Raw genomic sequence first — 121896 nt, 5'->3', positions numbered from 1 at the left:
TGCCGCATCAGTGAGTCTGTGAAGCAGTTAATGGAACTCGCCTATCAGACTTTACTAGAGGCCACAACCAGCAGTGATCAGTGGTAAGAGTTCTGAAAATGGCAGTGACTTGGTTAAATGCGTATCTAAACTAGACGTTTATTAAGAAAATTATCTTTGGGTTTTCCTATCCCATTAGCGGTTTTTTTTCCTGGAAAAACAGTGTAACACAGAGGCCTGTATCGATAATTAACTTTTATTTGTAATGACGCATGCTTCTTATAGCATATCTAGGAAATGCAAGCGTGTGCATGGATGGACGAATGGAGTTTCTTTGGCATTAAAGTTGTTAATCACTTTTTTACAAAAAACTCTTTAACTTCTGTTTAATTTGTTACTTTTTATTTGAGTTGACTGATGTTACGTGAGGAAGCACTTGCAGGGAACTTCGAATACTATCTGAAAAATCATCAGTACTCAAACGTCTGTGGTAGTTATGCCATCTGCTCCAGCCTGCCCTGGCCTTTTAGCTGAACATTCGTTTTGCCTTTTGTGAAATCCAGGCCCTAATTATAATTAATTTACACTTTAAATGTTTGTTTTTAGCCCAGTAGTAGTTTGTTGGAAGGCCAAGGTAGAAGGAAAAGCATGGAATGTTCGAAGATCTCATTTTACCCTTTGTAGGTGATTTCTCTTAACCTACACCATATTTGGGGTGCCTCACCCTCGAGTCTGCATCTCATACCGAACTCTTTCTGCTCCGCGAGCTCCTCTCTTACTAAATGGAGGAGGACGCGGCATGCTGGAGCCCGAGCTGCGGAGCAGACTGGCAGAAGCCTCCTGGTTTGTCTGTGGGTAGCGGCGCCTTATCTCCTCCTCACGGGAGAGAACAGTCCTGGTTAGGGCCTGCCTCAGCCACACCGTATCTCAGGTGGGCTTCCACAGTTTTCCTTCTTATCTCCACGTGCAAACAGAAACAGACCCTTTGATTTTATTCTGCTCTAGAAAGAACATGTTGACTAAGATATTTCCGTGACTTCAATGAATTGTGATGTTCACAGGTCCATCTGGTTCTAAATATAAGTAGGAAGAAAAATACAAACGAAAAGTACATACTCTTTTGGCAAAATGAATTTTGGAGTAACTATTTTGTCACATGGCTGTCACATGAATGAAATATACTAAACAGAAGTTAGAGCTGCAAGGCAGTGTTTCCTAAGTTTTTTGATAATACAGAACACTATAAACAGTGAGTGTCTGTGTACTCACTGCTTCCTCTAAAAGAAATGGTTTTAAACAGGACATACAGAAACACAACTCCATTACAACTCACTTCCCCATTACCAGACCTTGAATAGCAACACGTGGGGCAAAACTGAAATGACATAACTTCATCAGGTCATTGTAGTAATCGAGTAGTAACCGTGTTTTGGGGTGTAGGAACCATGACTTGTTTTTCTAAATATTTGTGGAATTCCTTTGTATTCAAGGTACATAGTTTAAGATATTCTTATGTGGAAGTAAGCCGTACAGACTTTATATTTGCTCAAGTGCATTTTAATAATAATCTTTAGGTATTCTAAGGCCAGATTTAAAGGGCAAAAAAAATTTGAGGTTGGATTCTGTCCTAGAAATGTTGATTCATCTCCTTGCATTGGAGTAAGAAGGAGAAAAGGTGAAAGCTGACAGTCAGACTGATTCTAAGAGAACAAGTGAATGCCTTTATGGACACCTTGCCCTTTGCAGAGTGCGTCCGTGAGTAGGTGACATTTGCTTGAGGCTTAGCTCCATTTGTTACTGAAGGGATGGTCTGGGTACCGGCAGATTGATAATGGGAAAGAGGCTTTGGGTTAATGCTGTTCTTCTTGAAATTATTAGCAGATCAAGGTTTTTACAACTGCAATCTAGTTAGTAAACACTGGTTGAGAATATATTTGCATCTAGATTAATGGTGTGTTCAGCAGTGACCAAGGCAGGTGTTTAGGTGATGACTAATGTGCACTTGACCTGAATTTTCTTTTCTCATTGCCACTATCCTTATGCATTTCTGTTGAAACTGTTTTTTATTAGTGCTGTTCAGCTTTTCTACTCAGTGAGGAATATCTTCCATTTGTTCCATGATGTCGTGCCAACATATCACAAGTAAGTGCCCCCGTAAGTTGGACTAAAACCAGTCATTTTATATTTCCACCAAAAATATTTTGGTTACTAAAATTCACAATTAAATGCAGTAAGCCATTTAAAAAAAATGTTTAAAGAATATTGGTCATTTGTTAATAAAAGTCTAAACATCTATATATTAAAAAATTTCCCAGGTGACTCTAAACTGTAGCCAATTTGAAAACTAGAGCATTAGAAAAGAGTTTAGTGCTTCATTACATAGATGAAAAAGGAATTTGGAGGAAGGGCAGGTGAGTCCTTCAAGGGAATTATTATATACATCTGTGCTAGGTTTACATCCAGAGTCGACACAGGTCAACACTGGATTCCCTGGCTCGCTCTTTTTTGTTACTCCCTGGGATAGTCTTACTGGATCAGACTGCACTCAGGCGGGACGCTGTCACTCTGAACAGAGTCAGGGTGATGAGGCCGCATCTTGTTATGCAGTTGTACAGGAGACAGTTATTAAAGCCTAGAAGTACCTTGAAAGAGAAGTAACATTTCCTCCACCTCGCTCCCAGTAACTTGTGATTTCTTTCTTTTTCTACCCCTCCTCCTGGCATAGGGAGAACCTTCAAAAACTGCCCCAGTTGGCCGCCATTCACCACAACAACTGTATGTACATTGCTCACCACCTGCTGACCCTCGGACATCAGTTCAGACTGCGTCTCGCCCCCATTCTTTGTGATGGCACTACCACTTTCGTGGATCTGGTCCCTGGCTTCAGGAGGCTTGGTAACGGAATCCTTAACTTCAGGAAATTGTATTGATTATGCAGTCCCTCGGCCTAGTATCTTTGTAATTCATGAACAAGGCAGCTAGAAATTAGGTGGTGGTCCTGAGCTGTATTGGAAAGTGGGAGAGCATTTCGTTAGCAGTTGTTCCCCGTCACTTAATTTGCTAAAGTGAATGCAGTCTTTGTGGAAGTGTTACTTTTCCATGACATGACTTCATGGTACGTCAGAGTTCCAAACTGCATTGCTGGTGTGCAGTGAATTTGCCAAATCAGAGTCATGTCAGTAGAGTGACACATAATAAGATTTGTATTGTGATAATTCTGTTAGCATCGTCGGTAAGAGCTTACTAACGTAAGTGCCTGTTCTTTTGCAAAACCTCAAGATAGCTCCCCACTCTTCCACCTAGCTTTACTTGGGGTTATTAAAAATGAAAAGAAATGAAATGCGGAAGAAGTCAATATGTTTACCATAATGACAGCCTAAGAAAAGCAGAGGACCCATATGATTCACTTAGTTTTTTACTTCCTGACTTTCCCCTTAGGTGGTGTTGATGTAGTCAAAAAATAAGTAGCTGCTGCTCTTGAGTAAGTGACGTTTCTTATCTGACCCTGGACAGACTATGGGGAAAGACATTATCCTGAGATTGGGTTTGCCGGGACTGGCTGATGTATTAGAAGCTATCATTTCTGGTGACCTCACAGCAGCTTTATGATGTTATCTTGCAAGCAGTTGTTTTCAAATGAGCAGGCTGATGTGTGATTCATGCTTGCCTCTCTCCTTCCACCCTGGCTTTGTACTGTGTAACTGGACAACAGTGGCAATTCTCTATTCTGTTTTTCCACCCCAGGGACAGAGTGTTTCTTGGCCCAGATGCGGGCACAGAAAGGAGAACTTCTGGAAAGATTATCTAGTGCTAGAAACTTTTCCAACATGGACGACGAAGAGAATTACTCTGCAGCAAGTAAAGCAGTCCGGCAGGTGGGCAGCTGCTCCTGGCGCTGTGATTTGTACTTCTTTTGTACATGAGCCCCCCATCCCTGCTCCCCCACAACCAAAGAACATGTAGCAGTTAGCTCTATTAATCCCCACGCCCCCCCCCCCAGTGGAAAATATGGATACCTTCAACAGGAATGTTTACAGACTTGCCCTTTCCTTGCCCCACCAAGCCAGCAGTAGGCTATCTTTCCATCCACCCAGTAAGGTGACTAGTTATTAATAAGTCTGTCATGGCAAGGTTTTGACCTGCGAACTTGAGTTTGGGAAATTTGAAACATTAGCTTTTACCTCAGTGCCCCTCTCTCCTACATGATTTATCCTTTTTTTTAAATGAGCAAATGGTTTTTATGTATTTTATTTATTGAAGTAAAAATGAACATGCAGTGTTTTATCAGTTTCAGGTGTACAATATATTATAATTCCACAATTTTGTACATTTCTCCGTGCTCCTGGTTTAGCTTCTCACAGTGGTTTTCCCATCCTCAGCTTAAGTTCTGCTTTTCATCGAGCAGGGATATCCACTAGGGTTTAATAGTCAAGAAGCTGATATTTGTGATCACTTTACCTCCGCTTCTCATAATGCCTCTTCTCCCAAACACACACAAATGATGCATGTGAATGTAGAAAATAGGAGTTGCGACAGTCTCCCTTTCGTGTCAACAGCTGTATCCTCCTGACAGGTTCTACACCAGCTGAAGAGACTTGGAATTGTGTGGCAGGATGTCCTGCCAGTGAATATATATTGTAAGGCTATGGGGACTTTACTCAATACAGCAGTTTCTGAGATCATTGGCAGAATCACTGCTCTCGAGGTAAGGACCGTTAGATGCCTCACCAGGCCTGGGATGGCAATTCCTGTCTCCGATTATTGCTCTTCTAAGCAAATGATGTTGGTATCTCATTTTCAGTCAACATAGATGGTAGAAGAAATTGTTCATGTTTCCTGTCTAACTCATTGTAGGGTTATTTTTTTTTTTTAGTTTTGCCTTCATTCTGTTTTGCCGGTGACTAGCTAATGTCTCTCCTTTACGTGTACCTAAGAGTAGGACGATCCTGCTTCTCCATGTAGCATCTGTGTAGATTATGAACGAAGAGGCCGGAAACTGGGTAGCCCTTAGATGTATTGTAAAGTATGAAGTTATGTATTTATTTAATTTGCAAGTGAGCTCAGTAACTTAGTAAAGAGAAACGCAGCCTTGCGCAGGAGCCCCTTTTCCAGCGCACTGTGGTAGTAGAGATTATATACGTGAGCTTACAGGCAAGGGGCCCAGGCTCTGCCAGCTGATGTCTCCAAAGCATTGGTTGACTGAATCCTTGTTTATAAAAATATCCCCTGCTTTTCAGCAAGCGGTACAACATTCTTCTGGATAAATGGGCTCTTTCATGCAGGCACACTAAATTATTGACAATGTATTGAAACATACTTTGTGTCATTCTAGCTTCAGGAGTATCGCCAGAGCTGATGAAATCTCATGTCTAATAAGGTGTGCTAAATTGCTTGGAAAACAACTTGCTGCAGCTGACCGCTTAAACAGCATGCACTAAAGATTTGCCCTTTCCTTACTACTAAGGTGGCCCAATTCTATTTTGTGTTCCCTCTGTGCAAAACCAGGACATCTCTACTGAAGATGGTGATAGATTGTATTCCTTATGCAAAACGGTGGTGGACGAGGGACCCCAAGTGTTTGCACCTCTCTCTGAAGAAAGCAAGAACAAGAAATACCAAGAAGAGGTTCCAGTCTATGTGCCCAAATGGATGCCATTCAAGGAATTGATGATGATGTTACAAGCCAGCCTGCAAGAAATTGGGGATCGGTAGGTATTACCCTTTTACAGAGGCATGTGTCTCTCCAAAGATAGCTACAGAGTGCGAGTGCCACTGAGAGCAGTGCTTTTCTCTGTTTCTTAACCAGTTGCTCAGGAAAGAGTTTCATGTTGAGTAACAGTAGTTGGAGCCTTGCCATGGTCTCTAATCGTGTGGCTCCCCATTACCACTTTCTCCTGTTTGATAACATAAAGACTTCTTGTTTCATACTATTTTAGTCTTCAGCGTGTTGTTTGGCATGCTGTACAGATGGTCTTTTATTTGTAAGAAGTACAACCTTCTGTCACCTGGATGGGAAGTGTTGCCTGTTTTAACCCACAGTGGATACATTTTACAACTGGCTTTGATTCGCTAACAGAAATTGACTTTTATTTGTATGGAATATTCCACATCAACCACTGTTTGATGGACCAGCAGTTTTTCTGCAGGGAGTACAGTGGTTTTAGAGATTAAGCATCATACACATAGAGAGGATTCATCTTGTCTTAAATGTAGCAGATGATGTTTTTCCCACCCCGACACCAAACACCATTAGTTAACTGTTGCTGTGTGGGGTAACTGTATGCTTTATTGTATCATACTTAGTATGCAGAGGTCATTGATGCTGCACAAAAAAGGATAGACACAGGTTAGTTACACATTCATGGATGCTTTTATTATTGTCTTGGTAGATATTAATAATCAGAGTATGCATACCTTGCATAGGGAATCCCTGAATAGGCCTCAAGGTCTCTCCCCATCCTTACAGCTACTCGTCTGCCTGTTTTAGCCTGGTTCTTTAGTGTATTACAGGTGCCCTGTTGTATTAGACCAGTCACCCCAGATGTGTCTGAGTTTTTCTCAGCATATATTGTTCATTCTAAAACAAAGAAAGTGACATTTCTGCCTGAAAAAAGTCACATCAAAATACTTGCACCCTCATTATTACGAGATTTAATGTATGTGTTGTTTACAAGTCCTTGGTGGGTAATAAGATGTCTTTAGGTAAGACTCCAGAGGGCAGTAGATAAGAAAGTTTCTGCTGCCGCAGCCTAATAATAATTCTTTGTGTTGAGAACAGTCACAATACTGGTGTATCTTCTTTTTTTTCTGCCTAGGAAGAATTTTTCTCCTAGAGGTTTCAGTAAACATGAGGATAGTAGTTAGTTGGGAACATTTTTTACTGAAGAATGTACCTCCAATGGTATAGTTTAAATGCTTTAAAATCATAAAACAAACATACAAAGGAATACAGTATGTAACGTATTTACACTTAAAAGAAAACAAGTAAAATGTTCATGTACCTGTTACCTAATATAAGAAAAATATTACCAATCCTGCAAAGACTCCTGTGTTTCCCCTCTCCAAATGTTTGTCCCCACAGGCAGCCACTGTCTCGAATTTTGTGTTCCTTCCTTATTTCCTTTGCTTTCCTTCATAGTTTTGCCGCTTTTGCATGTGTCTGTGAACAGTATAAAGTTTAGGCTTGCTCGTGTTTGAACTTTCTGTAAACGGAAGTGTCTGTAAGTTGCTTCTTTCGGTCAATATTGGGTTTTTTTGAAGTTGACTCGTGACTGTGTACAGGGCTGCGTGCATGTTTGTCTTCAGAGCTGTAGCGTGTTCTGTTTTACAGATATTTCATTATTGAGTCCTGCCGCTTCATGGTTTCACCAGTATTTGGTATCGTCAGACTTCAGAATTTTTGCTACTGTAGTTAGTGTGAAATGGTAGTTCGTTGTCACTGTAACTTACATTTCCCTAAATTCTAATGATGTTGAGCATCTTTTTATGGATCATTTGTTTTTCTTTTGTTGTAGCAAATGACCTGTTCCCATTTTGCCCTTTATTCTACGAGGTTGTTTGTGATTTCATTATTGACTCATGGGAGTTCACTGTGTATTCTTTACACCAATCCTTTGTTGGTTAAAATTTGTTGCCTGTGGCTCATTTTTTAAAATAGTCACAGATCCCCAGACTCCATGTAACCATGTGAGAATGTGGCCATAATTCTCAAGTTCAGACAGGACTTAGTATAGAATAATGGGGAAGAGTCTTACCTTCCTAACTTGGTCTCTTCATCTGACTGTGCTGATAGCAAAATGCAGCCAAGAAGCAGGAGTTAAAGAGATTGAGTGGAGGATCCAGAAAGAAGGGGAAGGATGCCAGCATTTGTTTTACTTCCATTTAAAACTAACTAGCATTTGGGATCCAGGAAGCAGTTTTAAAATCTTGCTTATCCAGAGACATAACAGGAAATAGAATTTTATCTTTTATTTTGCAGGTGGGCAGATGGAAAGGGGCCCCTGGCAGCTGCATTCTCTTCCACTGAAGTAAAAGCTTTAATCCGTGCCTTGTTCCAGAACACAGAAAGAAGAGCAGCTGCCCTTGCTAAGATTAAATAGCTGTATCTTCCCAAGAAAACCTGTTTTGACTATTTGGATTCCTCTCTTGGCATAATGACTCCTTTAAAGACTTCTTGGAATCATCTGTTAGTTTTGGTGAACCAAGTATATATCGTGGAAGTCTGATTTCACCTAAGAACGCCTTACCTCCTGGCTTGTGTGAGGCTTTGTTGAAGAACTGGATGTTAAGATAAGCTGTCAAGTGAAGCACCTCAACTTGTTGGCTTCCTAGCCATCCTCCTTTGATAAGATACTGTAGGGTAGCACTAATCCATGTTGCTTCTGGGCCTTCTGGGGACTGTGTCTGTTGTGAATGTAAGGCCTGGTCTTGGATCAGAGAATCCAGGGGATTCCATGAGTCAGGGTAAAGAACTCGTGAGCAAATGGTACGTATGTTTTGGGAGACGGGAACTGTGTTTGTCCTTGGAGGAATTAAGGAGACTTCCTTTAATAGTTCTTTCCAATAAATAATGCTTTTCAGAGTTCAGGATGAGTGTCTTTAATAACATGGTGAGCTTTGACAAAAGACACCAACAAGTTTTTTTGTCTTCCACACCATTCTTTTTATTGACATTTATGATCCTCACAGAGGACTCCCTGATGTATCATCTTCTTGCTTCTTTCTTGGAAGGCGTAGAAATCCTAGGACTTCCTTTCAGTATAAGTTTTTGACCCTTTCTGCTATTTCAACTGAATTCTATTTTCTTGGTTGGATTTTTTTTTCCCCCACCTTCTTAAGCTCCACTGTTTCTGTACCCTACCAAATGACAGAGGTTTTCAATTGATAATGTTCCTTCGACATGTATATATGCCCTGAGATCTAACTCTGGGCTCTGGAGCCCAGCCCTTTATTTGCTGGACATAGGTAATTCTTCAGTTCGGCTTCATCTGTTTCTAACTCTTTTCAGCCATCGGACGGAGGTATCGTATCAAAGTTATCCTCGGCCTCTGCAGTCCTTGCTATTCTTCATACTGAAATACTGTTTCCTCTTATGAAAAGAGGGCGAAGGGTGTGATTTTTAGGTGCTGCTGAAGCAGATGCTGCCTGGAAGAAGTTTTCAGTCCATTGGGCATGGTTCCTGAGGCCTTAAGCCCTTGATCCCTGGCACACAAGAACAATTATTTTTTCCTCCTGTCTTCAAGTGTTCTGCCTTCACCCCCTCACTTCTGGTTCAGCTCCTCATCATTCTGGTTGCGTAGTGTTTCTTTTACCTACTAGAAGAGTCACAGGATAATGAATAAGAAAGAAGCCTGTTTCTGTTCTTAATAAGAGAAATCGGCTAGTTAGTGATAAGCTGTTTGTCTATGCTGAGCAGGTCCTACTATGAGAGCTCACAGAAAAAGGAATGGCCTGAACCCATGTTAGTTTTTTGAGAACAAAGGAGTTGTCTCTCCTGAGAGAGGAGGGAGCCATTTTCACAGGTGAAAAAAATACCTGCTTTGGAAACTTCGTACAATTTCAGGGAGCAGTCTTTTTTCTCCGCAGTCGAGAGAATGGGAACTAAGGACAGAACTGAAATAAATGCATCCCAGGACTATTACACAGAATAGCAGATTTCTTTTGTTCGTAGAAGCTATTACGGTCGCTTGACAGGTACTGCAATTTGGGGGTGGGATCTCTTGTAACTGAAAAGCACTTCTCACTCTTTCCCTCTCCTCAATAACACAGAAAATTGCATTATAGTTCTCCTGAGGCTGTGTAGACGGTGTCAGGACTGTGTCCCCTCATGAATAGTTTGAAGACTGTGGCACACAGAGCAGGCACAGTCCATCTTCCTCCCTGGCCAGGGCTGGGGTTGGTGGATGATGAAGTGCATGTCCATTTTGGTGAGAGCTGAGCCATTTGATAAGGCACGTGGGAGCTGGGGTTGTCTGGCAGCTCTTGCAGGGACCTTGAAGGTACCTGTTCTGATTGGGAACCTGAGCTGGAAGTGAGTAGAACCTTCTTTTGGAGAGAGCACGCAGGTGATGGGAGGAAGGGAACTTGAGGACTCGTTTAATGGGCTCCGTGGGCCACCCAGAAGGAACCTCTTCCCACATAACAATCAGAACTATACAAATGACTCCTAAGAATGAAACTCATAAAAGGGTCCCCAGGCTTTTAGGAAAAAGGAAAGTTTTTGTTAAAAAGGCAAGACTGCAGACAGCTTGAATCCACTTGATAGTGGCTTCTGTCCCCACATGGATCCTGAATTGTTGGGGACTTGTTCCATGTCAGTTTTGCACAAGGGTTTCTCTTTAAAAGGGAGATCCTCCAGATGGCACTCTCACCTCATGCCTGCGAGCATCACAAGGCAGCTAGGTCTGGTCTGTGGAAATTTTGCCCTGTGCTTGTATCCTGGCCTGGGTTAGCCCACGAAGGTCATCCAGACTGTGAACAGCATCTGTCCTGTAAGCTGCAAAATGTCGCCAAGCGATCACTTGTGAATAGATCAAACGGTATTTTCTTTGATCAATACCATTGTTAAGGAAGATGTGGATAATTGACTTCTCATGCTGGTGGATACTTACGCTGTCACTTAAGGCCATGATTCCCAGCCTTTTTTGGGGTTTCATTCTGTTGCTTATTTGATTTCCCAAGATTTTGTCCACTGAAAGTTATGACGTGTACACACACACACACACACACACACACACACACCATAGTTTTGTCATAAGAAAACCAGCCCAAAGATGTTTGCCCCAGCTCCACAGCTACTTTGTGCCATGGATATGTGAAGCTGTGTATAGGAGTAACTGCCTTGTAAAGGGAGATAGTTCTACATGCCGGAAGTGGATAAAGCTATTGGAGATTATCAAAGCACTCTTCCTTTAAAATTGGGTTTTGGTGCCCACATTCTTCCTAATCATAGACTTGATTTTTGAACATTTGTTTTGTGATGACTCCCTCCTAAAAATATTCATCGTGCTAACAGCCTAAAATCTCCTGAAAGCTACAAAGCCCCAATTTTGAGTTGTTCAATGATCATACGGTTTAGACCGAATTCCTCACTTTGTCATGAGGAGTTTGGTTAAGGATTTTGCGATGGCACGTGATACAACCCGGGAATAGCCTTAGAAACCAAGTTATGAAACATCTGCCTGGAGGTTGGGAGGAGGGCAATAAACCTGATGAGCTATGTATGAGTTCTTCACACCTCCTCAGAAATCGGGTGCCCTAGATTTCTTGTTTGGTGGGGAAGAGCACCATGGGGGACTGGTACCAAGACCAGAGAGAGACACCTGCCCCCTCCCTGGTCTCAGCCCTCTGTGCAGTTCTAAAACTCATACATTTATTGGGTGTCAAGCATTGCCCTAGTCACTGAACAACCTCCCCCCACCAAACAAAAATGCCCTGTCCCTCTGGCGATTTAAATTCTAGTGACAAAGACGGGTAAGAAACAAAGTAAATTAGGCAATATGTCTGAAGATTTTAAGTGCTGTGTAAAGAATACACGTAGAGTGAAAAATGTAAACTCCACTGGAGATCCAGAGAAGGGGGAAAAGGGGAGTGAGCCGCCATTCCAAATAGAGTGGTCAGAGTACGTCTCCTTGAGACGGTAAGTAAGCTGTGTGGCTACAAGATGCAGGTAGTTCTAAGCAGAGAGAGCAGCCCTTGCAGAGCCCTAAGGTGGGAGAAGCGTGCCTGGTGAACTCAAGGAATAGCAGAGAGCGGGGAGAGAGTAGGAGGCGGGGAGGTTAGCAAAGTAACAGGAGAAGGTAAGATTGTGTTGGCCATTATTATAAGGATTTGGGTGGTTCCCCTCCCCCTTTTTAACTTAGTAAATGGAAAAGTTTTAGTAGCTTCAAAAAAAAAAAAAAGATGGGGGGAACAAATTATAAAAGTATAGAAAATATTACACCCCTAGGTACCCATCACCCATCTTCAACAATTGTGATCACCCAGGCAACGCAACAGCTCTGATCATCTGTACCCCTCCGTCCTCCCTGCTCCCACAAACACACTGAATGTGGAAGCAAATGCCAGGCAGCCTCTCATTTCAAACCCAGGGCTCATTTCTATGTAAAGTCTGACTCTTGTTTCCTTTGAAGCTTTTTCTTGTTTGCATCCTTCGCCTCTCCTCATTCCCCCTCTCCTCTGCCGGCAGGCGGATCCCGCACCTGCCTGCCACCCTCCCTGCTTCCCCAACCTTACTTCTCCACTCAGGCTCCTCCTGTTCCCTGAACACTGGCTGTGAGATAAACACCTAACTGCGCCTGACGGCTGACTCATACCATCACTTCCCTTTTGAGCCTCCTCTCTGCCCTGGCCGCTTGCTCCAGCTAACCTAATCCTGTAGTTTCTGGGTTCTAAGGGTGCCCAGCAAAGACCTTCCACTTGTTGATTGTTTCATCAGAGAGGATATCCTCTGATGAACCAGATTTTAGAACCCTCTTAGAGCCAGATTTTCCTGGGTTTCTTCCACAGAGATTGTCTTCACAGACATGGTGACGTAGCTCCAGCTATTGGGTCCAAGGACAGGGTATTGGCTGGAGTCTGCAACTGGTTTGGTTTAAGGCAGGGCAACCCTCTTCCCTAAGGTCTGCCTGGTGGAGTGTGGGGTGTAGAGTGGCCACTGCCAGGTTTCTGTCTCCCATTCCCGTTCTCTGACTTTAAAAGAATAGTAATTGTTTTCGTTTGCACGAAGGGCTCCATTTATGCTTGATTAACATGGAAGATGGTAAAAATGATGCATGACATTAAGTATGTCAGATTAACTTTGTTATAAATTTAATTTCATTTCAACACCAAGCTGTGTTCCTAAATGTAAAGCCTAAATAGTTTGCCACATCTGTGTCTGCATTATTATTACTTAAAATGAAAAAACTAGGACTTCATGCTCACCAACTATCTATTTAGTAAGGTGTCCTGGGATCTTTTGTAAAATTAACTTCGATGGCATTGGTCCAAAGTAGCAGTAGATCTTTTGCCTCTTTTTTCAAAGTTGGGGCCCTTGCTGTTGCTCACAAATAATAGCATATGGGTTTAGGATTACATGTGCACTTTCATTTTTAAGTCCCGTGGGGGTAGAATTCATCCGAGTCTGAAATTATGAGCTCATTGGAAACCCAGCTTTGCTTTTTCTGTCTTCTCACCTGTCTTTGGCTTCATTTTCCTTTCAACGATGTCTGTTCTATCCTTTCCAGGCCGAAGATCATTCTCCTTGATAGGGAATATGGAAGCATAACAGTGTTGGAATAGTTCAGCGTTCTCTTGGTTTTCAACATCACACCATCAGCTCCCAGTGGAGCTGAGCTCTTTCGGTTCTTTCCTTTCACGGACTATACTTCCTCCCTGCCCCCCCCCCCCCCAAGCTCCTTGAAATAATGGTTCTTATAAACTTCAGCACATTCTGGGCTTTGATCTTTCTGAAGCTGTTTTTCTGTGTCCAGGCCATTCTGATACTTTTGCTTATGAAGGGCCTGTTTGTTGTTGTTTTTAAATTTTTAATGTTTATTATTTCTGAGACAGGGACAGAGCATGAGTGGGGGAGGGGCAGAGAGAGAGGAAGACACAGAATCCGAAGCAGGCTCCAGGCTCTGAGCTGTCAGCACAGACCCTGATGCGGGGCTCAAACTCACGAACCGCGAGATCATGACCTGAGCCGAAGTCGGACACTCAACTGACTGAGCCACCCCGGCGCCCCTGTTTGTTGTTGTTTTGTAGAACTCATTGCTGGTTTCCATTTGCAGCCAAACTGCTGCTTTTTTTTGTGATATCATCATATTTTATTATATTGTCAGATTTTCACTTTCGAACTCCCTCCCCCTCCCCTTTCATCCATAGTGTGATGTCTTTCTTTTAAAGTCTTTGGCCGTGAGATCATTTCTGGCAACTGTCTGTGATCTCTGAAATACGCTTCCCTAAAGCCAGGGCCCATGCCTAGACCACATCGTTTCTTCCTTGCCTGTTGTGAAATTTGCAATTGTCCTCTTTCTGACGTTTTGGATAAAAAGTGCCTGTTTGCTTCTTTGACTTTCTGAAAACCAGTTATTAGCAAGGCTAATAGTTAAAAAAAAAAACAAAACAAAAAACATTGGGCATTCTGGGTTTTAGCAGAGTGGGGCTTCTGGGAGTCTTACGGGAGAGTTGAAATCCCCTACCGCCCTGTGTCAACTTCTTGTTCATTTTAGAAAAATACCAGCCATCTCTTCCATCTGGCTGGGGGGCAGCAATGTTACTTATTCTTTTTCTGCTTCCCTTTACCTCACGTGCCTCGTTGCTTAACGTTCACTTTATCAACCTATGATAATTTAACTTGGGGTCCCTGAGAACTCCACAGAATCTTAACTTTTGGCTGTTGTTTGTCTCTTACCAATTTCTGCCAGCAAAACAGTAAGAAGGAAAGAATAGTTCAGTTAGAGGAGAAGCAGACCTATATGACAGCTTTCTTTTCATAAAGGCAAAGCCACAGTCTCATTAGGAAAGCAATGCTATTCTAACATGAAGCGAAGACAAGTAAACACCTTTGAAAATTTGTATTCAAGTGTGTTTTGCCTTGGAGTTTGCTTTAGAGCAAAAGAAAGGGGCTCCTGAGAAAGCCTCCAGGCTGAGATTTCTGGTTTTTGGTTTCATCATCTTATCTTGGGAAAGACTAGCAGGAGCTATGGGGACAAAAAGGGCAGGGAAGAAAGACTGAAAGGGACTCCATTCTGGTCCTTTGGAAGATCTTCTCGGTAGCCAGCTGGGCCGGCTGGCCTTGGGAGGAAGGAAGGGTGGAAGGGGCCTGGTTGGAGGGTGGAGGGCTAGCACAGGCTGCGGGGTCACAGGGACCCAAGGCTGCACTTTCTCAGCTCTGTGACCTTGCACGAATTATGTATTTTCTCTGACTCAGAATTTGTAAAGTGGGGACAATCATGTGACTGAGCTCAGGGGCTTGTGAAAAAGATGAAGTGACTTAATCTATGCAAAGTACATAGCACAGGACCTGGCCCCGAATAGTGATCACAGACCTGTTAATTCCAGTGTTCAGTGCTTCGAACTCAATGCACCCAATTTAGGATTTAATTTTGTAGGCAGTTCCCCAACTAAACTGGAACTCCTTTGAAGGCAGGAATGGTGTCTAATGCTTTTCTTGATATGGAGCTGGGCAGAGTAAGCCTGAATATTCACTCAGTGGTTTGAAGTTAGCCCCACACGATGTGTGACATTGTAAGCCACCTAAAGAGAGTAGCAGGGGAGGGGGGGTGGGGAGGCACCTTTGCTGTGTGAGCTGGAGTGTCATTTTTTTTCTTTAAAGTTTTTATTTTATTTATTTTTGAGAGAGAGAGAGAAGGAACAAACGAAAGAGGGGCAGAGAGAGGGAGACACAGAATCCAAAGAAGGTTCTAGGCTCCGAGCTGTCAGCAGAGTCCAACATGGGGCTTGCTCCCACAAACTGAGAGATCATGACCTGAGCCAAAGTCAGGATGCTTAACCAACTGAGCCACCCAGACACCCACTGGAGTGTCCTTATAAGTAACCTGTGAGGCCTCTAACATGGGAAGGAATTGATCTGGGGACCCAGGGGAACTTCTTCCCTTGGCTATGTGTGGATATTTGTATTTATGTATATGTTTAAAACATGTTTACAATTTATATAACCTAGAGACACAAATTATCTTCAGTTCTTGTTATCAAGAGTCTTCAGCACCAACTATAGCCCTGACAGAGTCCCTGAAACACTGCCAAATTCTGTAAGACTTTCAAACTGGTGAGGATCAAACCATCCCAATGCACTTGGAGTTTAGCATACATGATTGGCATCTAATTCTTCATGGGGTGGCTTTTATTTTTTATTTTTTTTTTCAACGTTTTTTATTTATTTTTGGGACAGAGAGAGACAGAGCATGAACGAGGGAGAGTCAGAGAGGGGAGACACAGAATCGGAAACAGGCTCCAGGCTCCGAGCCATCAGCCCAGAGCCTGACGCGGGGCTCGAACTCACGGACCGCGAGATCGTGACCTGGCTGAAGTCGGACGCTTAACTGACTGCGCCACCCAGGCGCCCCATGGGGTGGCTTTTAAATAGCAGAGGTAGTTAACCAAAACAGCCAATTTGCCAATAATTCTGTACAGATAGGGCTTTATTATATGAAATGCTACTGGAAGTGGTTTTCCATTTGGTTTTGTTATGATGATTATTTTTGGGTGGTGGTGGGATGATTTAAGTAAGAAACTTTTTTTTCCCCCCCCAAAGTCTATATGGGTTTCTCCAGGAGTGAGCATGAGAGGGAGGTGATGAGAGAGAGGGAGGCCTTGGGGGCTGAATACACTCCCCTTCTGTTCCAAGGCTGCCACCAGAAATGCAGGAGGGGACTTTTTTTTTTTTTTAATTTTTTTTTAATGTTTATTTATTTTTGAGACAGAGAGAGACAGAGCATGAATGGGAGAGGGTCAGAGAGAGAGGGAGACACAGAATCCGAAGCAGGCTTCAGGCTCTGAGCTGTCAGCACAGAGCCCGACGCTGGGCTCGAACTCACGGACCGTGAAATCTTGACCTGAGCCGAAGTCGGACGCCCAACCGACTGAGCCACCCAGGCGCCCCATGCAGGAGGGGACTTTTAAGCAGAGAGCTGAAGTCCCCGGTTGGAGAGACAAAGAGCAAGTGTGCAATAAATTCAGTGGGGCAGAAGGAACCGAGTGAAGGGAAACATTCATCATAATGTTGACAGAATCCCACAGATGGTGTGGTAATAATCAGGTGAATGTGCGCTTTGCAGGTACTTTACAAAAGCGCCTTGTGATCATCACCGTCAGTATTTGCTGGGTGGTCAGAAGTTCCACTGGCGGCTCTGCCTACTTGTTGAGGGGCTGGATCTGTGCAGCCTGGACCTGGATAAGCCAAAGAGTGTGTTTCCACATTTACTCCTAAAACCGCTCCTTTGAAGAAGATATGTGTCCCTTTTGCAGACGAGGCGTCAAGGCACGGACAGGTCAACTGTCTTGCCTAGATACACACAGTGGGTAATACAAAGTCAGGGTCCCAACCCAGGTTTGTTTTGAGTCCAGAGCTGGTGCTGTTTTTACTGTTCTCATGAAAAGTCCTTTCCCCCAGGGGTCTTCCCTCTCATATGTGTCCAGAGGTATTAGTTGGCCAGAGCTGCTAAAACAGAGTACCTCAAACTGGGGGGCTTCAACAGCACAGATGTATTGTCTCAGTTTTGGAGGCTGGAAGTCCAAGATCAGGTCTGTTTCAGTCCTGTCTCCTTGGCTTGTAGACGGCTGTCTTCTCTTTGTCTCTTTGTATCATCTTTTCTCTCTGCGTCTCTGTCCAGATTTCCCCTATTTTCAAGGACACCAGTCATATTGGATTAGGGCCCATCCTAATGACCTTCTTTGAACTTGAATACCTCCATGAAAACCCTGTCTCTAAATACAATCACTTTTATTTTATTTTATTTTTAAAAAATTTTTAAAGTTTATTCATTTCGAGAGAGACAGAGAGAACAAGGTAGGGAGGTACAGAGAGAGAGGGAGAGAGAGAGAATCCCAAGTAGGCTCTGCACCGTTGGCACAGAGCCCAATGCGGGGATTGAACTCATGAAACGTGAGACCACGACCTGAACCGAAACCAAGAGTCAGACACTTAACCGACTGAGCCACCCAGGCACCCCCATAAATACGGTCACGTTCTGAGTTAAGGCTTCAACATATGTATCTGGGTAGAGGGAACACACAGCTCTCCCCATAGCAGGTCACACACTCTAGCAGCTGTGCTTTAGACACTTTGTTTACAGGAACAGGACTTTTCCTATTGCCCATCATTGTCTTTGTCTATTTTATTTAATCTGTTAACTAACAGCCATGAACATAGTCACCTTTGAAGTGGGCCTGCTCACTGGAGTGAGTCTCAGGTCAATAAAGCATTCAGTGGGCTCTAATTTAATTAGTCAAGTTACTGTGACAGCTGCTTTGTAACCCTGGTTCGCAGACTGGCGGAGGACAGAGACAAGACTGGCAGAGCTCATTGTTGATTCCAGGCATCCCTGATGCGGCCCCAGGGCCCTCGGAACTTTGCTTCTGTTCCGGCAGGAAAAGAGAGGGGAGCTGAAGTGGCATTAGCATTTTTCTAGCCTGGGTATATCTTTTAAAACTGAATGGGAACCAGAATAAAAGGAAAGACCCTTGTGGTTTCATGCCCCTCCTTCCTCATCTTGCCACATACCAAGCCAGTTCTCCCATAATTTGGAGGGTTTCTGAAAATCGCCGCCACGGAAACTTCACGGGCTAATGCTGGTTTTGTTAGCTGCTTCCACCCCACCTGTCCGAGCTGGCATGGTTCCTCAAACCCCTCCCTGTCTCCCCCACCTCAACCCCAGTCTTCGGCTTGCCTCTCGCTCCAGGGACCACTGACCTTGGCAGTCTCTCACTGGTCTTCCCAGATCTGCAGGGGGCAGCCCTGGAGGTGTGGGGGTGGGCAGAGAGCGCTGATGTAAAATCAGAAGACATGATTTTCTCCTTTCTCCTGTCACTTGGCCTAGCCGTGTGAACTTGGGCAAAACAGTTACCTCCTCTGCTCTCTATGCCTGGTCACTTAGCAGAGATAGAAATTCCTGTGTTGCTCACCTTCTGGGATGGTCGTGAAGACAGAATAAACATCAAAGACACTGCCCCTACACAAGCTGATGTGAAAACAAAACTCTCACTTTGCTTATGTTGATTTTACCATCCGCCGTATTACCGGGGTCATGGTGTGGTCTCTGTGTTCTGCATGTGTGTGTCTGACCTGGACTGAATTCCCAGAAAGCAGAGCACCTTGTGCAGTGCCCGACCCTGCACCATATACTGACAGGCATGAATGGGCTTTGGGTGACTGATGAGAGCAAGTCTTGGAGAAGAAAGGAAAGACCAGTGGGTGACAAAGTGGGTATCCGAGAAGGTTGCACATGGAGAGAGTGACTTATTTTCTCTGAGTCACAAAGGTTTTACAGTCATATCAGTTGTTAGATACTGATTTAAAATGTCAGGTGGCTATTGCTGAACTAGAGCAGATGTTTGGGAAGTTATTTTTAATCAACCACATGATTGATATCTTTTGCTACTCTTTTTGTCTTAATTAAAGTAGGTGAAAAATGCCCTTTGTGTCCAATAGTGACACCACTGATTCACCATGTGGGGAAATCTCCTCGTAGTCCATGTTTGACTGAGTATTCCACAAACTTGTCTTTAGAAATTTGAATGACTCCCAAAGTTGACCTTTTTTTTTTTTTTTTTTTTCCTTGAGACAGACAGAGCGCAAGCAGGGGAGGGGTAGAGACAGAGGGAGACAGAGTCCGATGCAGGCTCCAGGCTCCGAGCTGTCAGCACAGATCCCGACGCGGGGCTCGAACAGGTGAACTACAGGATCATGGTCTGAGCCAAAGTTGGATGCTTACCCGAATGAGCCACCTAGGCACGCCCAAAGTAAACGGCTTTTAAACAAAGTTAAAAAAGGAAAACGTAGTTGCTTAACAAAATGAACAATTTGGGGTGGTATTTTTATTTATGGTATGTAAATTATAAACTTCATATTTTATCCCTGAGCTTGAGAAGTCGTCCAGAAACCATGGATATAGTTCCTTGTAGGCTTAGAAATCATTTCCTAGAATACAACTTGGGTAAGTTTTTGTCTGAATATTTGAACAAGGGAGGCCTTGTTTCCCTATCCTCTTGGGAATGCATGCTCCTGTGTGGGGATGAGAGAGTTGTTTTTGTTTTTTGGTTTTTGGGTTTTTTTTTGTCCTTCCCACTTTTTATGGCTGCCTTAGTGGCTGATGCAACAGGAGTGTAGGGCAGGACAGAATGGAGCTAATTTTTTTTTTTTTTTCTAATTTGGGAACTATGATGTGCTGCTTACTGGGCAAAGTACTAGGAATAACTCTATGCAGACAGACATACCTTGTTTTATTGCACTTCGCTTTATTGTGATTTGCAGACTGTGTTTTTTGTTTTGTTTACAAATTAAAGATTTGTGGTAACGTTGCATCAAGCAAGTCTGTGACACCATTTTTCTAACAACATTTGTTCACTTCATGTTTGTAATGTCACATTTTGGTAATTCTTGCAATATTTCTAACTTCTTCATTATGATTGTATTTGTTAGGGGGACCTGTGATCAGTGATTGCAGCTTGCTGAAATCTCAGTTGATTGTTAGCATATTTTAGCAATACAGTATTTTTTAAATGTTTATTTATTTGAGAGAGAGAGAGAGAGAGGGAGAGACCGAGCATGAATGGGGGGGGGGGAGGGGCAGAAAGAGAGGGAGACACAGAATCTGAAGCAGGCTCCAGGGTCCGAGCCGTCAGCACAAAGCCTGAAATGGGCTCAAACCCATGAGCAGTGAGATCATGACCGAGCTGAAGTCAGAGGTTTAGCCGACTGAGCCACCCAGGCGCCCTGCGCAATACAGTATTTTAAAATTAAGGCATGTATATTGCCTTTTTAGACATAATGCTGTCATTGCACACTTACTAGACTACAGTATAGTGTGAACATAACTTTTATATGCCCTAGGAAACCAAAAGATTCATCTGACTCACTTTATTGTCATATTTACTTTATTGCTGTGGCCTAGGACTGAACCAGCAATGCCTCCAGGGTGCGCCTGTACAAAAAGAAGCCAGTAATTTTGGATTTAGGGGATGCAGTGAGAAGTTTTGCGATGGGTTGACAGCTGAGCCATATCTTGAAGCATCAGAAGCTTTCTAATTATGAAAACATGAGGGAAGGACATTCTAGCCTGAGAGCACAGCCTAAGTGAAGAGTGGAAATGGCATCCACTTGAGGAATATTCTAGAAATTTGACTATAGTTGGAATATAGTTTACAGGGTGTGTGTATGGAGGGGGAGGATGCAATGAAACATGAGGCCAAAAAGAGGAGGAATCCTGATAGCCATGTGGAGGATGTGCTATGTGGGGCTGAGAAGAAAGGCAGGGAGATTGTTTAGAAAGCAAGAGATGATAGGAGTCTGAACTAAGGCAGGGGGGTGAAACGTCCCTGACTGGACAGGATGGTAGAAGAGAGGAAATAAAACAGACCGGCAAGTGCACATGTTGATTGATTGCGTCAACAGACTTTACTGAGCACTTGCCACTTGCCAGTCACTGTGTGCAACTGAAAAGACGAAGAAGAAGAGACAGTGTCCCTGGTCTTGAGGGCTTACCACCAATTAGCCCTCAGCCATGTCCCATATGCATGTGATGCATGAACTACAAGAGGGGGCTATCCAATGTGGAGGCTGTTGGAGGAGGTGGAGGGATATTTAACTTAGGTCTTTTTCTTTTAACTTTATTTATTTATTTATTTATTTTGAGAGAGAAAGAGAGAGCAGCAGGAGAGAGAGAGAGAGAGAGAGAGAGAGAGAGAAAATCCCAAGCAGACTCTGTACTGTCAGTGCAGAACCCAATGTGGGCTCGAACTCACCAACTGTGAGATCATGACCTGAGCCAAAATCAAGAATCAGACGTTTAACAGACTGAGTCACCCAGGTGCCCCAGGCATCCCTTACTTTAGATTTTGGTCAGAGTAACAAGATGTAAGAGAGTACTCAGAAAGCAGTGTGCTAATGAATAAACAACCGATTACTATATGAGATCACATAGCTATTCTTTTCCTTCTAAATATACTTTTATCCATTTCTTTGTATTCAATGCAAGCAAAATGGCAACAGTCAGGGTTTCTTGGCTGCCTATTAATATGCAGTAATGGTCTAGAATAAGTTAACTGGATCTCACATTTTCCCAATTTTCACTCACTAAAGCTTTCTTTTATTAGATTTAGGTATCATTAACTTCTTCATTGAGAAAATTACTCTGCAGAGGGTTGGGTGGAAGGAGGTATGCCCTTGGGCCTCGTTAGACTGTGGGATGGCATTAGAGGGTCCGATGGCTTGAACTAACCCCAGTGGGATGAGCCAAACTGAACTGGGAGGGGGTGGAAGTTGTTTGAGGGGATCTGGGGATATTGTAGATACAGATGGATCATGAACAGATAGAGGCTGGATGAGAGCGAGAGAGGCATTCCTGGTACAGATGAAGCAACAGAAGGGCATGAGATGACACTGAAGGGGACGTACAGAGCCTCTCAAAATCTTGATCCTGCATTTCCCCCCATGTGTGCTCTCATGACCTACACTGAGAGCGCCAGACTTTCTTCCTCTGGGAAAGAAAGAGAGTGATTATGGGGGCCATCTCAGCAAGTCTGAAATCGGTAGGGCAGGCAGTCTGGAACAGAAGATCATAGGCAGGCTTAAATCCACAAACAAGAGCTGAAGCTGTCACCCACCGGTAGACAGGAAGGGGACATCAGGAGCAGGATAGAACTCCATAGGCGCTAGCCAGAGCTGTGGTCCACAGGGGGACCTTCTTCTCGCTGAGCCCACATGTTCTGTGAAGACATGACGTGTGGGGCATGTATGTGGTAGGAGTGGGGGGAAACCCTGGACCAGACGTCAGGAGACCTGGGCTTGGGCCACCTCCAGTTTCCTGTAGCAGTAATGGTAGATTCAATGGTAGATTCTTTCAACAAAGTTTGTAAGTCCGAGAATTCTGTGTAACTTGAACTTAGGTATTTTTTCTTTGTCTGAAAGTGCCAGGGCCCCTCTGAAGGACAGCTGATATTTTTGAGAATAGTGACTGAAGGAGGAGAGAAAGCAAAATTTCAAGGTTCATGAGTTGAGGCTTATCCATAGACATGGTCCTGGGAGTCAGGGAGTTGTCAGGGGGAAGAAAGTAGAGGAGCAGGGTCAAAACTAGGATGAGGCTGTATTTGAATCACCATGGTAAAAATAGAGATCCCGGGGCCTTTGTGCAGAGGGGTCACGCTTCAGCTGGTTTTCAGATGGCTCACCCTATGGCACAAAATTTAAGGAGGCATCACTCTTAGAGTAGTCAGGTACTAACACTCCGCTTGCTAGTGACTACCTCCTTACACTTTGCACCATAGGCTCCTGCTGCCTTACCCTGGTGGTGGTATTCTGTCCAAACCAGGGAAACAGCCAGGGCCCTCAGAATAGCTCATCTGGGAAGGAAGGAGTAGCAGAGAGAAAGAGAAGGGAGCCTTCTTAGGTAGCAGAGCAGAGAAGGATGGCCAGGAAGAGGCCGGTCTCAGTGTAATCTAAAACCCACACTTTTTTTTTCAGTTTTATGGAGGCTTATGATTGACAAACTTGCGATTGTAAAATTAAAGTGTGCATCTTAATGATGTTGATGTCTATGTGCATTGTGAAAGGGTTCCTCTCGTCTAGTTTATTAACACATCTATCACCTGTTTTAGACATATTTGTTTACTTACTTGTAGACATATTTGTTTACTTACTTTTTGGTGAGAACATTTAAGTTATATACTCTTAGCAAAATCTAATCATACGTTGCAGTGTTATAAACTACAGTCACCGTATTATAACTTACATGAGTTGTAAGGTGAACAAGATGCTCAGGCCTTCCATGGAAGGAACTTGGAAGTGAGCTCCATTGCTCTGTGTGTAGCTGTAGGTTTGCTGTGTCTGTGGAAAGAAGTGAGTTCAGGAGCTTTTTGTATATCATCATCTTGAACCAGAACCCCTTTATTGATTGCTTCCCTACCCCCTGAATATGGGCCATACTTTCTTATTGTGTGTGTGTGTGTGTGTGTGTGTGTGTGTGTGTGCGCATGCCTCACCATTTGTTGTTGGAAACTGGATTTTAAATGATATAACACATCAATTCTGGAAATCAGATTCTCCCTCTTCCCTGGTGTTTATTGTTGATGTTGTTTGTTTAGTGACTTTTCTGAACAAATTCTGTAATGTCTATGTATTCTTTGTCATGTGTGGCCACTGAAGTCCCTGCTCAGTCAGCTTAGTGGTCAGCTAAAGACTGGACAGAGATTTGCTTTAGATGCCTAGAACCAATAAGTCTGTCAGTCTTTGCAGAGGCTCTAGGGGCATGTTGGGGCAGGCCTTCAACAATCAGCCAGTAAGTTTACAACTCTGCCTTAGCCTTCACTTCCTACTTTTTTAGAGCATCAAGGTTAGCCAGAGATGAGAGCTTAGGACCTTCCTGAAGTCTTTCCTAAATAAGTACACAGCCCTGGGTATGCACACATTCCTATGCATATGAATGCTTTCTAGATTCTCTGGAATATTTCAAAATCCCCTTATGGATACCTTATTCCCCAGCTTTTTATTTTAAGGTTTTTGATTAGCTTATTGTTTGCCCCAACTGTTATCCATTGCCTCAGGCAGCCATAAAGGCCCACAATTGTCTTTGATTGTTTTCAACAGACCTCCTTAGGGAAAAAGCTCTTCATCCTGGGCAAGCTCAGAGTCCAGTCAAAGTAAGATGGCCTTGCAAAAGGGATCTTCCAGACAGTTCAAATAATGACTGCTCTCTGGAAATGAGGCTTTTTGAAGGAGCTCCAACCCTCTTCTACCTGTGACTACCGAGCTGCTGATTTTCCCTGTGATCATGGGATGTTGGTTCCTAAGGCTACTTCAGCGCTGGAGAGAGGGTGATGGAATTAGAGCAAATTAAAATGCCATAAAGCAGGGCGCCTGGGCGGCTCAGTTGGTTAAGCGTCCGACTTTGGCTCAGGTCATGATCTCACGTTTTGTGGATTCGAAGGCCACGTTGGGCTCTGTGCTGACAACTCAGAGCCTGGAGCCTGCGTTGGATTCTGTGTCTCCATCTCTCCCTGCCCCTCCCCTGCTCACACTCTCTCTCTCTCTGTCTCTCTGTCTCAAAAGTAAATAAACATTAAAATGCCATAAAGGCTCACTGTTCTTACCAAGATTGTGTCCTTTTTCTTGAATAAACACTTTCCATATTAAGCCCTTGGTTAATTTCCAGACTTTTGAGGAAGTTGATTCTGATAATTTTTTTTCAGTTTTCTCCTTGCTTTTGTGAAGAAGAGAATTTTCAGAGGGCTTTACTCTGGCATTTTCACTGACATCACCTGTAACATATTTGAAATGCCCTTCTCTGTGATTGCCTTCTCATTTCTTAAAACACAGCTCAAATGTCTCCTCTATTATAAAGCCTTTTCTGTGTCCTCTGGGCAAAGGACTCAGTTATTTCTTTATCTTCCTATACATCTATGTTGATGCCTCTGTTATTTCACTTTTCACAAATAACAATTATTTATACCTGTTCCTGTGTCTTCCCTCAGCCTGCAGTTTCCTAGTTTGTGACGTATTCATTCTTCATGCCCAAACTAATTCCAGACACACAGTAACTATTCATCTATGTAGGCAGAGGGGTATTTGTTTTAGGGGATCTCAGAGCCTAGCCAGGGAATTCTCAGCTCCCGCCACCAGTTCTTTCCTCCTCCTTCTGTGATTCATAGCTGACCTCTGTCTCTTCATTGTATTAGAAGTGTGGGGTGCTGTGTGTGATTACCATAAGCTCAGAGTTGACACACTGAATGTAAGAGGAAAATAGCAAAAATAAAGGCTGTGTGGATGAGGTTCAACAGTAATAATCATAATAGTGATAGCAGCTAATAGTTACTGAGTAGATTCTATGCTAGATATCAGGCTAGGAGCTTTACATTCAGTATCTCCTTCATTTCAAACATCAGTCCCATGAGGTGGGTACTATTTCCTTATTTTACAGGTGAGACAGTAAGGGAAGTGGCAGATCTGGGGTTAGGTGAAAGCCTGTATTCCTAACTGTTCTATCTGAGGGGTCCGTGGGAAGCATTTGGAACAGGGGAAGCCACACAAGTCTTTTTTCTTCCTTGGGACCTGTTCTGCCTCTCTGAAGAGCTGTGGTTCCCAGGCGTGCTCAGCTCAGCCCAGCTGGGCCGCTTTGTGCTTTGAAGCAAGATAGCACTGGGGGCTCCTGTAGTAACTGGTCCCCAGGGCAGCTGGGGGGAGAGGCCCCATTTCCTCAGCATTGGGGCGACAGGTGTAGCCCTGAGGAGAGAAACGACTAAGATTCCTCATTATCATCCCAATTCCAACATGGTGACAGCCCCACACTGCTGGGAAAGCCAACCCACACAGAGATGAGATGTAATCCAGACGGCTCAGAAACATTTCAACAAATGCTAATATCAGTCTTTCCAATACAGCCCTGTCAGCAGGAAGGGGGAATGTGCTAGCATGCATGGGGCACACTGTTTGGCACAAGGGACCTGGTTGCTAAGCAACAGTAGCTGGCCTCCCCTCCTCCCTATAACCTTTTTCTCTGTTTCTAACCTTCTAGTTAGCAGATGGGAGGGCCTGAGGCTGCCCAGCCCAGCCCAGCCCTTGACCCCTTTCCCTGCAACAAGGGGTCTATTCATGGTTTCTGAGCAGATTTATTGTCTCTTTGGCACGCGCGTGCGCGCACGTGTGTGTGTGTGTGTGTGTGTGTGTGTGTAGTGGGGGGAGGATAAAGGGAGGGGCCCTGTGTGAACTAGGGAAACCTCACCCTCCAACCAAGTTGGCTGGGCTATTTAATTAATGCTGATCCAAGAACAGGAGCAGAACCCTGACTAGCAGACCCTGAGGCTTTACATTGGTGCCACTGACCCAAATGGTAAGGCTGTACCTACATCTGTGCTATCCCTGACCTGGTGTCTGTCTGTCTCTCTCTCTGTCTCTCTCTCTGTCTCTCTCTCCCCCCAACAGGGCATCTACGGATGCCTAGACCAGTGAGGAAAGGCAGAGAGAGAGAGAGAGAGGTAAATGAGCACAATATAGGGCCAAAACAGGTGCCTTATGGGTTGAAGGAAACTTCTTAGAGCAGTGATGTCTAGCTATGTCTTAAAGGGTCCTAGGAGTCAGCTACATGGGAGAAAGGACAGCAAGTGCAAAGTCTCTGTGGTGTGAGAGCACGTGAAGGCCTGGAGGACTGGCATGTGTGTTAGTATGATCCTGAATTCCACTGAGGAGGGAGTCATGCTGGCAACTGGGGATGGAGAGGTGAGGAAGGGTGAGATCACAGGGGATTTTGTGAACCATGTCTTAGGACTTTGGATTTATCAGACTACAGAGATTCATTTGGTACTTTATTATTATTATTATTATTATTATTATTATTATTATTTTAGAGGGTGAGGGGAGAGGGGCAGAGGGAGAGAGAGAGAATCTTAAGCAGGCTCCACACTCAGGGAGGAGCCCATGATTGAGCAGGGCTCGATCCCATGACCTGGAATCATGACCTGAGCTGAAATCAAGAGTCGGACGTTCAGCCAACAGAGCCACTCAGACGCCTCTCATTGGGTCCTTTAAAGATGAGATTAACTTGCTCATGTTTGAATTTTAGGATTGCTCTGACATGGAGAATGAATGGAGACAAGAACTAGAGGAGGGAGATTACTTGTTGGGTAGTAATGGTGATCACTCTTATTTTACAAACGAGAAAACTGAAGTTTGGAGAGGTGTTAGGCTGCAGACCTAGCTTTGAACTGCTGTTCCAGTATTTCCCCTAAGATCTTATTTTCCATTACTCTTCTTCACGGCACATAAACTTCAGGCAAATATAACTTACTGTGCTCTGTGCTTTTCCACCCCCATGCTTTTGCTTCTTCAGTCGCCTAGAACACCCAATGCCCATATATGTCCATGTAGGCCCCGTGCGTCTCCGAGGGCCTGTCTCAGGCTGCCTTTTCTGGGAAGCCTTTTTTGATCTCCCCGGTGAGAAGTAAGCTCTGCTTCTGAATGCCAATGGTGGTGAAACTGAAGTTCCCTTCTGTTACTTAACATGTTCTGCTTTTTTTACATGACCTATTGTCAGGACTCCACTGCAGATTCTTTGGGGGCAGCTGGGGAGTGTTCCATGTTGGTTTATTTTGAATTCCCTACAGTGTCCCCCATTGTGGCCTATCCACTTGGGCTAAATATGGTGCATTGTGCAGGGGCATTTCCTACTCTGACACAGGAGGGGAAGAAGAAGGCTGGGGTCTGGAGGCCTGAGGAGGGATGTGGAGAGACTCAGTGGATGCCCTTGACAGCTGTGGGAGGCAAGGGGAGTGGGTGGTGAGGAGTGTGGGTTTCAGAGTCAGCCCAGTCTGGGTTTGAATACCCGCTCTGATACTTACTGGCCTTGTAAGAATAAGGTGGGTGAGGTTAGGGGATCCAGGGGAGCGGAGAAGGCCTGGAGGGGCATTGGCATCGGTGGGAAGACAGAGAGAGTGTCTGAGATGAAGAAGAGGCAGTGAGTGCACAGCCGAGGTTAGAGAGTGGGGGCTCGTAGTGGGCTGTGACTTCTCACCGTGGTGTGGGGATCCTGAGTGACCGACAGTTATTTTCCCAGAGCCTGATGCCGGATGGCCAAGCCCACATGGAGCCTCGGTATGCAGAGGAGGGTCCAGGACCTGGGATCTTCAGAGCAGAGCCAGGAGACCCACTGAGGAGGCCTGAGGCCCAGCAGCAGCCCAGTAGGCGAGATTGGGCTATGGGGAATTATAGGGTGGAGACAGTGAGTGGATAAGCTGTCCACATTCCCCAGACCCTTCATGGGCCAGTCCCAAATTACCGATGGCGAGAGGCAGCCTCACTGCTCCTCCCGGAACCGCTTTGGCCGTTTCCCAGTTTGGGGACTGAGTGGGCTCTGTGGTGATGGGGCAGGGGGAGGTGGGCAGGGACAGTGGGAGCAAACTCCCGCCACAGCCCAGTGGCTGCCGTGCCCCGTGGAGGTGCCTCAGGGCAGAGTGAGGCTGGCAGGCAGGAGTGGGGCACCCAGACTCCTCTGCCCTCTCCCACAGCCTCTCGGGCGGGGCGCTGGTGCTCAAGGCGTTGCGGCTGCGTGGGGCTGGGCGCCCTGGCGCTGCTGGCTGGTGCGAGCGTCGGCTCATGGCTTCTCGGTCAGTGCTGGGGCCCTTCGGTGCTCTGGGGAGGGCTGGAGAACAGGATCTGGGGGATCCTTGTTGCAAGACACAAGCGGGTGTAAAGGGCAGTCGGGAAGAGCGTCTTTCTGATCTACCCAGAGCTGACAGCAAGGGAGAAGGGATGGATTTGCAGCTGGAGGGATTTAGGCTCCGCGTAAAGAATGTTTAGTCCTACAGTGAGAAGTGTAAGGTACTTTAATGGATGACCCAGGGAGGCCCAGGGCAGATGTTTTCTAGAAATCATTCCCAGTCAGAGAGAGATGGAGACAGGGACAGACAGAGTGTGCTCTCCTCGGGGTGTTAGTTGGGGGACCCGCCTAAGGCTGGGTGGTGCGTGAGTCCCCAGGCAGCTGCTTTTGTCTCCCTCTATTGCAGGGGTCTTGTTCTGCCCCTTGGCCCTCTCCTTGGGAATCCCTTCCTTCTCCTAGCCTCTTCTCTGTGACCTCTCCCTGTCCTTGTCCTCTGAAGTGCTGTATCTGTGGCCAGCTGCCTCTCAGCCATCTCCCGGGAACTTGCAGAATGAGGAGATGCCTTTGAGCTGCTCAGAGGCCAGTGGTGAGGAAGCCCTGCTCCCTTCGCTTCCCAGAACAGGTGGGCCACACCCCCAAGGCAGCAAGACTGCCCTCCCCCCAGCCCTGAGCCCCTTCAGAGCTCTGCGCTCCCCACTTCTGGCCAGGGGCAAAGAGGACCAAAATGGAAGGTCATGAATCCACTGCCTGCATCCGGGTCTCCTCCTCTGGTGGGAAGGGAGTGGCATGGTCCAGCCTCAAAAAGTGGATCTCTGGTTCGGAGCATCCGGCACACCCTGGGGACTGTTTTGACCTCTAGCTGAGGCACGGACAGGGGTCATTAAGGCCTCTTTGGGTCCCCACACGGCCAGGTCCAGCTCCCCCTGGCCACTCTGCCCCTCTACCCCTCAGCAGGTAGGATGTGACTTTTATGCTGTGCCTTCAGTATCTTTCAGAATCAACCCTGAGGGCTTCTTGCTGGCAGTACAGGTGAGGGCTCGGCCAGACTGGCTCCTGGTCTGCCACGAGGGCTGGAGCTCTGCCCTGGGGCTGCGGATCTGCCAGAGCCTGGGACATCTCAGGTAACTGGGGCCAGGCTAGGGGCTCGGGGAGGGTTGCAGGCTGGTGGTAGGAAAGGGGGAGTTGGAGACCTCTATCTGCCCGTCCCCATCAAAGTGCTCAGGAACTGGCAAGAGGTCACTTTGGCCATCTTCTGGCCTCTGGACACGATGGTACCCCAGCCTGTTTCTCTCCTTTGAGCAATACTGCTTTTTAACAAATATAAATCCCAGAAGTCATTGTCAAAGTCTTGCTCAGTGAGGGTACTGTTGGGTGGATTGTATATCACGTATATCCCGGTCATGATTAACTGCCATCTCCTGTGCTACAGTGTAAACCGATTTCCTCCCGTTCTGTTCCCCTCTTCTGCCAAGACTCACTCACTACAAGGGAGTGAACCTGTCTGACATCCAGCTCAACAGCTCCCAGGGGTTTGCTCAGCTCTCTCCAGGTCTGGGAGGCTTCCTGGAGGAGGTGTGGCAGCCCAGGTAGGGCTTCTGAGGAGATTGAGTGGGGTCCCTTACTTCCTGGTGAACAATCCGGCAGAAATCTTCCTGTCATGGGAGGCTGGTAGCAAAGACATTGGCCGTATGATATAGGACACAGAGGAACATTTACCAGTCTGAAATCACAAACTCCATTCCCATGAGTGGGGATTCACTCTGCCAGGAGAGCCGGGATGCTGTGGGTTTGAGACACTAGAACGATCGAGGCATTAGGCTGCTGGGGCCAGTAAGAGCAGGTGAGAGAAGAGGGCTTTGGTCCAGCAGGAATGGAGGTTTGCTAAGAAGGAGGAGTGGGAGAGGAGAGCAAAGGGCGGGGGATAGAGAAGAGAGAGTAAGCCCAGGAGGGGCATGGGACAAAGCTCCCTGTTCTTCCTTCAGTTCCTTATCCACTCATCCACCGAAAACACGTCCATTTGGGGGCTCTTAGTGGGCACAGTTGGACTTTCTTGTCTGTAACTTGGGGCCCTGTCTAGGACAACCCTCAAGGGCCACAATCTCCGCTGGTACCCCGGGGTGGGGCAATGGGCCAGGGTAGCAGTGCTGTCCTGGGGGCCTGTGAATGAGGAGGGGCCTGGAGCTTGGGGCGGGGGTGGGAAACAGAGGGGGGCTGCACCGGAGGCCTCCTCTGTCTCTACCTGGCCTTCATGCCCTCGGGTAGGCCCCTGTCCAGCTTCTTGCTGCCATCTCCATTTTGCAGGGACAGCTGCGCTTCTGGTCAAATCGTTTCCCTCAGATGCTCTGGTGAGTCATGTGTCCAGTCCAGGAAGGCGGCAGTGGGAGGAAAGGGTCTCCCCACTGTCCTGAGTGTGGAGAGCCACACAGAGTGGGTGTGGGATGGGGTTCCTTGCCCACCTTCCCCTCTGCCTGCCGGTCACCTTCTTGCAGACACAGTTCCATCTCAACAGAGCCCCGTCCACTCCTCTGTCGTGTCCCCCACCAGCCACCGATCTGGTTGGATGATCTTGCTTCTCTTCCTAGCACTATCTGTCTTCACTTCTGAGGCTCCTTCCCGCTTTCCTCTGGAGAGCCCCTAGGGGGATTACTATAGGCCGTTAACCGGTTAGCAACTTTAGGAGACTAAGGAAGGTGGTAAACCAGGGGCTGCATGGGAGACAGTCTGCAGAGCTCCTTGCGTGTGACCCCAATCATCCGTCTGTGTCTTCACCTCTCTTGTTGCATGCATCCCTCTACACACCAACATTCTGACCCCTCCTGTGGGACAGGCATTTGGTTAGGTGTCGGGGTTCTGCACACAATGCAGGCCTGAGTGTGGGCCTCCGTGAGCTCGCAGACTGATTTCTGCCTTCTCATACCCCCAATTCAGGGTCGGGAGAAATAAATCAGAGCCGTCCACACTGGATCGTGCTCCCCGAGATTTAGGACCAATCTATCACCCACCTCTCTTCCCTAGTCACCATCTCACTCATGCTTTCCTGTTTGCAGAGTGTGGGACGAGGCCCCTGGCTTCCCGGATAGTTGGCGGGCAGGCCGTGGCTCCCGGGCGCTGGCCCTGGCAGGCCAGTGTGGCCCTGGGCTCCCGGCACACGTGTGGGGGCTCTGTGCTGGCCCCACGCTGGGTGATGACGGCCGCACACTGCATGCACAGGCAAGTCTCGGGGGCTGCTGGGGAGGACACGGCCTCAGTTGCCTTTTCCATTTGGCCGTTGGTATGTCCATGTCGAGGGCGCCTGGGTGGTTCAGGTCATGATCTCATGGTTCTTGGGTTCGAGCCTCTCGTCGGGCTCTGTGCTGACAGCTCGGAGCCCGGAGCCTGCTTTGGGTTCTGTGTCTCCCTCTCTCTCTGCCCCTCCCCACTCGCACTCTGTCTTTCTCTCTCTCAAAAATAAATACAAACGTAAAAATTTAAAAAAAAAGTCCACATCGAACAGTCTGCCTCCCCATGTGCGTCCTCAGGGACACGGATTGCGAAGTGCTCTCCCCGTTCAGTGCCAAGAACAATTTGCATGAGTAGCAGCAGTAAGACAAAGACTGGTTCTCTGTGCTGGCTCAGTTTTGAAGTTTTCAAAATACTTTCGTATTCACAGCACTCTGTGCTTCTTAATGTTTATCACAAGTGTCATTAAATCACCTTCCGGGTAATTATTTGTTTAATGTCTCTCCTCCCCTTTAGATTGGAAGCTCCCCAGGAACAGGGACTCTCAGTCTTGTTTACCCCTGGGTCTCTTTCTTGATTTGTCCATGGCCATGTCCCCATGGCCTAGAACAGTCCTGAAATACAATAGGTGCGTAATAAATACTGGTTGGAGCAAGGAAGGGATGAATGATGAGCAAAGGAGCTCTTTGGACCTCTTCTTTTGGCGGCGGGCAGGGCAGTAGCACACTCCTCACTTCACAATGAGGAAACTGAGGCTGGGAGAGGTGAGGTGTCTTCCCCATGGTCACAGGTAGTAAGTGGAGAGGCAGGACTCCCAGAACTTTTTCTGACTCAGAGTTAGGAGGTCACACAAGCCCCTTTGATGTTCGTTACAAAATGTGGAGGGGGCTCATTCAGGACAGAGGGACTAGGGGGTTGCAGATGACCCCTAGTGTCTCATGTCTCTGGCCGTTCTGCAGCATTTATTAAGCGCCTACTGTGTGCCCAGTATCTTGCCAGCTGCTGTGACGATACTAAGAGGCCTGGCCCCTGGGTCCTGCGAGTGGCCAGCCTGGTGATGGGGGCTTCCATTAATGGTTTCTCTGGCCAGCTTCCTCCGTCCACCGGCATGCTTATGTCAGGTTCTTCTGCCCCTCCCTTCCCTGGGCTCAGCATGGCTCCTGTGTGTAGTTTTAGGCTGTCCCGGCTGTCCAGCTGGCGGGTGTACACGGGGCTGGTGAGCCACAGTGCCGTCAGGCCGCACCAGGGGGCTGTGGTAGAGAGGATCATCCCTCACCCCCTCTACAGCACCCAGAATCACGACTACGACGTCGCCCTCCTCCAGCTCCGGACACCGCTCAACTTCTCAGGTGAGGCACCGGCCAGGAAAGAACAGGCTGCGGGCCGTGGAGGGAGCGGGGCAGGCCCTGGGACACCTGAGAGGTGAGCTCCCTTCTGAGTTCCCGCCCAGCGCTGTAAACCTTAACACACTCAGTTCATCGGATGAGCTCTGCCATCTCCTGGACCTCAGCTTCACCCAGGCTTGCACAGGCGCTTTTGGGGACAAAGGTTCTGGCCCTTTTCGCAGCTGGACTGCAAGCGGGACTTGCCTCCAAGTCCCCAGCGGAGCTCCTGGCTGCTCTATCTACCAACAGACCGCCCCTCCCCCGTCCCCATGCCACAGCGTGACATGCTACATGGTTTTCCAGATGTCTTTCCTTCAACTCTCATAACAACCCTGACAGGTAGATGAGACAGGTATATACAGACAAGGACAGTGACACTTAGGAGAGGGATGCTCTACAAGGTCACACGGCACATGCTTCCCGAACCTGGTGTCCGGGCTCCAGGGCTGCTTCTCCACAGCACCTGCCCTCAAAGAGCAAGCCCCCCCAGCATGCATGTGCATGTGCGCATGTGCGTGCTCACCAGCACACACACACACACACACACACACACACACACACACACACACACACACACAGAAACACACGCACACACTCACCCAGTGCTCACGCAAGTACCCACGTGCATGCTCTCTCACACACACGCACACACTCACATACACTCAGTGCTCCTCTCTCCCACCTCCACCCATGGCCTTGGGTTTCCCAAATCCCAGTGTTGCTACATACCCTTGGGCCTACGTGACTCTGAACTTTTGCTCAACAGTTCATATTTTTAAATTGAATTGACTTAAGTACATTTATTTTTCCTAATGTTTATTTTTGAGAGAGAGGTTTATTTTTGAGAGAGAGGGGGAGAGAGAGACAGAGCATGAGCAGGGGAGGGGCAGAGAGAGAGGGAGACACAGAATCTGAAGCAGGCTCCAGGCTAGGAGCTGTCAGCACGGAGCTCGACACGGGGCTCGAACCCACAAGCAGTGAGATCATGACCTGAGCCGAAGTCGGATGCTTAACCGACTGAGCCACCAGGTGCCCCTAAGTTGACTTAAGTACCTTTTTTTTTTTAAATTTTTTTTCAACGTTTTTTATTTATTTTTGGGACAGAGAGAGACAGAGCATGAACGGGGGAGGGGCAGAAAGAGAGGGAGACACAGAATCGGAAACAGGCTCCAGGCTCCGAGCCATCAGCCCAGAGCCTGACGCGGGGCTCGAACTCACGGACCGCGAGATCGTGACCTGGCTGAAGTCAGACGCTTAACCGACTGCGCTACCCAGGCACCCCACTTAAGTACCTTTAAAAGGGGAACTTCAAGCTACTGCCTAACTGGAGAGCCCACATTACTTGTAGCAAATAGGTAACAACCATGAAAACACAGAGCGAAAACGAGCCAGGGTTCAAGTCGTCTGCAGAATTTGGCGTCTGGGACTGCTGTCTCTGTATTTAGGGGGAAGTTGACAGGCACTGGGAGAGCCACAGAGTGGCACCCCATGGAATCTTTCTCCATGATGTAGTTCGAGGGACTGAAGGAGAACCCAGAAGAAAACCCTTCCTCCCCTCACGCATCAGCGATTATTTAATGGCATGTCTACGTGCCACCTGACAAGTGTGGGCCCCAACCATAGGACTTGCCACACTTTTGGAAACAATTCCGCAAGAGGGATCCAACACCCCAAGTGAAGTCCCAAAGGAGTACAGATGCTCGGAAGGAATTCTCATTCTCCCTCAGTCCCCGGGTTGGGGGTGTGCACTGCCCAGCCTAGAAGGCACCCTGCACACTGCAGTTTATACATTGTCCTCTGTGCAAATGGTGGCCCCCCCTGCAATGTGGTCTGGTGCACGACCTGCACAACCTTACAGGAGGCCTGGTTGGTGGAGGCCGGGAACCAGGGCTGTTTGAGAAGGGGGTGAGGAGGAACTGCCAGGCCTGGTTCTTCCCCGAGGCTGAGGGTGAGGTGGTGGGGAAGGGAAGCTGAGCCTGAGTGGAGCCCAGAACCACCTGCTTCTCTACAGACACCGTGGGTGCTGTGTGCCTGCCAGCTGAGAAGCAAGATTTCCCAAGGGGCTCACAGTGCTGGGTGTCTGGCTGGGGCCACACCGACCCCAGCCACAGTGAGTCAGCTCCCAGGGCCCTGGGTACAAAAGGGGTGGGGGAGTGGGGGAGCATCCTCCCCCCAGGTGACGCACCTCTACCTCCCATGTCCACCTCCCCCCCCCCCGGGCCAAATGGCAGGGCCAACCCCCTTTTTCTCTGGTGTCATCGTTGGCCTCAGTCTCCCCTGCCTGGGTCTTCCTGGGAGAACACCCCCTGAGTTTCCCCTGAAGCCAGGCCTTTTATACCCCTGCCCTTTTTCTGGCCTTCTTCACTCTTAAGTCTGACAGACCCCTGCCTCCTTCCCGGAGTCCACAGCTCCCACCTTGGGCTCTGCTCTTTGGGTCTCGTGTCTCCGGGGCCTCTAACCACCTTCCCTCCAGCTGCTGTGTCTTCCTGGCCTTGCTTTGTGCCCCACGGCCCGGCTCTGTATCCCTCCATCTCCATGTCTGCCTCCCGCAGCCCACAACTCAGACACGCTGCAGGACACGGTGGTGTCCCTGCTGGGCACCCGGCTCTGCAACAGCTCCTGCATGTACAGCGGGGCCCTTACCCCCCGCATGCTGTGTGCCGGCTACGTGGACGGGAGGGCCGATGCGTGCCAGGTGCAGCAGTGAGCGGGACCGTGGTCGGGGGCGGGGATGAGGGGTTTCCTGCTGGGGCTTGACCCCTGGTCTGAGCAGCCTCTCTAGGAGGATGGGTGTCTAGGCGAGTCGAGTAGTGCAGCTAAGGATTAATGGAGGGACGAGGCGAGCGGAGATCCGTGCTGGAAGCAGAAGGGGCCTAGCGTAGAGAGCGTGCTTTGGGGAGTTCTGGTGCGCCTCCACCAGGAAGGACTAACTGCCCGCTTCTCTGTGTCTCTACGTCTGGATCCCTTAGGGTGACAGCGGGGGCCCCCTGGTGTGCCTGGACGGGGGCACGTGGCACTTGGTGGGGGTGGTCAGCTGGGGCCGCGGCTGCGCGGAGCCCAATCACCCTGGTGTCTACGCCAAGGTTGCCGAGTTCCTGGACTGGATCCATGACACTGTGAGGGTGAGTGTGGGGGCAGGGGTGGGCGGGCAGCTTTATAAAGGACCCAACCCTTGGGTGATGCTCAGCTCTTAGGTCTGGGCGCTGCTTGGGGCTGGAGAATGGTCCCTAGATGGGGAGGAGGAAGTGATGCTTATAGCACCGAATGCATTGGATTTCTATCAATTTAAGTATTAGCTAGGGAAGAGTGGACCTGAGTTTGTAGCCCAGATCTGCCATTTACTGGGTGAGCTTCGGCCCGTTCCTAACCTTGGCAAGCCCCAGTTTCTTGGTAGTAGCTCACGGCTACCTCGAATGCTCCTGCGACGATGTAGTGAGGTAAGATTACCACGACACAGCCGCGCAGCCCTAGGCTTGTGGTGGGTGGTCCTCATGTTGTTCGTGGGTGTATTTCCGACCATCATTCGTTCCTTCTTTCTAAGGCAGTTGTGAGTGCCTGTACTCCCTGCACTTTGGAGAGAGCTCGGCATTTTGCATTGTGGGTTCAGCAGGGGATTAATTCTTTTTTTTTTTTTAATTTTTTTTTCAACGTTTTTTAAATTTATTTTTGGGACAGAGAGAGACAGAGCATGAACGGGGGAGGGGCAGAGAGAGAGGGAGATGCAGAATCGGAAACAGGCTCCAGACTCCGAGCCATCAGCCCAGAGCCTGACGCGGGGCTCGAACTCACAGACCGCGAGATCGTGACCTGGCTGAAGTCGGACGCTCAACCGACTGCGCCACCCAGGCGCCCCAACAGGGGATTAATTCTTGTGTGACATCAGGCAAGCCACTTGGCTTCATCCGTTCAGTGGGAGGGCCCAGGAGGATAATGTGCATGAAGACAGGTCCTCTGTGTAAAGTACTTAACAGATGCAGGGCGTGATGATGAGAAGCATCTCTCCCCAGGGTTGGGCACAGGGGCAGGTGGCCGGTAGTACATTGTAGAGTTTCAGGGGACACATACACCCCTGTTCTCATTCAAGCCTTACAGAAAACCTAGAGAAATAGTTTTAGCTGCATTTGATAGAAGTGGAAACCAAGGTTCTGAACGGTGGTTTCCTCAAATGGAAATTTCTCGGCTGATAGGTGTTGGGGCCATCATGGGTCTGGCTCCTTCCTCCGTCAGCCCAGGCCCCCCTCTCCCAGCCCTGTTCCTCCTCCACCGCACCACACGCAGCCTCACACTTCTTCCTGGGTCTCTGGCAGGCCCGCCAGATGGAGGAGGAGCTGCAGACCCAGGTGCAGAAGGCACGGACCTCCTTTCGCACAAGACAGTCATCGCCCGCAGGCCAGCCTCCGGGTCCGGGCCTCTCCTCTCGGGCCCTGGTTTTGAGTCCCTCTTTCTCACCAGGGAGCCTCAGTAACAGGAGAGCCGATGGGGCTGGGCTGGAAAAGTGGGGGGAGGGGCGGGTGAGAAAGATGCTGCTGGCGGCAGCTGGGCCCCCGCCTTCCCCCCCTCTGCCCTTCCCTGCACGCATCTTTTGGGAGGATGCTCGGGGATGCCCTGGGACCGCTTTCTCCATGTCTCTCAGGCAAGGAAAGTGCCTCCTTAGAGGAGCCCCTGGCCCCGAGGCTTCTGGGCAGATGGGGTCAAGGCTGGGCAAGCCCATGCAGTCAGGATCCTCCCCACTCTGCATGTTCTCAAGTGGCTGTGGCTGACCCGACCGGGCAGGGTCGGGGACATTTAAGAATGCTCTGGTTGGCCTTCAGTAAGGACTTTGCTTTTATAACGACAGTTCTGTGAACTGGTTCAAGGACTGCTGTCTTGGAGTGAAGTGATACAGGTCTCAGTCCCTCATTTTCTCTTGCTCTGTGTCTCTCTTTCTCTCGTACACACACACTCTCTATCTGTGTCTCTGTCTCTGTCGGTCTCTCTTTCACACACACACACTCTTTGTCTCTGTCTCTCTTTCTCTCTCCCACACACACATACACGCTAAAAGGATAGAATTACAGTTTTCCTCCCATACATGTTTCTTAAATCTCCGGATCTGACTCCTGCTCCTCTCTCTAGAATCTGGGCATTCACTTATTCAGTTCTTTACATTTCTTGAATCTACGTGTCATAACCTGCAGCAAAGAGCCCCTGCCGTCCAGATGGGCTGATGCACAGGTTTGAGGACCTTCCCCCCACCCCAAGTCAGTGCTGTCTTGGGAGGCTCTGGCTTCCTCATGAGACCTCTGTCTCCTTGGCTCCTGTTCCAGCACTGGGCCTTCTGTCTCGGGGAGATTTCTTTCTGAGTTTATGCCCAGTTAGCATTTTCCTGGTTAAGCTTCTCCCCGACTCTCTTCTCTCTAGCAATTAAAATGCACTTGGCATCTTGTTTCTAAAAAGTGCAATGAATTTTTTATGGTGCTTACCCAAGGAAATGCAATTAGCGTTTAGCAATAACAACTTTTTCATGAATTTATCAGCATTTTTTTGGAGGGGTAGTACAAATGAATATTCATTCCTGGAGGGTCTGCTCACTTTTGGAGAAGTGCACTAAAAAATAAGGACCTCGATTTACTGTCGCTGTATTACCTGGGAGGGGTTGCTGGGAGTTGGCTCTCACATTGCAGAAGTGGTGGGGGAGAGACTCTGGCAGGTGACAGACAGCCTCATCCCCCCGCCCCCCACCACCCGGCTCTTAGATCTCCAGCCTCTTCCCTGAGCTTGAACATTTACCACCTGACTCTGGTGAGTCCCCATCTCAAGAGGCAGGTTCAGGGCAGCTGATCCCCCTGGGCAGGAAAGAGTTACCTGCAAATCCATCAACTTTAATCTTTTCAGTGTTTCTCATGTCCCTGTGAGTGTTTGCTTATTTAAAGGGAGGTTTTCCTTTATCATAGTCATTGTAGCCGGTTAATAATCAGTAACATGGGGCTATTACAGTTTATCAACACAGCTCACGTGTACCTCATTGAGATCTCACACTAGCTATGCGGTGAAGATATTATTGTGCCCACTTTATAGGCAAGAAAATTAGTTCAGAAAGATGAAGCATCTCCCCAAGACCAGCCACTAGTAAGCGCCAGTGAACCCTGGATCTTTTTATTCCACACCCACATCACCGTTTGGGACATGGATGAACGAGATGGTCCAGTGTTGCACAGCAGTGTAGATGTGAAAGGTTCTTTATCACCTAGTGGAGTCACCTGCCTACACAAATGCATCGCCATCCCTGCTTTTTATAGGTGAGGCAACCAAAACCTGGGAAGAAGGGGCGCCTGGGTGGCGCAGTCGGTTAAGCGTCCGACTTCAGCCAGGTCACGATCTCGCGGTCCGTGAGTTCGAGCCCCGCGTCAGGCTCTGGGCTGATGGCTCGGAGCCTGGAGCCTGTTTCCGATTCTGTGTCTCCCTCTCTCTCTGCCCCTCCCCCGTTCATGCTCTGTCTCTCTCTGTCCCAAAAATAAAATTAAAAACGTTGAAAAAAAAAAATTTAAAAAAAAAAAAAAAAAAAAAACCTGGGAAGAAGTTAAGTGGCTCCTGTCAGAGATCCTTCTTAGGCAATATTCTGACAGATTTCCAGTTCTCCGTGAGATTGATGGCCTGACTTAAACGTTACAAATGAGTATCTTCCACAGGAGGACGATAAAGAGAACCCTAATTAGAGAATTTGCTAAAAGTGATTCCCTGTTTACCTACAGAAGATCCCAGGATCTTTCATCAAGCTACCAGTCAGATCTGCAGACTCAGAGGCTCCCACCTGCTCTTCCTTTGTTGGCTGGCACCCGCCAATCCAACTCTTAGGAAAATGAGGAGAAAGAGTGCCTGGGCTCTTTCTCCTGGGCCAGCTGCTGGAGTGCAGCGGTGGGGATGGGGGCAAGGAAGGGTGGGAAAATTCAGGTCCAGAAGGATTTTAATGAGGACCAGCTGGGTGCCCAGCTGTGTTAAGCTCTGTAGGGAATTCAGAGGTTGAGAAACTGACTGCCTTATTGGAGTCAGTATTTGTAATACTGACTTATTTGTAATAAATTATTAGTGGCCAGCCAGGCACAAAGCTGCGTGGTGAGGCAATAATTGCGAAGGGAGCTCTAGGGGACTATCGTGGAATAAGTCAGGGCATTTCTGTGCAGGAAACTTGTCTGTCCCTTCTGCCACCTGCCTGGGCAGAGCTTGTGAGCCCCAGGAGAATTCGTAAGCAGGTTGCTCCTGGCTGCCATGCCCAGGGTGGAAACGTTCTCCTTTTCTGTGCTTTCGGGGTCTGGAAGGTATAGTGGGATGCAGGCTCTCTCTACTTGTTAGAACTTCCGTGGGGTCCTGCTTTTCCTAGAAGGGCTGCTGTGAATGAGGGGGCAGGCCTGCCATTCCTGAGGAACATTTCTCAAGCTCTTTCCTACATTTTATTTTTGGAAGTGCTGGGCTCACCCACAGTAGGACAAAACTGGAAATGCTATAAATGCTAAAAGCTGGTACAGCAGCTGTCAGGGGATGGTTTTCCCCAGTCTCTCTATTGCCTTCTGTGCTCTGCCCTCTCCTGGCCATGCACTTAGGACCCTCCAGGCTAGTGAAGAGAGAACCCTGCTACACTATTCAGCCTCTCTCAGCATATCTGGTCCGGATCTCCCCACCCCTCTACTCAGACACATCAGAATGCACTCTTGGGGTACACTTCACCCTTGGGGCTCTGCCTCCTGCTGACCCATTGGAGCCCATTGCTCACGGCTGTTTAAACTGTCTTGAATACCATCGCCTCTAGAAGAGTTCCTAGTAGCAGGCCTGGAGTAGCTTCCTACTCCTGAGGACGAGGCTGATCTTTCTTTCTTTTTTTTTTTTTTAAATGTTTTTATTTATTTTTGAGACAGAGAGAGACAGAGCGCGAGTGGGGGAGGGGCAGAGAGAGGGGGAGACACAGAATCCGAAACAGGCTCCAGGCTCTGAGCTGTCAGCACAGAGCCCAACGCGGGGCTCAAACTCACAGACCGTGAGATCATGACCCGAGCTGAAGTCGCACGCTCAACCGACTGAGCCACTCAGGCGCCCCGAGGCTGATCTTTCTTACACATTCCATTACCTGGACAGGAAGACGCGGGGCAGGCGGGCACACTTCTCGTGCGCTGGAGGCCCTGGGTCAGAGCAGCCCAGGGGAAGCCACTGGAGGGTTTGTACCTGGGGTTGGTGCTGGAGCAGAGCAAGCTGGGGACTCAGACGGAACGGAAAGAGGAGTCCTGGCTCCAGAAGGCGCCGGTCTCGCCCTTGTGTGCCTCTCCCAGAGTGGGGTGAGGGCTGCAGGAAGGCAGGGGGGCTCACAGGGCCGGGCTCATCTCCTGAGCCTCCTCCCTCCCCAGGAATCTTTGGCTGTGGCCTCTGAGGGTGTAGAGTCCCAATCTAGGTCTCCAACCACTTGGGAGTTTGCTTTCCTGAGCTAACGACCCAGCCTCCCTCAAACTTGGGCTCTCACCTGTCAAATAGGGAGTCTGGGCCAAGTGGTCTCCATGGGATCTGCCTTGTCAGCTTTCACGCAAACCTCTGTCACCCCCGGAGACATCTGCCCCACACCCTGTAGTTGGGACACAACGGACAGCTGCCTGTTCCCTGGGATGGATCTAAAGGACCAAGACTGTTCTGGCTCCTCAGGCCCATAAGAGGAAGGCACTCACAGCTGCTCTCCCTTGAGGCTCGCCCTCTGGGTCCTGGGGGAAAGGGGAGAGACAGCACCAGGCAATTTGAAAAGCCGTCTTTCCCCATGTCCGTCTGTCCAGCGTTTGTATAGGGGTGAAGGGTTCCAGGACAGGCTGAGCCCAGTGACTGGCACTGTTTCACCTGCTCCTCAGCTCCTTCCCGACACCCTGGGCTCTGTGTGGGGCCTCATGGGCCGCAGACTGCTAAAGACACTGAGGGAATTTCCTCCTTACCTCAAAGATCCACGGACACTTTCCTTTCGCCCATTTTCTCTTGACAGCTCCTGAGCTGGCCGCAGGACCCCCTCTGCTCCCCAGCCTCTCCTCGTGCATGAGGACGAGTAGTGAGGAAAAGTTTTGACTACCAGAACCATTAACAGGCAGCTTTGGTCCAAGATGTCCCTGTTCCTGGCCATGTTACCAGACTCACAGAGGGAGAATCCTTTCCCATGGCCCTTCAGTCAGAGTGACCCTATCTTCCCAATTTGCCTAGGATTGACCTGGTTTTAACACTGAAACTACCATCTGGGCAAACCAGTGGGTCACGCTAAGCCTGCTGCCTCCCTTCTGTATAAAAGGCATTTCTGTAAACTCTAGTGCCCCTCGGCCTCCTCCAGTCCAATCGGGCTTAAAAGAAAGCTTCCCTGGTGACCCAGAGTTGGAGGAAGAGAAGGTTCCCGGGAATTCTCGAGGTCTGGATGGTTTTGTCAAGGCTGCAACGTTAGCAGATAGTGCCTTGGCCCTGAGGCCCTCGGAGCAAGTCTCCCACAGACCTGGCTGTCCGTCCTTCGCTACGGTGGTCCCTCAGAAGCCAGGACAGCCGTACCTCGCTTCACCTAATGTTCTGGGCACACAGCCTGATCCTCCCAGGTCCAGAAGCCCTCCTGCAATTTGGGGGAGGCTAGGAAGGTGATGTACATGTAGCGCTGCTCCCAGAAGCCATGAACATCACTTTCCCACTTTGCCCAGGTCTCACTCATGTCTGGTCCCCAGATCCTGGTCTGGGGCTTGGCATGAGGTGCTCACTGAGCCCCCTTGGGAGGAGGATAAGAGGGGGCTATCGCCCTCCTGGGAGGCAGGTGGGTCTCTTCTCCAGCCTCTGCCCTCCGGAGGGGAGCAGAGAAGAGCAAAGAAGAGACTGCCAGACTGCTGGAGCCCACAGGGATTTTGTGGGGTTTATTTTGCCTCGGCACTGTCTGCAAAGGTGAGGGCATGAATAAAAGAGCGAGGGAAGATTTACTGTTCCCACACTTGGCGGTGGCCCTGTATTTGCACAGCGGATCCTGGCTGGGAGGGGCTGGAGCAGGTGGAGGCCAGGCTGGGACTCAGGGAGAAAGCCAGACTCCAGGCAGTCTTTTCGAAGGGATCCTGGGGCGGAGCGGAAGGTGAGGCTGTGAGGGGGCTACTTAGGCCATCTCTGTGACCCCCCAGGGGCCAGAGCGTCCCCTCCACTCTTCTGCTCTGTCCCTCACATGAACCAGTAGCAAACAGCTTGAGTCCAAGAACCTCTTAAACCCAGGGGCATGTGGTGGGCCTGGTAGGGTGCACTGCCAATGAGGATCCCAAAAGAAAGGGCCCCAGGCTGCGCTCATTTGTATTCATGGCCCTGGTAATGAGCACAATCAAGAAGTGACATTAGTCGTGGCCTAGCCTGGCCTGGGGCTGGGACCTGGAACCTTTCAGCTGAGAGTGACCTTGGACGGGGTCCAGTGTCACCTCTGCATGCACGTCCAAGACAGTACAGCATCGTAGTGTCCTGGGGCCAACAAAAGACGGACCACTTTTTGTACACTCAATCCTAATGGGTCAAAGCTGGTGGTGGGAGGTAGCAGAAAAGAGGAGAGTCTGAGGGACTGGTAGCGGCTTCTGGGAAGTGATAGGATCCATACTGTGTGTGTGTCTATGTATCTGTGTGTCTGCCTGTGTATGTGTATCTTTGTGTGTCTGTGTCTGCATATGTGTGTGTGTGTGTGTGTGTGTGTGTGTGTGTGTGTGTGTCTGTGTGTGTGTGGTCTCTGTGTGTTTTTGGGCGCATGTCTGTGTGTATATTTGTGTGTATACTGGTATGTATATTCTATGAAACATGAAGGTCTGGAGGGAAGAGGAGACATAAAGGGAGTCTGGGATAAGCCTCTACAGAATTTCTCCCCTAACCTTGAAGAGGCAGATCGAACTCTGGCCAGTTTCCATGTACAGGGCTCCCCCCACCTTTAGCTTCTCCCTCCCCATGACACACACACACACACACACACACACACACACACACACACCACCTCAACACTTTACCCTGGCAGATGTGATCATAAATAATTAGGAAGAATCACAGTGGTCACATATAAGAAACACAGACCTCTGGTACTAGCTTGTTTGTATATATGCATATGTGCACGTGTGCATACATGTGTGTGCACGTATGTGTGGTCATGTCCCCATGGGAGCTTCTGAATCTTAAGTCAGCCTCTCAAGACTGCTTCCCCCAGGACCACTTGAACATTTGTGGGGCTTGGGCAGGAGCATGGATGGAATATACCATATGTCTAAAGAGTTAAAAGTAACACATCAAACTAGCAGATCATTCAATTGAAAATGTCTTGCCATGACAAATATACCTCCTTAAAGATGTGGAATACCAGGTTCAAATTTAGAATCCTAGAATCCTTGGATTCTTTCCTGGGGCATGGCGGGATGGGGAGAACTGGCATGTGGCTACCTTTTCTTCCCAGCTCCTGATCCCTGCCCTCCTGCACAGGGCCTTGTAGGCAGCCAGGAGGGCATTCCTCCTGCCTAGGGCTGTGCCCACCAGTGGGGTCTGCCCTCAGGGAAAGAGGCGAATGCAGCCTCAGGGCCACTTGAATTCCAGGGTGTAGAAGGGGGCACATGGGCTCTGGGTGAGCATGTGACCTCGGCCCTGCAAGCTTCTCCTTTGAGGGAGGGTACGATCAAAAAGGTCCAGGACAGCAGGGTCAGGCCTAGGGTGAGGTTAAGTGAGGCATGGCTCTCAGGATCTCACAGGGTGGGCTGGCTCCTGCCTCATCCTGGTCCTGGCCCTATTGGACAGGGTCTTATTAAGTAAGCAGCCCAGAACGAGGCTGGCTTCTCTTTCTGGTCTCTGTGGGGGCTGATATTTACTGTAGCCCATCATGTGAGACAGAGGTGAGATGACAAAAGTAGACCCCCACCCACTCTTCCAGATGCTGTAAAGTGCCCCTGGCTACATTTCAGGGGGCTCCACTTTACATCAGCCACCCTCCCTCCCCCGCCCCTCATGGCAGTCCCCAGACTCATGCTTAGTGGAAAAATAGAGTGATTCATGATTCCCACTCACTGGCCCTCAGAAATTAACTGAGATAAACACAGGGACAAAACTCTAGTGAACAAATGAACTATATTCCAGAACTCTCTCACAGACAGAATTCGCTAAAACAAAGGCAAGCCAAAGCTAATTAGAAAAATGGATGTGTAGGGTCAGGGGAGGTCTGTGGGAGAGGAGCCAGGATACAATCTGTATGCATTTTGGAGAAATCTGGATTGAACTTGTTATGGACAGAATTATGTCTTCCCCAAATGCATGTGTCGAAACCCCAACCCCCAATGTGATTGTATCTGGAGATAGGACCTTTGGGAGGTAATTAAGGTTGAATGAGGTCTTCACTGGTGTCCTTATAAGAAAAGGAAGAGACACCAGCACTCTCTCTCTTTCCTCACAAGCACAGAGAAGAGGCTATATAGGAGGACACAGTCAGAAGGTGGTCATCAGCAAACCAAGAGGGGAGTTCTCACGAAAACCTGACCGTGATGGCACCTTGATCTTGGACTTCCAGGCTCCAGAACTGTGAGAAACAGATTTCTGTTCTTTAAACCATGCAGTCTGTAGTATTCTGTTAGGGCAGCCCACGGCAATTAATATAAAATTAAATCACTGTAGGGACGCCTGGGTGGCTCAGTCGGTTAAGCCTCTGACTCTTGATTTTGGCTCAGGTCATGATCTCATTGTGAGATCGAGCCCCAAGAGGGGCTCTGCACTAGCAGTGTGGAGCCTGCTTGGGGTTCTCTCTCTCTCCCTCTCTCTCTGCCCCTTCCCGTCCTTGCACACATGTGCATGTGTGCTGTCCCTCACTCTCAAAATAAACAAACTTAAAAAAATAGAATCACAGTAGAAGATGCTCATAAAACAGGAGAATAAATAGAAGAGGACATCCAGGGTGTTGGAGACTGATGCTGGAGACCGTGGTTTGGGTTTCCATCACATGATGCATGGGAGGCATTTAGGGGAGGCCAGGTCCAGGACCCCTGGAGCTTGGGTTCCGAACTGGCCTTCATCCCTTGTGATTGAGCCCAGCTGTCTCTGGACTTTGCGAAGTTCCTATTTTCTCCTCTATGTAATGGGACTAATAACATATGTTCTACATAACTCACAGAGTAGATGGTGAGACCAAGTCAAATGAAATAACCAGAAGGCCTTGAAGATTGTGTGGAGCTAGGCAAATGTAACAGGTTATTGCTTCTAATCTGTATTGGTACATCTGCCACTTGTCACGTTTATCCACTCAAACCCCATTTATTGAATGTCTCCTGGCTATCATGCCCCATCTTGAGCCTGGAATACCCAGAACTGAATAGAAGAATAGCACTGTCTTTGAGGGGTTCATGGGCTAGTTGCAGGCAAACACTAAAACACGGCTATAGTTATTATTTGCTGAAAGAGCACAAATATGAAATATTTTGAAAGAGTTTGCTACAATTACTGTACAACCATTTACAGACAGTTCCTTGTTGCCAAGAAAGAACTGATGTGGCAAATGTAGAAATTTCCCACCTACTATCAGCATGTAAGATTTTAAGAAAACCAATGGAGGCAAATGGTGTTTCGATCGTAACCTCAGAAATGTGGTTTCCATACCAACGTATTTGTGCAGAATAAAAAGCCCAAAACAAAATGCTGCCTCTGATTCACAATAAGGCGAGCCTTAGTTGAATCATGTTTTTAGTAGAAAAGACTAAGCCCCCAGCCCCCACAGTGCCTTGCCAAATTGTCTGTGCTCCCGTACACATACGTGCAAGCACACAATGGGAGGTAAACTGGGGCCCTTAGAGGGATCAGATCAGGCTCTCTGTGGAATCCTGGGTTCTAACCCTGGCCTATTACTTTACCTGTCTGGGTCTCAGTTTTCTTGTCTGTATAGGAGGAGTGATTCTGTCTCATTACTTTTATTGTCATGAAACTGAAATTACACCAAAGGTACTAGTATCTTGAAAGAGCAAGTAACAGAGTAGTCACATAGGTAGTCCAGCCATAGCTTAATCTGGAAGGTCTTTTAGGTTCCTAGGAGGTGAGCAGTGTGGCATGAGAAGCCGTGTTTAGTTTTGTGAGGATGATCACTGTGGAGGATCGGGTCCTCCCCAATCTGTCCTGCTAACGTCTGACCATCCCTTCCTCCCTCCCTCTGTCCTCCCTTTTCCTGTCTCCTCTTTCCTCCTTCCCTCCCTTTCCCCTCCATACTCATTTCCTTCATTTTTATTGAATGCTTGTCATGTACCAGAATGTGGAGGTAAGTATCTCACTATTTCAGCAGAAACTCATAATCATGTGGGGGAGATTAGAGATGTGCACCAATCATTTCAATAAGGGCCAGGTGCAAGGTGCTTCATTCCGGAGCGTGAATAAGGTATGTGGCTGGGTAAGGAGACTGCTTGAGCTGGGCCTTGACTGATGAATGTCAGCAATGAGCTGGGGCAGGGGCGTGGATATGGCCAGGAGGGGAAGAGAGAACAAGGCCATTTGGGACCAAGGGAACAGCATGAAACACCTGACATTTCCTGGGAAGCAAGTAGTTTTGTGATTGTGGACCTAGAACAGGGTCTGACACCTGTGAATAAGTGGCAGCCAAGCCAAGAAGTCCTCCTTTGTCTAATGAGAAGTGTGGGGGGAGCTTCTGAGACCGTTAAAGGAGGAGAGAGTCACAGTCATGTATAATGGAGAGATTACCCTGGAGGAGATATGCAGGTGGGCTTTGAGGGGAACTGCGGCATACTAATATAACCGTTAGTGTAGGGTCTCAAACTCCTTTTAAAGATAAAATCTTTATTTGGAGCCCTTAAATATTTGAGACAAAGCAGTGTTTTATTAGCATGCATTCATTTTATAATTCCACATTGCCGATACCTATGTAGGATAAAATCAGTCAGTGTGAACAGTGATGCCATTTTGATGAGCATCAGCAGTTGAAGTCAGGAACCATGCATCAAATTACAGAGTTATATTCATTTCACGACCCAGCTTAACTCCAGATTTTGGTTTCAGTTGCATTGCACCAAGGAATCCTGACTTAACACAGTTAAGTCGTTGCTAATAGCAATGGGGTTTGCACAGCTTGACTTTTAGTCTCAGGGCATGCTTTAATTAAAGGAGGAAAACTTCATTCAGAGGTCTGTATAAAAATGAGTTAATCTCGTATCCTAAGTTAATGGGGTGGTGGTCTCCAAGTACCAAAATTGGGCATGTTACACATTTTCATAATGGTCTAGATGGCTAAAATATGTTTTAAACGAAATGTAAATCAAATATTTGAGAACCACCGTGCCACTTGCAGAAGGTGAAGACATGAGTGAAGGGTATTATGTGGTTTGTTTGTGTTGGTCCTGCCATGGCCGAAGTGGGACAGTTAGGGTTACGTTAATACATGCTTCTTCAGTTGGATGTTGATGGGGACTTCTCTCAAAACTGGCAGGAGCAGTGCAGTGGGGTAGCTACATTGGGTTCATCTTCCCTATAGACAGCGTGTGGCACTTCTATAGTCTTGGTACCTTTGTGACCTATGATTTGTGGGAGTTGGGAGAACCCAAGCCAAACATCAGGATATTGAGAGACCTTATATTCATTTGCAAACTTCTACCTGTGTATGCTCAGGGAACTCACCAAGTACAAAAGCACCCCCCTCTACCCTCCAAGAGGAAACTGATAACAAATCCTTTTACTGAACACCTGCTATGTGCTGCGTACTGTTTTATGCAGTTTATATGTCCCAACACTGTTAACCTTTGCAGCAGTCCTATGAGATGATTGCTCTTATTTTCTCCATTTTAAAGACGAGGAAATTGAGGCACAAAGAGGTTAAGCGTCTTGCCCAAGAAAACACAGCTAGGAAGTGACAGAGCTGGGATTTGAATCCATAGTCTGGAGCCTGCGTACATAATCACTATGCTGTCTTGTGCCTCTTCAAGGTAAGAATTTACATTAGACCTCTGAGGTCACATATCTTTTCATTGGAGTGAGCATTATATTTGTCCCTTAATTTTCCCCAGGAATATCCTCAGTGCTGGTCATAGCACGTAGGTTCTTCTGCTGATGTTGAGGATGGGCTTTCAGTGGAAATTGTGCAATGGGCAGTGTAGGTGGGGAAAGGGACTTCACACACATGTGAACTTTTTGGAAAAGTATTCTTTGGAGGTGGGCTTGGGCCCTCCATGGTCTGGATTCATGATGCTATTATGAAGCATTAGGTATCATGAAGTCAGGAAATAATCCTAGGGGGTCTGTGAGCCACACAGCCTCTGTTTCTCTGTCAACTGCAGGATCCAAGGTACCAAGAGGGTGGGACAGACCCAGTACAGAGAGGGTGGTGGGAAGCTGAGGCTTGGGGTGACCTGTGTTCCCGGCTCCCAGGTCTGCCTCAGATCCACCCTTTTCTGGCATTCGTCCTTCTAAGTGAAGAGAAGCAGCCAGTTAAGCCTGCACTGAATGTAGGAGGTTGAAAAGCTTAAGAGGAGACTGTAATGAGAGTAAGTTGGCAAAGCAGCTAAACTGATAGGAAACAGCAGGGTGGGATCAGCCACCGCAAAACCAGTCTATTAAGAGAAGGTCCCAAGAGGCCAGGATGGCTTTTTCTCCAGAATAAATGCTGAGCTGAGCAGACTGAATAAATGAAGGCACATCAGTCAGGGCTGCATGGATGGGCAGGAGCAGCACCCTCTAGAGTCAGGTCATGGTCAGGGTGGCCTCTGACCTGTTTGCCGGATCTCAAAGTTGAAGTTGGAAAGAGTTTATTTCAGCATCAACAAAAGGAATCTCCTGTTGGGAGAGCTTGTAATCTGTGGTGTGAGCACCAGGGAATGGATATACCATCAAGGAAGGATTTAATGAGTTCTTGGAGTGTGCAGAGCAGAAGGCCTGGGGAGGGGTATAGAGAGGTTCAGGGAAGCTGCTTGACCTTGTGGAATGGCCACCAGGAAGTTCAGCCTCCCCGGGCTCCTGGTGGCACCGTGCAGCCAAGTGAACACAAGCCATGATTGCCACCTGACCTTCGAGGGGCTCTGCTCAGGTATCCGTGGGCTGTCCCCACCCCCGGGTTAGTCTGAGCACCGTGCTCAGAGATCTCACAGCCCTGCTCACAGCCCACAAACCTCAGGGTGTCAACTCCTGGGGATCACACCGAGCTCAGGTCTCTCCGTGAGCAGGGAGCTGGTTCCAACGCAACCATAGCTCTGAGAATGAGCGTGTGGTCTCTTTCCACATGGCCAAACCACTGCTCCTGGCTGAAAAGAGCAGGGAGGGAACCGTTGCTTGTGGGACACTGCCTTTGTATCAAGTACTGAGCCGTGCTAAGTACCTTGGTTCACAGAATCTGTACAAAACTGCTTTGAGGAGGTAGCCTGTTCTTTGTGTAAACGAAACTGAGGCTCAGCTATGTTAACACACACAAGTTGACACACCTGGAGAAGGTGGGGATGGGGTTCAACTACACATTTTTTGGGGTTCCAAAAATCTGTGGTCTTTGCACTAGCCCTGCCTCCTGAGCAAAAGACAAGAAACTCACCGCTTTCAGTGGCACCCAGGAGTGGCCGCCATGGTGTCTCCCGGCAGGGCTCGAGCCAAAATGTTCCCCATGGGACTCGCAGGCTCTCAGCTTTTGCCCTTGGGCAAGTTATTTGGCTTTTTTGAGCCTCAGTGTCCAACTCGGGTACGACAGAAATAATATGCTCCCCTTCCCCTTGGAGGGTTGTGAGATAGATGAAAGCAAGTACGCAGAAGCCGTCATCACAGTCAAGGACACATTTGGTGACAGAACAATCAGCACTGAAGTGTCCAGTGAGTTCACTCTCCTCTTCCCCATTATGTACCCCTGGGGATCTCTGGCATAGCACTGATCTCCAAACATGCTGGGCTTGAACGGATGAAGATCTCACTGTTCAGCCAAGAAGTCATTTATAATTCCTCTCGGGGTCTGGTCACTGTGGGGCAGAATGGGGGGGAAAATCCATCTAAAGGCAAAACTTTCTTTTGTGCTGGCACCAGAAAGGAAGTAAGTCATCTTTTGATTCGAGGCCTGGGTAGCCAGCCAAGTCCAGGGAAGGGTGGAAGATGCCCAGGCCGGAGGGGAGGGCAGGCCCGGCCCGGAGTCGTTACCTGGGATGAGGGTGGTGGCTCCTGCCAGAACCCCAGGCGCTTCCGGTCCTTTAAGACTTGGGTGGGAGCAGGAGGGCAGTGCTGGTAAATGCGAGAGGGCACTTCCGGGAAGGCCTGCGGGGCTCAGCTTAGCCCTGCAATGGAGGCCGGGTGGTTTTGGGGCCCTGGCTCCCCAGCTGTCCCATTTCCGTCCTCCTCGCAGGACCCCGCTGACATTGCCCCTCTCTTCAAACACTTCCTGCTCTGAAGAGCCCTCATGCATCCTTAGAACATCCCTCTCCTGCCACCTGTCTCTCAGGCCTGTTCCTCACTGCCTGTCAGGGATAGGACACCATCCGATGAGGCCCTCCCACACCCAACTTGGGTGCCTTCACAGACAGAAATGCTTCTCCTGTGCTGCTTGTTTGTCTCTTCTGTGAGCATCCACTGAACATCTGCTGTGTGCCAGGCACATGGGAGCGGGCTACATGAATTGGCACTTGTGCTAATCATACCTTTTTATTTTCTGATGCTTTGATGCCTTAGGCCTCAGTGACTCTGGAGGGACTGGCCCTCCCAGGGCTCGCTAATTCTTATGGAGAGTAAAGGACTCCCCTGCAAGGGCACCTTCCATATGCAGACCAACCAATCCAGAGCCCAGACTCCCGGCCACCTGCTTTATTGGGCTCTCAGGGGGCCACTAATCACCCCTGGGTTGGGTGAATGGAATCATCCTGCAGCCAGCGCCTAAGCCAGAAACCCAGGGTTATCCCTGGTCCTCCCTCATCAATCCGCACAGAGTTCCGTGAACCCGGCCTCCTCCACATCGTCTTCCTCTTCCTCCTCCTCCGTGGCCCCTTCCTTCACACTCTCAGCATCTCCCCTCAGGCTTTCGGCTCCAGTCCTCCACACCTGGTCCTCCCACTGCATCACCACCACACTGTGACTTTTCCAGACGTACACGGTGCCATCTCAGGTCTGTCTGCAGCTGTCCGGCATCCTCAGGATGGTGTCGGAACCCCTGGGTCGGGCACACACACCCTCTAGCAGAATGCAGGTCCACCTTCTTCCCTCACTCCATCTCTTGACCCTTTGAGATTCCCAGCACCCCAGGGTGCTCCTTCTATGGGGCAGGAGGATGGGATTCACAAGGAAACTGCAGTCATCACTGGTTCTCCACACTGGATGTGTGTTAGAGTTGCCGTGGCAATCACCCTCAAAATACCAACCCATTCCAGAAATTCTGATTCAGTTGCTCCCAGGCTCAGGGTCAGACTTAAACAAATTTTTTTGAAAGTTCTCTTATTGATTCTAATGTTGAGGATCAATAAACTCTCTGGTCAAAGCTGCTGAAGGCTGAGGAATGAGCTGGCTTTGCACCAAGGCCTACCATTGAGGTAGGAGTAGAGGTAGAACCATCTCAGAATTGACCAAGTCAGTCCTGAACATTCTAGTCCCAGATTAAGGGGATAAGAGACATAACCTGGGGGAGGACGATCACTCTTCTACTTCTACAATATTGAGTTTATGTTGAAGTCAGCACAGTGTAGCTCTAATCAGCTGGAAAACTAAAGTGGGAACCTAAAATAATGCTAAGATAAGTCTGGATCTAGGATATTCTGGATTCCTCCAGTCACTGAAGTGGCTCAAGTTTACTGCCCTTAGCACATGCAATACTCCCCTCTATCTCCTTCCTCCACATTTCCACCCCAAACCAGTGATGGGGATGCAGATTCCTGTGACCAGAAGTGAGGCCTCCTCAGTCCTGGCCACATGCAGGGCTCATGAAGCGTGAATGTTTCTCTTCATCGAGTTCCGTGTACATGTGTTTCTCTAATTCTACTTGGGCTTCTCTTTCCTGGGTCCATAGACCTCTCTCAGCTCACAGACCTGTAGTTCTTTAGCATGTATCCAAATCACCTGGAGGGATTGTTAAATGCAGACTGTTAGGCCCCACCACAGGAGTTTCTGATTCTGTAGGATTAGGGTGGGGCTTGAGAACTTGTATTTCTAGAAAATTCCTGCGTGGTGCTGATGCTGCTGGTCCTGGCAGCACGTTTTGAGAATTTCTGCTTGAAAGGACAGGCCCTTTTTGGTCTGGATTCTCTGGGTGTTAACCCAACTTAGGGAGAACCAAACCCTGGAATACTCCTGGAAATCCAAGATATAAAGCTGTGCACTGCCCTCTCCTCATAGAAACTGTAGCAGACATTTCCCAGGTTCCTTTAACATCAACTTTAACCACCACAAAATGCAATCCTTGTCCTCCTGACTGTTTCTTTTCTCCTGCTTCTCAGCCTTTTCCTCTTTTCTGGCTCTCATTTTCATCTTTTCAAACATTCCAGGCTGTTTTATGACTTGGCTGTGCCATCACATATGCTGAGTTCTGAGCCCGGAATTTCCTTCCTTTGTCTCTGTCTGCCTGTTTTATTTGCCTCTTTTGTTTCTAAGGAACAGGTACTCTCTCGAATTACTTCATTCTATAGGAACTTTATTTTAAAGATCCCAAGAGAGGCAGACCAGATCTCAGGAAGAGCAGGAACAGATGGGCGGTCCTGATTTCAAGGTGTCTGAAGGGATATCAGCCACAGAAATTTGTGTGCATTTCCTCTAATGTTTGGCCACTAAGTGACTCAGCAACTCTGGGCATCTGCTCTTAACTCTGCTCTCTTCCAACTAATATATGCTTCCCCAATATGTTTTGTTTTGTTTTGTTTTGTTTTTTCCATCCAGTTTATAGCTTCTGCTTGCTCTTCCTCATCTTATGTAGTTTCTGTTTCCTTATAACTTTGGCTTGAGCCATGGCTCAAATTCTGCCTCATTGACAATCTTTCAGATAGGGCTACTGGGAGGGTGTTCAGGGCCCTTGTGTATGTAAACAATTTAAAGCACTTATAACAATGGTGGAAGAGGGTCCTCCAAAAATCTTCTTCATTAAAGCAATGAGAACACTGGCAAAAATAGTCAAAATCAACTTTCCTAGAATGCTGGAATTTGACCACAATATACAACAATTTGAGGATCATTCACTCAAGAAATGGCCAAATGTCAGCAAGAACATCATGTTTTCATAGTATTTTAGCTTGCCCTATTCCCATTCCCCTCTCCCTTGCTCCACAGCAACCTTGGAAACGAGCAGCCTCACAACTATGGTTTATGTGAAAATTAGCAGCTTAATAGCTGCCAAAAAGGGAAGAATGGGCTTGGACTCTCCAAAAAACCCTATACTCAGAGAAGAGCTTTATTTGAGTTGTATGGATGCTCCCTGGAAGAGAGCCATTCTCAAGGCTTGCCTTTGTTTAACCCAACTCAGAGCTCAGACATGTAGGACACCATCAAGTTACCAACATATAAATAATGGGAGTCCCAGAAGGAAAGGAGTTAGAGAAAAGGACAGAGAGAAAATCTGAAGGAATAATGGCTAAAAACTTAACAATTTTGATTGAAAACACTAATCTATACATATAAAAGCTTGACAAACTCCAAGGAAGACAAACTCAAAGAGATTCACTCCAAGACACATTATAGTCAAAATAACAAAAGCCAAAGGCAGAGAATTTTGAAAGCAGCAAGAGAGAAGTAACTCATCATTTACAAAGGATCCTCCAATAAAAAAAAGAATAAATAAATAAAAATACAAAGGATCCTCCACGAGGTTAACAGCTGACTTCTCATGAGAACCCATGGAGGCCAGGAGGAAGTGGGATTACATGTTCAAAGTTCTGATAGAAAGACTGTCAACCAAGAAGTTTATATCCAGCAAAAGTATCCTTAAAAAAAAAATGAAGGTGAATTTAAGACATTCCTAATTAAGTCTTGTTTTGACTTTTTCGGACACTTTAGAATATGATTTCTTTCAATGTTGACTCCACTGTAGTACTCTATACACTGCCATCTGCAGGGAGGATAGATGAAGGACACACAGGTGGAGGAAGAAAGAAAGTCCCTTGTTTTAGACAGTTAAAGACTAACCTGGAAGAATATGATGTCATCACATCTATCAGAATCAAGAGAAGACATTGATCATAAGGGCCTATTGGCATTGTGGAACCATGATCTCTAAAGCCCTTGGAGGAGATGGCCTGACCATCCCCAGAGGATCATCTGACATGTGGCATGGAGCCCACAGAAAGCAGAAGTACTACAGATGGTGGGGGAGCATGGGTGTCTCCACTGTCCTTGGGTGCTGTAGACTGAAGGGAGCACCATGGATGAACACCTGATACATGAGCCCAAAGATTGATAGTGAACCTTTGGTAGCCCAAAGTCCTGAATTCGTCCTGTGTCTGACATGAGTGAGTGTCACCAAAAGATATGTGACAATACCATCCTGGTTTCCTGACCTTGTGTAATCCCTTGAAAGAAATACTTTGCATTGGCCAGCAGAAGCAATCCTCTTGCCAAGCTGCCCTCCTAGAATCAGGACCCACCTGTGAGGGCCTGTGACAACCACATTGCTGTGAGCCCCAGGGCTCTCAGGGAATCTGGTTAATCCCACATATGAGGTAGAGGGTCTGTGAGCTCCCCAAAGGAAAGAAATAAAACAGGGCCTTTGCAGGTCCTCATCCAGGCTTGGGGTGCCCCTTCTAGATGATACTGATAGTTTCCTTAGTCTGATGCTACTAGGCATCAGAGAGAAAGTACTAGCCTCCCCTGAGGTGGGAGGCCAATCCAGGACAGGGGCCCTGCTGGTTCTGATCTAAGGGTGCTACCTTCTCAAGTTCACTTTTCCCTACGAGCCACCTTGTTGGTTAAGTGTTTCTTGGTTTAGAAAATTTCTGAGAGGGAATCTGATTCCCTAGCTGATCAGTTTTGCTCTAGGCCAGTAGTACTCAGGGTATTGTCTGAGGACCCCTGGGGTCTGAGACTCCTTCAGGATATCTGTATGGTTAAAACTCTTTTCATGATAATACTAAGATTTCATTTGCCCCTTTCTTAGTGTTGACACTTCGAAAATGATGGTGGGCAAAACTGCTGGTGCCTTGGCACAGATGAAGGCAATGCCACCAAACTGTTCTAGTGGTTTTCCACCATATTTTTCACTACCACAGACATTTTAAAAAATCCAGTTTCACTGAAGCGTATATTTGATGAAGCAATAGAGTACTAGTTTTATTAAATCTTGGCTTTTGAGACAAGACATGTATGTCTTTTTTAGGTCTGCGTGGAGCCCCCCTACAGCCCTTCTGCTGCATACTGAAATACAGAGGATGTCTTTTGGAAAAGCACTCATATGACCGAGTTGCAAGCTGAACTAGCCACTTTTTCCCTAGAATGTCATTTTACTTGTGAGATATATTGATAGAAAAACTATGATTATTCAGATTTGATATTTTGCAGACATTTAAAAATGAACAGAGGGAATCTGCCAGTTCAAGGAAAACAACTGATGGGTTGACAACGATGGCATTTGAAGTTTCAAGCGAACAGTAGGGTTTTGGAAAGCTTGTGCCCACCAGGATCTGGATAGCTTCCCACTTCTTCAAGACTTTCTGATACTGGTGGTGATATTAATGAATGTGTACAGATAGAGGGGAAGATCAAACATTCTGATTCCAGCTTGCTAGGTATGAGGTGCTTTCATTATAGAAAGCAGCCTCAGGGAAGGGGCTGGAAGTCAGACTCTGAGAGCCCCAATAGGTAGGGCTCTGGGGTGGACATTGCCTGAGTTGACACTGGTGGTCTGTATCCTTTGTGGGAGCATGTGGCCCACTTCCTCATGTGGACTGAGAGTTTCTCTAGAAGTTTACTTGTATCATCGAACAACTGTAGAGCTCCTATGGCAAAGGCTTAGGAGAGGGTGGCACTTGAGGCTGGGCTCAACTCCCTCCCCTTAAGCTTACTACACTTGTCTTGAAGGCTCTAGGCATCCTGGGAAGTGACCTCTGAGACCCAAAGGGAGAAGGGGGTTTGGATGGGCCCACTTAACCCTGACCATAACAATGCTAAAAATAAATGGCTCAGTATCTCAAGCTCTGCCTAGAAGTGGGCTAGACAGCCTCAGTCTTCTATAGCATATCAGATACTGTGTTTTTCAGAAATCCCAACTGAATCCTGAGTATTGCTGCACAAACACTTTGAGCCAAAATGCAAGGGAAGACAAACAAGTCTGAAGACCTTGCAGAGTGACTGAAACCAATGGAGCAAGAGGGAGAGAGCTGGAAAAACATCAAAGCAAAGCCAGTTTTCTTCCAGAGACTCCAGGCTAGTTACAAATGCAGTAATCAAATATCTGGAGGAGCAGAGGATTTGTCCTGGGCTAGGGTTGTGGTGAAAGGTCCCTTCTGATAGAGGTGCTCATGTTTAGCACTTTTCTACATGTTTCTGCCACTAAGGAGGTGATGCATAGCGTAGGCTGGTGGTCACAACCCCCATACCCACACTAGTCCCACAGAGGTGGCTGTGGTGAATGTGGAGGCGGGTGGGGAGATTGGAGTTTGGCATGGAGGGATTTTAGCTGAAACAGAGATGCTGGTCCTGGGTGCTCTGAAGTCTTTAAAGGAAATCTTACACTTGTAAATAGGTTTTATTTGTCTTCGTATATTGAGTCTAGTGCTGGCCAGCACAGACAGCTGATGCTTGGTAAATACTTGGGGCATTGTACTGTGAATTGCTTTGTAGGAATAATGTAAATGGGATAAAACAGTCATCATGGGGCCAGCAGCAGAGGAGGCTGGAATTTCCCCAGTGGGCTTATAGAGGAAGGTGAAGCTGTTGGAAGAAAAAAGGTGGGGGCTGGCAGAATGGGAGCATGAGGGCTGACAAAGGAGAGCAGGGAGAGGGCTGGAAGATCCCTGATGGAGGTAAAAATGCAGGGGTGGATGGATGTCTTGGCAGGTCTTCTGTTGGCTGGAAGGAGAAGTAGAGAGACCAGTTTCCAGGCCTAGGCTCCCTTGCCTGCCAAGCCCCTGGTCAGAGGCATTAGAAACTAGAGTAGAGATTGCACACCAAGATGGCAATTTTGCCAGCAGGGCCCTTCGGCAAACCACGGTTCTACAGACCTTTCTCAGCAAACATCCCCAAATATTTCCCATGTCCTAACATTCACCAACCGTATGGCCCCCCAGTACTCATAGCTGTAGGTCTCTCACCTTTATCCATTCATATGATACTTACTCATTAATTAGTCAATTAAAAAATATTTATTGGGGCACCTGGATGGATCAGTCAGTTGAGCATTGGACTGGCTCAGGTTATGATCTCACAGTTCGTGAGTTTGCGCCCTGCATTGGGCTCATTGCTGTTGGCACAGAGCCCCTTTGGATCCTCTGTTCCCCCCACCCCACCCCACCCCACCCTGTATCCTACTTGCATTCTCTCTCTTGCTCAAAAATAAATAAACATTAAAAGAAACACATTTATTAAGTGCATCCTGTGTGCCAGGCACATGCTAGGTACAAAGGTTAAAATAGCACAGCCATTCTTTAAGTGTGGTCTCTGGCCCAGCCACATCCACACCATCTGGTGTATTAGTTACCTATGGATGCCTAACAAATGATTCCAAAACTTAGTGGCCTAAATCAATAATAACCGTCTCTTATCCCTCCTAGTTTCTGGAGCTTCTGGCTTAGGATCTATCATGGAGCTGCTGGGAGTGCAGTCAGGAGGCTTGAAGTAGGACTGGAGGACCTGCCTCCGAGGTGGCCCATTCACATCGCTGGCACATTGGTGTTGGTTGCTGGCTGGAGGCTTCAGTTCCAACCCCTGTGCACCTCTCCTCAGCGTTGCTTGAGTGTCCTCACAACATGGTGGCTGGAGCAGCCTAAGAGAAAAAGCGACAAGCTGCAATTTCTTTTGTAATCTCATCTCAGAAGCCACACACCTTCACTCCCACAGTAGCCCATTGGTCCCACAAGTCAGATCTACTCAGTGTGGGAGGAAAGCCCACAGGGGATTGACCAGGAAGCAAGCATCAGGAGGGCCATTTGTGAGACTGGGAACTTGTTTGCATAACCCCTCCCGGTGCCTCAGATGCATGCTACAGTCTGGGAACCACTGCAGTGAGATATGAAACCTTCTCTGTTCTTAAGCTGCTCATGGCTTAGCTGACGTTACTGAACAATCATGACGCAGCGTTGTAGCAAGGCCATGGGAAGTCAGGGATGTGTTCCCAGCCCAGCATGCCAGGTCCTCCTTAACCTGAGCTCCTCTGCCCCCACCTCTCATTCCTTATTCATTCCCCTCCTACTTGGGCCCTCTGCTGTAGTCTGGTCTCTTCCCATCCCCGTTCCCTCCCTCATGTTGTGCTTACTCTCTCTTCTGTGGAATGAGCTGTTAATGGATGTGACGGCATCTGGCATGGTGCCAGACACGTAACAATCGCTCCATAAATGCATCCTTGCTTTCCTTTCCCTGTTCTGGATTTCACACTGGGAAGACCCAGCTCCTGTACCCTTCACTTAAGCAGATTCTAAGCTTTCTTAAGGCCCTCCACTTCCATGAAGCGTCTCAGACACTGTTTACCCTAGTTTCTCCCTTCCCTGAGTCTCTGAGCACTTAGCATGTGACTCATACAGCCCAGTCCTTGAGTCCACTGATGCATTTGGTCCTGTATTTTTCCCCTAAAATCCCCCATTTGTGACCATCTTTGCAGCTCTTGTGACTATCTGAGATTGCTTTATTATTCTGTGTTCTTGCTGCTTCCTATCACCACCACCTATGTGGCAGCGCCTACCTCCACCACTAGGCTTAGGTCACCTCCCCCAGGCCCCCCAAGCAGGCTCCTGCTTGGAGAATAGCCTCCAAGTTTGGTTTGTCTTAGCTAATGAGCTCTGACAATGTGCATGACCCCAAGGTAGGTCCTGGGCTGTGGGCGGGGGTTCTCTTTTAAATGCTAATACCTGTGGAACGACTCGGCAGACAAGGCTCCTCACGTGGCAGAAAGAGTGCAGGGCGTAAGGCCTACTGGCTTCCTGGCTTCTCTGGCTACCTGGTAATCCTGGGCAGGTCCTCCTCACTGGCTCAAACTCCAGTTTTCCATCTGTGAAATGGTGCTCATAGCCACCTACATCTGAAAGGTAATAAATACCTAAGTGAAGGACGGATATGATAGAATTAAACTATAATGTTGTAAGGAAACGAATGCTGATGCTTGAAGGTTATCGGTTATTTAACACTTATTTAATACGTGCTTACTGCACACCAGGACCTGTATCAGGCTCTGGATATAAAATGATGAGGGTCTCTCACTTGTCACTTGAGACTTTGCAATGGTTATCAGGGAGAACGAGGCAGAGTGAAGAAGGAGTGGACTGTGTGTGAGAGCAGGGGGAGGGAACGGGACCCTGAGTGGGTGGGCAGGCAGGGGCTGGGTCCACAGGTAGCTCCCAGGCCCTTCAATGTCCTTTTCTCCCTGGCCCCAGCCTGTCCACTTCCACTGATGCACATTGCTCTCCTGTGTCTTCCTGGTGGATCAGGGCTGGGAAGAGAGGGCAGATGGGGTCTCCGCGGATTTTCCTGAGTTTGGTTTCATGTGGAAGAGGGCCTTTGAAGAGCCTGGCCCAGCAGCCATTATCCCTTCCTTAGGGCCATCCCTCAGGCTCATCCTGCTTTTTCTCCCCCCAAATGTGACAACTGAACTGTGACTAACTTAAATATCCTCAGATTGTTTCCGTTATTAAAAGCAGGTGTCCGTTCTAATTGGGTCTAGGATGAAGTCCCCTGAACAGCTGGCTTAGTAGCAGATGTAAACTTGCTTACCAACATCCGTCTCTTCTTTTTTTTTTTTTTAATTTTTTTTTCAACGTTTTTTATTTATTTTTGGGACAGAGAGAGACAGAGCATGAACGGGGGAGGGGCAGAGAGAGAGGGAGACACAGAATCGGAAGCAGGCTCCAGGCTCCGAGCCATCAGGCCAGAGCCCGACACGGGGCTCGAACTCACGGACCGTGAGATCGTGACCTGGCTGAAGTCGGACGCCTAACCGACTGCGCCACCCAGGCGCCCCAACATCCGTCTCTTCAAAAGCAGGGTAGAGGGTGGTGGTTGGGGGGCAAAGAAGAACCGGGATCTGTTTGAGCATGGCTACATCACCACATTGCCTTCTTTCTTATCAAGAACTGTGTTTGGCTCTCTTGCTAAGTGATGCTCTTGTGGTCCCTCTGGCCTGCTTGGGAAGGAAAGCAGTCATCTGCTTGTCTCTGATGATTTCTTGTTCAGGGAACATGACAGACAGGTGTAGTGGGAAGATCATCGAAGTGGAGTCAGGAGACTACACTTTGTCCCAGGCCTGTCACTAGCTGTCCAGTGGCCTTGGCCAACTCTTGGAGCCACCTGGGACCATCTGTCAGATGAGCAGAAAGAATGAGGGTGATTTCTTAAGTTCCTTCTGCCCTCTTGGTCTTGTATTATGGGAGGAGTTTCCAGATTTGTGTCATGCCCTATGATTTTATGAATTCTTCCTGGACCCCCTCAAACCTCTGTCTCCCTCTTCACAAACTAAAATTGCTTTGCACATTAGCATCACTGATGGGAGGAAGGGTTAAATATTACACAAAACATAAGAGATGAATGTTGTAACGCTAATTCCTGGCAGCCTATATGTAATGTTTTATGTCCTATTTCTGTAAGAAAAATTCAAATGAAACATCATGAAGGCAAACTCTGGAGACTGTTCAGGCCTAGATTTCATGACTGGTCTAAATTTGGGTATGTGTCATTGCCCCAACTTAAATGGCCACCTCTCCAGCCCAATGGTCCTATATGAGGTAATAATATTCTCTATGACAAGCCGCTGAAATGGTTCATCCTTGGTCATTAAGGAATTTAACTCCATTTATCAAATAGCTTCTGAATTCCTATTATGTGCAAAACCTTATCAGGCGTGCCGTAGGCAATGAAAAGGACAGAATACTCTTTTCCTTAGGGACGTAATTGTATATAGTGTATTTTATGCACTGATTTTCCAAGGAGATAATCATGTGTTGAACATCTCAGGGTGTTAGCATATTGCCTTCATAATAACAGCAATGACTAATTTTTTTAGTTCACACAAAACTATGTGCCTGCCGTCACGTTAAGCACTTTGTGGGTACTGCCTCATTAACCTTCACAACAATCCTGTTCTAGAGATGTAGGAACTGAGGCCCAGGGACTTCAGTAACTTACCAGTGTCTTAAAGCCAGTAACGACAGAACAGGGACTCAGCCGAGGTCTGTCTGTCCCTAAAACCTGTGACATTTATCATATGAATAGTCTGCTCTGTGTAAAGTTGACAGTTCAGAAATATTAGTTGAGTAATTGAGTAAGCAAAGAGTGAGAACTTGAAAGAATAAATAAATGGAAAGACTTTGGGGTAGTCCCTGAGGGGCTTCAGGGAGTCACAGGCCACCTCCTTCACCTCACTGAATAGGCCCCAGATCCTGTAGTTGGGAACTGTCTTCTGGGGTTCCTTTCCATTCTAGTCTCTGCTCTCACCTCATAAATGCCCAGCACACATTCACCAGTATCTACTTTTTTGAGTGAAGCGTCTGCTTTGAGTCAACCGGGTTTTTTTGTGTTTTTTTGTTTTTTTGGTTTTGTTTTGTCTTCACTCTACCTCTTCCCCAAGCCTACTTCCAGGTAGGCTATTATGCATCCATTTTCTGGACTCAGATTCTGAGATACCCTGGGATGTGTCCTCAGAGTTCACTTATCTCCTTTCCAGATGCCCAGAGTGGAGACCAGTCAGAGGAGCAGGGGACAGCCTGATTTATTGCCCTCAGCCCCATCCTGGCACCCTCATCCACACTCAGAGGCTCTGCCAAGCTAAGGAGAGACCCAGGAACTGGGAGGCTCCAGCCAGGGACAGCTCTGCCATTGAGTCCTCCAAATTCATGAGGAAGGGAGAAGCCTGGTTAGATGCCTCCAGGCATCAGCCTCTGAAGATTCAATGAGGGGGGCATGCCTCTGAGGGCTGATCAGGAAGTCTGTGAACTCACCACAGACCATGCTAGAAAATCGAGGGCCTGGTCCTGGTCTGCACAGCCCTGCTTCAAGAAAGGCTGCCTTGTGCTCCCTTTGTGTTCACATCGGGAGCCCAGTTTCTTCCACCCTCCTCAGCCTCTCTGCAATCTCAGCCCTGGCTCAAGAAAGGCTGAAAGACCCATTCCCCCTGAAATGCTGAGGCTGTCCTAGAGATGGTGATGGGTTTTGGAGTCGTGGGGGTCCAGAGCTGTTGGCCAAGAAAGAATTCTTGAGATGTCTTTGGAGCAAAACGGTGATTTTATTGAAGCACAGCGATAGGATGCATGGGCAGAAAGAGCTGCACTGGGGTTGTGAAGAGTGACTGGTTCTGTACTGTGGAGTTGGGGGAGGTAAAGGCAAAAGGGAGGCCTCCAGAAGGATTTTTATGTGCTAAAGACTCATAAGATGCCAGGGGCCTTGCTATTGTCAAGCTAAGGCTGTTTTCCCTCTAGTAAGGCATTAATATTAGGATTAGGACAGCAGGGGGTTCCTGGAGACCTGTTATACTCTGTATTTGCCTCAAGTATTTGTCAATGGGCTGCAGGTTATAAGGAAATTTAATTTTACCTGCCATTTCCTTCTCGCCTTTGTTTCCCTTATCACTATTGAGGGATGATGTTGGGGCTCCATGAAACTGAGTCTATGGGTTTCTGGAGATTAGGCTGTGGACAAGATTGCCTTTTTCTTATAATTTACTAAGATATTTGTAAACTGACAGAGACTCCTGTCCTGCAGGACTTTGATCTCTATCAGTTAACCATTTATTTTCTTTCCTTTCCTTTGTTCTTGTTCTGACAGGAGTGCCTGAGGGATGTCACACAAGTCCCACCTGGTGGGAGGCAGGGGGGCTGTATTTGCTGGCTATCAGCTTGCCCTATGCTCCCTCATCAATGGGAAGGGCAGGAATGGGCCCAGTGCAAGCTGGAGAGCAGTGAGGAATCAGGGCACCTCTCAGAGGGTGAGTGCCTCCTGGACCTCTATAATTGTGATTTGACCCCGCAGGCCTGGCCTTCATTGCCAACTGAGGGGAGAAGGGCAAGAGGGAATGTGATTTGTTGAGAGCTTGCTACCATGTCGAGGGCTGAACGGGGACCTCCATACATGGTTCCTTTGACTATTACAATTATCTTCTGAGTTGGATTTGACTACTCCCATCTTACAGATGAGGAAGCTGAGGCTCAGGAAGGTAAAATAATTCAACTATATTCTCACAGCAAGTGGTGGAGCTTGAATTTGAACCCAGATGTGTCTGATTTCAAAGCCCATGCTGCTCATCCCTGGGTGCTTCTCACCTGGCTCCATTCCTAATGTGGACTCCATGGTTTCCCTCCTGCTTCCTGGCAGCTTCCTGCAGCTGGCTCAGACTGGTGCTTCTAGGGTTAGAAGGTGAATCCTATGCTGTGTGTGCATGTGTGTGTGTGTGTGCTCATGTACAGCATACATGTACATTGTAGGAAGTATGGACAGGAGGAGGAAGGTCTGGGGTCTGCAGAGATGCTTCCTCCCCACCACACCTGCCCCACTTCAGGCTGTCCCCAGGCTGCCCTGGGGCTTTGGGGTGGGGGTTTGTTATTGTGTTGTAGGCTCTTGTATCTTTCCCCAAGGTGGGTAATTGCAGATGACTCACCTGTGGAACAGGATCAAAACCAACTTTATTTTACTGAATTCCCCCTTCCTCTATGTGCTAAGAAGCCTTAGGGGTGGGGGTGCGAAGGCTTTCCCAGAAAATTACACCCTGCATTTCCCTTTCTGCTGCTTCTAGGACGTCATTTAAGATGGAAATTAGAGCCCATTATTGCACATTTAATTACCCACCAAATGAATGGCATATTTAATGGAAATGGCAAAATCTTCCAACTTGTGTAAGATTTCTAGTTCATGCATCTCCAGACGTGTTGCAAAATAATTCATTAACAAGAGATGTGAGCTGTTGGGGCTGCCTCAGGGGAAAAGCAGGGCCAAGGAATGGGGCCAAGGATTTGTGAACTAATTAGCTGACATCCCTGCCCTCGGGAACTGAGGTAATGGAGAATTTGCTTCTACTGTGCTTGAAGGTGCAGCCCCCACCCCTTACTAGGGGTGGGGCAGGGAGGCCAGCACTGGGGTCTCTGGGGCTGAGTGGGGAGAAGGTTGGGGTGGCCCATCTCTTGTCATCTCCCCAGCCCCAGGTTCCCATAGCAACACACTGCAGCCCTAGGCAATATATACAAGTAGCTGTGGGATGGGGGAGAGCTTCAGAGATGGCAGACACAAGGGAACAATCTCTGAGGCAGTTAGTGGGGGGCAGCCTCTATCACCCCTCTCCCCCTCCAATGTTCTAGCTGTGGCCTCTCTGGCTTTGGCTTGAGGCTGTTGTTATATTTTAGGGATATTTGTTCATTCACTCAACCAGCCAACATTTATGGAACATCTGCTATTTGTGGAAAATCTGTTTGTTAATTCAACCATGCAAACAGCCAACCTTCTTATTAAATACCTATTATTCATTCATTTCCTTGTTCATTCATTTGTTTTAAGCAGTGAACTAACCAGCCAACATGTATTGAATAGCTACTGATTTACTTACTCATGCAACCAATCAGTAACAAAGTGCCTACTCTTTGACCACCCATCCCTCCATCCATCCATCCATCCATCCATCCATCCATCCATCCAATCAACCAACCAACCAACCCACCAACTAACCAATGACCAACCAGCAATCAATAAATTAATTCAGTATTTATTGAATAGTAGAGGCGTATTCATTCATGCAGCTCACAAACATATTGAGCACCCACTATATACCAGGCATTGTGTAGACACTAGGGAAACAAAGATCAAGACACAAGTCCTGTGTTCAAGGGGCTCAGAGTGAAGTAATGATATTAAGCTAAAATTTATTCAGCACTGAATATATATGTCCAGCAATGTGCTAAATCAGCGCTTTACATATATTAACTCATTTGCTATGAAAGGTACCGTGAAGAAACAGGCATAGAGAGGTTAAATAAATTCCTCAGTGTTACACAGTTTTTGAGTTGATAGAGTTTTGGGGTTTGAACTCAGATTTGAAAGTGCTCCTAACTATGGTGTTGTCTTCCTTGGTGGGGTAGGGGGCCAAGTATACAGTGCACAGAGGATATGTGGGGTTAGCATTTAATGGTACCTTAAAGAAGGCATAGGAGCCTGTGAGCTAGGGGAAGGAAGGAGAGACACCTTGAGCAGGACAATGTTGAGAACGAGGGAATGTAGGCATACAAGATATGGTTTCTACCCTCCAGGAGCTTTTAATCAAACAGGGGAAGTGGTAGACACAGATAACTTCACTACAAGGAATAGTGAGGATGGATGACAGGTGTAGGTGTAGGATGTGCTGAATCATACAAAAGGCACAAATGAAATTCGTAGTAACAGAAGGAAAGAAGAATCCTTTCAGCTGGAGGTGATCAGAGATATCATGATGGAAGGGACAGAGCTCAAGACCCACTCTAAATTAAGGCTGAGTGGAATCTCCTAAAACAGGGGGGGCTGGGCAGAACATTCCAGCAGGTGGACTGGCTTGAGAAGATGGGCTAGAAAACAAGTGGTGCTGGCTGATTTTCATTTCAGACTCAAGTATGTGAGCGGTGAGTGGAAGAAGAGTTTCCAGACTCTTTCTGTAGGTATGAAGGGACTGGCGTGTTCAGCTAGGGAGATTAGGCTTAGTTTAGTAGGGAGTAGGCAGCCACTGAAGGTTTTGAGAAGGGGAGAGTGTGAATTATTCTGTGTTTGTACCCTTGTTTGTATGTGCTAGGAGAAAGACTCCCACAAGCTGCCTTACCCACCCTCCATGGTGGCCAGCTTCTGGCAAGATTCAGTCAACAAGAGCCCTGGAAGTACCTCCAACCTGTCAAGAAACATGTTCCCTGCTCTGCCCTTGCTAGCCAGAGCTGTGTCCCTCCAGAAACTGTATTTTTAGCCTTTATTGTAGGTAATTTTAGTACTCAGGTAGTCCTGGGAATCATTGACCTGTATGCTGTTTACCAATCGCTTTTTCCTTTAATCTTAGAACCCAAACCAATATTCTTATCCATATTTTACAGTTGAGAAAACTACGGTTCAGGAAGGTTGTGATGTGTCCAATGTCACCAACTTTTAAGCAGAGTAGCTGGGCTTAAAATCCACGTTTCTGAGTCCAATTTAAGCTTCTTGGGAGAACCAGAACCAAGATAGAAGATCTTCGCAATAACTGAGTCCTCATATATTTTCCTCAAACTTGTTTCCTCCAGTCTTTGCATTGCTAAATATTGCCCATCTGAACTAGTATTTGCTACACACAGTCCTCTATGGTCCCCCAGCTGATAATAACCTCATAATCTTGTGGCTGCACCTGGTTTGTATTTGCATGTTTTCTTTCTCCAGTTGTCTCTAAACTTTTTTTTTTTTTTTTTTTTTTTTTTTTTTTTTTTTTTAATTTTTTTTTTTTTCAACATTTTTAAATTTATTTTTGGGACAGAGAGAGACAGAGCATGAATGGGGGAGGGGCAGAGAGAGAGGGAGACACAGAGTCGGAAACAGGCTCCAGGCTCCGAGCCATCAGCCCAGAGCCTGACGCGGGGCTCGAACTCACGGACCGCGAGATCGTGACCTGGCTGAAGTCGGACGCTTAACCGACTGCGCCACCCAGGTGCCCCTTGTCTCTAAACTTTTAAAGACAGGCGGTATGAAATAGCATGGCTTTTGGAATCTTTGATCTCTTGTACTCCATAATCTCACTCACCCCATCACTCAACCCTTGTATCTCATTCTCTATGAGATGATGAATGGCTTCATTTATGAGATTCTAGGACATCATTCCCTGATCACTCCCCCCATCCCTCCAGTTTTATCACTCACCACTTATGGATTCTTTGTTAGTAATTGCTCAATAAATACGAGCCATTTTCTTATTAGGGTGAGTAGGAGGGAGATGAGCTAGCCAGCTAGACAGAGATAATTTCTAGGGCAAGGAAGGAGCCCCGAGGGCAGGGTATATTATATTTTATGTCACGGGGAGCCCAGGAAAGACCATTATTACATAACTATTCTGTGCCAGGTACTTAAAGACACTATCTGATTTAATCTTCCCAATAGTCTTATGCTTTGTGCATCTATTTTTATTTTATTGAAATAAACTAAATTTCAGGGAGATAAAGTTAAATTCTCTATGTCCCTCTACTTTAAGTGGCAAAGCCAGGACTTGAATTCACACATATCTGTGTGACTCGGGAGTCCAAGCCCTATCTGCCACAGCCATGGCCTCTGAATTAGGGGTGCTGAGATGAATAACCCAAGGCAGAGGACCACAACTAGATGACAGGGTCTCAGGCCACAAGCTATGTCCAAGGATCTCAGCTCTGTTTTCAGGTTGCTTGTGATTCCCTCTGTCCCATCGGCTCCTACCCCCCACCCTACCCCCCCCCACCCCCCTACCAATTTCACCAGAGAGGCCCTGGGTAATGACTCAGCTGGGAGCTGTCCAGCTTCATCTTCCAGACCTATTGGGAAAGACTTCTGAAGTAGATAATGGCTTTCAAAATGTAATTTAACTTAATACACTGCTGTATTGTTACTAATGTAAGTCCCATTGTGTGTGTCTCTGAGGCAGCCAATTATAGAAACTTTGATAAAGAATATGTCTAAGCCAAGGCAACTGTTACTTTTCTGAACAAATGGGATGAGATTTAAGCCATCTGTCTAGGACTGGCATTTGAGGCCTCACTGTAGTTGAGATTCCAGGCTTCCAAGAAAATGTAAGGAAGAAGGTCCTTATTATCCCCTGAAGAGTAGCACTGGAATCTGTGCTGGGTGATCCCTCTGTTCTCATGCTTTATCCCCAGCCTTTCAGCACAGCATGGTGGAAGAAGGCCACCAATATCAGCTTGGGGATTTCTGTGTGCCCATGGGCTGAATTCTTCATGTTAATAAAAAGACATCTCAGAAGACAGAAAAAAAGGACTTTTAAGAAGTATTCTTCAGTTTCAGTGATTAGAGTGGGTCTTGTAACAGATTGCTGGCATCTGGGGACACTGAGTCAAGTCACAATTCAACCCTCATCTAACTGGTATACGGAGAAAGTGCTTAAAATACACACAAGTAGGGGCTCCACTTACCTTCTTTCCAGTTTCTGACATTAATCTCCCCTCCTCTTCCCTCCTACACCAAAGCTGTCACCAAGGGGTTCCACTAGGTTCCCTGCAGAGAGCCACCCTCCCTCCTCCTCTCTGTCACTCAAGCCACACTTCAACAGGCCCTGCACTCTGGAGACGAGTGTGTGATCCACTTCCTAGGAAAGTGTCTGCCTTATCCATCTGGCTGTAGAGCCAGGCACCTCTGAGATTTCTGAGGATCATCCACTGAACCTCATAGCAACTTGCTTGAAATTCTCATTTTTTTAATATGATGACAAAAAAAATCAATCTGTGTATCTGGTATTAAATTCTCTGTTTAAGAATGTCGGCTCAGGGGCACCTGGATGGCTCAGTCGGTCAAGCGTCCGACTTCGGCTTGGGTCATGATCTCACAGCTTGTGAGTTTGAGCCCCGCATCAAGCTCTGTGCTGACAGCTCGGGGCCTGGAGCCTGCTTTGGATTCTCTGTCTCCCTCTCTCTCTGCCCCTAACCCATTCATATTCTGTCTCTGTCTCTCTCAAAAATAAACAAACATTTAAAAAAAAAAAAAAAAAAAAGAATGTCGGCCTGGAAGGGTCCTTCCTCTGGGACTTGGAGGTCAAGGGACTTTAGTGCTGTTGGGTGGGGGCACTTGGAGTGTGTGTGTGTGTGTGTTTATATGAAGTGACTAGAGCAAGTGAGGAGTATTGGATGGATGACACAACCTTCTCTATGTCGTCAAGATGAGCACACAGAGGGGAGAGAGCACTGGGCCTAATGGTGTAGTCTTTGCTTTGCCACTGGCCTTGTAGGATTAGGCAACCAGAAGAAGAATGAAACACCTCAGCCTTGATGGAGCCCAGCTGTGCTTTAGCCTTGGCTGTGATATCCAAGATCTTCCCATCTGCCATCACTCCATCAGTCCATCCATTTGTCCATCTTTTCATCCTTCCGGCCAAATTAGTCAGAAACATTATCTTCAGGAGGGTCCAAACTTTTTTTTTTTTCTCGTTTATTTTTTTTTATTTTTTTTTATTTTTGGGACAGAGAGAGACAGAGCATGAACGGGGGAGGGGCATAGAGAGAGGGAGACACAGAATCAGAAACAGGCTCCAGGCTCCAGGCTCCGAGCCATCAGCCCTGAGCCTGACGCGGGGCTCGAACTCACGGACCGCGAGATCGTGACCTGGCTGAAGTCGGACGCTTAACCGACTGCGCCACCCAGGCGCCCCAGGAGGGTCCAAACTTTAATGAAGGTTCCAAGGCTCTTCAGCCCAGCCTGTCTCCTCTCCAGCCTTTCTCTCTTGACCCTCTCCTTCATGCTCTACACCCCGTTGAAATGGCCACACTCTCACCTCCCAGCTGTGGTGCATGTTGTCTCCCCTACATCACACCCTGTCTACTCTGACTCCTCTGCCGGGTTCTTCTTCCACTCAGCCTTCAGGCTTGAACTGAGATGTCATTTCCTCCAGGAAGCCTGTTCTCACATCCTCCCCATTGCCTGTTGGTGCTCCTTATCTGTGCTTCTTTAGCTTTTGAATTTACTCCATGAGGACACCTGTCACCCTACAGGGGAAGACATGAGTGTCCTCTCGCCTTGGCTGGGTTGTTCATGGTCTGTGCCCCTGGTGGCTGTGGCTCAGGCTGGTTCTCTGCCTCCCTCTTGGGGCCATCCAGGTGGCTGAAATCTCTCCCAGAGTCATCCTGGTTAGTGGATCTCCCTAAAGGGGCAGTTTCTACCCATGAATGAAATCTCACATAATTGATCTGTGGTTGGTTTGGGGCATCACAGGGGTTAGGAGGTCAGGGGTTAGAGGATGTGTGATGATTCATTTTATATGTCAACTTGACTGGGCTAAGGAATGCCCAGACAGCTGGTAAAACATTTTTTTCTGGGTGTGTCTGTGAGGATGCCTACCGGAGAGATTAGCATTTGAATTGGTAGACTGAGCGAGGAAAATTACCCTCACCGATGTGGGTGGACATCATCCCATCTGTTGAGGGCTCGAATAGAACATAAAAGGTGGAGGAAGGGTAGATTCACTCTCTTTACTTGAACTAAGACATGAATCTTCTCCTGCCCTTGGACATCAGGGCTCCTGGTTCTCAGGCTTTCAGACTCAGACCAGGACTTTAACTTTCAGCTCCTGATGCACAGGCCTTCAGATCTGCCCTGAATGACACCATTGGCTTTCCTGCTTCTACAGTTTGTAGGAGACTGTGGGACTTCAGGGTCTCTGTAACCACATTAACTAATTCCTAGAATAAACCTCCTCTTAAATATGTCTCTGTAGATTCTACTGGTACTGTTCCTCTGGAGAACACTGACTAATGTGGGGGAGGGGGGATATATATTCTAACTTTTGTGCATTTCTAGGGACTAGTATCATGGCCAATCTAGCCCTCTCTGAGCTCTGCATTCAGCCAGGGGAGGGAGAGTTGTCAGAGAGCGCATATTTAGATGTTCTGAAAGTCTAGTCTTCCCCGCTGGGGAAGAGTGTGAAAATGGGAAATCCCAGAGAGGAATTTGGGGTATTTATGATTGTGTGGAGGGAGGCAACCTCACTGCTCAATGGCCCATGTTTGTTGGTAAATGTACTGTCTCATTACGTGTTTCCTGGGTCCTGGAGCTTATCTCTCCCGTCCAGGTGGAATTTCAAAGCCCATTGCAACAGAGACTCCTGGGAAAGAAGCAGCATCATGTACAGGTTTTTATGGCAGAGTCATCCCTGGAATTTTAATTACCTATCTTCACACTATTATGTATTTACATATCCTAATGGCGAGATTACACATTTCAATTAGCATGTAATTATGAGTTCTATTACTTAAAGAAAAAATACTTGGGGATAATCACACAATTACGAAGTACAATTAGAAAATGACATATAATTACATTTAGAAAAGCTTTTGAAACACTCCTCCTACCCTCCCATCCCGCCGCCCGTACAAGAGATTTCTTGTATTTATTCTTTCTCTCTTTTTCTTCTTCTAGTACAAGTGCAGTCCAGTCTAGTGTGAACAAAGGGTCCAGGGACACTGTAACTTGGGGATGTAAGCCCTCATGACCTCTTGGGGGTTTCGAGGCATCTCTTGACTTTGGAAGCTCTACCTGAGGTTTTGGAATCATGCGGGCATTTTTTGGGGGTGTCGTAGGGAGTAGTTGTCCAAACCTTCCTGGCTATTCCATCTGCTGGGAGTGCAGAAAGTCAGGGAGCAGGGTGGGACTGCTCGGAATGTTGCAGGCCGGCTGGGCTCCTGATGGTGGTAGGAAACCGATAGGGTATCCGAAGTGACATCTTCCATGGCTGCCACAGCTCACCATTTTCTTTTTAAAAAAAATTTTTTTTTAACGTTTATTTATTTTTGAGACAGAGAGAGACAGAGCATGAATGGGGGAGGGTCAGAGAGAGGGAGACACAGAATCTGAAACAGGCTGCAGGCTCTGAGCTGTCAGCACAGAGCCCGACGCGGGGCTCGAACTCACGGACGTGAGATCATGACCTGAGCCGAAGCCGGCTGCTCAACCGACTGCACAGCTCACCATTTTCAAAGCACTTCATTTCCCCAGCTCATTCAACCCTCCACACCATCTGATGAGGAAAAAAGACAGGTTAAGTGTTCTCATTTCCCTTGTTGGGATGCCTTTCTTTGAGCTCAGTGTGTCCACATTTCTGGTTTTTGTCTTCAGTCCTTGGATTTCCATTCTTAGTTTTCTTCATTTGCTTCTTTTTCTACTTGGCTCACAGATGACATGTTCTTTTCCTCCAGTGTTCTGTCCCATCTTCTGTTCCTTTCTGTCTCTTTGGCAATTGCAATGGGGTGAGGGGAGCAGCTGGGGGAAGGTTGGATGGGAGCAGGGAACGTAGCCAGGGAATGCTAAGAAGCCTCTGTGGCACAGACTGGCTACTGTTTACACACCCATTTCCCCTCCCTCTGGGGCATGTGGTTGGAACATCTTCCCCAGACTTCCCTGAAGTTATGTTGTGTGTGTGTGGCATGTAACCGTGGATGGGGGTAAGGTACCTCACTTCCAGGCGTGGCCCATAGAACTTCCCTCTTGATTCTTTACTTCTCTTCCACCGTTTTCTGGCTGAATGCTGATGTCCAGGATTACCTTCAAAGCCCCTTTGAAGGAGGCAGGGACCCCGCCATCTCTAGAGCAGAGCACTCCTATCATTGTTGCCACTAATTAGAGTTTGGACAAGAAAAACCTTTACTTGGATGCCTGGGTAGCTCAGTCAGTTAAGCATCTGACTTCAGCTCAGGTCATGATCTCACCATTTGTGAGTTTGAGCCTCATGTCGGGCTCTGTGCTGACAGCTCAGAGCCTGGAGCCTGCTTCGGATTCTGTGTCTCCCTCTCTCTCTGCCCCTCCTCTGTTCATGCTCTGTCTGTCTCTCAAAAATAAATAAACATTAAAAAAATTTTTAAAAAGGAAGAGAAACTTTTACTATATGGAACCATTGAGATCTCTGGGTTTATCTGTCGAAAGCGAAATGGCTTGAAAATGAAAACAACCTTACTAATATGAAATACAGCTTGGGCCCGGATATTTGCACGGGCAGTGTTTTTATTCTCTCCTCAGGTAGGTCTGAATGGGAAGCCAGCTTGTATTCAGTGTTGGTGAAGTTGGTTAGTCTAGCGGATGTCTCAGGCCCCTCCCTGAAACCCATTTCCCTTACCTGTGGCAGCTATCTCAGTTTTGTTCAGGTCCCCTGCCCTTGTCCACCCCCACCCTCAGCTCCAAGGTTTGGCCTGTTGGGCTTAAGAATAACTACATTTTCTTGGCATTAGGGATCCAGGCCGCTGTGAATCAGTCATGGCCTCAGGATTCTTTCAGGAAAGGTTGTGACCCACTTGGTCCAGTGAGGCGGGGGGCCAGGTTTACTGGGGTCTGTTTGGAAAGATCCTTCTTCACTCTTTTTTTTTTTTTAATTAGAAAACCATATAGAGAATACTTTATTACCTTGGTGTAAAAAGTAGTTTTTAGACAAAATACAAAAAATCACAAAGGAAAATATTGGCAATTTAAAATTGGTAATTAAAGTTGTGAACTTTTTTTTTGCTTCATCACTGCAAACCCATATAAGCTCCTTTTTTAAATTTCTAGTAGGTTCTAGTTTTCTTTTTTTTAATTTTTTTTTATTTTTAAAAATTTATATCCAAATTAGTAAGCATGTAGTGCAACAATGATTTCAAGAGTAGATTCCTTAGTGCCCCTCACTCATTTAGGCCATCCCCCCTCCCACAACCCTTCTAGTAACCTTCTGTTTGTTCTCCATATTTATTAGTCTCTTCTGTTTTGTCCTCCTCCCTGTTTTTATATTATTTTTGTTTCCCTTCCCTTAGGTTCATCTGTTTTGTCTCTTAAGTCCTCACATGAGTGAAGTCATATGATATTTGTCTTTCTCTGACTAATTTTACTTAGCATAATACCCTGTAGTTCCATCTATGTAGTTGCAAATGGCAAGATTTCATTCTTTTTGATTGCTGAGTAATACTCCATTGTATCTATATATCACATCTTCTTTATCCATTCATCCATCGATGGACATTTGGACTCTTTCCATACTTTGACTATTGTGGATAGTGCTGCTGTAAACATGGGGGTGCATGTGTCCCTTCGAAACAGCACACCTGTATCCCTTGGATAAATGCCTAGTAGTGCAATTGCTGGGTCGTAGGGTAGTTCTATTTTTAGTTTTTTGAGGAACCTCCATCCTGTTTTCCAGAGTGGCTGCACCAGCTTGCATTCCCAGATGCTTCTTCACTCTTAAGAGCCACAGAGGGGTGCCTGGGTGGCTCAGTCGGCTGAGCGTCTGACGTCAGCTCAGGACATGATCTTGCGGTCTGTGAGTTTGAGCCCCGCATCAGGCTCTGTGCCAACCGTTTGGTGCCTGGAGCCTGCTTCGGATTCTGTGTCTCTCTCTCTCTCTCTCTTCCCCTCCCCCGCTTGTGCTCTGTCTCTCTCTGTCTCAAAAATGAATAAGCGTTAAACAAATTTTGTTTTAAGAAAGAGCCACAGAAATTGTATCCCTGATGACTCTGGAGTTCTGAAAACAGGGAGCCAAGATCCAGACCCCATGCAAGCAGTGATCCTGGGAAGCCTGGTCCGTCCCTTAGACTTGAGTCCTCTGGTTCCCAGACAGCTGTGTCCTACTGGGACTCATTCATTACCTCCTCTTGCCATGCTTCCAGGCTCACTGGGGATACCAGCTTGGGATGCTTTTTTTTTTTTTAATTTATTTTTGAGAGAGAGAGAGAGAGAGAGAGAGAGCAAGGGAGGGGCAGAGAGAGGTGGGGACAGAGGATCTGAAGCAGGCTCTGTGCAGACTGCAGAGAGCCTGACTCAGTACTCAAACTCATGAACTGTGAAATCATGACCTGAGCCGAAGTCAGACACTTAACTGACTGAGTCACCCAGGCGCCCCCAGCTTAGGATGCTTTTAACCGAAAGTATCAGGAAACACAATTCAAATAAGCCAAAAGCAGTAAAAGAGATTGGTTGGATCATGTAACTGATAAAGGCCAGGCGTGGAGCATGGTTCAAACATGGCTCATGCTCACTTTCTTTGAGATGCTCTTGGCACACCTACCTTTCTTCAGGCTGGTACCCTGCACCGAGCCCAGGCCTCACAGCTATAAATGAGGTCCAAGCAAAGGAGGTTACACCAGGCTGTTCTGATTGGTGTTTTAGCCCTTTTCAATTCATGGGGCCCTTGGCTACAGACATCTTGGTTGACTCCCACCGTTAGCTCCTCACATCCGCTGTTTATTACTGTTTCATTCTTAGAAGAGTGTCTGTATTTCCTCATCTCCAAGTTCTTAGGCAGAACGAGCGTATGGCCGTGGCTCCCAGGCATGGCCAGTGCAGGTTACCTCCTCTCCCGTGGCTGAGCCGTTGCCTGTCCACTGACAACCCCAAGCCTACAGCTCCAGGGTGGACTTTCCTGCAGACTCTTCACAGACTCTTCTGGTTCTGGGCACCCACTGCACAGCTCTGTACACACTGAGCGAGCATCTAGATGGGAAACCCTCCTGTGCTCTCAGGCCGGTGTCCTCTAACTCAGTGAGTGGTGCCTCGATTTACTCAGTCACTCAAGTTTGAAACGTCACCACCATCGCTGCCTCCTCCTTCTTCTTCCCTGGTGCATCCAAGGGATCCAACCTGATGTTGGGATCCAACCTTAGTTGAGACCCTTCTTCTCTTTTTCCTGGAGTGTGAAGGGAGTTTTCCTGACTAGTCCCCTCTGCTTCTGGTCTCATGCCTTTCAAGTCCATCCTTCCTACGATCCCTAGAGCAGCCTTTCTGTAATACAAACATTCACTTGTTGGCTTCAAAGAGGAGCCTTCACTGGTTCTCCATTATTGCTTGACAACAAGATCCAAATTCCTTAGCCTGGCATTCGAAGCTCTTCGTGTCTGGCTCTGATCCTTGGCTCTACCAACATCTTCTACCATGATTTCCCTCACACTCTACCTTCCAGTCATACCCAATTGTTTGTTCTTCTCCCTCTTCCTTGAAACCCTACCTCATGGGTCACCTCCTCAGGGCACCATCCCTCACCCTTCTGCCCACAGCCAGCAGCTCCGTCTTGCACTCCCCGCCACCACACGCTCATCATGCCTTCCATGCACTCATCAGTGCATTTGCCATCGTGTGTATATATGTCTGTCTCCTTCACTGGACGATGAAGGCCTTTCATTCATGCCCTCAGCCTTTATGGAGCGTTCGGCACGTGTCAGACCCTGTGCTGGGAGTTGGGGACAGAGAGATAAACGATAGCAGCTAACATACCTATACGACTTGCTGCAGACCAGGCTCTCCTCAAAGCACTTGGCGCACATTAACTGAGAGAGCAGTAATCTGTTGGGAGCCATGGAGAGAATGTGAGCTGTGTTGGCCATGCATGGGGGCAGCAGTGAGGTGCCCGTCCCCTCCCCAGGAACATGGAAATAAGAGAAATGCAGACATTTTTGTAAGAGTTAATCCACAAACACAGTTATTATTGCAGCTTTGGTTGGTGGAGAGGCAGGGCTTGGCTCCCGATTTTTCAGGCCCAGAGCTCACGATTTTTCAGGCCCAGAGCTCACGTCCTTTCTGCCACGCCTGTTTCGCTTCACCTCCTCACGGTGTCCTCATTTGTCAAGTGGTGAATATACCTTCCTTTTCTACTTCATCTGATTTGTGAGAAAGATCCAATATGATGGTGGTAGAATTTTGCAAACTCTAAAGCTCTATTACAAATGTGAGTTCTCACTGCATCTATACGTGTGTCTCAGGGACTGTACTGAGCATCCATTGCACCTAAAATAAGGCACCTCTTAAAGCTGTCGTCTTCTAGCATCTCTGGGTTGCACAAGAAAACACTGTTGCCCTGATGGGGTCACGGATCTCTGGTCGCTTCTGGATCCTCCTTGGCGCCTGACAACAGGTTGTTTCTAAGTAAGTGACCCATTTGCCTTCGTTGGAAGTTTTAATCCACTGTTTACTCTTCCCTCATTACCGTATGCGCCTCCAAACTCTTCTGTCTCTCCTTCGGTCTACACAATCCCAAACCCCCCACTTCCAGGTTCTCGCCATGAGAGTGGGAAACCCTGCCAGAACTGAGAGCTGGTGCAGGTTGCCCAGAAGGTCCTGTCCTGGAGTGGCGTTCTCACAGTGTCCACTTATAGTCAGCCTCAGGGTAGAAACCCCTCTGGGCTCAGAGGCAGGACTCTGCCTTCCCCGGTTAGCAGAGCCAGCAGCAGACAGGCCCCTCGGGAAAGGCATCCACTGCGCTGACAGCCGCTCAGTGTTCAGGCCACTTGCTCCCCAGGGATGTCCTAGAGCACCCCCAGCAGCCTCACTCCGGAAATGTGCTGACTTTGGGCAGGAGAGAGGGGCTGGTCTCTTGGGGTTGTGGTGATGGCCTCAGAAGCATCTGAGTGTGAGTGTGGAGGGGGTCTCTGGGCATCTTTTATAAACACAGACTCAGCCTGATGTGATGGGGCGCAGTTGGCTAAAAGGCAATGGAGAGCTTACCGAAGGCCCTGTCTGTGTGCAGGGAAGGCTGGGGCGCCTGTCCTGTCCCGGGCATTGGAGGGACCTGGGGCATTCCCTTCAGATGTGGGTTCAAGAGAGCCTTGGACCTTGCAGGCTTATGCTGGTTCTGTAAGGGGATTATTAAGGGACTCCTCCCATCTTCTGTCTCCTATCTTCTGCCTTTTTTTTTTTAACTTTTATTTTTTTTTACCAATTGCTGTGACACCAGTGCTGAGCATGTCAAAGATAACAAAGAGCCCAAGGTCAAGGTGCTGCTTCTAAGAGAAATGATTCTAAATTGCAGATCTAATTATGTCATTTGCTCCCCATCTGCATGCTGTCCCTCTCCCCTACTCACTTAAGACTATCCAGATATGCTTAGGACAATGTCCAGAGTCCTTAAAGCGCCTATAATCCACTACCCAGGCTCCCCTCCCACCAACGAGCCTCCCCCTTCCTTTCTGCTCCAGCTACACTGATCTTTCTGAGGCATAAGATTTGGCTCCTCTCTCTGTCCGCAGCAACTTGTCTCCCCTTCCTCCTTGTAAAGTCCTCAGGTTAGACATGACTTCCTCTAGGACTCCCTCCTGCCTTGGGCTTTAGACTTTCCTCCTCTGTGCCCCTCAACACCTCAATTTGCATGCCTCCGAGAAAACAGATCAGATGTTTTATAGTCGCAAATACTATTTTCTCTTCCCATGGAAACAGTTCTTTTTTTTTTTTTTAAAGATTTAAAAAAAATATTTATTTATTGGGCGAGCACAAGTGGGGGAGGGGCAGAGAGAGGGAGACAGAGGATCTGAAGCGGGCTCTGCATTGACTTGCTGACAGCAGCAAGCCCGACACGGGGCCCGAACTCACAAACCACGAGATCATGATCTGAGCTGAAGTTGCTGCTTAACCGACTGTACCACCTGGGCGCCCCACGTGAAAACAGTTCTAGTAGGACAAGGACTGCTGTGACCCCTAACACTTGTTAGGTCCTTAGTGAATGAATGAATGAACGAATGAATGAGTGGCAACCTGTCCAGTCTGGAGCTATCTGGGTTTTTGAGAGACACAAACAGTGATGTCTACTGACATCTGTCCTTCCCCTGGGGTCGTTCCTACATTTCACATCCCTTGCTTCTGCCAGTGGCCTCAGACCTCTCCTCATGCACAGAACCACCGTGCGGCTGCAGGGGGCCCCCGGCCTCATCAGGGGTTCCTCGAAGCTCTGAAACTGAGTGTTTTTGTCTGGCCTCTCAGTATCTGTGAGAGCAGGGCACCCCTGGGGAAGGCATTGCCTCTAGGCTTCAGAATAATGGCTTGTAGAGACTCCTCAGGGCAGGCTTATCACAGAACAACTCACTGGATTCCCCCCCACCCCTTATTTGATATTTTTCTGCTTCCTACAGTTGGTGAAACCTTTTGAATTCTAGCTGCCAGCTCTTGCGGTGGAGTGGCCCGGGGCCTCCCCAGGGTTGCCCTGCTGGCCGGGTTTTGAGCAGGGAGGATGACTCTGGGCTGCTTCTGCAGCTCACAGGCCTGGATGAGAAGGGGTGGGTCACCCACTCCCCTGAGCACGGCTGGAAGATAAAACTCTGTTGATGCTCTGGTGAAGGCTAAGGTGATAAAATTTCAAAGCCAGCCCAAGAGGGAGGTAGGGAAGGTAGTCATAGGATGACAGCTATTTAAAGCAATTGATCCCTGGAATCCACAGTGCTGGCCTTGCCCCTGGACTTGTTCTTGAGGGTATCACACTGGCTCTGTTTTGGCCCCAGGTCCCTTCAGGCAGTGGGATTACCGTGTGCTTGGTTTTGAACTAAACCGTCTAGTGTTTGAGCTTGATGTCTGCTGGAAAAAATACCGCACTCAGGTTTCTCTCTCTCTCTCTCTCTCTCTCTCTCTTGTTTTTTTCAAATCCATTATGGATTTTATTGTGGCATGATGTGATTTGAATGCACACGAACCAGTGCCTTTGAATGAAAAATATAAGCTATAGTAGTGAAGGCTGTTGATTTGCACTCTGTCTCTGTCCTTTCGGTTTGGGGTGCACACTGTATGTATATATATATATTTTTAATCAAGCATGATTAAGTATTTATTTTTGGTTGGGAACCATCTGCCACCTCTAACAGGGAAGGCATAGAAACCCACAGAAAGTTCTTTCTCATCATACTCACTTTCTGGCTGGTAATGGGATGTGATGGGTAAATAACAACATTTGCAGGCTTTTGTGGGGCTTTGCTAAGAATACTGCAGTATTCTGTGTGCCTTCGTGAAACGATCAGAAGGTTACTTACTGGTGAGGAAGTAGGAGCTGGATTAAGGAGTTGAGAATTCTGCTCTGATTCCTTCAGAGGGGAGGGGAGAACTCAGGGGTGGACGTAAGCCTAGCCTTTCGAGGGTCCTTTCAGGGCAGGAGAACAGGACGAGTGGGCTTGGGGTGAGAGGAGAAGCTGAGATGTCCCTGAGCAGGACAGTGAGGCCGAATGGGGGTCTTGCAAGAGAGACGGTGGTTTCTGGGCTGAACAACTTCAACTCTGTGGTTCGAATGTAGAGACCTTCAAGATCAAACTGTCTGCCTTTGCCCCCTTCATACCGAGGAGAAAACGGGACTGGAGAGGGGAAGTGAGAAGAGGAAGTCATGCAGCTATGTAGTGAAGGGCAACAGGAAGCTGACCGAATCTCTGCCTGGTTGTGAGAGGGGTGGATGAGGGGTGGTTTCAAGGAAGCCTCAAAGAGTAGCATGGGTTTGGGGGAGAACGGCCAGGCAGGCGGAGGGGAGTAAAGCTTTCAGGATGAGGAAGTGTGCTGCTTCCTGTCAATATCCGAGCTTCTTAAGTTCTGAGGTTCTCTAGAAACGATAAAGACGCCTTTCTGCTGGTGGTAACGTGGAAAGTTAAGGAACTTTGCAGGGAAGAATAAAATGACTTCTCAAGATGGGCTCAAAGGGATACATTTAGAGCTAGGTTTATACAGATGACAGAAGGGGCATCTCTTATTTTCATAATGTATGTCAGGAGGCTTAGGCGGTCGAATGGTGCCCCCCTCCCACCAAATACATCCATGTCCTAATCCCTGGAACCTGTGAGTTTGACCTTAGTTGGAAAAATGGCCTTTGCGGGTATAATTAAGTTGCCTCTGCTTTTCCACTGGTCTTTTTCTCTCCAAGAAGTGCTCAGAGAGCTCCGAGTGTGGGAAGGTAAGTACCTGTTGATGGCTCCTCCAGGCCCCAGATCCCTTTTCAAAATGAATGTAAAAAGACTAATAAATTTAACTTTAAGGTTTGATTTTAACATGCCAAAATTTTGATTCTGACAGGGAGTGACTCACTGAATTCTTCAAAGTGTTTGAGCCGTTTTCCATATTCAGTGGGTCCAGATGCTGGATGGCTGTTTCAGTAAAACGAGCTGACATCCTAAGAGCAAAGGCCCATGGGTCCCTACCTTCCTTGTCGAAGCCCCCTTACAACGACCGCTGGGAAATGCAGTGATTTTGCAAAATGGAGCTTATTCAACATGCTGAGAAAGGGGATTATCATGTTGGCAGCATCTCAGTAGTAGCTGAAAAGGGGGAAGTTCCTGAGCTCTTGTGATAGGGTGGTTTTAGGGGAGAAGTTAGTAAGTGAGGTCTGGACAAGGATTGGTCAGAATTTGCAAACAGGTGAATGGTCAGTGGTCTTGTCTCTAGAACCTGAGTTCATATGGAATTACTGTTAAATCATTTTCATCATGGAGCCCATGGGTGTGTAGGAGCTGGTGTTACATTATTTTGATCTTAGGTTGTATAGCAAAGCGTGGTTTCATACAATTGATCTCTTTTGCAAATTCTAGTACAGTTTTGCTATTCCTGGATTCAGTTTTATTTTTGCCCTCTGAAGACAGGAGAATATGATTTCTTAAGAGCTGCTACTTCTTTGATTCAGTCCAGGAGGAGATCCCTGATGGAGGCTAGAAGGGATACATGTTCCCAATAGAAGCTTCCCATTTTCTGCCTCCTCAGGCTCTACCTGAGATCGTCTGAATCTTCTTGCTGAATTAGGGACCTCCAAGGACCTGGCTCCCACCACTCACCAGCCACTGCCATCACTCCTCTCTTCCAGGGCCACCACCCACCCTCTGTCACCATCACCCATCACCCCCCCCCCCACTCCCCTCCCACCTACATCACCATCTCGCCATCACAACCAGAGCCACTTTTTAAGCAAACACCGGATGCCAGGACCTGGGCTGCGTGGGGTTGGTAACCATCATTCTGTACAATCACCACTGCAGCTTTTATTATGGATTAGTGGTTCTTGAGCAGAAAGATATTGATGGATCCCAGCCTAGAAGTACTGAGACAGAAGCTCTTGGATGAGAGCTCAGGAATCTGTATTTTAAAAATATTCCATAGATGATTTTGGTGCATACACAGCATTCAAAAACCACAGTTGTAAACAATATTTTCCCTGGGCCAATGGACAGGGGATGAAGAAATGATTTCCCCTGTGATCCCAGGAATTGCTATATCTGAGATGAGTTTGGGAAGTAGTCTTACAGGTCAAGGAAAAAGAATGGCTTCTGTTTATCTGTTTATTCTGTTTAGATAAACACCTATTGTTTATCTCATTTTATGGAGGAGGAAACTCAAGTCCAGAAAGGTTAAGTAAATTGCCTAAGCTCACACAGCTCACAAGGGCTGAGCTAGGATTCAGAGGCCGATCTGCCTGATGCCAGGTGCTGGGCTCTTTCCTGAACACTTTCCAGGTGTCTTCAGGAAGCTTCTCTCAGCCTGGCCTAGGCACTCATCTTACAGACAAGCCCCTCATGTTCCCGCTTCTCCACCAGTGGAAACATAGCTTCCCAACCCAAAACGACCTCTCTGCTGCCCTACCCTTTATGAACAAAGCATCTCACCATCGACACTTCCTTCCTCTTCTGCGGCCCCTTGCAATACTCTGTCCTTCTCCCTGGAACCCAGGTTTGAGACTTTAATATTTTGTCTCCTTGTTTACCTCTCTCCAGCTATCACTTCCTGTCTATCTTTCTTCCAACATATTTCTTGCCTGTCTTTCTTTAATTCCACTGCTACTGTACTTGTCCTCATGCTGTCTGAAACCTTGTACATCTCTGAAAGTGGCCTTGGTGACACCTCTAGTTTCTTTTCCATGCCATCTACTGTAAGATCATAGAAAATATACATGTTGATCTCTGCCTCTGGTTCCTGACATAGAGCCCCCCAAACCATGTGAATTCCTACGTGATAAGAGAAATAGGAACATCTTTTGCTCTAATGAGGTGGCTCTGGGAGGCTGCTGGATGACTCCTGATCCTAAAATGCATCCAGCCCAAACTGCTCATCCCAGGCCCTCGTGAAGGGGGCTCAACTGAGTCTGCACATTTATTAAAAAATCACAAATGATAACAAACCTGTTTTTGTTTTAAAATTACTGTGCAAACAGGGGCGCCTGGGCGGCTCAGTTGGTTAAGCGTCTGACTTCGGCTCGGGTCATGATCCAGTGGTTCGTGAGTTTGAGCCCCGCATCAGGCTCTGTGCTGGCAGCTTGGAGCCTGGAGCCTGCTTCAGATTCTGTGACTCCCTCTCTCTCTGACCTTCCCCCACTCGTGCTCTCTCTCTCCCCCTCTCAAAACTAAGTAAACATTTAAAAAATTTTTTTAATTATTGTACAAACAGCTACACAATTTTGACATCCACTTAATTTTACTCTTACTGAAACATTAACAGATTGCCTTCAACATAATGTCAGTGTTGATAAAAATCAAGTGAATTTGGACACAAACACTTGCTCTAATTTCATATAACATGAACATTTCTAGTATTTATTTAGTTTCCTTTCTTAGAAATAAATTTCTTTCTACATAATTATGATTTTTGTAATGTTCAATATCCAACTCTCAAAAGTATCCTTTTATATGCACTTTCTGCAATTTCAAAAATGGTTGCTTTTTACTTTATATTCCACTTGAGATAAGATTTCTAACTTAGCACAATCATCTCCAGTTAAGTATATAAAATAGGCCCATTAATTCTAGCAACAAATGTATAATCAGCTTTTAGGAAAAAAAGAATCTTTGGCTGTTTCAGGAAGAATATTACAACCCTCCCCCCAACCCTCGCAAATAATAACTTGTGTTACATTGACAATTCTGTAAATTTAGATGTGATTTTCATCTCCACTATAATTCAGAACTTTAATTTGCCAGTAGTGACACTAGTTTATACACACAGTACAACTTTAAATATTATTTTCTGGCAAAAGGCCATTCTGTGTGTTAGAGTAACCCTGACTAATATATAAGCAATTACTTTTACTTACTCTTGTCTCAGACGTTCGGAAAATCTCGCCTTTTTGGCTTCTTGGGCTGGATCCCAGATGGCGTGATAGGTTAGTAGCACTCTCTAGCCACCATAAGTAACGCTAGCCATTATATCAACCCTCAAATATCAGTGGCCCATCAACATAAAATTTTATGCTGATGGGGTTGGGTTATGCTGTCGGATGTCTCCTTCCAAGCGGTGACTCAGGGGCCCAGCCAGGCTCCTTCTCTTTTGTGGTTCTGCCAGGCTCTCCGATGGAATTTGGTGTGGGATTTGCTGGGGGCCTGGAAGTGGCACACATCACTTTCTCCCGCACCCTATTGACCAGAACTCCATCACTTGGCCAGTCTATGACAAGGGGCCTGGGAAGTGGTGAGGCACACACAGATTTGGGTGAGGTCCACCAGCTTCTAAAATGGGGCTGCCACACACTATCAACAGTAGCTAAAGTATGGAAAGAACCCAAGTGTCCATCAACTGATGATAAAGAAGATGTGGTACATATATACAGTGGAATATTACTCAGCAATTAAAAAGAAAGAAACCTTGCCATTCTCTTATCGGAGAAAGACAAATATCACATGATTTCACTCATATGTGGAACTTAAGATACAAAACAGATGAGCATAGGGGAAGGGAAGCAAAAATAAGATGAAAACAGGGAGACAAACCATAAGAGACTGTTAAATACAGAGGCTGCTGGAGGGGTTATGGGTTGGGCTAAATGGGTGATGGGCATTAAGGAGGACACTTGTTGGGTTAAGCACTGGGTGTTATATTTAAGTGATGAATCACTAAATTCTATTCCTGAAATCATTATCACACTATATGTTAACTAACTTGGATTTAAATTTTTAAAAATGTGAACAAAATAAAAATGGGGCTGCTACATTCACCCTCATAGAATCTGGATGCCTTGGGAACTAGGGTGGGAAGGTTTCACTTTCTGAGTCTTCATTAGAATATAGAACTCCCTGGAGATTCAAATAGGAGTCAGGAACCCTGAATTGCCTCTCTTGGTCTGCAGCCCATGGTCCCAGATGAGGTCTACCTATAGGTTTTTGCAAACTTAAAAACATTTTAATTACCTAACGCAAAACTCATGAACAGGAAGAATGGGAAGAACCGTAGAGCAAACATTTATGCTAAGAGGCTTGGATCAATTAATAAATTTACATTTAGTTGTTTACAGTTGACTGAATCAGTTATGTCATTTTGAACTCTTCAGGTTTAAACGCACTGAAGCTGTTCTCCAACTTCAGTGTGCGTAAGACTTACCTGTGTACCTTGTCCAAGTGTGGATCCCAATTTAGTCAGGTTGAGATCCTGTGTTTTTAGCAAGCTTCTAGGTCGTGCCCATGGTGCTGGTCTGAGGGGAACCCTGAGCAGTGAGGCACCGAAGTAGCACATAAAACAGGGCATTATCCCGACTCACTTTTGTGTCATGTTCAATATTAGTCTGTATGTGTGTGCTAACAGATACAACATAACCTAACATATAAAAATAAGTGCTCTGGAGTTAGTAAGACATGGGTGCGAATCCTGCCACTGTCATCTGTTGGCTTTGTGAACTTGAGTGAATGATTGAAGGCTCCAAGTCTTTGATTCCTCCTCTATGAAGAGCCGTGAACAATACCTGCAACCAGTGATGCGAGGTTTAAAGGGAAGTCTTGGGTGAGTCTCTGGCACAGAGCTGGCAGTGAAAGAGAGGAGGTTATTACTCTCCCCTCCCTTTTGGTATCAGCGAAGGAATCATGTGGCTGGCTTGCAGAAGAATTTCTGGTCCTGGCCCTAGATTAAAAAATAAAAACCCATTACGTTGCCGAGCCCGGTGTGGCCTGGTCCTTTCAGACTTAGGCAACTGACTCGACTTCTCCCATCACCAGAACCCAGGATTCTGTCTTGAGTTCTGGGACTGATTTCAGTTGAAGCATCCAGAACCTTTGTGCTTTGTCTCTTTCAGTCTGGGAGTCACATTTATCTTTCATGCACTGTATTTGACTGACCTCTGTGTCTCTGGGCACAGTCACTGGAGTCCCCAGTCTCTGGGACCACATGAAATAAGCTTACTGCTTTGTTTGCCAGATTCCACATGCTAACCCTGTGGGTTTATAATCTACTTGTCCAACTTTTTAAAAAGTCATTTTAAAATTTTTATTTATTTCATTTTTTATTAAAATGAAATTTTTTTTTTTTAATTTTTTTTTTTCAACGTTTTTTTTTTTTTTTTTTTTTTTTTTATTTATTTTTGGGACAGAGAGAGACAAAGCATGAACGGGAGAGGGGCAGAGAGAGAGGGAGACACAGAATCGGAAACAGGCTCCAGGCTCCGAGCCATCAGCCCAGAGCCTGACGCGGGGCTCGAACTCACGGACCGCGAGATCGTGACCTGGCTGAAGTCGGAGGCTTAACCGACTGCGCCACCCAGGCGCCCCAAAATGAAATTTTTATTAAAATTATTTTTTTAGTGTTTATTTTTGAGACAGAGACAGAGTGTGAGCAGGGGAGGGGCAGAGAGAGGGAGACACAGAATCTGAAGCAGGCTCCAGGCTCTTAGCTGTCAGCACAGAGCCTGACCTGGGGCTCCAGCCCACGAACCACAACACCATGACCTGAGTTGAAGTCGGACACTTAACCAATTGAGCTGTCCAGGTGCCCCTATTTAATTTTTTTTTAGTTTACTTATTTATTTTTAGAGAGAGCATGAGCAGGAGAAGGGTAGAGAGAGGGGGGAGAGAGAGAATCCCAAGTAGGCTCCACTCTGTCAGCATAGAAGCCAATGCAGAGCTCGTTCTCATGAACTGTGAGATCGTGACCTGAGCTGAAATCAAGAGTTGGACACTTAACTAACTGAGCCACCCAGGTGCCCCTGTGATTTTCCACTTTTAATAATGAATACTATTACATATAACGCATTCCATTTACATTTACTATGGGAAATTTCAAACACGTACAAAAGTGCAAGAGTATAACAAGTAGCCACGTCCTCATCATCCTGCTTTACCAACAATTTACTTACAGCCCATCTCATTTCATACCATCCCCACTCTTATCTCTCCATCCCTACGTTGTTTCCAGGCAAATCCTAGAGATCCTACCATGTTATTCATAAATATTCTGTTTGCATCTTTAAATGATGAGCGACCTATAAAAATAACTGTAATACCATTACCTAAATTATGAATAATTCCTTAATATGACCAGGTATCCAGTTAGTGTTCAAATCAATCCTATTGTATCCTAATTTATTTATTTATTTTTATGGTTCTTTCAAATCAAGATCCAAATAAGGTCCATACCTCACAACTAGTTGATGTTTTTAAATCTCTCTTCATTGCTAGCTGTCTTCTTCCTGTTTTTCCCTTCTTTGCAATTTATCTGTTGTACTAACAGGGTGATTTGTTTGTGGAATTAGTTTCCTATTTTCAAGATTTTGCTCATTGTGTGCTCATGGTATCATTTACCTCATCTCTTCCACCTGTATCTACTGAATTTAGTAGCTAAATATAAAGTATCAGATTATAGGGGCGCCTGGGTGGCTCAGTCGGTTGGGCGTCCGACTTCGGCTCTGGTCACGATCTCGCGGTATGTGATTTCGAGCCCCGCGTCGGGCTCTGTGCTGACTGCTCAGAGCCTGGAGCCTGTTTCGGATTCTGTGTCTCCCTCTCTGTCTGACCCTCCCCCGTTCATGCTCTGTCTCTCTCTGTCTCAAAAATAAATAAACGTTAAAAAAAAAATAAAGTATCAGATTATATATATGTGTATACACACACACACACACACACACACACACACACACACACACATCACACACACATTTTAAAGTAGGTTCCACACCCACTGTGGGGCTTGAACTCATGACCCTGAGATCAAGAGTCCCATGATCTACTGACTGAGCCAGCCATGTGCCCCCAGTGTTGATATTTTAAGAAAAAAATCCATCCTAGGCAATGTTGTATACTTTTATCGAGAGGCATATAACATTGGTTAGCTGTTGTCTTGTATTGTTAGTGCTTATTGTATTGGTGGGTATTGCTTCAATCTGTCCTACAAAAATAGAAGCATAATTCAAGCCATATAAGTAATTTAAAATTTTCTAGTAGTTATATTTAGAAAAAGTAAAAAGAAACAGGTAATATTAATCTTAATAATATATTATATTTAGTCTAATATGTTTCAAATATTATCATTTCAACATGAAATCAATAGAAACATTACTAATGGATTATTTTACATTCTTTTTTTTAAATGAAGTCTTTGAAATTCAGTGTGGGTCTTACACTTAAAGCACATCTCAATTCGAACTTGCCACATTTCAAGTGCTCGGTAGCCACATGTGGCTACTGGCTACCCTACTGGACAGAACTACTATGGGCTGGATCCGTTCTCCACTGGAGGATGCATATTCATGATATTCTAATTCTAGCATGCTGCCTTCATTTTTTAGCTGCCAGACAGCTGAAAAAGAAAGTTACTCTCATCAATTATTTGCTTTTCTTGAGATAGTTCACAAAAAAAGGGGCAAGATAGATCTTGATTTTTTTGTTGTTATTATTTGCCAGTCTTCAGGTAATGGTTCCCTAGAATTCTCCAAAGATAACCGTCCAGTGAAGTTTTTAAAAAAAATGTAACATTATAAACTCATGGATTTAAACATATTTGATGTGTTTAAATAATTGTATTTATTCTTTTTTTAAATTTTTTTTTTCAACATATTTTATTTATTTTTGGGACAGAGAGAGACAGAGCATGAACGGGGGAGGGGCAGAGAGAGAGGGAGACACAGAATCGGAAACAGGCTCCAGGCTCCGAGCCATCAGCCCAGAGCCTGACGCGGGGCTCGAACTCACGGACCGCGAGATCGTGACCTGGCTGAAGTCGGACGCTTAACCGACTGCGCCACCCAGGCGCCCCTGTATTTATTCTTAATGATGCTCAAAGTGTTCCCTCTTTCGCCCATAGGAGCCTCTTCAAGTTGGCTCCTGCATATCCTAGACATGGCCCTGGTTGTCTTTGATAGGTCTCTGGTAAGATAAGATCTTCTAAGCTCCTATTGCAAATTTCCTGTCTAAGACCTAGAATCAGCCATTTCTCCTTAGAGCCCTGGTTCATTTTAGGGGGAAATGACTATAAAGGTCATAGTCTAGTGCTAGGATTTGCTCATTGCTCTAGGTTTAGCCATTGCTTTTGGTCTTTTCAATGGTCAAAGCTAGAAAATACATATAAAAACAACATATCATTAGTTAATACTGATACTTCCAGTGCAAATTCAGGACTGCAGGGGTTTTAATCTTTTTAAGACTTCGTTGTTTTTTTTTGTTTTTTTTTTTTTTTTAGAGCAGTTTTAGGTTCACAGCAAAATTGAGGGCAAGGTGTAGAGATTTCCCATATACCACTTACCCACACATGCATAGCCTCCCCCGTTATCAATATTCCTGACCAGAGAGTCACTTTGTTATAGTTGATTAACCTACAGTGATATATCAAAATTGGTGTTGTACCTTCTGTGGATTTGGACAAATGTATAATGACATATATCCATTATTATAGTATCATATGGAGCATTTTCACTGCCCTGAAAAGTCTTCTGTACTCTGTCCCCATCCCAACTTCTGGGTACCAGTGTTTGTTTTTTTTTTTTTAACCATATGCATAGTTTTGTCTTTTCCAGAACGTCATATAGTTGGAATCACACAGTATGTAACCTTGAGAATGGAGACTCCATCTGATTTTTGAACTTCTTTTCTAGACTTCTTTCCTTTCCCTACACTGTTGCCAGTTTCTGGACTAAGAAACAAGAGCCAGCTTTCTGGTATACAGCTAATGTCTCTGTTTATTCCTGCTACTCTAATTTTACTGTGAGGATCCTGGCTTTGGAAGCATCTTGCTTTGGCTCCTGGCCATGATCTGCTGAGGTCACCTGAGAGGCCAGTGCTGTCATCACGGCCACCAGTCTGTAAGGGTCTATCCTGGGGCTCGTCCAAGCCCCAGCTCCAGGAGGCAAACTGCAGATGGTTCTTCTATTTTTAGATCCTGGGATGTTGCCCATGAATGAGCCAGTGACCTGGAAGAGCCAATTCTCCCTCCAGTCTATGTTTCTGACTCCCTCATTTCCCTTATTGTTTTACTAGAATTTCCTTCTGTCTGTGGGACTGGGATGAAATGACCCAGAGTTAACTGAGCTGCACCTTAGTGTGGGGACACACACCTTAAAACCCCAGGCACCTGCCAAGACTGTTCCTACCAAGACTGGTTTTAAGTCTAACAGATCACACTTCTTGTTACATCAGGGATCCACAATTTTTGATCATGTTTTCCTTTGAGCACACACTCCAGTTTTTGCTTATGTATTTATTCATAAGTTCTCTACCTGTACATTTGCACTAATGTATATGTTATAAAGCCTATGGGAAATTTATAGGCTGAGAAAGTAGTGAAGAATGAGAAGGTCTCGTATTCTTTTCTCATACTTCATAGATCTTCTGGAATATCCCATGGTGGAAATCACAGCTGCATGGAGAAAGTCACTACATAGTGGAATGAGGAAATGTTCTAGGGAGACTTTGTTTTGAGCTGTAATGCCAGCTATTGTTGGCATTATGAGGAATAATGGAAACATTTTTGCTGGCCAAAGTATTTTCTCTTCCCCAATAGATAGCAATATCTTAAAACCCTCTATTAGAGAAGTGATAACCTTTGGGTTAAGCATTGCTTTCTCTCTGAAGGCTCTTAAAACACAAATCCTCACGACAGAAGTTGGCAGAAGGAGCATTTTACATCTCCAGGTCTTTGGGTTGGTGCCTAAATCCTTGTTTTCCTCAGAGTCCTGGATGCCAGACATTGTGCCTGGCACATAGGAAGAGCTCAAGAAGTATTTGTTGTGTGAGTGAATGAGTGAGGAAAGGGCACAGCAAGGAAAGACCAAAAAGGGCAAGAAGGAAAAAGGGTACTGAGAGATAGAGCACAGTTGAGTTTCCTCCTCTTCCTAATTTTCCTCCGGCTGGAGCCGTCATCCAGCACAGAGTGGTTCCTCTCAGTACAGGGCTTCTCTTTCCCCAAGATTCTGTTTATCAGGGTGGCAGGGGAGCCTGGGTCCCTTCAGGTTTGAGAATGGACCCTCCACCATACAGACATCTGGAAAGAGGTCCCTCCTGCCTTTCCAATAAGTTTAGCAAAGTCTCTGTTCCATTTCTTACCACTTCAGTCTGTTCTGAGAGCATCTGTCTGTCTACAGACTCAGCAGGTATCTGTGGAACCAAAGAAGGATCTGCCCACTTTGGTATCTCGAGAACATTTCTTTTGGGTAAAAGAAGGAGACTTCTTTCTCCAGAGAAGAGATGCATGGTGAAATGGCTTCTACTTATCTAGTTAGCCTTTTGTTTGTTTCTTTTTTAACTCCTTCCCCCCAAACCAGAAGAGGCTTTTGACAGATTGGATTAAGATGATAGAGGGGAGCCTGGGTGGCTCAGTTGGTTAAGCATCCGACTTCAACTCAGGTCATGAGCTCATGGTCCGTGAGTTTGAGCCCCGGGTTGGACTCTGTGCTGACAGCTCTGAAGCAGGAGCCTGCTCCAGATTCTGTGTCTCCTTCTCTTTCTGCCCCTCCCTGCTCATGCTCATGCTCTGACTCTCTCTCTCAAAAATAAACATTATAAAAAATTAAAAAATGACAGACTGAGCCAGAGTATCTTTTCCCTTTGTTCTCTAGAGTTTCGGTGCACACCTAGATTCAAAGGTGCATGTGATGTGTAAGTACAGGTATATATGAGTGCGTCTCCAGAAACAGCACAATTTTTTTTTTTAATTTTTTTTTCAACGTTTTTTATTTATTTTGGGGACAGAGAGAGACAGAGCATGAACGGGGGAGGGGCAGAGAGAGAGGGAGACACAGAATCAGAAACAGGCTCCAGGCTCCGAGCCATCAGCCCAGAGCCCGACGCGGGGCTCGAACTCACGGACCGCGAGATCGTGACCTGGCTGAAGTCGGACGCTCAACCGACTGCGCCACCCAGGCGCCCCAAACAGCACAATTTTTGAACTTCGATAAATTTATAGATTTACTTGGCAAAAATGGACATATTTGCCATATCGAACTTCCACATTCAGGAAAATGGTATGGTCTTCTTTAACATCTTCCAGCCATGTTGTACACTTATCCTCATGTAGACCAGCTGAATTTTTATTTGTCTAATCCTAGGGATTTTATATTTTCTTTTACTGTTGTGTATTGGTTATTTTTTCTGCTGTATTTTTTATGGTAGTAAAAGATACATAATGTAAAATTTACCATTTTAACAATTTTTAAGTGTACAATTCGGTGGTGTGAAGTCCATTTGTAAGGCTGTGTAATCATCGCCACTGTCCATTTCCAGAAACTTTTCATCATCCCAAACAGGCACTGTGTACCCCTTAAACAGTAATTCCCCAACCCCTCCTCCCCCTCACCCCTGGTAACCTCTAGTCTACTTTCTCTCTCTCTCTGTTTGCCTATTTCAGGAACCTCCTATGAGTGGAATCGTACAGTATTTGTCATTTTGTGACTGACTTATTTCATTTAAGCATAATGCCTTCAGGATTCATCCATGCTGTAGAATGTTTCAGGATTTCCTTCCATTTTATGACTGAGCAATATTCCATTGTATGTATGTATCATATTGATTTAATTGTTTGTGATATATGTTTGGGTTGTTTCTACCTTTTTTTTTTTTAAAGCTTATTTATTTATTTTGAGATAGAAAGAGAACATAAGCAGGGGAGGGGCAGAGGGAGAGGGAGAGAGGGAGAATCCTAAGCAGGCTCTGCACTGTCAGTAAAGATCCCAATGCAGGGCTCGAACCCATGAACTGTGAGATCATGACTTGAGCCAAAATCAAGAGTCAGACACTCGACCGACTGAACTACCCAGGAACATGTGATTGTTTCTACCTCTTGACTGTTGTGAATAATTCTGCAGTAAACATGGGTATACAAGTATCTGTTCGCTCAGTTCTTTTGGATAAATACCTAGAAGTGGAATGGTTGGATCAGATGGTAATACTATATTTTACTTTTTGAAGAAGTGCCAAAATGTTTTCCACAGTGGCTGCACCATTTTACATTTCCAACAGCAATGCATCAGGGCTCCAGTTCTCCACATTCCTGCCCACACACCTTGTTTTCTGGTGTTTTTATGATAGACATCCTAGTAGGTGACAAGTGACATCTCTTTGTAGTTTTGTTTGCTCTCCCCTAATGACCAGTGGTTTGGAGTACTGTATTTTTAAGTTGATTTTTGCTAGTTGACATCCTTATTTTTCCAAATAAATTGTAGAAGTATTTGTCAAGTTCCTCCAAAAATTCAGCTTACATTCTAATTGGATTGCATTGATTTTATAGATTAATTTGGGGGAAAAAAGAGCTCTCCATTTAGTTGTCTTCTTTATATCTTTTTTTTTTTTTTTTAAATTTTTTTTCAACATTTTTTATTTTATTTTTGGGACAGAGAGAGACAGAGCATGAACGGGGGAGGGGCAGAGAGAGAGGGAGACACAGAATCGGAAACAGGCTCCAGGCTCCGAGCCATCAGCCCAGAGCCTGATGCGGGGCTCGAACCCACGGACCGCGAGATCGTGACCTGGCTGAAGTCGGACGCTTAACCGACTGCGCCACCCAGGCGCCCCTCTTCTTTATATCTTTTAAACAAGCTTTACACACTAATAGTATTTTAAATTTATGCCTTTAGAAGAATGTGCATTCTTTATTAGCTTATTTCCTGATTATGTTATCGATTTTGTCACTGTTGTGAATCATGTCTTTTTTTGTTTCTATTTCTAGATAGTTATTATAGATCTGCAGAAATGCTTCTGATCTTTGGAGACTGTTTTTGTATCCAGCCTCCTTGCTGAATTTTACAGTTTGGCATTCCTCATAGATGAGCATATAATTTGCAAATGATAGCAGTTTCATCACTTCCCATTGGGTTCTTACAACTTCTTTTTTTTTTAATTAAAAAAATTTTTCATGTTTATTTATTTTTGAGAGAGGGAGAGAGGCAGAGAGGGAGGGAGACACAGAATCCGAATCAGGCTCCAGTCTTTGAGCTGTTAGCAAAGAGCCTGATGCAGCTCTCGAACTCACAAACTGTGAGATCATGACCTGAGCCAAAGTCAGACACTTAACCGACTGAGTCACTCAGGCACCCCTGAATTCTTACAACTTCTTGTTGTTGTGCTGTTGTTATTAGTATGACAAGTCTTGGCCAGGATACCCAGAAATGGTGATAATGAACACCATGTCTAATCTAATCTTCTCTATTCAGTATGATATGTGCTGTATATTTGGGGCATAAGTCCTTTATTAAGTTAAGGGAATTCCCTTTTATTTATGCTGAGGGTTTCTATCATAAGTATATGTGGAATTCTAATAAAATTAAAAATTTTGAAATCATTTAGTGTTTTTCCTTTAGTCTAGGATATGGATCATATCCAGTGATTTCTGGTGTCAAATGATCTTTACATTACTGGGATAAACCTAATTTAATGATGACTTATTACTTTTTTATATTTTGTTGACTTTGGTTGGCTTATATTTTATTTAAGATCTGGGGGATCTGTAAGTGAAAAAGAGCCATTCTCTTTATTTCTTCCTTTTTTATTAGGGTTTGGAATTAATCTAATACTAGTCTAATAGAACGAGCTGGGTAGCTTTTTCTTTTTCTCTACTTTCTAAAGCAAATTGTTCCAGATATTTTTTGAGCTCTCATCTGTAAAACCAACTGCCTGAGGCCATGTTTCCCCCTTGTGATAGGGGTATGTGTCCCTTTTTTGTTGTTATTAATCATTTCAGTTTCTTTTCTTTTTTTTTTTTTTTAATGTTTATTCAGTTTTGAAAGACAGAGAGCAAGCAGGGGTGGGGCAGAGAGAGAGAGGGAGACACACAATCCGAAGCAGGCCCCAGGCTCTGAGCTGTCAGCACAGAGCCTGACGTGGGGCTTGAACTCACAAGCTGTGAGATCATGACCTGAGCCGAAGACACCTAACTGACTGAGCCACCCAGGCGCCCCAATCATTTCAATTTCTTTATTGGTTGCCAATTTGTTCAAATTTCCTAATTTTTCTTGGGTCAGTTTTATATTTTATACTTTTTCTATAAATTTTAAATATTTTAATGTTTTAAATATATTTTATCTTTGCTTTTATTGTACTAGTGAATAGCTATCCGGAATGCTCTATTATATGATTATTTTGATCTCTTTGGTGTCTATAAGTATTTTCCCTTTTTTGATTCTGAATTTTGTATATCTGCATCTTTTTTCACGTTTATCGGTTCTTGATGGAGGTTAGTACATCTTAGCAATCTTTCCAAAAGTCCAGATTCTGGCTTGGTTTTTACTTACTTTGTAGTTGCTGCTGCTTTGGTCCAGTTGTTTATTGAATTCTGCCCTTACTTTTTCTCTTTCTTCTTCTTCTTTTTTTTATATTTGTTCTATTGTTCATTCCCTAAATTCTTGAGTTAAAACCTTAGCTCCTTAGAGCACTGGGTGTCATATGTAAGTGATTAATAACTAAATTTTACTCCTGAAACCAATACTACACCATATGTTAATTAATCTTGGAAGGAAAAAAGCCTACAACCTTAGCTCATTTTTAATTGTTATTTTTTTCTGATAAATACGTTCAGAGCCATAAATTTTATTCTTCAGGCTGTTCTAGCTGTCTCTTAAATTCTGTCATGTACTTTTCCCATTATCATTCATTTCCAAGTATTTTATAATTTCCTCTATATTTTCTTATTAACCCAAGGGTTATTGAGTATCATGCCATTTACTCTCCAGATGTAAAGGCCTTAAAGGTATTAAAGTGATAGCTTATCACTTTAATCCATTGTGCTCAGGTAATAATGTGTATAATGTTGATTTTTGGTACCTGTGTTGAGTCTCTCTGATCTGCTAAATGGTAAATTGTTTAAATGTTCAGTGTGTGCTCAAAAAAATGTGTTTTTCCCACTTGTTAGTCAGTTTTTTTAAGTTATTCTCCCTTCCCATATAATTATTATTTCAAGTGTGTGAATCATGTCATTTGAATATCCTCTGTCATCCCTTATTATTTGTCTGCTCATTTTCTTAGTTTCTTAGATGGTTGTACAAAAGTTTCTAATATAGGGGTGCCCGGGTGACTCAGTAGGTTGAGCACCCGACTTTGGCTCAGGTCATGATCTCACAGTTTGTGAGTTCGAGCTGTGCACTGGGCTGGACACTGTCAGCATGGAGCCTGCTTGGGATCCTCTGTAGCTCTCTCTGCCCCTCCCCCACTGACAATCTCTGTCTTTCTCAAAAATAAATAAACATTTTTTAAAAGTTTCTGAAATAATTTCTATATGTTTCTCTCTGTAGTTACGCTATTGCATCTTATATCTTGAAGCTGTTCTTTAAAGGCATGTATGTTCAAAATTGTTACAGCTTTCTGATTTTGTTTTCCTTAAAAAACATCCCTCATTATGATTTATTTTTGCTTTGAATTCAGTTTTATTTGACACTCAATTCACTCTCCTGTTTTATTTGGCTCAAAATTACTGCATATCCCCTTTCCATCCTTTTATTTGTGGCTTTCCTGTCACCTTGTATTTTATGAATATTCCTTTGAGAAAACATTGCCGATTATTATTTTTCGAAAGAGAAAAACCTTCCAGTCTGTGAATCTCTGTCTTCTGACTGGTGAGTTTCATCCATTACAAATTGTATTCGTTTCTTAAGGTTGCCATTTACAAAGTACCACAAACTGGGTTTTTAAAACAACAGAAATCCGGGTGCGAGGGTGGCTCAGTCAGTTAAGCCTGAACTCTTGGTTTTGGCTCAGGTCATGATCTTCTGGTTTCCTGAGTTCAAGCCCCGCACCGGGCTCTGCTCTGAGACTGTGGAGACTGGGATTCTCTGATTCCCTCTCTCTCTCTGCCCCTCCCCAACTCACACTCTCACTGTCTCTCTCAAAATAAATAAATAAACTTAAAAAAAAAAAAAACACTTGTAAAAAGAAATGTACTGTTTTGTGGTTCTGGTGGCCAGAGGCCTGGAATCAAGGTGTCAGGAGAGCCATGCTCCCTCTGAAAACTGCAGGAGAATCCTTTTCCATCTCTTCCTAGGCATTTCTTGGCTTGCTGCTGGATAATTCCAGTCTCTGCCTTTGTTGTCACATGGACTTCTCCCTGCCTCTCTGTCTTCTTGTGGCCATCTTTTTCTTAGGACACCAGTTATATTGAGTTAGGGTCCCACCCTGCTCCAGTAAGACCTCATCTTAATTTGGCTGATTACGTCTGAGACAACCCTATTTCCAAATAAGTTTACATTCTGAGGTACTGGGGTTTAAAAGTCCAATGTGTCTTTTTTGTGGGGACACAATTCAATCCAGAACACAAATTATGTAGTTGATTTTATATTAGTGTTTATTTCACTCCTCTTATTTCTAATTTATACTTACTGTATTTTACTTTTCTTTGCTTTTTTTCCCTTTCATGTCTTTCATCAGATACAGTTTTCTTCTGCCTGTTCGAAAACTTGACTTCTATTTTTACTCATTTTGATGGTTATATTAAGCTTATTAAAAATCATATATGTGTTTATTTTTTTCTCATAGGTTCTCTATCAGTGTTTATATGTTTCTCTATAACAAAATAAGTATATGCTCACTTTGCACTTGGCTCCCTTTGCAAAGAACTATTGTTCATCCACTGCTCATTTGTTGTGTTAGTGTTGCCCAGAGTTTATTTCCGGGTGGTTATGAATACTTTTGATATTCTCTCTTTCTCTCTCAGTCTCACTCTTTTTCTCTCTCCATCTCTTTATTTTTAGCTCTAGCTCTCCTTCTCCCTCTACTTTTCAATACAGAATTAACTTTTTTAAGTTATTTATTGATTCTCATTTCATTTTTATCTCATAGTAGTGTCATGGATTCATTTCTTTTCCAATTAGAACACATTCGCTAAGAGAGAATTTTGTTTGAAAGAGACTTTCATGTATTAGCTTATTTGGGCCTTTTATGCCCGAGATTATTTTTATGGCATATTTAAATCTTTGTTTTTGTTCAAGGTAGATCCTTGGTTTGAAGTTCATTAACACTTTGAAAAGAATATATGTCTGTCTTTTGGCCTGTGTTGTAACTATTGAACAGAAATTGGATGTTTATCAGATTCTCATTCCTTCATGAAGGACCATCTCCTTTTCTTTGGCAGCCTTTAGAGTTTTGCCTTTGTCTCCATGTTTTTAAATGTTCTTGTAATGTGTCTAGGCGTGAGTTTTCTCATGTCTTTCTGATTAGACACCCCATGAGCCCATGTAGCTTTTCCTCTTTTTTTTAATCTTGGAAAATGCTTAGCTATTTTTTTTCTTTGACACATTCCTTTTTAAAATTTCTTTCTTTCTTTTCTTCAAGACTTCCTAGTATACAGGTGATAACACCTACATTTTATTAGCTTATTTTTCTATTTATTAGCTTCTAATTCTATATATTTCTTTTTTTAAAATTATTTTCAATGTTTATTCTTTTTTTTTTTTTTAATTTTTTTTTTCAACGTTTTTTATTTTATTTTTGGGACAGAGAGAGACAGAGCATGAACGGGGGAGGGGCAGAGAGAGAGGGAGACACAGAATCGGAAACAGGCTCCAGGCTCCGAGCCATCAGCCCTGAGCCTGACGCGGGGCTCGAACTCACGGACCGCGAGATCGTGACCTGGCTGAAGTCGGACGCTTAACCCAGGCGCCCCTTAATGTTTATTCTTGACAGAGAGAGAACCAGAGCATGAGCAGGGGAGAGGCAGAGAGAGAGAGGGAGACACAGAATCCAAAGCAGGCTCCAGGCTCCAAGCTGTCAGCACAGAGCCCAACGCGGGGCTTGAACCCATGGACCGCGAGATCATGACCTGAGCCGAAGTCGGCTTAACCGAATCAGCCACCCAGGCGCCCCTCTGTTATATTTTTCTTATTCCCGGTGTCATTCTGGAGAAGACATCAACCTGATCACCTTGCTCACTTGTCTATGTTCCAGTGGAATCCATTTTTATTATTTACATCATCTATTGAATGCTTTGTTTCAGTGATTAAATTTTTTGTATCTGGTGTTTCTATTTGATTCTTTTTAATAACTGCTTTGTTTTGCTTCATCTTACCATTGCCTCCTCTTATTTATTATACCTATTTTGCATTATTGATCAGTTTGTGCCATTGGTTCTTATTTATCCTGTATTGATTGTGCAGTTTGTTGTCTTTCTTTTTACAGTGATGCTTCTCAGGTGGCTGGTGGATTTTGCCTGTGAGTTCATTTTCCCCTGGGATGTCAGAATCTTGGCTTGAACTGTGACAGGAGAGGAGACCAAGACCCACACCTCACTGTGAGCTGCTCCATTCTGAGTGAAGAAGGGAGCCGGACAACGTAGAGGTGCACACAGCCTGGGCTTGCTCTCCCCACATTTGCCTCTAGACATAGCAATCCTGCCTGAGTTTCTAGCTGGCCTGTCCTATGGTTTTGGGACTTGAGACTACAACATCACCTCTTAGCTGAATTTCCACCCTGCCAGTTTTTGGCTGCTCCACAGAGTTTGGACTCACCCGTCCCCATAATTGCTCGAGCCAATTTACAAAAAATAAATCAATCTCTCTCTCTCTCTCTCTCTCTCTCTCTTTCTCTATTTCATTGTATAAAATATAATATTATACATGTATATATTTGGTTCTGTTTCCCCGGAGAACCCTGACTGATACTGTGATCTTATTTGGAAATAGAGTTTTGCAGATGTAACCAAGTTAAGACAAAGTCATTAATGTGCGCCCTAATCCAATATGCTTGGTGTCCTTATAAAAAGAGGAAACTGCCACAGCCTGTGAAGACAGAGACACACAGAGAGATGTCACACACAGTGACGGTGGAAGCAGAGAGTAGAGATATGGGGCTGCTGGCCAAGGACACCAAGGTGGCCATTCACCAACAGAAGCTGGAAGAGGCAAGGAAGGCTTCCACCCAGAGTCTCAGAGGGAGCTTGGCCCTGCTGACACCTTCATTTTGGACTTCTGTCTTCCAGAACTGTGAGAGAATACATATTGGTTCTTTTAAGCCACCCAGTTTGTGGTACTCATCCCAGCGTCCTAAGGAAACGACCACCACCCCACACATAAACATTCATTCCAGAGGAATTAAACAGATAAGTCTAAAAAAACCCATACACTTATTTTAATGACAGAGACTAATATCTAAAATGTAGATTACTGTCTAGATGCAGGCTGACTGGCTCACTTGGCAGATATCATCACTGTCTTTGTGTTGCATGGAGCCAGCCAGAGTCAGAGTCAAGATGTAAACCCATGAAGTCAACAGGAAAAAGAAAATGTTGGCAAAGGGAGGGGCTCTTCTCTGAAAGATACAAACCCAAGAGCCAAAAGCAAGAGAGGTCTGTTGCTTAACTACATGAAGACTCAACAGTTCAGTATGTCCAAGGCATCATAAACAAAGTTAGGACAAGGGACAGGTAAAAAATGCTTTCAGTATGTTTAATAGACAAAGGTGCTCTTTGTTTTGTTAACGAGGTGACTTTTGAAAGGCACCCAAAGTGGGGTGTGGGGGTGTATGGGGGTGGGGAGAGGGGGTAGGGGATGGAGGGGCTTGTTGCCAGGAGAATGAACCATGTGATTAGAGGGAAGGAACTTTAAATTCCACCTCCTGACCTCCAGGAGGCTTGACTCAGTTGCCAATGGCCAAAGATTTAACCAACTTTGCCTGTGTAATAAAGCCTCCATTGAAAACCTGAAAGGACAGGGTTCACAGAGCTTCTGGGTGGTGAAAAGGCAGAGATTCAGGAAGAAGAGTACACTCAGCATGGAAGCTCCACCCCCTTTCCCCATGCCTTTCCTTAAGCATCTCTTCCGTCTGGCTGTTCCTGAGTTATACCCTTTTATAATAAACTGGTAATCTAGTAAGTAAACTGTTTCTCTCAGTTTGTGAGCTGCTCTAAAAGTTAATTGAGGGGCGCCTGGGTGGCTCAGTCGGTTAAGCGGCTGACTTCGGCTCAGGTCATGATCTCGCGGTCCGTGGGTTCGAGCCCCGCGTCGGGCTCTGCTGACTGACCGCTGAGAGCCTGGAGCCTGTTTTGGATTCTGTGTCTCCCTCTCGCTGACCCTCCCCCGTTCATGCTCTGTCTCTCTCTGTCTCAAAAATAAATAAACATTAAAAAAAATTTTTTTAAATAAATAAATAAATAAATAAATAAATAAATAAAAGTTAATTGAATCCTAGAAGGGGGTCATGGGGACCTCTGATTTCTAGCCGATTGATCAGAAGCACAGGCGACAGACAGCCTGCACTTGCAGATGATGTCTGAAGTTGGGGTGTGTGTGTGCAGTCTTGTAGGACTGAGCCCTGAGCCTATAAACCAAGAAGGGGGTTGTTAGAATCTCCATTTTGCAGCCTGCTGATCACCTGCAGCACAGAGCTGACCTGTGGGACCGAGCTCTTAACCTATGGGACCTGATGCCATCTCTGGGTAGATAGTATCAGAATTGAGTTGAAAGGTAGAGAGCCCCACTGGGGTCAGAGAAATTGCCAGGTGTCTGGGGTGCTCCTCAATTCTGAATTAATGAACAGAATTTACTGAATGCATATATTTTGTTTTCTGGAAAGCTGGTTTTAAAAAATTTGCCAGCATGTTTTAGGACAGCATGCCTGTCAATTTAATTATAATGTTAACTACCAACAGGGCATTACTATGAATGAATCTTTCTCAATATAAGTGAAAGACTTAAATACCAAAAGATTAGATACAAGATGATAGTCTTTTTATAAAATTAAAAGTAACTTTAGGCGTGTCTGGGTGACTCAGTCAGTTGGGCATGCGACTTCGGCTCAGGTCATGATCTCATGGTTCATGACTTAGACGCGTGACAGGCTCTGTGCTGACAGCTCAGAGCCTGGAGCTTGCTTCAAATTCTGGGACTCCCTCTCTCTCTGCTTTTCCCTCACTCATGCTGTCTCTCTCTCTCTCTAAAAATAAACATTAAAAATTTTTTTTAATTGAAAGTAATTTTCTTTTCTTTCTTTTTCTTTTAATTTAATTTAATTTAATTTAATTTTTAAAATTTACGTAAATATCCAAGTTAGTTAGCATATAGTGCAACAATGATTTCAGGAGTAGATTCCTTAATGCTGCTTACCCATTTAGCCCAACCCCCACCCACAACCCCTCCAGTAACCCTCTGTTTGTTCTCCATAGTTAAGAGTCTCTTATGTTTTGTCCCCCTTCCTGTTTTTATATTATTTTTGCTTCCCTTCCCTTGTGTTCATCTCTTCTGTGTCTTAAAGTCCTCATGAGTGAAGTCCTATGATATTTGTCTTTCTCTGACTAATTCTGCTTAGCATAATACCCTCCTGTTCCATCCATGTAGTTGCAAATGGCAAGATTTCATTCTTTTTGATTGCTGAGTAATACTCCATTGTGTGTATATATATATATATATATATATATATATATATATATATATATATAGTATATATACCACATCTTCCTTATCCACTCATCCATCGATGGACATTTGGGCTCTTTCCATACTTTGGCTATTGTCTATAGTGCTGCTATAAACACTGGGGTACATGTGCCCCTTCAAAACAGCATACGTGCATACCTTGGATAAATACCTAGTAGTGCAATTGCTGGGTCATAGGGTAGTTCTATTTTTGATTTTTTCAAGAACCTCCATACTGTTTTCTAGAGTGGCTGCACCAGTTTACATTCCCATCAACAGTGCAGAAGTGTTCCCCTTTCTCCACATCCTCATCAACATCTGTTGCCTGAGTTGTTAATGTTAGCCATTCTGACAGGTGTGAGGAGTTATCTAATTGTGCTTGTGGTTTGTATTTCTCTGATGATGAGTGATGTTGAACATGTTTTCATGTGTTGGCCATCTGGATGTCTTCTTTGGAGAAGCGTCTATTCATGTCTTTTGCCCATTTCTTCACTGGATTATTTGTTTTTTTGGGTGTTGAATTTGATAAGTTCTGTATAGATTTTGGATACTAACCCTTCATCTAATATGGTGTTTGCAAATATCTTCTCATATTGTGTCGGTTGCCTTTTAGTTTTGCTGATTGTTTCCTTCACTGTGCAGAAGCTCTTTATTTTGATGAGGTTCCAATAGTTCATTTCTGCTTTTGTTTCCCTTGCTTCTGGAGACATGTTGGGTAAGAAGTTGCTGCGGCCAAGGTCAAAGAGGATTTTGCCTACTTTCTCCTCAAGGATTTTGATGGCTTCCTGTCTTACATTGAGGTCTTCCATCCATTTTGAGTTTATTTTTGTGTATGGAGTAAGAAAGTGGTCCAGGTTCATTCTTCTGCATGTTGCTATCCAGTTTTCCCAGCACAATTTGCTGAAGAGACTGTCTTTATTCCATTGAATATCCCTTCTTGCTTTGTCAAAGATAAGTTGGCCATACGTTTGTGGGTCCATTTCTGGGTTCTCTATTCTGTTCCATTGATCTGAGTGTCTGTTCTTGTGCTAGTACCATACTGTCTTTATGATTATAGCTTTGTAATATAGCTTGAAGTCCAGGATTGTGATGCCTCCTGCTTTGGTTTTCTTTTTCAAGATTCTTTTGGCTATTTGGGGACTTTTCTGGTTCCCAAATAGGAACTGTTTGGGACTGTATGTTCTAGCACTGTGGAGAATGCTGGTGTTATTTTGATAGGTATTGCATTGAATATGTGGATTACTTTGGGTAGTATTGACATTTTAACAATATTTGTTCTTCCTATCCAGGAGCATGGAATATTTTTCCAATTTTGTGTCTTCTTCAATTTCTTTCATAAGCTTTCTATAGTTTTCAGTGTATAGATTTTTCACCTCTTTGGTTAGATTTATTCCTAGGTATTTTATGGTTTTGGTGCAATTGTAAATGGGATCACTTCCTTGATTTCTCTTTCTGTTGCTTCATTGTTGGTGTATAGGAATGCAACTGATTTAGGTGCTTTGATTTTATATCCTGCAACTTAGCTGAATTCATGAATCAGTTCTAGCAGTTTTGTGGTGGAATCTTTTGGGTTTTCCATATAGAGTATCATGTCATCTGTGAAGAGTGAAAGTTTGACCTCCTGGCTGATTTGGATGCCTTTATTTCTTTGTGTTGTCTCATTGCTGAGGCTAAGACTTCCAATACTGTGTTGAATAACAGTGGCGAGAGTGGACATCCCTGTCTTGTTCTTGACCTTAGGGGGAAGCTCTCAGTTTTTCTCCATTGAGAATTATATTAGCGTTGGGTCTTTCATACATGGCTTTTATCATCTCAAGGTATGATCCTTCTGTCCCTACTTTCTTGAGGGTTTTTTTTTATCCATAAAGGATGCTGTATTTTCTTAAATCCTTTCTCTGCATCTCTTGAGAGGATCATGTAGTTCTTGTCCTTTCTTTTGTTGATGTGATGGATCACATTGATTGTTTTGTGGATATTGAACCAGTCCTGCATCCCAGGTATAAATCCCACTTGGTCGTGGTGAATAATTTTTTTAATGTATTGTTGGATCCGGTTGGCTAATATCTTGTTGAGGATTTTTGCATACATGTTCATCAGGGAAATTGGCTATAGTTCTCCTTTTTAGTGGGGTCTCTGTTTTTGGAATCAAGGTAATGCTGCTTCATAGAAAAAGTAGGAGTTTTCCTTTTATTTCTTTTTTTGGAACATCTTCAAGAGAATAGGTGTTAACTCTTCCTTAAATGTTTGGTAGAATTCTCCTGGAATGCCATCTGGCCCTGGACTCTTGTTTTTTGGGAGATATTTAAAAAAAATTTTTTTAATGTTTATTTATTTTTGAGAGAGACAGAGACAGAGCTTGAGCGGGGGTTGGGGCAGAGAGAGAGGGAGACATAGAATCCGGAGCAGGCTCCAGGCTCTAAGCTGTCAGCACAGACGGGGCTCAACATGGGGCTCAAACCCACAGACTGTGAGATTGTGACCTGAGCCTGAGTTGGACGCCCAACCGACTGAGCCACCCTGGCTCCCCTTTTTGGGAGATTTTTGATTACTAATTCAATTTCTTTACTGGTTATGGGTTTGTTCAAATTTTCTGTTTCTTCATGTTTCAGTTTTGGTAGTGTATATGTTTCTAGGAATTTGTCCATTTCTTCCAGATTGCCCATTTTGTTGGCATATAATTGCTCATAATATTCTCCTATTATTGTTTGTGTTTCTGCTGTGTTGGTTGTGATCTCTCCTCTTTCATTCTTGATTTTATTTATTTGGGTCCTTTCCCTTTTTTTTTTTTTTTTTTTTGGATCCAACTGGCTAATGGTTTATCAATTTTGTTAACTCTTTCAAAGAACCAGCTTCTGGTTTCATTGATCTGTTCTACTGTTTTTGTTTTTGGTTACAATAGCATTGATTTCTGCTCTAATATTTATTATTTCCTGTCTTCTGCTGGTTTTGTGTTTAGCTGCTGTTCTTTTTCCAGCTCTTTAAGGTGTAACGTTAGGTTGTGTATCGGAGACGTTTCTTCCTTCTATAGGGAGACCTGGATTGCTGCGTCCAGCAGCAATGGACTACCTTTGCTGCGTCCCAGAGGTTTTAGACTGTGTGTTATCATTTTCATTGGCTTCCAAGTACTTTTTAATTTCCTCTTTAACTTCTTGGTTAGCCCATTCATTCTTTACTAGGATGCTCTTTACTCTCCAGGTATTTGTTACATTTCCAATTGTTTTCTGGTGGTTGATTTTGAGTTTCATAGTGTTGTGGTCTGAAAATATGCATGGTATGATCTCGATCTTTTTGTACTTGTTGAGGGCTGATTTGTGTCCCAGCGTGTGGCCAATTCTGGAGAACGTTCCATGTGCACTGGAGAAGAATGTATATTCTGCTGCTTTAGGATGAAATGTTCTGAATATATCTGTTAAGTCCATCTGGTCTGGTGTGTCATTCAAAGCCATTGTTTCCTTGTTGATTTTCTGTTTAGATGATCTGTGCATTGTTTTAAGTGGGGTGTTGAAGTCCCCTACTAACATGGTATTATTATCAATGAGTTTCTTTATGTCTGTGATTAATTGACTTATATATTTGGGTGCTCTCACATTTGGAACATAAATGTTTACAATTGTTAGGTGTTCTTGGTGGATAGACCCCTTAATTATGATATAATGCCCTTCTTCATCTCTTGTTACAGACTTTATTTTATAGTCTAGATTTTCTGGTTTAAGTATGGCTACTCCAGCTTTCTTTTGGTGACCATTAGCATGACAGAAGGTTCTCCATCCCCTTACTTTCAGTCAGAAGGTGTCCTTAGGTCTAAAGTGGGTCTCTTGTAAACAGCATATAGATGGATCTTGTTTTCTTTTTTTAAATTTTTTAATATTTTTATTTATTTTTGAGACAGAGACAGACAGAGCATGAGCAGTGGAGAAGTAGAGAGAGAGAGAGAGAGAGAGAGAGACAAAGAATCTGAAGCAGGCTCCAGGCTCTGAGCTGTCAGCATAGAGCCCGACATGGGGCTCGAACTCACGGACTGTGAGATCATGACCTGAGTAAAGTTGGATGCTTAACTGACTGAGCCACCCAGGCACCCCAGATGGATCTTTTTTTCTTATCCATTCTGTTACCCTATGGCTTTTGATTAGAGTATTTAGTCCATTGACATTTAGAGTGAGTACTGAAAGATAATGAATTTATTGCCAACTCTACTTGTAGAGTTGGAGTTTCTGGTGGTGTTCTCTGGTCCTTTCTAGTCTTTGCTGCTTTTGGTATTTATTTATTCATTCATTCATACATTCATTCATTCATTCATTCTTCTCTCCCTTTAAAGAGTGCCCCTTAAAATTTCTTGCAGGGCTGGTTTAGTTGGTCACAAACTCCTTTAATTTTTGTTTATCTGGGAAACTTTTAATCTTTCCTTCTATTTTGAATGACACCTTGCTGGATAAAGAATTTTTGGCTGCATATTTTTCAGATTCAGCACATTGAATATATACTGCTTCTCCTTTCTGGCCTGTCAAGTTTCTGTGGATAGTTCTGCTGCAAGCCTGGTCTGTCTTCCCTTGTAGGTTAAGGACTTTTTTTCCCTTGTTGCATTCATGATTCTCTCATTGCCTGAGTATTTTGTGAATTTGACTATGATATGCCTTGTTGATGTCAGTTTTTGTTGAATCTAATGGGAGTCCTCTGTGCTTCCTGGATTTTGATGTCTGTGTCTTTGCTCAGGTTAGGGAAGTTTTCTGCTATGATATGTTGACATAACTGTTCTACCCCTTTTTCTCTCTCTTCATCTTCTGGGACCCCATGATTCTGATGTTCCTTTTTAATGAGTCACTGATTTCTCCAATTGTTAAATTGTACTCTTTTGCCTTAGTCTCCCTCTTTTTTTTCTGCTTCATTATTCTCCATAAGTTTGTCCTTCCTTGCTGCCATGGCATGCATTTGAGATTGCAGCTCAGTTATGGCATTTTTTAATTTCATCCTGTCTAGATTTTATTTCTTTTATCTCCACATGGAGGGATTTTAATCCATTTTCAACTCCAGCTATTATTCTTATTATCTTGATTGTAAAGTCTGGTTCAGATATCTTGCTTGTATCTATGTTGGTTAAGTCTCTAGCTGTCACTTCTTCCTGCTCTTTCTTTTAGGATGAATTCCTTCATTTCATCATTTTGAAGGGAGAAAAGGAATTAATGAGGTAAAAAAAAAGAAATTAAAATGAAAAAAATTAAAATGAAAAAAATTAAAATGAAAAAATTAAAAACAACATACACACAAATCAAATAAATGATGGTAGATTCTAGGTGTATTTTGGTCTGGGTGTTGAAAGGGTCTTGATTATAGAAAATAGGGGAAAGAAAAAAAAAGGAAATCATTTAAAATTTGGAAAAATGAATACATTGAAATAAAGTGAAATGATGGAAGTAAAATAGAATTTGAAATGATTTACACAAAAGTAAAAAATATACTAGAAAATGATTAAAAATATTTTTAATAAAAATAATTTTTTTATCTTTCTGTATTCAAGAAAAATAAAAAAAGAGAGGAAAAAAAGAAAACTGAATAGATGGGCCAGTGAACAGACTGAAGTAAGATTGAAATTTCTTCGTTCTCCCCTAGAAGTCAAAGTATGAAGCGCTTTATAGTCTGTAAACTAAGCAGGGGGAGAGATTTATGTTCCTGAAGAGCGAGGTTGGCCCAGTTAGGCGGGGCTTTGTGTAATGGCTCTGTTCTCCACTAGATGGCGCTGCTTAGATTACTGGGGCGGATTGTTGCTGCTCTGGTAGGTGCGTGTGCGTATGCGTATGCGCATGCGCGGGATCGGTGAAAATGGCGTCACCCAGCTACCCCGTTTCTAGTACCAGAATTCTGTTCTCTCTGATCAGCCATCACGCGCCCGCACTTTGTCTCCGGCTTCCGTCCACTTCCCACTTTTACACTGCCTGTGACCAAGCGTCAGGTTGTCAGGGGGCACCTCCCTCCTGGGTTTTACCTCAGTTGCGGCTGTGTGTCCCGACCCCTCACCTCTGAGGGATTGCGGCTTTGACCCGTTCTGTCCCTCTGCAGGAGGGTCTCACCGAGCAATGGCCGGGTGCCGCCCGCACCCAGGAGCGTTCACTGACTGTGCTTCTGGTGATGCCCAGAGATTGGGGCCGGGTGCTAGCTGGCCCCAGAAAGAGTTCACGTGATTGTGTAGCAGCAGCATTTCAGGGATTATGGAAAATCACAACACACACCTGGCACCAGGCTTCAGTCCCGACAACCTTGTTTCAGTGAATGTGGTTGTTCTCCCGGGTCCACTGGGGCCTTTGCCTGTGGGCACACAGCCTCTACCCGATGTCCTCCTAGCAGGGAAACCACCTTTCCTCATGTGGCCTGAAGACCCCGGACTTCACTCTGCTCCCGGAGTTCGCCCTTCTCACCAGAGCACCACCAGGTATGGAGCTTCTGAGGTTCAGACTCTGCGCTCCTTATTTATACCGTCTTCATGGAATTCAAACCCTCTCCTTTCTCCTTTCTCTCTTTTTAGTTCAGTCCCTGCAGCTGTTTCCACGTTTCCACTTTCTCTCCAGCTGCTTTGAGGGGGAGGGGGGCACTGCTTTTCCCGTCCTCTCTCCGCAAGCAAAAACAGCTCCCTGCCCTCCGCCGCTTCTTTTTCCCCCAGCTCACCTCTTCAAGCCGCGTACTTGCTGAATTCTGTGGTTCGCGTTGTGCAGATTGTTGTGTTCATCCTCAGGTCAGTTTTCTAGGTGTGCAGGATGGTTTAGTGTTGATCTGGCTGCATTTCATGGACGTGAAACATACAAAAAAACTTCCATGCTGTTCTACCATCGTGGCTCCTCCCCTAAATTAAAAGTAATTTTATAACACTTCTTAAATTAAAAAAACATTTTTTAAAATGATTGTTTATTTATTTTTGAGAGAGACAGAGCAAGAGAGGGAGAGGGGCAGAGAGAGGGAGACACAGAATCTGAAACAGTCTCCAGGCTCTGAGCTGTCAGCATAGAGTCTGATGTGGGGTTCGAACTCATAAACTATGAGATAATGACTGAGCCAAAGTCGGCCACTCAACTGACTGAGCCTCCCAGGCACCCCTTATAACACTATCTAAAGAAAACATGTACTAATGTCTATTTACATTCTTTCCTCATTAAAAAAAAAATTTTTTTTTTTTAATTGTTGAGTTGTAAGAGTTCTTTCTATGTTCAGGATACTAACCTTTTATCAGATTCGCAAATATCTTCTCCCATCTGGGACCGCCTTTTTACTTTTTTGGCTCCTTGACATTTTGTCTTGTCCTCTTTGAAGCTTTAACTAGGAGTCTCCCTGGGAGGAGATTTACTCTTTAGTCCTAGTTTCAGGGCTCAGGGGAAGCTAAGAGTCTCAGAAAGGGAAATAGTTAATCACTTGGTCTGAGGAAAGCAGTAGTTTTCAGATGAATGATGATTAATTAAAGAAAACTTCTGAATTCAATCAGGAGCCACTTTGGGCATCTGCGGAGATTGGGTTAGCGATGCTTACAGCAAGAGACTGGAAATGTGGGGCCATCAGGCACCTGTGCCCCCTACACATTAGGGCCCAAGTGCAGGGGCGGAGCACCTGATGTGGGCAGGGGCCTTTCCAGAAGTGGCACTGTCTGTCCCAGGAGCAGCAGATGCCCAGGTGCCACAGCAGGGATGCTGGAGGCTGTATTTCAACCCTGGAAAGGGGGCCCCTTTCCTCTGCCTAAGCCTAGATAAGTCTCTGAAAGATCTGTGGCCAAGGTCGTTTCTCCTGTTAAGAGGAGTCATTGTATTTCCCTTTGGCAGATGGGGCATTTCAGTGCCTGCCAGCTTCTGAACAGGCAGGAGTGTCTGCAGGGCCTCCTCCTACGGGGATTATCTTGAAAACACCCGGAAAGGGCAGGGCCGAGCTGGAGGAGGGTGGAATGCTGGAGCCGACAGCCCTGAGCGGGGTGCCGGAGGGCCTTTTTCCTGGCTGTGCTTCTGTTTGTTAAACATGCATCAAGCATCACGTGCCCTGGAATCTCATAGAATAGACACACTTTGGTTAAACACAGGACCAACTCCTGGGGTGGGCATCGGTATAGCCCCTGTTTTATACATGAGGATGCTGAGGCTCGGAAAGGTTAAAATCACATAAGCACTAAGCAGAGGAACTAGGACGGGGTGACTTTTGATCCCAAGCTTTTTCCATAAAAAAGCCTCAACTGAGAACAAGGTTAGTGAGCTTGTGAGGCTCAAATGGAAAGCACAAAACTGCTCACCAAAAATTAGTCCCCTTGCCTCTTGTGTGCTCTCCCTGAGAGTCCAGTCCAGACTCAATCTTCTGTAAGTGAAGAACAGTTTTTCTCCTTACCTCTTACCTGCTACCCATCAGCTCATCTCCCTCACCCTGCCCCCCTTCAAGGCTTTTAGGAGCACCTGGGTGACTCCTTCTGTTAAGCGTCAGACTCTTGATCTCTGCTCAGGACGTGATCTCACATCTAGTCCTCTGTCGGGCTCAGCACTGACGTTGTGGATCCTTCTTGAGATTTTGTCTCCCTCTCTCTCTGTCCCTCCCCTGCTCTCTCTCAAAATAAATAAATAAACACGGAAACAAGCAAACAAAAAACGAGACTGTTAAATGCAGCTCAAAAGTTGCCTCTTCCAGGTAGTCTTCCAAGACTGAGCCTGCCAAACTCCCCTGTGCCCCAGCAGCTGTCAGTCCTACTGTTCCATACTGGTCTCTGTCGTATGTGCTCCTCTGTATACCAAAACTCGAATGTTCGTTGTGGTGTTATAGAATAGGCAAAAGGTGGGAATAACCCAAATATCCATTAGTTGGTGAATGGATAAACAAAATGTGGAATATCTATACAATGGGATGCTATTCAGCCCAAAGTAAAAGGAATGAAATACTGATTCACGTGTGGGAATCTTGTGCTCTGTCCCTCCAGTGGGTGCCCCGAGAGCAGGGCCTGACACCTCTTCATCTGGGTTTCCCTTCTGTTATCAGCTCTGCTGCCCTAGGGGTCTGGGGGACAAGAGCCAACCACCACGGAGGTCTTTCCTGATGCAGCCACCTGGAAGGTCCACCACAATGTGGTGGATAAACAAGAGAGGGATTCCCCCTAAAACAGAACCTACATCCCCAAAGAGGTCTAGCAATTGTGCCCACAAAGTAAGTCAGCAAGGGGAAGCCCTGGACCAGCTCGTGTGGGAAAACTTCCCACCATTGCCTCATCACAGATAAAAGTCAAGACAGCATGCGTTCACTTCATCCTCTTCCTGTCTTCCTACCTTTTGCCTCCTGGTCAACATCCAGTTCAGATGCAGCTCCTGAAACCCAGCCATCTAAAGAGGCAACTGTGTGGGGAGGGGATACCAGATAAGGCTCTGCTTCCCACTGTGTCACTTCCCATCTGTGTGCCCTTGGGCAAGGGACTTCTGCTTCTTCATCTACACAGTACTAGAGTGTCAGATCCTTCAGGGCCCGTCTCACATCCCTCCCGAACCCCAACACGTAACACGGTGCCTGAACATAGCAGGCGGCCAGCATGTCATCATGCGTTTCAGTGGTGCCTAAAACCTACCTCACCTATAACCAGCACACCAGGGTTGTGTTGAATATCTAATGACCTCATGCAGGTGAAAGACCTTAAATTTAAAGCCTCAAAGACACCATCTCTGCCCTGGCCAAACAGTAGTCAAAGATGGGCTTGCTTTTACACACTCTGGTGCATATTTGTAGCAGTTTGATGGTGGATTTTCAGAGTTGCCCCACAGTGAAAACAACCCAGATGGACATGGGTAGGTGAATGGATAAGCACATTGTGGTGTATCCACACAGTGGAACGCTTCTCAGTGATACCGGGACCAAGCTACTGTTGCAGAGTATGGACTGTATCATCCCATTTCTATAAAATTCTAGGAAAAGCAAACTAATCTATAGAGACAGAAAGTACATGAGTGGTTGCCTGAAGATGGGGTGAAGGGAAGGACGGATTACACAGGGGCACAAGGAAACCTTCGGGTGTGATGGAAGTATTTGTTGTCTTGATAACGGTGTGTTGAAATGTATCCATTTGTGCACTTGACATATGTGCAGGGTGTCATACTTCCACTGGACCCCAACAAAGCTGTTAAAAAGAAAGATTAGCCTGGGATGGTCGTCCTCTTAGACTCTTTCCTCTGCCTCTCTCTCGTTCCAGAGAAAAGGCTCTGGGAGGTGGGCATGTGATTATTCTTTGGTGTGGGACGGGCGGGCAAAGTCGAGTTTGACTGTTTCTTCCTGAAGTTCTCCCCTTGTCTGACAGCAAGGAAACAAGCTTCTTCCTAGTTTACTGTTCTCCCTGTGCCTTCTCCTTTCCAAAGGGTTTGCTTGATGGCCTTGGTGGATTTTTGGATGGAGAACAGAATTGTACGGTGCCTGCCTCTCAAGCTGGTCTCGGACCAGGCTTTAGGACCGTAAATTCTCCATCACCCAACCCTCCACTCTTCCTGCACACCAGCCTGATGTTACTCCATCACCTCTATCTCATCCAAGGTGGACATCACTGAGAACATGGCGTCTCAATGACAATTTTCCCTAAAAACACAGTGCCACAATGATTATTTTCACCAGAGACTAGTCCAGATAAAACCTCTGGCTTCACCAAAAACTCTGGGCTGCTTGGAGATGGGAGCCAGGGAGGAGCAGATGGCTATAAAATCTCTTGGCTCTGTAGACCCCTTCCACCCACCCAGAGTCAGTCCCCAGGCCCTGGCCACCAACTTTAACTTCATTTAATGCCTGCCCAGTCTCTCTAGGCCACAAGTCCCTGCGTCCTTTCTCTGCTTGCTGCTTGGTTTTGCTAGTGTTCTTCTGGTTTTCTGACCACATATTCCTGCAGAGAGCGATAACTATTTCCACAATCTTTAGCAACCCGGAGACCTTGGGAGCTCTCTGGATGCAACTGCAGAGATAAGATCATGCTTACCCTCACACCATGCTGAGAAGGCAGGGATGAGTACCTTATTTAGTAGATAAGAACAGAGGGTCAGGGGACTCCATCATATCATATCATATAGAAGAGACCAGACAAGCATTTGGATTATCTGCCTTCCCAATGTGGAGGTTTTTGCTCTAGTCTCCTCACTTTTGTGGTGCGTGGGGCCTGGGAGAGGAGGGAGCAGACAGTAATAAGACCTCTGCTCCGAGACCCTAGTTGGTCTGAGCAAGATAAGACAGGCTGGAGGCCACCCTTCTCTGATCAGCCTCATTGGATGTCTGGTGCCTCAGGATGGACAACCCGTCTGCTGCAGTACTGTTTCAGTTCTTAGGAGCTGACGCTGCACGTCCCTTATCTATGAGATGCCAATTGATCTCCTGTGTTCGGTTTTCCACAGTCGGCTCTCCACCCGATACAACTCTCTCAGGAGCCCTGGAGCTTTCTGTGTAAAGGGCAGGGCAAGATAAGTAAAGGGGGAGGGGACTCATAATAGCAAGCGGGCTGGTGTCTCAACCACACCAGGCCTTCCACAAGTCATTCTCTTCACAAGCTCACTGCTCTTGTCTGCTGGGGCCGCTGTAACAAAGCACCACAGACCCCGGGGCTTAAACAACAGACGTTTATCTTCTTACAGCTCTGGAAGCTGGAAGTCCAAGGTCAAGTTATTGGCAGTGTTGGTTTCTCCTGGGGCCTCCCTCCTTGGCTTGCAGGTGGCTGCCTTCTCGCCGTGCCTTCACGTGGTGGACTCTATGTGCGTGCACATGTCCAGTGTCTCTGTGTGCTAATCTCATAAGGACACAAGCCATGTTGGATTAAGGCCCACTCTTACGACCCCATCTTAACTTACTTGTCACTTTAGAGGCCTATCTCCAAATATAGTCACATTCTGAGGTACCCAGGGTTAGGGTTTCTACATATGAGTTTGGGAGGGACACATTCCAGCCTGTGCCAGGCACAAAGTCCCAGCAGGGTGCATGAGGGTCTGGCTGCCTGCACTGGACCTCCTGCTGCCCTCAGTGAGATCACCGCCTCCAGACTGTGGTCCTAGGCTCAGTGGATGTGATGGTAGGCTGGTGAGCACAAGCCGGCTGTCCCATTGGGGCCACTCTTGCTCAGAGAGCTTCTGGTCCAGTGTTGCACATAGGCCCTACCTCTAAACACTTGCCCATTTTCCTCTTCTCTAAGATTGGCTCCCACATAATAAAATGATAATATAATTGCTAACATTTATTGAAGCTTACTATGTGTTAGATCCTATGGTTACACATATTATTGATGTGTATTATACCCATTACACAGATGAAGAAACTGGACTTGGAGAGTCACTTGTCCACAGCTGGGGGAAGGGACCTTAGAAATCATGTCCTTCACTGTACAGATGAGGACATGTGGGGCTCAGAGGGCCTGTGCAGAGGATCCTGGATGCTGATGGAGGGAACTCCAGAGGAGTGTCGTACTTGAAGATCTGTGGTTTCTCAGCATGTCTGTTGAGCTTACCCACAGAGGGACTAGACCTAGGGCTCAGGGCTCCCAGGGGCAGAGAGCATGTGTGAGATTAATGGCCAGCTCTCCCAGACAGAGAGTCTAATTGGAATTCAGGCCACTGCATCCTAAAAAAGTATCCCAGAGATAGCAAGGAGGCAGAGGAAGACCTCCAAGATATTCAGAGATAGGAGGGTCTTATGTCAGAAGGGAGCCTGAGACGGTAGAGATTTGATCAAAGGCCTTGAAGGCGCACTTTGAAGCTCAACGAAGAGACAGCAGAAAAAATGCTGTTTTACACAGAGGCTCAAAACAGGGGGGACTGGTCATTGTGCTTTTGTGCAGACTGAAAATAGTCAAAGCCTCACAATCTCAGGCCTGGATAGACCTTCTGGACTTAATAAGAGGTCAGGTGAATTGTTCTGGGGGAGCGATGTAACCAAAGGAAGAGATGTCTGAATGGGGTGGCAGGGGAGTGACCCCATTTATTCAAAAAAAATGGCCAGATCCAGGTACCAAATCCTGCTCCAGCTTTAACCATCTGTGTGATCTTGGATAAGTAGTCTAAACCTCTCTGAACCTCCGTTTTATTCTACACAAACTGAGGATGTTAACTGCATAATGTGTAAGGGCTGCCCCAGCTCTCACACTCCCAGATTCTGTGGTCCGTGGACTTGAAGAGATCGGAATGGCTGATGAGTGGTGGGTGGAGCCACAATGGCCTCCATGCATTTTACTTAGAGAATACCTTTCCTGAGAGTACTTTCCCCAGAGAATAGCCATTGGGGTGGTCATCAGAGACCTGAAACCATTTGGGAAGGACCTGGGAGCAACCCCTTTATGTTATTCTGCCATAGGCCTATTTAGTGGTACAGATTAGAAGGCAAAATGGAGTAAATGAACTTGGAATGAGGCAAACCTGGGTTTGAAGCCACCTCTGCCATTTACTCATGATGTATCTTTGGGAAAATTATGTAATCTTTCTGTGCTCAGATTCCTCACCAGTAAAATTGGGATAATAATACATTCCTCCCAGAGTTGATGCAGGAAATAAATTAGATCATGTATATAAAGCACTCAGCATAGCTCCTGGTAAGTTGTGAACCCTCATTACATGGTTATTTTATATTATGATTGCTATTTGTTCATAGCAGGTATGGTAGAAAGAGGAGACAGTCCAGTTCAGCCGGGACAGGATTGTAATGCTCTGTCTCTGGGCCTGGCCTGTCTTCCCAGAAGTTGAAAGTTTCCTTGAAACTAGAATTTGAAGCCTGTCAAGTATTAAGATGGTTATTTGGCTAATTAATGGTCTAAGAAAGAGCTGAGAAGCTGAGCATAGGAGAACTTCCTGACTCATGCAAATACATCCACAGAGCAGTTGAAGTATAATTACATTTTTTACTGCAATATTTATGGAGATCTTTTATTCTTCAATGGAGTCACATTTGAGCTCAAATGACTTCAAAGGAACAGTTGGAGGAATATTCGGTGTTCTAATTGATTAATTAATGCAGCCAATTCTAATTATGCAGTTGACATCCACTGAGCTACAGAAGACGTGGCTTGCAGAAAAAAAAAACACAGCCCAACAATTAATGTGGTTAAGTGCTGATGCTGTTTTTGATTTCCTTAATAGAGCCGGACCATTTGTAAAAAGTAAGTGAATGTCAATAATAAATGATCTTGTCTGAGTGACAGCTAGCTCTGAAAAATGTTGAAAGATACTGCAGTTGTACATCCTGAAGGTTTTGTTTGTGTCTCTGGAAAGAAGAGTTTCATTGCTAAGCCGCTACGTAAGAATTTAACACTCACCTGTGCCAGCGGGCCCCTGACCCCTCCCAGTTCTCCTGGCTCCTGGTCTCCCTTTCTGCCTCAGGCTGTCCTTTTGTTACCTTTTAAACTCTCTGAGCTGATTTTGGAAATTTTTTTTTTTTCCAAAAAATTTTAAACATTTATTCGTTTTTGAGAGATAAGGAGAGACAGAGCGTGAGTGAGGGAGGGGCAGAGAGAAAGGGAGACACAGAGTCCGATGCAGGCTCCGGGCTCTGAGCTGTCAGCACAGAGCCCGACATGGGGCTTGAACCCACAGACTGCAAGATCATGACCTGAGCCACCCGGGTGCCCCTGACTTTGCAAATCTTTTAAGCTTTGGGAGATAGAAGGACGGGAGTAGACATGGGGTCAGTTAGTGCCCACTTTCCCACACAGGCATCCCTTTCTGCACAAAGCATGCATCTGGTGAGGCTGAGTGACCTTTGGCTCCAGGAGCCTGCAGTGCAGGAATTCCCCTACTCCCCAGGAGGGGGGCTGTGATCTGGAATTGACCTCCAGTAAACCCCGATGACCTATATGTCTAGAGGGGCAGAAGAAAGCCTCCAGGAGGCTGCAGTCATCAGCAGCCCGCCAACCTGAGACTTTTGGAGGCTGTGACCTGTAACTCGTATATTGGTGATCTGCCGTATGGATAAGAACACAGGTTTGGTTCACATTCTACCTGAGTTTGAATCCTGCTGGTCAAATGACTTAAATTCTCTAAGGCTCTGTGTCTTCATGTGTAAGACGGAGATAGCACCTCCTTCCAGGATTGTGGGAGGAGGTAATGGGATGATCTATATGCAGGGCCTGGCTCCTAAGAAGCGCTCTGCATCTGGTACCGATCACTACTAGCATTCATCCAATCTGCCTGCACAGTACTTTGCATGGGGATCCTGGGGATCCAGAGTGGATCATGGCCAGAAGGACAGTGGGGGAGGGATGGGCTCCCTCTGAACCGTTAAAGGGTCCATCCCTGCCTTCAGCTGTTGGCTACGTGGAGCTAGCAGTCTTAATGGATCTGGATAGAACCTTCACTGAGAAAAGAGAACATCATAGCTGGAAGGGAGTTTGTCAGTATCCTCATTTTGCAATTGAGAAAATGAAGGCTCTGAGAGGTCCCTTAGTGGGGACACATAGCAAGTAAATGATGATTTCAGATCCAGGTTCCCACTCAGCCCAGGGCCCACAATGATGTGGCTCATTAAGACGTCTAGCAGCCCTTGAACCCGACTGAGGTCTGATGGCTCCAGTCTGGACAAGCCACGTCCCTAATCTGGACAAGCCAGATTGAGGCTGGCTGTGATTGAGCCATGTGAGGCTGGCTGCCTTCGTCCTGAAGGCCTCCGGAGAAGGGCTCTCTGGCGATTCTTCCCAGCATCATTCCAGAACTTGCCAAACTCTCTGAGTGAGGCACGTGGCCTTCCTTAGCTCTGACAGAACCTTTCATGCTACAGTAGACCCCACAGGAGTACCCGTCTACCCTGGGCCCTGTGTACACCTTCCTGGGATGTGCTCGCTTGCCCTTCCTCAGCCCCCCGGTTTGGGCTGTTCCGGCATGTCTGGCTCAGAGTATGAGGCGCCACTGAGGCTTCGATGCGAGTTCTTTAAAGTTCACTTTTGAAACAAGGACAAAAAGTTGCCTGGAACTTGGGCTCCCAGCTTGCTGAGCTCTGCAGCTCTCTGGGGGACTGCCTGCTGCCATCAAAATGAATAGAGCCGTCATTCTGCAGGAGGTTTTATATGATAATAGGCTTTTTGCCTCCCAGTAATTGGAAAGGTGCTAATCTAGTGACTCATGAGCTACATATAAGAAAAAAAAAAAGAAAGAAAGAAAACCCACCCTGGAAATGAAACTGTGTCTGTCTGTTGAGCACTTTATCTCATTTCAGAGGGAAGGGCGAATTGGGGCTTTGCAGTTTGGGGCAGAGCTCTGTCGTCCTGGCAACGCTGCCGGAGTGACCACATCCCCTGCCCCGCCTCTAAGTGGCCAGTGATACAGAAAGCAGGGAAGGATGGATATCAGCCATGTTTGGGGAAGCAAACCCAGTCCCAGGCCATTGGAAAGAGGGGCTGGCATGTGGATGGGTTTGCAAAGGAGATGGTTATCACCGAGTTAGTGTTAGAACCTCCCACGGTCGGGTGAGAGCCCAAGTGTGAGTGCACATGCATGCGTCTGTGCATTTGGGTCTGTGTCACATGTGGGTTGGTGACCACGTGAGCTTACAGTGCGCATGTGTGAGGTCGTGCCCCCACCTGAATGCCCGTTCTCTTTCTGTTGGCTTGGGCTGTACTTATTTTTCATTTTCTCCATCCGTGTTGTGACTTCTGACCTTAGGGACCGGAACTGAGTCCCCAGACCTCACCCTCTGTGGATATGGACCTGGGAAGACCACTGACTGGGTCTTGCTACCAGGGAGCAGGTGGAGATTTAGTCGGTCCCCCTTTGGAGAAACACAGCCCTCTCTCTACCCCTACAGGAGTAGACAACTGGGCTTTGACTCTGCCTGGAGGGCGCCTGGGGCTGCTCAGTACCTGGACCCCTCGTCCCTGAGCTCAGGGGTGAAGCACGGCCATACCCATGCTTGCATCCCTGCTGTCTCTCTGCTGTGCTCCCTTTGCTCGGCGAAAACCCTCCCCCCTGTCCCAACTCCTGTCTTCTCATAGGATCCTGCTTCCCACAGAACCCCCAACCTTGGTGCAACCCCAGGACCCTGGAGCCCGGACAAGCAGAGTTTTACTGCCTCCCCAGCCTGGTCCTGCCGCAGCACCCAGGTTGAGTCACTGTCCCCCTGAGGCCCTCCCCTCTTCCCTCCTCCCCTACTCCTTTCATTAACTTCATTGAAGCTAATAATCCTGCGGCAATTTCATTGTCTCCTCTTAATTCCAATTTCCTTTTGTCTCCAGGGGCAAATCAGCAGAGTACCCTGTGAAGTGGCAGGCTGGCAGGCTCGCGCATTAATTGGGGGGGGGCACTGGTGAGGTGATTCAGACGCACCTGCAGCATCAGGGTGCCGCTTCACCACCCTCTCCTTTACCTTCGCTCTTCTTCTTCCTTTCCCAAGTTCCAGCCACACCTGGGAGGTGCCCCAGGGCTGGAAACCTGCCACCTGTCCCACCTCCACTCACTACAAATCAGTCACCGAGTCACATAATTCACCTCCTGAGTGTGCCTAACATCCTTCCACAGGCCTTCTCTCCCCTAGGTCACTACCTTGGGGCACACCACCATCGGCTTCCACCCAGGTGGTGGTGGCAGCCTCCTAGCTGGCCTCTCTGCCTCCAGATTGCCCTTGTCAGATCCTTTCTCCATCCTACAGCCAGACGCAGCCCATGCCGCTCTTTCCAGGTACCCTTCCTGAGTGGGTACTGCACAGCCATCCCATGTCCCAGGCACATCCTCATTATCATGGGCTGCACTCCTGCTCCCACTCTGGTTTTTTGGGCATCTTTTCCTCCAGGAAGCCTTCCCTGGCCTGCAGGACGGGGCTGGGTGAGCCTTCTGATGATTCCCAAGCAGTGAGTGCATACATAGATACGTGCAGGCTGGTCCCTAACATCGCATTGACCATGCTGGATGATATCGCCATGGCTGGTCTGGCTTTCCCACCAGCCTGTGTTCCTGGAGAATGAAGGCTTTGGGACAGGGGGGTGGGGGAGGGAGGAGGGACTGGAAAGGGAGTGCCAACAATTCCTGCCCTCTAGCTGTGAGTTTTGAATTAGGAAATAAGCACAAGAGTCAGATGGGCTCTTTATTATTATTAGTCTTTTTATGATTGCTAATAAAGCTGGATTGCAGAGAGTGACTTGGCCTGAAGACAAAACAAGTTCCCTATGCCTTCCTTCCCAGGCTGAGTTTGCCCCCCACTCCCAGCAGCACGACAGGCTGCCACTGATGCCAAGGGCAGGGGGGTGGCTGCAGAGATCTTACTCAGTGCAAGGAGGGGTGGTCACACATCCACTTGGCCCTTAGCCCAGTCTCAACACATAGTCACTGTTTCTTCCGAGAGCAAGTGGGAGGGAAGCAGCTGTTTCTGCCCGGTATTAAAAGATAAACTAAGGCATATTAAACATTGTAAGAGTTTATATGAACCATAATTGATTGGAATTGGGTGGCACCCAGTGGGAAGTGGTTAGGAGGGCTCCTGAGCTGGGGCAAGACTTTTATAAAGAAGAGGCAAAAGCCGAGCAAGGACATTGTTTGACTGGCTGTAGCTTCAGTGGCTGCATTATTTGGGGAAGTCTAGGTAGCTGTTTGCGGCTGACTGTCCATAGGTTTCCATTCCTCACCCTTGAGGCGTACGTTTG

The 121896-nt window shown here is 46.1% G+C and overlaps 1 protein-coding gene and 1 long non-coding RNA gene across 18 annotated transcripts; both read left to right on the top strand.

Moving 5' to 3' along the window:
- The first annotated feature begins 5492 nt into the window (after positions 1-5492).
- On the top strand, positions 5493-100490 carry TMPRSS5 (transmembrane serine protease 5). Of its 17 annotated transcripts, XR_009249463.1 has the most exons (15): positions 5493-5687; positions 28242-28365; positions 28693-28791; positions 29284-29406; positions 29770-29905; positions 30257-30370; positions 31086-31129; positions 31832-31994; positions 33174-33352; positions 35400-35498; positions 35941-36083; positions 36358-36510; positions 49180-49314; positions 93359-93504; positions 100108-100490. XR_009249463.1 is itself a non-coding variant. In XM_058686757.1 (14 exons), exons 1-14 carry the CDS (start codon positions 5625-5627, stop codon positions 100179-100181), a joined length of 1674 nt encoding a protein of 557 aa, XP_058542740.1. In that variant the 5' UTR covers positions 5493-5624; the 3' UTR covers positions 100182-100490. The 17 variants fall into 17 exon arrangements, 13 of the variants coding, with proteins under 13 accessions (XP_058542740.1, XP_058542741.1, XP_058542742.1 ...); XR_009249462.1 differs by lacking the exon at positions 93359-93504; XR_009249464.1 differs by lacking the exons at positions 93359-93504; positions 100108-100490 and adding an exon at positions 64217-64311.
- LOC131486817 (uncharacterized) lies at positions 51089-55803 on the top strand. Its single transcript, XR_009249466.1, has 2 exons — positions 51089-51392; positions 54596-55803. It is a non-coding gene; the product is annotated as an uncharacterized LOC131486817 (long non-coding RNA).
- Positions 100491-121896: the final 21406 nt, after the last annotated feature.

The sequence above is a fragment of the Neofelis nebulosa genome, chromosome 10, assembly GCF_028018385.1.
Source record: "Neofelis nebulosa isolate mNeoNeb1 chromosome 10, mNeoNeb1.pri, whole genome shotgun sequence".
Classification (NCBI taxonomy): domain Eukaryota; kingdom Metazoa; phylum Chordata; class Mammalia; order Carnivora; family Felidae; genus Neofelis; species Neofelis nebulosa.
The sequence above is the reverse complement of the archived record's forward strand: the minus strand, read 5'-3'. Positions and strand labels throughout refer to the sequence as shown.

Excerpts from the sequence above, each read along its gene's own strand:
- TMPRSS5 (XM_058686752.1), top strand. The coding sequence starts at position 5,625 with ATGGATGCCATTCAAGGAATTGATGATGATGTTACAAGCCAGCCTGCA. Across the intron at positions 31,130-31,831 it reads CGTTTCCCTCAGATGCTCTG|AGTGTGGGACGAGGCCCCTG; the intron begins GTGAGTCATGTG and ends TCCTGTTTGCAG. Across the intron at positions 36,084-36,357 it reads GGAGGGCCGATGCGTGCCAG|GGTGACAGCGGGGGCCCCCT; the intron begins GTGCAGCAGTGA and ends TGGATCCCTTAG.